General features: G+C 36.3%; 5 protein-coding genes across 40 annotated transcripts in view; 3 read left to right on the top strand and 2 right to left on the bottom strand.

The window, feature by feature from the left end:
• The window catches only part of LOC18424511 (subtilisin-like protease SBT3.9), a 19,136-nt gene extending 18,929 nt beyond the window's left edge, over positions 1-207 (top strand). For both annotated transcript variants that reach the window (XM_088848510.1, XM_006829097.4), the window contains exon 12: positions 1-207. This exon is cut by the window's left edge and continues 400 nt beyond it. Coding sequence is in view for 1 of the 2 variants with exons in the window: in XM_006829097.4 (XP_006829160.3) it covers positions 1-169 (169 nt within the window). In the remaining variant the exon portion in view is untranslated.
• Positions 208-18,008: 17,801 nt separating this feature from the next.
• On the top strand, positions 18,009-19,920 carry LOC18424510 (ferulic acid 5-hydroxylase 1). Its single transcript, XM_006829096.4, has 2 exons — positions 18,009-19,013; positions 19,096-19,920. The coding sequence occupies exons 1-2, from the start codon at positions 18,090-18,092 to the stop codon at positions 19,723-19,725; spliced, it is 1,554 nt and encodes a 517-aa protein (XP_006829159.2). The 5' UTR covers positions 18,009-18,089; the 3' UTR covers positions 19,726-19,920.
• A 24,660-nt stretch (positions 19,921-44,580) lies between these two features.
• On the bottom strand, positions 44,581-76,002 carry LOC105421803 (uncharacterized). 25 transcript variants are annotated; one of them, XR_016041756.1, is made up of 8 exons: positions 75,785-76,002; positions 75,043-75,183; positions 74,557-74,685; positions 69,824-69,898; positions 65,999-66,157; positions 55,401-55,519; positions 45,379-45,497; positions 44,581-45,255 (listed from the first exon to the last, which is right to left on the bottom strand). XR_016041756.1 is itself a non-coding variant. In XM_088848499.1 (8 exons), exons 6-8 carry the CDS (start codon positions 66,100-66,102, stop codon positions 45,044-45,046), a joined length of 435 nt encoding a protein of 144 aa, XP_088704625.1. In that variant the 5' UTR covers positions 66,103-66,157; positions 69,824-69,898; positions 70,006-73,839; positions 74,557-74,685; positions 75,043-75,183; positions 75,785-76,002; the 3' UTR covers positions 44,581-45,043. The 25 variants fall into 24 exon arrangements, 15 of the variants coding, with proteins under 15 accessions (XP_088704625.1, XP_088704630.1, XP_088704627.1 ...); XR_016041758.1 differs by having other exon boundaries at positions 65,999-66,177; positions 69,851-69,898; XR_016041761.1 differs by having other exon boundaries at positions 69,851-69,898.
• A 1,719-nt stretch (positions 76,003-77,721) lies between these two features.
• Positions 77,722-122,835, top strand: LOC18424507 (transmembrane and coiled-coil domain-containing protein STS1). 8 transcript variants are annotated; one of them, XR_016041751.1, is made up of 18 exons: positions 77,722-78,041; positions 78,175-78,256; positions 88,549-89,085; positions 103,925-104,093; positions 104,214-104,366; positions 108,455-108,552; positions 108,705-108,796; positions 110,776-110,846; positions 110,951-111,086; positions 111,182-111,241; positions 111,335-111,417; positions 111,500-111,576; positions 114,927-115,159; positions 115,247-115,413; positions 121,648-121,718; positions 121,796-121,853; positions 121,943-122,096; positions 122,270-122,835. XR_016041751.1 is itself a non-coding variant. In XM_020676667.2 (16 exons), the coding sequence occupies exons 1-15, from the start codon at positions 77,950-77,952 to the stop codon at positions 122,051-122,053; spliced, it is 1,890 nt and encodes a 629-aa protein (XP_020532326.1). In that variant the 5' UTR covers positions 77,722-77,949; the 3' UTR covers positions 122,054-122,096; positions 122,270-122,835. The 8 variants fall into 8 exon arrangements, 5 of the variants coding, with proteins under 5 accessions (XP_020532326.1, XP_006829156.1, XP_088704622.1 ...); XR_016041750.1 differs by having other exon boundaries at positions 77,722-78,058; XR_016041749.1 differs by having other exon boundaries at positions 77,722-78,058; positions 115,239-115,413.
• An 8,414-nt stretch (positions 122,836-131,249) lies between these two features.
• On the bottom strand, positions 131,250-139,728 carry LOC110008556 (hypothetical protein). Of its 4 annotated transcripts, none has more exons than XR_016041747.1 (3): positions 138,375-139,717; positions 136,704-136,861; positions 136,105-136,618 (listed from the first exon to the last, which is right to left on the bottom strand). XR_016041747.1 is itself a non-coding variant. In XM_088848494.1 (3 exons), exons 1-2 carry the CDS (start codon positions 139,532-139,534, stop codon positions 136,768-136,770), a joined length of 1,254 nt encoding a protein of 417 aa, XP_088704620.1. In that variant the 5' UTR covers positions 139,535-139,717; the 3' UTR covers positions 136,105-136,618; positions 136,749-136,767. The 4 variants fall into 4 exon arrangements, 3 of the variants coding, with proteins under 3 accessions (XP_020532242.1, XP_088704620.1, XP_088704621.1); XM_088848494.1 differs by having other exon boundaries at positions 136,749-136,861; XM_020676583.2 differs by lacking the exons at positions 136,105-136,618; positions 136,704-136,861 and adding an exon at positions 131,250-131,967 and having other exon boundaries at positions 138,375-139,728.
• Positions 139,729-144,179: the final 4,451 nt, after the last annotated feature.

Genomic DNA, 144,179 nt, shown 5'->3' with positions numbered 1-144,179 from the left:
ATTCAATGCCACAACGAACAAGTTGAAGTTTCAAGTAACATTCAGCCCTCTTTTGAGAGTGCAGGGGAGATATGCTTTTGGAAGTCTCATGTGGCATGATGGTCAACATGTTGTTAAGATCCCATTGGTGGTTCGAATAGTAATTGATGATTTATATTCTGATACATGAAAATCATGCAGATTGAAATAAGATTTCCATTTAATTGAGTTTTGCGGATTTTGTGGTACATAATAGAGGCCAATATTATTTGTAGGCAATAAGCATATATGCCATTGGAGTAACCATCTTGAGGGTTGTTATCACAGTGGAATTATATTGGGAGCATATAGTGTTCCTATAGCGGTTGCTACCATCAACAAGCAAGTCCATGCCCAGATGAATCCATTCAAAGAAATTTTTGGGCAGCCATACTAACAAGTTAAAAAGGAAAACCAACCATCTTCCAACCCATTGTCATCTCAGCATCTCTGAACCTTCCACAACAGATAAACTAAATTACTAAAAGTTGTGGTTTCTATGAGGATGCAACCTTAAACAATCGAATTAAGGCACACCTCCAAATTTTATTATAACATGTAATTTTGGTGTAAAAAGTTCTTTGGATTATCTCAAAATCTATTTTCATATCTAATTATAAAATTTTAAACTCCAAAAATGATTAAAATCAAATAGATCTATGAACATATAAAAATCTTTGAAAATGGACAGTCTAGATAATGTGTTGTGAGATGCACTATTTTTGGGATTCAAATTTTTTTTTTTTGTTTTTTCATATTCATACATCTCGTTGTCGAGATGATCAATTAGAGGGGTTTTCAACACTAAAGCAACCTTTTCCAATTCATTTTTGAGGTGTATCTATAATTCTACATTTTAAGGTGGCAACCTTATATAAACTTTTTCCATTACTAAAAGGGAAAGTATATAATGAGACCATTTACCTTTGGTACAATGTGGTCATAATTAATCTTGACTATTGGATGTAAAATTGGGTGGCTGTATTTATTTCATTGACCAAGTTCAAACTTCAAAAGAAAGTTTCTCAAACTTTGTGACACACTCAAGCTATTAGATTTCACATTGGATGGTTGTAAGTAATTGTGACCTCTCTGTACCAAAGGTAAATAGTCTTATTGTATACAATCCTTTACTAAAATGTGGCCACTTCGGCTCTGAGCACTGCCTAACCCACTGTCGGCCTAGAAGAAGTGTTAATGATTGTGCATCTTTGAACCTTCCACTTGAGATAACTAAATTACTAAAATGTGGCCAATTCGGTTCTAAGCACTCCACAAACAATAAAGCACGTTATCTTGGATATGTAGAGAAAAACTTACAATACATGGGCAAACTGAAAAATAGAACTGCATTTACTTTTAAATCAAGTTTGAACCTATTTAATATGGGAAATCAAACATCCATACAACAAAGACCTGAAGTCAAAATTGGAGCATTACTAAAAAAACATTCAGCAGGAGGAATATTACAGAATGGCTACTATGGGGTAAGATTACTGTGTCAAGTGGTAATAGTACTGGCTTCAAATGTAAAAGCAAGAGAAAATCACTGTGAAAACTGAACAATATTGTGAAAGTATGAGCAACTCCAACAATATGTATTTTTCACATTGAAGCAAAGGATGGTGTTAAAGTATGCTAGGCAGCAATATTTAAGTGTAGGGAGATCTAGCTCCTGGAAGAGAGTAAGATTTGTAACCTATGCCCTACTCTTTCGACCAACTCTAAAAGCTAAATTTTGATTTTGAGGATTGAATTATGTTATCTTCATTGCATTGAGCTCCATGAAATATAAGGAAATCTTTAGATTGTTCGGCATTGTATTAATTTTTAGGATTTCATTCAGATGGAGGGAAGTACAGTGTATGCTGAGAAAATAGAATATTTAAGATAATTCACAATGGAAAATGGTTAAAGCAACGTAAAAAGAGCTATGCAGATCTGAAAATAGGAATAAGAGGACGGCCATCCAAGAAAATCACTTGGCACCAACATTTGATATCGAAACTAAATTACCCTTGTTGCAGTTGCACCTGTTAGGCTCAAACCAAATAAACTCATGCAGCAGTAGCCTCAAAGAAAGTCTCCAGGCTCACTCATAATGTCTATCATGAGATTAATCAAAACTGGAGAATTTACCTCTGTGTAATAAATACAGGTTTACTCAAAAACTTGACCAGATACATGCCCAGCAATAATACTGCTGTTAGTAGTGATAGTAGTATTTTTATAGTCTTGCAGCTAATTCAAGGTCTGGTTTAAGATGACTACATGTAATTTCCAACAATGTGCGGCACCTAGGGGTTGATAAAAAGAACAATGCAATCTTGGCAGTCTGTCTTTTTTAGTTTTTACACACGTACGCATGAATAAATGACATGGTCGGAAGCAATGAGAAAAGATACAAAGATTTATGGCCTTACTAAAGATATGATCCTTGATGGAAAAAAATGACGAACTAATATTTATATGCCCACCCAAGTAGTTAAGAAAAAGTGCTGATGTATGGGCCCAATGATCCACAATTGAAGGACAAAGCGACAAACGCTAGACGTGCATGTTAGCAATTTTTCCTTCTAAAAGTAGGAGTTTGATGGACCTGAAATTCCATGACATATTGCCATAAAATTAGATAAGCAACAAAAATGGGGTTTGCAAAAAGTGTTTTCCTTGGTTTGATGGAGCTGAAATTCTATGCACATGTTCATGTTGTTGGACCACGCACTCCAAATAAAAATTAAAAAAGCATAGATATGCAAGAAAAAATTGGGGCAAAAAGTCTCTTGTTCTCAGCCGTCTAGGTCACCCATATTTCTTCAATCAATGTGGGCTACCCTTAAGCCATCTACCCTAAATTGCTCTAAGAGCTCGTCATCTCTCTCTGTCTCGGTCCCTATATATATATATATATATATATATATATATATATATGTGTGAGAGAGAAAATATAGGATTAGCCCACTAGCTCGTATGAACATATGAGCCCAACGTTCCAAATTGAATCTAGGCTGATCTAACGATCATTGATGTCCAGTAGTATTTGAATTTTAATTTTTTTTCTACAAATCAAAAGTACTTGAAATTTTAAGCGTCAGTTCATAAAAAATAGATGAATCTTTGAAAAATATCAAAAAAGTATTTTTAATGAAAAAATTGAACAAAATACCCCCGAAATATTTTGGGGGGTATTTTGATCTTTTTTTATGGATAATTTTTTTTATATTTTTTATTAAGTGCTCCTTGATGAGAAGAACACACACCTAAAATTTTAAGTGATTTGAATCTGTAAAAAATAAATAAAATTCAAACACTACCAGACATCCGTGATCGTCAGATAAGCCTAGATTCAATCTGGGCCGTTGGGCTCATACGTTCATATCAGCTAGTGGGCTAATCCCATCTTTTCCCCATATATATATATATATATATATATATAATAGCTACAGTGTCAGCTGATGGTTCATATTGAATCTGAGCCGATCTGACAGTCACGACCTCATTTCGTGTTTGAATTTTTATTTTTTTCTACAAATCCAAATCACTTGAAATTTGAAGTATCTATTATTCAAAACTATGGCTTTAGGAAAACACTACAAAATGCCTATAAATGAAGTTCTACATTACTTCACCTACGGCTTTATCATCGTTCAAAGCTTATCGTCTGGTCACATATGTCCGATATTGCTTGAGTTTTAATATTTTTTTAACTCATCATAATGATCTGAAATGTTGTAAGTCTGTGCGCCTTAGTGAGATGCATCTGAATAAAATATAAAAAAACAAGTTGGATGATAAAAATGACCTAAAATACCCCTATAAAATTTAATGGGTATTTTCATCATTTTATTTTATCACTATTATTTTTTATATTTTATTTTGGTGCGACTAGGTCATGTGATCGTACACCTCAAATTTTAGATAAATTTGAATGATAAAAAATTTATTACAGTTAAAATACTACCAGACAATTGTGACTTTGTGATAAACTTTGGATGGTGATAAAATTTCATATCTTTATGATTTGTAAAAAATATATTAAAATTTAAACATCATTAAACATTTGTGACCATGTGATAAACTTTGAACGGCAATAAAACCGTAGGTAAAGTACTGTAGAACTTCACATATAGGCATTTTGTAGTATTTTCCATATATATATATATATATATATAGGGAAAAGGAAGGTTATATTGAGCCGAGGCTCTAAACAAATTAAAGCCCACCTCAAAAAATTTTCTAGAAGAGGTTGCTTTGATACCCAATTATTCTCAAATTGATCATCGCGACATCGAGAAGCATAGACATGAGAAAAAAATGGATTTCAAGTTTTGGAAATAGTACATCTTGTAATGCATTTTTAGACCGTCAATTTTTAATATTTTTGAGTTTTTAAGGATCTGCTCAATCTACAATATTTTTTAAGCTTTAAATTTGATAATTACATATGAAAATATATTTTAAAGCTATTACAAAGATTTTCGATATTAAAATCACATTACGCGACACTATTTGAAGCTGCGCTCTACTTTGGTTGTTTAAAGCCTCGGCTTTATACAAACCGCACCTATATATATATATATATATATATATATATATATATATATATGATGCGGTTTTTATAAGGTTGCAACCTTAAACAATCCAATTAACGCGCACCTCCAAATTTTATCAAAACATGTAACTGTGTTGTAAAAAATTCTTAGTAATATCTTAAAATCTATTTTTATTTCTAATTAGAAAATATTAAACTCCAGAAATCGTTAAAATCAAGGAGATCTATAAACATATGAAAATCTTGAAAATGGACGGCCTAGATAATGTGTTGCAAGATGCATTATTTCTAGGACTCAAATTTTTTTTTTTTTATATATTCATACATCTTGATGTCGAGATAATCAAATAGAGGGTCTTTCAACATTAAAACAACATTTCCAATAGATTTTTGAGGTGCATCTGTAATTCTACATTTTAAGGTTGCAACTTTATATAAACTTTGCCCATATATATATATATATATATATATATATATATATATATATATATATATATATATATATATATATATATATATATTCTAAACTTCACAACCCTTCAAATTACAAAAAGGTTCAAGATAGAGAGAGTTGTGAATGATGGATTTATTAATTTTGTAGTTTATTTTTTAAAAAGAGTTACTTTTGTGGGGCAATTTTGTAAATACTACTACAAGACAAATGATACTTTTGTCATCTTCATAAGGGGCAAAATTGAAATTTTAGTTAAAGAAAAAGGGCACACTACAAATAAAGTTCTAGGGCACTAATTTCCAAAATGCTATTGTATTTTTGTGAAATTTTCAAATTTGTCATTGCTTAATGATAAAGTTACCTATTTAAATAATTTTTTAATTAAAATTTAATCAGTGTTTTGATAAATACACCTATCACAACCCCTTCTAACTTGAATTTTTGTATTTTGAGAGATTGTTAACTTTAGGCAAACTCATATATATATATATATATATATATATATATCATAAGTCAATGATACTTTTGTTTTAATACTAGATGATGTTTCCAAACATAAATATCTCTTAACATTCACTCGAATTGGCATTTCTTAACACTAACACCACATAAGTCGCTTCACATGATACTGTTGTTTTTAAATACCAATGGTATATTGGTATTTATTGGTTCGCATGAGATATTAATATTTTAAGAAAAAAGTACACATATACCGTTATTTTTACTGTTATTTAAAAGCTGCTTATAAAATTTTCATTATTACCACTCTACCTGTTTTATATTTGTTATTTCAATATTTTGTTGGAATTTTTAAAAAATAACCAAATTATCTTTTTCTGATTTCCAAGATCGAAAATTTACACTTGCACCGACTGACAGAAATTAAACTTTTAGGTTTCTCAATATCCAAAAATGTTTTATTTTTGGATATTTAAAATCCATTTTAAAACTTTCAGATATTAAAAATCAAAAATTTGTTTCCAAATTATATTTTTGCATTTTAAAAATCCAAAACAGCAGTGTTCGGATTTTCAAAATCTAAAAAATTTCATTTTTAGTGTCCTCACCATTTCAGATTTTGAAAATCCAAAACTCATTTGGATATTGAATTTTGGATTTTCAATTTTCAAAATTCAAAATTATTTCAAAATTAAATTTTTGGATTTTCAGAATCCGAAAAGGGCATTTTGCAACTACGGATCATGTAATTTTCTTAAATTTGGATATTTAAAATCCAAAAATTTTGATGAGGAAATTTTTTTAAAAGAAAGACTTGACCACCCTCAAGATCTGAAAAATCCATAATTTTGGATATTGAAGTTCCAAAATCTTTTTGGTGATGTTGGATCCTAAAGGTCCAAAATAAAGGCAAATTTCAAAAAAAAAAAAATTCGGGGCTCTTAAGAACCAGTATACATGTAATATACAAAAATTTAAATGTAATAAGTTGAAAATTTGTCATATTGTAAAATCGTTGAAAATAAAAGATATCTATGTAATGTCCTCATCTAAAATTACCTATATCTCTCACACAAGTAAGTTTTCTATTAAGTACTTTAGAGGAGAGATAAATTCGAAAATTGTCTTGAGGTTTGTATAAGGTGCCCACTTACTGTAAAAGTAAGACCCACCTCTAAATTTTGTGAGAAGATGTTCCAGTGCGATGGCTTGAACATTCATCTTCAACTCTTATTATAAAATTTAAAACTTCAAAAATGATACCGATCAAATAGATCTGTAAACACTTGAAATTATTAAAAATAGATAGTCCACATAACTTGTGACAAGATGCATTATTTTTAAAATTTGAAATTCCCCTCTAGACACGCTACTCGACAACACGACAAACGAAGATCTTAAATTGGGAATCCCTATCACGTTCCCCAAAATATAGCCCTAACTTTTTAATAAAAGAAAATACAATAATACTATTTATTTTTGGTACAAAAACACTTGTTTTTCTTATTCTTTTCACGTATGAGACAAGAAGAGGGTTGTTGGTCTCATGCGATTCCATGTCGATATCTACAGTAACTTATTCAAGAAACAATACAAAATAAATAAATATTAGCCTGTTACATGATTTGATCGGATGGTTGGGGTGCCGTTTGTCAAAAGTGACCATGACCGGTGGATGGGGGAATTTACTGGCCCGAGATGGTGTTCTCATGAAGGATCCAGCAGTCCCAATCCAGGTTCTTGGGATGGAGCCATCATACATTTACGTTTATCTCATTCAATACCTCAAGCCAATCCTTAGGAGACTTTAACAACTTTACGTAACCGATTGAAACTTCTCAGCCCCTAAAAGTAGAGAAATTTACATGCATATCTTTCAATTTACTTTAATTCAATAATTTTTTTTAAAAAAATTATTATGTTTATACTTTTTTTTGTATTTTTTAAATAATAAAATTACTCATCTTTTAGATCTTAATCTAATAAAAAAAATGGTTTGCGTTAAGTAGACATCCGGTGTAAAAATTTACCTTATCTCGTTGTGAATCTTGAACCTATGTTATATGCTCATACTATAGCGTTCCGTTCAAGTGACATGTTGTACTACCCGGGTGCATTGAAAATAAGCAAGAAATGGAGGTACGTGATTTAGGTAGCTAACCTCAGGTATTTGAGATAAGGCGTGGATGATGATGACTCATATTTTGTATCTTCCAGATCCAAAATTTAGTAAGGCAGCAAGTTGGAACATTTCAAATGAAATTTTTCGAATGTTGAATATCCAAAATTTTAAAAGTTCGGAACTTCCGTAATTTAGTGTTGCCTAGAAGAGTTTTGGGTTTTCAAAATTCCAAATTTCCATAAATGTGGACTTTGAAAAGGGCATGGTTTATATAAGGTGCTCATTTTAAACAATCCCAGTAAGGCGCACTTCCAAAACCTTATCTAAAAAATGCTGCCGTTTTGAAGTAAAAAACTTTACAACGGCCTCAAAATCTATTGCTACATTTAATTATAATATCTAAAGCTCCAGAAGTGATGCAGATTGCATAAATCTATAGCCCTTAAAAATCCTAAAAAGGGACGATCCTCGTAATGTGTTACAAGAGCACCATATTTAAGACTTGATCAATTAGTTTGACTTCTAGCATCAGGGTAACCTTTTCCATAATTTTTGATGTGCACTTGACTTCAATAGTATAAGGTTTGCAGCTTATATAATTCTTTTCTTTAAAATTAAATTAGAGTCCACCTCAAAAAATTTCACTAGAAGAAGTTGTTTTGATGCTCAAATATCTTTAAATTGATCATCTCGACATCAAGATGCATATACATAAAAAAAAAATAGATTTAAAGTTTTGTAAATCGTGCATCTTGTAGCACGTTTTTGGACCATCAATTTTCAAGATTTTCAAATTGTGATAGATCTACTCGATCTACACTATTATTTAAGCTTTAAATTTTATAATTAAAGATGAAAATATATTTTAAAGCTATCACAAAGATTTCCCGTACTGAAACTACTTTGCTCAACACTATTTGAAGATAGACTCCAATTTGATTGTTTAGTGCCTCCGCTCTATACAAACCGCACCCCTTCAAAATTCACAATTTTTTTTTCATATTTTAATAGTTAAAAATCACCGGAACTTCGAATTTTGAAAATCCGAATTTCCTTGTTCTCATAGCCTGTTTTGGATATTATAAATTTCTATAACGATTTCGAATCTTAAAGATTTCAATAGAATGTCAGATTAGGTAAACAAAATAAAATAATAATAGTAATAATAATAATAAAAGGGTATGAATGTGAACTTGAAAATTTCAAAGAAATTTTTATAGTAACCCTATTTTAGAAAAACATGTGCATACGTTTGAGGGGTGCTATCAGGCTTTCTATAATTTTTATAGTAACCCGGATATTTTGGATTGCTTTGGGAATTATTGGTTGGGCGGCCGGCCGCTTATAGTGGGAAGTGATACGCGCTCTTATCTACTTACCTTTGATGGGATTGGCTCATTTATTTTTATTTATTTTTATCTCTCTCAAGGAAAATTCCAGAGAGAAGGACCTTCTATTATGCCAATATTACGTAATCATTTTTTTTTATTGCTGTATTAAACCCTATTTATTTGGGGGTTAGGTGAGAAGTGGCTTAAGCTAAAGAGCTAGTCTAACTGATCCACGCCTATTTAATAAACCAAATAAAATTCTCCTTTCGTTTTCGTAGAATTCTAGTTGGGAAAGTACTTTTGACACCCAAAATCCTCCACGATCAATTTCGAACACCAATAATATTTAATATTTAAAACTCAAAAACTGGTATATATAATGCATATCTTTGAACATTTATTTTTTAGGACAAATTAGAGGGTCAAGATAATTTGTTATAATTTTCTTTAGAACTTCAAATCCTGTTTTTTTTTAATAGCCATAATGATTTCCAATACTTGAATTATAATATTCCATGAGTTACGAGGTGAGCCTTTACTTATTTTGATAGCCCACAGCCCTATCAAACCATTTTCCATTTTTATACGAGTGCAACATCTTTTAGACCTGAAATTTAAAAGGGTTTTTTCTTTTGAAATTAAGGGATCTACTTCATAATTTCTGAAATAATTGTTTTTAAAAATTTTTAAAAGAAATTATTGAAAGCCCCTAGGTTGAATGGATGCTCTCGTAGTTTCTCCCATTAAAAAGTCTATCTCACCAATTACACACACACACAAAAATAAATTGCTTACCGATGGTACTTTTCAACTATATTTATAATGAAAATATCATTATTAATGACTTCTACAAAAGTCAAAATAAATATTGATGTTTCCCCCTTTTCTTCCCTTATTTTTTTCCTTTTAAGCTTACCTTCTATATATATTCATCTCTCTTGCTCTCTCTAAAACCATAAATGGATTTATTGATTTCTTTTTTAAGTCATTTTTCTCTCAAAAAATGTCAATAGGTTTATTGATTTCTTTCTTCAAAGAGCTTTCTCTAAAAGTAGAAGTAGATTTGTTGGTTACCGTGAATGGATTCCATGATTTCTCCCTCTAACGTTTTCTCTTTTTAAATATGTCAATAGTTTTATTGGTTTCTCTCTAGGGAGCTTTCTATAAAAGTATAAACAGATTTCTCTCTATAAAAATACAAATGGGTTGTTGGGTTCTCTCTTTCTTTCCCATTTTGTCTCTCTCTAAACCTCTTATGTCGGTAGATAGAGAAACTAACTAACCCATTTATATTTTAAGCGAGCGATATGAATATGAATGGGATTATGGTAATGTAGGCCGAGAGAGAGAATTTATATTTTCCGAGAGCGATATGAATATGAATGGGATTATGGTAATGTAGGTAGAGAGATAGAGAATGGCATTTTTATCATAAATAAAACTAAAAGAATGAGAAAAAAAAATGTTTAGGTAATAGATGAGATAGGCTTTTTCAAGGGGGCGATATGAGGAGATCATTCAACCTAGGGAGGTTTAGTAATTTTTCCAAGATTTGTTGATTTTAAATTCTTACACAGAGAAAATTCAATGATCGTTTGTCCAGTCTTATTTATTTATTTCCCTTTGTTTTTGAAGTTGGTAGCTAGGTTGAAGACTTGACTTCTCCAAAATTGGAGCCCCAAAAATACTCCTGGATTAATTGTACCTGGGGGGGGGGGGGGGGGGGTGAGATACTTTAAAAATTAAAGATTTTACCCGAGGGAGGAAATACTCTAAAATGTTTTTACATTTTATATGGGGAATAAAGTTTCTTGGTCAATAGATATGCAAGCATGAGCTAGGTGTGACGCCTTAAAACCATGAAGAAATATTTCCATTAAATAAATCGAAAGACAACGAATAATGAATAGATGTAAATATGACTATATGTCAAGGCATCATGGTCACCACGATTTATTTGGATTGATCCCAATGGCATTTAGATTTGACTTCCATGCCAAGTGAGAGTGTTGTGCTATGAAGATGCACTATCTTCCACTAATTTATTTCATATTTATAAAAATAATAATCACCCACTTCTTGCAACTCTCTACTTTTTTATTTATTTATTTTTAAGATTCTTTGAACTCTCTACATTTTTATTCTTTTTTATTTTTTGTTATGCTCGTTGAACTCTCTACTTTTATTGAGGAAAGGGATATAATGTAATATTTTTCCAAAGTCAACTGCATGTTAGAAAAGAGAGAGGTAGGTTCAAAACCCAGTCAATCAGTGAAGCTGGAATACACGATCCAGCCAAGCTTGAGATATAAAAAATAATGGGGCCAATAAAAAAAGTACAGAGTTGGTTGCTTTAAAAAAATGATCTAATACCACTTCCACACTTCATTTGGCCCCTCTTTCTAATCTTATATGATCTTTTGTTATTAGTTTTAGTAAAACAATTATATAAGGTGTCAACCTTATACTGTACGAGTAAGGTGTACCCAGAAAGCCCACCAGAGAAGGTTGTTCATATGCTGGCAAACTCTCAAATCGATCATCTCGACCTTGGGATTCATAAATATGAAGAAAAATGGGATTTCTAATCCTAAAAATAGTTCATCTTCTAACACATTATTTGGACGGTCCATTTTTAATATTTTTAAATGTTTTATAGATCTGCTTGATCAGTACCATTTTTGGAACTTTAAATTTTATAATTCAAGGCAAGAATAGATTTTCATATTATTCGCAAGGAGGTGCACCTTACTTCAATAGTATAAGGTTGACACCTTATACAAACGTCACCCTTAGTTTTATGTATTGAGATGCAACCTTCTTGCATCTAGGTAAGTGCATGGGTAATTTCCGTTTAGCAACTACTAGTTGGTACGATGTGAGAACAAAACTACAGTATAATCCTCAACTTTTAAGTATAATCCTCAAGTCTTTTGGAAGGAACTTGGTGTTGCTACATTGTTGGTTCGAACAATTTACCTACCAAGAAGAGGGAAAATATAATAATCAAAGGACCTAACTATAAAAGAAAGGGTTTTGAAAATTAACAACCATTGTTGAATATAAAGTAGGTATTATTTTCTAATAGTTTAAAAATAAAAAATGAAAATGTAGTACTGTCTATTTTATGGTCCCAATAAACTCAACATGGTCCAAGCCCACACGCTTGGGCACTCTCAAATTATTATGGCTAGTGGAATCAGAACAAGTGGAGGGAGAAACGTCCGAAATCAATGATTGGGATATTTGAAAGTTGGTTTTCCAAATCAATGTTTAAGAACTCAGGAGCAGGTATATCCCAGGTTCGGATTGGCAATTCAGACCAGTTCAGCGGGTCAGCATAAATATAACTTAAAAAAAATAAAAACAAAAACTTGCAAAATCGGGTGATCTTAGGTTTTTACCTAGATGCGGATCAGCCACCCAACTGGTTCAGGGTTAAACATGGGCATTCCTGTTCTAGCTAACAATTTTTGAAACACAATTTCAGATGTTAAACATGACACTATCTATGTGGAAGAAACAAGTTGCCAAAAATATGAGGAGTCCACAATAGGCAAATGAATGAATCAACGATTATGATAGAACTTGAGTGGAGAGTATGGAGATGTTTGGCAATATGATCATAATGTCAGGGGAGTGGGAGAGCATGGATTGAAGAAACCCTATCATGATCTCATTCCCAAATTTTAAACAATGCAAAATGGTTGTGTGTGCATCTAAAAGCAGAATTGCAAGCCAAAAGACTTCCTAGTCCATCGGGAGTATACTATTCATTTACTCCCTCCGACAAAACACACACTAGGTATAGGTCTCGAATTTTGGGGGGTGTAATCTTTAAAACCCATAGATTAATCTCAATTAAAAAATAAAATCCCAAATAAACTCTCTATTTTCTAGAAAAAACACGTACCTCAAGATTGAATCGAGATCGTCCAATCTTTGATGGGTTAGATCTAAGTATTACAAAACTCAAAATTCAATTTTTTTCTTTTGAAAATAATCATCTGTAATTCTTATATTCCCAAAATTTTAGAGTAAAAAAAATCTTCCTATGTTTTTTGGGGGAGGGAGTAGATGCACAGTGTATACTCTCGCAGGACCATGGTATAGTTGCTCAAATTGCAAAGCCCTGTGGACCTCATCATCTGCAATGCTCATATTCTAGGCTCGTTGAATGGTTTGTCTTTGTTCAGTAAACAATTGACATGGCAGCCATGGGCATGTCATGCTTCCATTGCGTATTGCTCAAGTTACGTGTAGGGTTTGGAAATCACTCTCAATCAGCTAGCTAATCTCTATTTTCCTCCCTAACTTGGAGAACCTAACACCAAATTAGAGGGGAAATTAAAAAGAAAAACACACGTTAGAAAAGAAAGATTAGCCATTGCTTTAGGAAGGTAGAACTAAGCTTTTCCACTTATGGGAATGTGAAGATTGAAAAGTTTGGGAGAAAGGGGCAAGTACGACAAAACGGTAGGCCGCCCTTTCGGGCCCGGGAGGTAACAAGTGGGTTTTTAGGAATGGACCCACTTCTCAAATTGTTGCCCCATTTTTCTAGGGTGTAGTTTGTATAAGGCCGAGGCTGAACAACCAAAATAAGGCGCACCTTCAAACAGTATCGAAAGATTTTGTTTCAATACTAGAAAATTTTGTGATGGCCTAAAACTTTATTATTGTTTTTAGTTATAAAATTTAAAATTTTAAAAATAATGTATATCGAGCCGCTTGAAAATTGACGGTCCAGGAAGCACATTACAAGATGCTCCATTTCCAAAACTTCGAATTCATTTTTTTCTCATGTCTGTACTGTAGATGATCGATTGGGCAATTTTTAGGCATCAAAACATTCGATTCTAGTGAGCCACAGCCTCACTTTTTCCTTTTTCAAACATATGCTGACTTTTTACACCTTCACAATTTCATATTATAATAAGCCAAAAGGTTACTTACTCATGTAGTAGGACTATATTGTTCATCTACTCCATCACGCAAAACGCATGCTAGGAGTATCTTTTGGATCACAGATATTGGGGACGTAATCTCTGACCAACATCAAAGAAAAAAAAATCTCACTCTCTATTTGCTTAAGAAAATGAACGGTCTATATGTATTGAAAAGACATATTCTTTTTAAAATGAAATACAGTTTGATCAAATTTATAATGGCTGGAAAATAAAGCTCCTATTGAAGCTCTAAAAATAGAACATATATACTGTATTTATAACACTTGAAATGAAGGATCTTGATACATACACAAGATACAATACGTTTTGGGAAATGAAGCTCTAATACCACCAGACAGACTGTGATAGACTTCCCATCCATCCTTGATTATGAAAGTAGAAACACTTAAAATAGAATATATATAGCGACTTTATAACCATTTGAAATGAACATTCTGGATGCAAATACAAGATACCATCTTTTTAGGTCTAGAAATATATTTTTACTAGATTCATGATTATCGAGATGATTAATTTGAGAGTTTTTGAAAATAAAAAATATATTTTTCCTGCTACCTTAAAATTTAGCTTTTTTTTTAGAGGGATTGTATAATATAAGATTATTAATTATTATTATCAAGAGGTCACAAATTACTCTTAGTCATTAGATGTCAAATTGGATGACTTGGGGTGTGTCACGAAATTATTTCCACTGAAACCTGAACTGGTTGACTAGTCGATCAATATGATTACTCCGAAAATGAGGTCCATTATCTGAGGTGATCCGGTCAGGCACACCGAATCTATATATGATATGTTGACACACAAAGTTGGCCACTGCAAGTCTCAAGACTTTATTGAGGGGGAGAGCTTCTGCCCATTTAGAGAAATAGTTTGTAGCAACAAGTATAAAGTCGGGCCCCGAGAAGGATGGTGGGTCAGTAGCTCCCACAATATCCATACCCCAGGGAGAAAAGGGTCTTGATGCTATTGTCGGGTGAAGGGGTTCGAAAGCTTGATGAATGAAGCTCGAATGACTCTGACATACTAAATAGCTCCTTGCAAACGTAAGAGAATCAATATTCATAGTAGACCAGTAATATCCTATCCTAACAATTTAGTCAGAGCTTGGGAGGTTGATGCACTTTGCAAACTTTGGCTTTTAGAGGCTGTTTGGATACTTGGAAATATATTGTTTATGAAACGTATTACGGATGTAATCAATGGTTTAAAAAAACGGATCGGTGATCCGGATCGGGCACCCAAAAAACCGATCAGGATCGGCGAATCGGCGATCCGGATCGAGAATCGGGTGAATCGGTCAGAATAAAGCTTAAAAAAAATCCGAAAAAATTATTAAAATTCATTATAAATATTGTTTTTTAGGAATTCAATAAGAAATGAGGGTACTCCATTAAGAATTTTCATGTTTTTTAATGAATATGCGAATATTGATATGTTCTTTGCCTGCATGAACCGCCATTCAGCATTTAATTTACATCACACAAACGGATAAACATAGAATTATCATGGAATAAGTATAACAACATTCATGGACTACAATAAAGCATAAAATTAGTAACATATGATCTAAAAATAAAATAATAGACGACGTTATTGTTCTTCTTGGTCACGCTGGTGCCATTGATTGAATTCGTTTAACAATTCATTGATTCGATCTAAAAACGAATCATCGATATTAGCAGGCGTCTGACTATTCTCAAATCCCTGAGTGTTAGTGTTTTGTTGTGTTCCCAATCTAAAATCCCCGAAGCTTGTCTATCCTTCATGCTCACCTGCACTGTCGTGCTCATCCCTACATTGTTGCTGTTGGGACTCGATATGTGAATAATATGGCTGGGATAGGGTGGCCGCAGAATCATCATATCTCTCATTTTCTCTTTGAATAATATGGATTAAAAAAAAAATTAACAAATTTTCAAAAAAATCGATCATGGATTAAAAAAAAAAATCATAAATTTTCAAAAAATTCTATCATGGATTACAAAAAAAAATTTGATCATGGATTAAAAAAACAAAATCACAAATTTTCAAAAAATTCAATCATGGATTACAAAAAATTCGATCATGGATTACAAAAAATTCGATCATGGATTACAAAAAACTCGATCATGGATTACATAAAATTCGATCATGGATTACAAAAAAAAAAAAAAACATAAAAAAACAAAAAATTCCATCGTGGATTACAAAAAAAGAAAAAAACAATTCGATCATGGATTACAAAAAATTCAATCATGGATTACAAAAAATTCTATCATGGGTTACAAAAAAAAACAAAAAACAAAAAATTCGATCATGGATTACAAGAAAAAAAAACAAACATTTCGATCATGGATTACAAAAAATTCGATCATGCATTACAAAAAATCTATCATAGATTACAAAAAATTCGATCATGGATTACAAAAAAAAACAAAAAATTCGATCGTGGATTACAAAAAAAGAAAAAAACAATTCGATCATGGATTACAAAAAATTCAATCATGGATTACAAAAAACTCTATCATGGGTTACAAAAAAAACAAAAAACAAAAAACAACAAATTCGATCATGGATTACAAAAAAAAAAACAAACATTTTGATCATGGATTACAAAAAAAAAACAAACATTTCAAAACATTCGATCATGGATTACAAAAAATTCTATCATGGGTTACAAAAAAAAAAAAAAAAATCGATCATGGATTACAAGAAAAACAAAACAAACATTTCGATCATGGATTACAAAAAATTCGATCATGGATTACAAAAAATTCTATCATGGGTTACAAAAAAAAAAAAACAAAAAATTCGATCACGGATTACAAAAAAAAAAAAAAACCAATTCGATCATGGATTACAAAAAAATCGATCAAGTATTACAAAAAAATCTATCATGGATTACAACAACAAAAAAAAAACAAAAACAAAAACAAAAACAAAAAAAAAAAACAAAAAAAAAAAAAAATCCGGACGGGACTTGCCGATTTCATACAGTGAATCGGCAAGTCACTGTGCAGAATTGTCCGGTTCTCTCTAGAACCGGACGATTCCCGTTTTTTTCAACGATTCGATTCGTCCATGGTGATTCCCGAGTCGAACCGGGCGAGTCCGGTTCGACTCGGCGTTTATTTAAGATGTAATGATCAACCATTTATTCATATTCTTTGGTCAAATTTTTTTTTTTGTTTTTATTTTTTTACCAAAAATCTTGTATAAACTTTATCTAAAAAAAAATACAAATTTTTTTTGTGTAATTAAGTGGGAAGTACATGTCTCTATCTATTTTTCAACTAAATTAGGAGTTACTTTTTTGAGATATTAGTAGGATAACGGTGAGAATGAGAACCACGACGTGTTATCACCTCCACCACATCAGCCCCTTTCTTTCTCTAAAACAAAACTAGAAGAAAAAAAACGAGTACAAAGCTTCTTAGTACTCTTTTCACCTCTGTAAAACAAACAAACAACTCAGAGTGGCCAAAAGGTTATATATGGATGCTCCTCAAAAATCTTGATGGGAAAAATAAAAAAAATTAAGTCTAAAAACTAGAGCATTTTACAACATATTATCTACACCACCCATTTTTAAGATTTTTATATGTTTATAGATCTACTCGATGTAAATTAATTTTAAAATTTAAAATTTTATAATTAAATATAAAAATAGATTTTATGATAATCCTAAAAACATTTTACACCAAAATTATATGTCATGATAAAATTTGACCTCTACACCTACGGGTGCATCCGCATCCGTATGCAAACTACACCCAAAAGGCTAATCGCCGAGGACAAAAAGAGACTCTCATAGAGAAAACGATGTCCAAGCACCGCCGTCTGTTTACCTTTCTCGTACGGCCGCATATGGCTACGGTCTGTCTGCACACTCAATCTATTGCTGAGTGCATCTCCCTCTCTCTTTGTCTCTCACTCACCTACCGCCCTTTTTCTCTCTAGCTCTTAACTCATTCAAACCAATGGATGGCCCATGTGGCTTCAGATGGGCCCCACATGACACGTGCGGTGAGAAAACGTCGTCAACTATTAGGGGTAACAAATCAATGATGAGAAGGAGAGTGGAGTATATAATCAAGGCCCGGCCCTTGCCGTCTTCAGCCTTAGGGCACAGAGGTTTGGTTTCTAGAGAGAGAGAAAGAGAGGAAGTTTGAGAGAGAGAGAGAGAGAGAGAGAGGGAGGAGCCATGGAAGCACTGGTTGGAGAGCTCAAGAAAGAGCAACTGGGTCTGGCTCTCCTGCTCGGTCTGCCTTTTGTGTATCTGTTGTGGCGGTTGGCCGTCGGGCGGAAGCGGCCGCTCCCACCGGGGCCGCGCCCTCGTCCCATAGTTGGTAACATGGCGTTGATGGATCAGCTCACACACAGGGGCCTGGCGAAGCTGGGGAGGCCGTATGGCGGGCTCATGTACCTTAGGCTCGGGTTCATGCCCAATGTTGTGGTTTCGACACCGGAGATGGCGAAGCAGGTGCTCCAGGTTCAGGACAACACTTTCTCGAACCGGCCGGCGACGATAGCCATCCAGTATCTGACGTATGACCGGGCGGACATGGCTTTTGCGCACTACGGGCCGTTCTGGAGGCAGATGAGGAAGCTGTGCGTGATGAAGCTGTTCAGCAGGAGGAGGCCGGAGTCGTGGAGGCCGGTGCGGGAAGAGGTGGATGCCATGGTGAAGGCGGTGGCCACCAAGGCCAAGACAGAGCCTGGCATGCCTGTGAACGTCGGCGAGCTGGTGTTCGGGCTAACGAGGAACATCACGTTCAAGGCCGCCTTCGGGTCGGCGCTGGGGGAAGGGCAGGATATGTTCAACTCGCTGTTGCAGGAGTTCTCGAGGCTCTTCGGCGCCTTCAACATCGGAGACTTCTTGCCGGTGCTCAGCTGGATGGACCTGCAGGGCATCAACAAGAGGCTGCGCAACGCCAGGCAGAGCCTCGACCACTTCATCGACAAGATCATCGATGATCACATGGCCAGCGCCGGCCAGAAGGACGAACGCACGCTTGATATGGTGGACGACATGCTCGTTCACCTCGGCGATGGCCCCGCAAGCAATGACGACACGGACACTGCTGCTCTCAAACTCACCAGGGACAACATCAAGGCCATAATCATGGTAAGAGGTGGCCCGGCCCGAAATGAATCAGCCACCACTGATAACTATCGTTTGTCCTTTAAATCTTGCTTGATTTTTGTAGGACGTGATGTTTGGCGGGACTGAGACAGTGGCCTCGGCCATCGAATGGGCCATGGCGGAGCTGATGCACAATCCGCAGGAGATGCAAAAGGTTCAAGACGAGCTGAAGAAGGTGGTGGGTCTGAACCGACAAGTCCAAGAGGGCGACCTGGAGAACCTAACATACCTCAAGTGCGTCGTCAAAGAGGTCCTCCGCCTCCACCCGCCGATCCCCCTCCTCCTCCACGAGACCGCAGAGGAGACCGAGGTCAGCGGCTACAGGATACCGAAGCAGTGCCGCGTCATGATCAACGTCTGGGCTATCGGCCGGGACCCCAAATCATGGCCCGATCCCGACGCTTTCAAGCCCGAGCGGTTCACCAAGGAGAACGCCTACGATTTCAAGGGAAGCTGCTTCGAGTTCCTTCCCTTCGGCTCTGGCCGGCGCTCGTGCCCGGGTATGCAGCTGGGGCTCTATGGGTTGGAGATGGCCGTGGCCCATCTGGTTCACTCCTTCGACTGGTCTTTGCCCGATGGGATGAAGTCCAAGGACATGGACATGAGCGATTCGTTCGGGCTCACCGCGCCCAAGGCCCAACGCCTGGTGGCCCTGGCAACGGTTCGCCTCAGCTGCGACCTCCTCGCCTCTTAGGGCTTGAACATAGACCACCCGGTCAATACGGGCTTTGAACCACCCCTCCCTTCTATACGTCCATTGTCGTGAGTGGAGGTGGAGGGCTTTTGACTTTTTATATAAGTGTGTTTCTTTGTTTTTGTTCTTTTGTTCTATTTTCTTCAACTTCGTCATAGACTAATTTAAATACACTGCGGATTGTGATTTACATCATTTTCATTCTACCTGTTCACATGGCTTTGGCCTTTCTTTCTCTTCCAACTTCCCTATGAAGCCTGAACCAACTTCTCTATGAAGCCTGAAAATAAGTATATAATATAACATACAATAATTTCATTCGGGCAAGCTTTCTATGCTTATGAAACTTATATACTTCTCCCTATCCAATCGTCTATTCGGAATGGGTGGCTGAGATGGCTTCAATCACAATTTCTTATTTTTATACTATTTTTTTAATTTTTTTACAAAAGATTTTAAAATCAAATTTTATGTGTCCAAAACAATATATAAAAAAAATATTTATAATAAATTAAAATGATCAAAATACCCTATATAAAAAAAATATTTATAATAAATTAAAATGATCAAAATACCCTTGAAAGCTTCAAGGAGTATTTGGGTTATTATATTTTATCAAAAAATTATTTTTAATAGTTTTTTTAGGTGCGTCCCGTTAATGGATTTTTGGTGTTTGGGATTGTCGATGTTATTGTTAGTTGAGTATTTGTTTTAGTTCTTTTTCTATGGTTTGCTCGATTACCGAAAATAAAAACGTTGAGTCCACTCTTTCTTGAGTGACCAACGTTATAATGGATCACGAACCCACGTTCGGTCGCTCGTCGCGATGTAAGGTACAATGATTGGGGACAAGGTCATGACAGCCCCATTGAGATAATGATATGTTCTAAATTTAATATTTATATAATTTGTAAAAAATAAAAATAAAATAATTGAATGCATCAGATGTATATCGAACGATCAGTGGCGCACTTGATTAAATTTGAACGCCTAGACGGAGGAAGTATATAGGAGAAGTCTAGAGGCGCACTTGATTAAATTTGAACGCCTAGACGGAGGAAGTATATAGGAGAAGTCTAGAAAGGATGGTCAGATGTAAAAATGTCTAAAAAGTTAAAACTTATTTCTGAAATAACCATGATGTCCCTCGGTGGATTCCAAAATTTACAAAACTGAGGTTAGAGTTGCCCTTTGGCCTGAAAGAGTAACCCTACTATGTCGTACCTGTAAAAGGAAAGTACATATTGTTATGACGTTAATATGAAAGTGTATGTATATTGTAATATGTATATTAGAAAGGGGTAGATACACTATCTTATATTTTGGAAGAGTAGATATAATATTTTAAAAAATATAAAAATATATCACATATTTTTATACTATATATAGTCTTACCATAAATATGTACAGTATAGGAATCTGTAATTTATGGTAAGACTGTGTATAAAACGAGAACCTGTGATTTCCTTCTATATTTTTTGAGATATTGTACCTACCATTTCAAAATATAAGATGTTGTGTACAGTATAGTAAGACTGTGTATAACATAGGAATCTATGATTTATGGTAAGACTGTGTATAGTATCTACCCTTTCAAAATATCTGTGATTTATGGTAAGACTGTGTATAGTATATGAATCTATGATTTATTTCAATATGTTTTGATATATTGTATCTACCCTTCCAAAATAAAAGATATTGTATTTACACTTCCTAAATATTGAGATTACAATATAATTTTCATATTAACATGATAATAATATATACTTTTCTTTTCATAGTACAACAAAAATATATTCCTGACAAGATTGCAGGGAAAATAACCAAATATGAAAGGTGAGTATGTATACTATGCTTAGGCAGGACCATGGTAAATATCTACTCCCTCGGTCAAATGCCCTACCTCGAAGGAGTTTTTGGATTTGAAATTTTGGCAATCACTCTAGAATCACTAGATGATATTCTCAAAAAAAAAATTTGAAATTTAAGTTTCCTAATACTTAGATCTCACCCTCAAAAAATTAAACAGGTTCTAGTCAATCTTGGGACATTATTTTTTCAAGTGCTTGAAGGGTCCAATTAGGAAAAAATCTATTGAGGTTAATCTACGTATTAAGAGGTATTATCTCAAAAATTTTAGGTTCTAAAATCAATCATCAGATTTTATCCGAGGGAGAAAATAAACAGTATCCTCATGAGGGAGCATAATAGAAGACTATTGCAAAGGACCCGATTTCTATGCAGCCAAGTCCGTATATGTAGAAATACAGGCCTCTTAATAAATCTATTTTTGAGATGGATTTTAAGGCTTAATTTTTAAGGACATGTAATATCTAATATGGAGATCATGAATATGAAAAAATAAATAAACTTAAAAAACTAAAAATGATAATTCTAATAAAAAAAACATTTCTAACTGTTAATTTCTTTTATTTTTAAATGAAAAACCTACTTGCATTTATCTTTAAAATTGATGTTTTGTACTTTCCGGATCGCATGGGTAAAAATACGGTCTATCCCGCATGAAACAATTTTCCTATTCCAAATTTCCGCTTGCTGAAGATATTCCTAGGGATTCGTGTGAACGTTACTTCCCAGGTTGTTGAGTTTTACAAAAAAATTTACTCAGTGAGAAAACGATTTTTGCCAAAAATAGACAAAAAGGACACATGGACTGACACATAGACACGTGGTGTTATTAGTAAAACCCTCCAATATAACGTGCAAACGCAAGAGGACGCAACTCCTAGACCTGACATTTTACTTCGTGGATTCATCATTTAGATGTACTCCACGTGGACAAGACACTCATATTATGGGTAGTTAGGGTTGGCACACCGCCCAAACGAGAAACATGATGTACGCAGTGAAGGGAAATGTCACTATAAGGTGCGAACCTTATATTTTCGTTTAAAAAGCTGATTATAAAAATATATTTTGATATTAAAAAAACCTTCAAATTGATCATCTCAATCTATTGATTTTAGATATTGAGAAACATGATTTCAAGTTATGAAAATAGTACACTTTGGGTAATAGATTATTTGGCTCGTCTAGTTTTTGCAATTTTCAACTATCTATAGATATGTTTGATCTACATTATTTTTTGACCCTTGAATCTAATAATTAGTAGTGAAAATATTTTTTCATGGTATTGTGAAGCTTTTTGGCATCGGAACTGCACCTTTCAACACAGTTTTAAAGTGCACCTTATTTTGATTATTTAAAATTGTGGCTTTATACAAACCGCACACATCATTTATCGAAAGGGATTTCGCAAAGTGGAATTTTTTGATGATCTGCTTTTCACTTCAACTCAAATCACTATCTCAGCACCGCCAATTTATTTTGGAATATCATCAATATCATCATTACAACCTTTTACTAATTAATTGAGATCGGCTATCTAAATTTTGATCCGTCATTCTACTCTATTATAGGTCATACCTTCAGTGAGGCTATATGTCCCCATATCTTTTCATATTACTTCCAACCACGTCTTTTTGGGACTAACCTGTGTCTTTTTTTAGCCTTCCACTTGATCCAACTTGCACCTCTTAACACGTGCATATCCAATAAAAATTAAATTTAAAAAATAACTTTTTTTAATAAATATGAGTGAATATTTTGAATATACACACACAAAAGAGATTCTCCCTTGTTCTCAAAATAATTATCTTCATTAAAAGTTAGATCCCTAATCCCCAAATTTTATGGATTTTGTGACTTGATAAATAGTTTTTATATCTTTTCATTAGCTTGAGATTATAATCACCATAGTAAGAATGTACATATGCCCGTCTTTCTAGTTCATAAGGTTCAATGGCATGCACCTAGACTGTTTGTCAGGAAATAAATTAAGGGCGTGTTTGTTTGGAAGAAGGTATTTCTCAGTAACAAAAACATTACTTTGTAGTAGCAATCTCATGTTTGACTGACGCACGAGAAGTTCTACAATATCTATCCAAAACTTCTTGGAACTTTTTTTTCCCAAACCTTCCCCTTTTCGCTTTAAAAAGCAAAAACTTTAAAGCTGTACTTTTGAGTATGCCCTTGTTTAAACTACAGCTCATTTGCTATGGAGGTATTGTGGTTATAGATAGTTACCGTTTGGAATTATTCAATGGTGAATGTGGACCACTTTCAGTAGCATTTCGTTAATAGACTGAAACCGATTTATTGCCGTGACTTTGAATTTTTAACAAACTTGTATTTCTTACGTCTTGTTTTCAGCTTCTTCGTCTCTCCAGTGACTTGGGATGGTGATGACTTGAATGGACAAATGGACTGCTTCAGTTAGAGAAGAATACCTATATAACAGTATTATTTTTATTTTTCATAATTTTATTTATTGTATATATAAATATCTTTTTTTTACTAATATCAAATAAAACAAGAAAAAATCTGAAGTCTGCCTCTGAAGGCTGAAGCACCAAATTGTTTCATTTTTCTCACCAAACCAAAAAGGACTCTATAACGAGTTTAACAAAGTTGGTTTGGATTGAACTAGCCATCATCCAAACGTATAAAATAAATAGTATTTCTTATTTTTAATCTTAATGTACAATTGGTATAATATTAAATTTGGATTTTTGCTTTATTTTTATAACTATAATTGAATAAAAATATTCAAATCAAGATTATTGATTAGAATAAATTCAAGGGTATTTTAATTATTTCTAAAATAATTTTATTTAATTATATTTATAAAAATGAACTTGTAACCCAAAATTTTAAAAAAAATTCATTTAAATAACAATAAAATAATACTAAAATTATTTTTTGTTTATTTAATAATAAAATTATTTTGGTATTGTATGTAATACGACCATTTTACCATTTTATACAAAGTGGTTTCAATTATGTAAAACCATCGGATGTGAAACTTCATGGTATTTTTTAAAGTTATGAGCTTGATCAAGCAAATAAATACAGCCATCAATTTTACAGCAGAATTTCACCTGTCACATCATTTGTATTCTTTCACGGTGAAATCTGTACTATCCATATTAGCAGTCTAGAGGTGGGGGAACAAAGTTAATAATATTTTCATGAAGTGTAAAAGAGCAAGGCCTCCATTGTTAATACAATTCTCTACTTCTAAAGATGACCCTTGTAAAATAACAATACATAGACATCCTTCACCCCGAAAGGTTTATACATGGCCATCAATCTTGGACCCCAAAAACACGACTCAAGGCAACTTCCTCTAATGTTGAACTCTCTGGCCTCTTCCACTCAACCCAAACTCACAACTAAACCTCCATAAATGTCCATCTCGGGAACATAAACTTCTCTAGCCGAGCTTAGGAAAATCCGCCAGCCTGCACTTGTAACATAGCCTTGGATAACATTGGTAAAAGCATGGCAGCATCAAAGTAGGGACTGATGGCGACGTAGTGATTATCAACAAGGGTGGAAAAAAAAAAAGTGTTGGAAGGACGTAGTAGAGAGGAGCACAATTAAAAAAACAATTATGGGCACCTTTTCAATTTCAACTTTCTACCCATCATCTTCCTCAATATTTTTTATATTTTACCCGAAACCCTAATACTATTGTTTCTTGTATTTACCCTATTAATGAAATAGTCAAAGCATTTTGAGACCAAAAAACTTTTTTTTTCTCTCTTCCCTTTTTCAACATTGTTTATATTTCTCTCTCAAACTCTCTCTCCACTACTAAAAAAACTCTCGCTTATTTTCTCTGTCTCTCCACCCAATTCTCTCTATCTCTCTCCTCCCTCATTCTTTCTCTCTCTAATGTTTCTCTCTATGTATCTTTCTCTTTCTACCCTCTCTCACTTTTTCTCTCTCTTTCTCTCACTACCCTTTTCTCTCTTTCTCTCTCTACCCTCCCTCATTCTTTTTCTATCTACTACTCGCTTGCCCAAGATGCAGTCCGACACAAGGTGTGTCGATTCAGATCGGCACAAAATGTGCCGGACCGCATTATGGGCATATGAAAGTTATTGGAATCCAATGTGGTCCAATACAAGGTGTGTCGAATCGAAAAAAATTTGCGGTCCAGTACAAAAATATGCCGGACTGCATGATGGGCATGTGAATGGTAAAGAGAAAAAGAATAAGGGAGGGAATAGAGAGAAAATAAGGGAGGATAGAGAAAAAAAGAAATGGGTAAAGCTAGAAAGAGAGAAGATGGGAGGAGAGAGGTAGAGAGAGAAAGTAAAATAGAAGGTCACGTGTCTAAAATGACAAAGAGAAAAAAAAAGGGGAAGAGAGGGAAAAAGGGCATTTTGGTCTCAAAATGCTTTGACTATTTAACTGAAGGCAAATATAAGGAAAAATAGTATTGAGGCTTAGGATAAAATGCAAAAAATAATAGGGGTAAGATGTGTAGAAAGTTGAAATTGGGGGCCAGAAAAAACAATGAGATAGTACATAGGGTTTTTTGGTATTTTGCTATTTATAATGGTCAAACTTACTTCCCTCTAAACCAATGTTCACAAAATTGAATAGGAACGGTTAATCGGATATGGGATTGGAAGAGGCTTAACCGGTAAACTGGCCTATTCAACCGCTCTAACCAGGCAATTCCCGAGCGGTCAAAACAGTATTAGAAAAACAAAAAAATACAAAAAAAGTTCTACTAAAATATAAAAAAATATAAAGAATGATTAAAACAAAGCATATTCAAATGAAATTGAAAATTAATGAAAAAATACATTTTAGCCCATTTTATATTTTCTATTTTTTAAAAAAAATTTAAAAGATGGGAAATATAAAAGTGAGTATTAATGACCAAAACTATTTTGAAACTTTACCATAATGTAAAGAATATTTAAAAATATATTACAAAACAAATTCTTTATTTTTGAGAATTTGTATATATATATTGATTTTTTTGTTTTAAATAACAGTTAATCACCCTAACCACCTAAAACCGGAACCGGTCAGTGGCGAATTCCGATCTAACTAGGCGGTTAGCAGTTAGATTGGGCGATTTTGCGAACAATGCTCTAAACTTAAGAGGCAAGCAAAATCAACAAAAACTTGTGTAAATGAGTGTATAATCCAATTCCATTTGAAGCTTTTATTGATGGGCAGAACTACATCCGTATTAGGGATGGCAAGTGGGTCTTCTCAACGAATTTAACTTGAAGAGTTTGACCGACATGCTCTAGCTTTAGGTCTAGATTCAAATATTGGACTTATTGAATTGAGACGGTTTCAAAGGATCTGGACCCAAAACAGATCTGCACCCTTTTGGGCGTGCTCTAGAAATGGCATAACTGAAAACCTTGGCAACTCAACTTCAGTTTCTTCTATCTGGTTAAATTTGAAATATTGGGTATTCGAGAATTGGGAAATTAGGTTGTTTTTCGTATTCTGTAGTTGAATTTCGGATTCTTAGGATTCTTACTTTAAAGAAATAGTCAAACGTTTATTTTTGCTTTGGGTAATTCAGTGGGGAAGGCATGAATTTCTCATTCTTACTTTGAAGAAAATAAGTCAAAACATTTTTTTTTTTGAGTAATTCAGTACATAAGGCAAGTTTTTAAGGTATTAGTAAGTGACATCAATAGGATTGGAAACCCAACATGTTAATTAGGTATAGGGGTGCTACCATCAACCCGCCCTTTTTCTTAATCAAACATTCAAAATACACCCTTTTGGGGCTTTCACCTTATTTATTTATTTATAGCCCTTTTTCTTAATCAAACATTCAAAATACACCCTTTTGGGGCTTTCACCTTATTTATTTATTTATATATAAATATTGTATGCTTATACAAATGTACGCATAAATAATATTTACTTACAATATATCGGTGTGAGAAAACCTAAGATTTTGTGAATACATAAAAATCAATAAATAACATTTTTTTGTGAAAGAAAAAAGAGAAAAATATAAACTACATTGAAGAAAATAAGAAGGGACATTGATTATACCAATCAACTTGTTTTTTCATAGTATTTCTCCACATTTTGAATTGGTAGTATTTCTCTACTAAGAGTTCCCTATATCACCCAGTTTGTTTTCTCCAGTATTTGACTCTGTGTATTTGTGAGTTTTTGTAGTTGTTTTGCTTGTTTAATGTATGGGATATTTTCCTTTTGTCGATCCCTCTTTAATGTTTGTCATCATGAGCATTTATATATTATTAGGGGATTGAATACAATGATACTATTTATATTTAGTACAAGGAGGTCACAATCACTTATAATAATATGATGTAAAATCTGATAGTTTGGATGTATTGTAAAGTTCGAAAACTTTTTTTTTGAACTTTGAGCATGATCAATGAAATAAATACAACCACCCAATTTTACATCTAATAGTTAAAAATTAATTGTGATCATATTGTACTAAACGTAAATTGTCTCATTATGTACTTTCCCTTTTGTGAGACTGCCGAGAAGAGCGAGGTCGGCAGTGATAGGATATCGAAACAGTGCCCTGTCATGATCAACGGTTGGGCTATTGGCAGGGACACCAAATCATGGCACGACGTCGAGGTGTTCAAGCCAGGGAGATTCACGAAGGAGAACACCAATAATTTCAAAGGAAGCTGCTTCAAGTTCCTTCCCTTCCGCGCGGGCCGGTGCTTGCGCCCGGATATGCAGCTGGGGCTTTACGGATTGGAGATGGCTGTGGCCCATCTGGTTCAGTCTTTCGATTGGTCTTTGCCCGATGGGTTGAAGCCCAAGGAAATAAATGGACATGAGCGATGTGTTCGGGCTCACTGCGCCCAAGGCTCAGCGCCTGGTGGCCGTGCCCACGGCTCGCCTCAGCTGCGACCCTCGAACATAGACCACCGGGTAATTACGGCCTTTGAACCACCCCTCCCTTCGATCCGTCCAATCTCGCGAGAGGAGAATCGAGGGCTTTTCGCATGTGTGTTTCTTTGTTTTTGTTCTTTTGTTTTATTTTCTTCAACTTCGTCATAAACTAATTTAATTCCACTGCGGATTGTGATTTACGTCATTTTCATTTTACTTGTTCACATGGCGTTGGCCTCTTTTTTCTTCCTACTTGTCTTTGAAGCCTGAAAATAGGTGTATTATTTGGGAAAATTTTCTATGATTCTCCTACTCTGTAAAACTTATATACTTCCCCCTATCCAACCATTCATTTTGAATGGACGGCTGAGATGGCCCCAAACATAATGTCGCATTTTTATATTATTTTATTTTAATTTTTTTTATAAAATATCTTGACACCAAAATTTGGATGTCCACTTCTCTCTTAAACTTGCACCAATAAAAAAATATTCTCAATCAAATAAACTAATCAAAATACCCGTGAAAGTTTTAAAAGGTATTTTAGTTATTATATTTGGTTAAACAATTCTTTTTAATATTTTTTTTCAAGTTTGCCCCCATTGAGATGATGGAACATACTAAATTTAATTATATAAATTGTAAAAAGTTAAAAATAAAATATTCTAGAGCTTCTAATCTATATCAAACGGTCAGTGACTCACTTGATCTAAATTGGACAGCAGGACGGGAGAAGTAATATCTTATGTGTAGTAGGGGAAGTAGAAAAGATAAAGCTTTCTATGTTCCCCTACAATATAGAAGTTCTATCATCCCCCTTATCCAACCGTCCATTTTTTAATGGAGGGCTAAGATTGTCTCAATCACAATGTCACGTCTCTACACTATTTTATTTTTAATTTTTTTTATATAAACTATTTTGACACCAAATTTTGGACATCCATTCCTCTATTAAACTCGCATTAATGAAAAATATAAAAAAAATATTTTCAATAAAATAAAATGACCAAAATACCTCTGAAAATTTTAAGGGGTATTTTGGTCATTATATTTTATCGAAAAATTATTGTTAATGTTTTTTATAGGTCCACCCCAATTAGAAGATGACACATACCAAATTTCATATTAAGAAAAAATGTATTAAAAAAACTAAAAATAAAATACTTTGAGACGTCGGATCTAAGATCAAACGGTGAGTGACTCTCTTGATAAAAAATGAACGACTCGATGATAGAAGAAGGATAGAACTTCTATGTTGTAGGAGAAACATAGAAAGCTTTCCTAGTAGAAAAACCTTTTCCAGTTCATTTTATTGTCTCCTTGTTACATAAAAAGCGTGCTTAGTGTTAGTCATCCTCCTAAAGTCTTTTCTATCAAACACAAAGATAAATTTCAACCTAGAGCCTAGGGACAATATGTAGGCGTTGTCTTTTTGTGGAAAAAAAAAAAAAAAAAGTCCGATGTAAATAGGAAAAAGTTTTTATAAGGTTAACGTTATAATGTAGAGTTATAGATGCACCTCAAAAATCTATCGAAAAAGGTAATTTTAATGATGAAAAACCGTTTGATTGATCATCTCGACATCGAGATGTATGACCATAAAAAATAAAAAGATTTTAAATCTCATAAATAGTGCATTTTACAACATATTATCTACACCGTTTATTTTCAAGATTTTAATTGATCTACTTGATTTTAATCATTTTTAAAATTTAAAATTTTTTAATTAAATATAAAAATAGATTCTGAGATAATCTTAAGTATATTTTATATCAAAATTATATAGCATGATAAAATTTAAAAGCGTACCTTACCTCTACGGCTACATATGCGTCCGTATATCAACTGCACCCATGTAAAAATGTCTAAAAAATCAAAATTTATTTCTTAAATAACAATGGTGTTCCTCGGTGGATTATAAAATTTTCAAACTTGAGGCTAGAGCTGCCCATTGGCTCGAAGGAGTAACCCTACTATGTCGTACCACAGGAATAAATTCGCTACAAGATCCCACCCAAAATTAAAAGATGAGTATGTATACTATGTTCCGGCAGGAGCATAGTTTATATCTTTAAAGAGAACAAGAGCGACCAAATCTACAAATAAATATAAAAGAGAGGAGAGAGAAAGAAAGAGGAACAAGAGCGAATTCCAAAACCTGAATGCAAGAGAGGGAGAAGGAGAGAGAGACCCCAATCCAAAAACTCAAATATACACGATAGCCACAAGAGAGAACCCCAAAAACTTAGCAATGGAAAAAACCCAAAAATAGGGTTAGACACCATAGCAGAGAGATAAATATGCTGCACCGTTGACAAAAACTCAGCAAAAAAAATCAAAAAATCAGAAACCAAAACCAATCCAAAGACAAAAATAAATCGAATCAAATATACTACAATGATGACAAAAACCTTTGTTCCAAAGAAAAAGTTTATATCAGGCTGCAATCTTAAAATGTAGAATTAAGGATGCACATAAAAAATTCATCGGAAAATATTGTTTTAACGTTGAAAAACCCTTTAATTGATCATTTCTGCATCGAGAATAATGACTATGAAAAAAAAAAAAAATTAAGTTCTAAAAATGGTGTATCTTGCAACTTATTACCTAGACTGTTCATTTTCAAGATTTTCATATGTTTGTTGATCTAATTGATTTTAACTATTTTTGGAGTTTAAAGTTTCATAATTAGATATGAAAATAAATTTTTGGATAATATTAAGAATTTTTTACACCAAAATTATATGTTATGATAAAATTTAGAAGTGAGCCTTAATTAGATTGTTTAAGGTTGTAACCTAATAGAAACCACACTCCTATTCCAATCCAGCAACGATCACCTTTGGCAATTTGGAATGAGCCCCACAAGCTTTATGCCTACACTAATATGGGTTCGCACCAGTAAGATCAGCCTTACATCCCTTAACTTGGCACCTTGTTGGTTGTCCATTTTGACTTGAAACCCAAGTTTTTAGACTCAAACTACTTGGATTTTATTTTCCGGTGGTTTTAGAGTCGGAACCTGTATCTTCAAAGTAGATCCTCTTTTTCAAGTTTTAACCCATTTATGGTCTCATACTCTATTTCTCTGTCTCTCTAAAACTGTTATGTATTGACTCAAAAAAATTTAGAGAGAAAGAAAAAACGAGAGCGCAAGGGTAGAAAAATTAGAGAGAGAGAGCCAAAGGGAAAAGAGAGAGAGAGAGAGGCAAAGGGAAAGGGCAGAGACAGAGAGCACAAGAGAGGGAAGATTGGGGTAAACTAGGGGTAAAGAGAATTCCGATGTTACAAACAACACATTGAGAGTAAACTTGAAATAAAATAAAATCAGAAATCCATCCTTTTAGATAATAACGGCCAATTTTCAAGCCATTTTGTTATAAGGCTAATATAATAACACAGTCCCTACATAAATTTCCCATAAATAAAGACGGACAAATGGACTAATACATAGACACATGGTCTTATTAGTACGGACAAATGGACTAATACATAGACACATGGTCTTATTAGTAAACCCTCGAATAGTGCGCCCACCCTCAAGAATAAGGGCCAAACGCAAGAAGAAGCAACTCTTGTACCTACACTTTTATGGGAAAGCTTTTTATGTTCTTTCTACAACATAGAAGTTTTATCCTCTCTTTTATCCAACCGTCCATTTTTTAATAGAGGGCTAAGATTGTTCCAATCACAATGTCACGCCTCGACACCATTTGATTTTTAATTTTTTTTTCATAAACTATTTTAACACCAAATTTTAGATGTCCACTCCTCTATTAAACTCACACTAATGAAAAATATATAAAAAAAATATTTTCAATATAATACAATGACCAAAATACCTCTAAAAGTTTCAAGGGGTATTTTGGTCATTATATTTTATCTAAAAATTATTTGTTAATATTTTTTATAGGTGTACCCCAATGAGAAGATGGCACGTACCAAATTTTATATTAAAAAAATGTGTATTAAAAAACTAAAAGTAAAATACTTTGAGACTTTAGATCTAAGATCAAACAGTGAGTGGCGTTCTTGATGAAAAATGGACGGCTGGTTGGTAGGAGGAGAATAGAACTTCTAATTCTATATAGTAGGGGGAATATAGAAAGCTTTTCCCACCTTTATTCATGATTTCATCACTTTACTAGGAAAAAAATTTATATAAAGCCGTGGCTCTAAACAATCAAATTAGATCCCATCTCAAAAATTTCATTAGAAGATGTTGTTTTGAGGCTCAAATATCTTCAAATTGATCATCTTGACATCAAGATGCATGAACATGAAAAAAAATACATTTCAAGCTTTGAAAATAGTGCATCTCGTAATGCATTTTTGGACCGTCAATTTTTAAGATTTTCAAGTTTTCATAGAGTTGCTTGATCTACACTATTTTTAAAATTTTAAATTTTATAATTAAAGATGAACATATACTTAAGGCTATCATAAAGATTTTCGATATTATAACTATATTTCTCTACACTATTTGAGGGTGCACCTTACCTTGATTGTTTAGAGTTCTCGGCTTGAGGCAAACCGTACCCCTAGTACTATACATGGACAAGCCATTCACTGGATGGGTTAGGACACGGTGCAAACAAGACACACTGATGATGTATTTAGCGAAGGAAAAGGTCAATCAATATAAGGTGTCCATCATCTCAACCTCGAGATGTTGGGTATTGAGAAACGAGAATGAAAATGGTACATCTTGTGTAAGAGAGTATTTGGTTTGTCTATTTTAAATTTTTTTCACTATTTATAATATGCTTGATCTACACTATTTTTAAAGTTTTGGATTTCATAATTAAGGGTGAAAAATATTTTTTCATGGTATCGTGAAGTTTTTTGGCATCGAAACTGCACCTTGCAATACAATTTTAAGGTGCGCCTTACTTTAGTTGTTTAAAGTTGAGGCCTTATACAAACTGCATCCTTTGTCAAAAAAGGATTTTATGAAATGGAATTTTTTGATGAACTACTTTTCACTTTAACTCAAATCACTATCTTGACAATGCAAATTTATTTCAGAATATCATCATCATCATCATAACTTTTTTTCAATTAATTGGGATCAGAACACGAATTTTGATTTATCATTCTGCTCTATTAAGGGTCATATCTTCAGTGAAGCCATAAATGTCCATATTTTTTCATACTACTTTCAACCACGTTTTTTTAGGTCTAACCCTTACCTTTTTCAAGTCTTCCACTTGAATTAACTCGTATATCCTAATAAATGTAAATCCAATAAAAATTAAATAAGGGAAACAACTTTTTTTAATAAATATGAGTAAATATTTTGAATATACACACACAAAAGATATTCTCCCTTGTTCTCAAAATAATTATCTCCATTAAAAGTTAGATCCCTAATCCCCAATTTTTATGGATTTTGTGACTTGATAAATAGCTTTTATATCTGTTCATTATCTTAAGATTATAATCACGGTAATAAGAACGTACATATGCACGTGTCTTGCTAGTTCATAAGGTTCAATGTCATGTGCAGTCTGTCTGGACTTAGGGTGTGTTTGTTTGCGAAAACGTATTTCTCCAAAACAAAAAACACTATTTAATACTGTAGCAATCTCGTGTTTGACGCATGGGAAGTTCTACAGCATTCAGAACTTATTGGAACATTTTTTTCCCAAACCTTCCACTTTTTGCTTTAAAAACCAGAACTTTAAAGTTGTACTCTTGAGCGTGCCCTCGATTGGATCAGTGTTATCGAATTCGCTTCGCTTTGACTGAAGTGGTTGACTCCTTTGGATTTTAAGCATAAATCACAGTGAAGGGAAGCCGGTGCTGTTGTTTCGGTCATAATAGGGCTGCTTTTGCTTCGGTCAAATATGGGTCTATTTAGGCCGAAACTTCGGGCTGTTTCGGTAAAAAAAAAAAACCTATTTAAAAGATTTATTTTTATTTTTTTAAATTTTTTTTCATAATTTTATATATTTTATATTTAAATATCGAATTTATTTATATAAAATAAATTTAAAAAAAAAATGAAGCCTTCTCCGAATGGGCCGAAGCACCGAATTGCTTAATTTTTCTCTCCAAACCGAAAAAGAGTCCGAAGCGAATCTGACAACATTAGTTTAAATTGAACTAGCATCATCCAAAGGTATCAAATAAATAGTATTTCTTATTTTTAATCTTAATGTACAATTGGTATTAATATAAAATTTGGATTTTTGTTTTATATTACAACTATAATTGAATAAAAATAATGAAATTATGTACAATTGGTATTAATATAAAAATTGGATTTTTGTTTTATTTTTACAACTATAATTGAATAAAAATAATGAAATTATTGAAACTGAAAAAATTGATTAGAATAAATTTAAGGTATTTTAATTATTTTTAAAATATTTTTATTTGACTACATTTATAAAGATAAACCTAAAACCCAAAATTTTAAAAACATTTCCTTCGCATAAAAATAAAAAATACTAAAATTATTTTTTAATCATTTGATATACTAAAATTATTTTTTGATCATTGCATATAACAAAATCTTAACCATTGCAGCCTATCACCCGTCCACATCATTTGTACAGGACGCTAAACATATGCGTCCCAAGTTTGCTCACGGGGTTTTGTTTGACGGTGAATCTGAACCATCGATATTAGCAGTCATATATCCTTTGGCGGTGAGGTGGTGCCTCGGGTGCACGTGTCCCTTGTTTAAAGTATCATCTCGAACCAAAAGTATAAGGGAAGTGATTTTATAAAAGGTGTGGTTTCTATAAGGTTGCAACCTAAAAGAAATTTTTACAATTATCTTAAAATCTTTTTTCATATCTAATTATAAAATTTAAGTTTAAAAAATAATTAAAATCAAGTAGATTTATAAACATATGAAAATTTGAAAATAGCTTATTTAGATAAAGTGTACAACATGCACTACTTTTGAGATGCAAAGTCTCTTCTGTTTTTTTTCTTTTTTTTTTTTCATATTCACACATCTCGATGATCAATTAAAAGTTTTTTCTACATTAAAACAATCATTTTGGATGGTTTTTTGAGGTGCATATATAATCCTACATTTTAAGGTAGCAATCTTATATAAATGTGGTATATTTTGCACTTTTTTTTTTCCTGACAAAGTTAAGAATATTTTCATTAAGTATAAAATAGCAAAGCTTCAAAATTATAAGAAAAAAATATTTAAAAAATACAACTCTACTTCGATATATGATCCTTCTATACTAAGAATACATCAACATCCCTCACACCCAAAGGTCCCTACATCGCCATCTACTCTGGACCCTAAAAATAGCACTCAGGGCAACTTCCTCCAGCCGGGATTAGGACAAATAAAGTCTGTAAAAATATGGCGACATCGAAAGGGACTAACGGCGAACCAAACGACCACAAAAAAGGGTGTAAAAAAAAAAGGTTCGATGGAGGTAGGAGAGAGAGGACAACTCAAAAAAACAAAAGGGAATGTACAGAGCAATGACTCTTTTTGGTATTTTGGTATTTTGCTATTTTTAAGGGTCAAACTTACTCCCCCTTTCACTTAAGAGGCAAGAACTTGGCTATTTTTAATGGTCAACTTACTTCCCCTCTTTAACTTAACAGACAAGAGCAGGCGCCTTTTATGATCAAGTATACACCAAGACCAAAAGCAAGACCATTAGTGTGTCATCCGATTCCATTTGAAGCTTGATTGATGGCAAAACCAGTGGTTTAAAAACCAGATCGGTGTCGTTGATCGGGCACCTCAAAAACCTATTCGGATTGGTGAATCGACGGTGCGGATCAGAAATCGACCCGCTTCAGCAATAAAAAAATCCAAAATAATTATTATAAATCATTATAAATATTGTTTTTTAGTAATCCAATAAAAAATGGGATACTACATTATACACTTTTGTTTTTTTCATCAATATGCGAATATTGAGATGTTCTTTCCATGTATGAACTTATATTAACCATTAAATTTATATCACATAAAAAAAATCATAGAATTATCATGGATTAAGTATATAATCATACATGAACTACAATAAAGAATGAATTAAATCAATGAAAAAATGGCAACCAAAATCTCGAATTAGAGGAAACCCTAATCCCCTAAAGAAAACCCAAATTATTACAACCTAACTAACTATAATATTATATACTGAAATTGAAATTGTTGGTTCACATTATTTTATAATTATTTTACTATACAAATAATAAAAAATTCAAAATATCTGATAATATCATCTAATTTAAAATATATTATTGACAACTGTAAGAAAAAATAATACATTACATAATTTATAATGTAAATAAATTAATAAATACAATACATGATTTAGTTATCAATGTAGAAATTATTAAAATACGTACCAATTTTCAAAAACACTGAAAATTTTCAAAAATCTAATTTTTTAGGTTTCTAGAATAAATTTAGTGGAAGAGATTATTAGTAGAGAGAGAAAGATATTTCAAATGGCCTCATTATATGAACCCTATCTTTAAATTAATATTCTTAAATTTATGTTAAAGACCACCATATTATAACAATAGAAAATATAATTAGACTATTTATTCTTAAGTAAAAAAAAATAACAATAGCAATTCATATATGAGAGAGAAAAAAAGAGCTAACATGCTTCAAGCCTATTTTATATTATCTTTACATATCTAATTTAAGCTTACAATAATCGCAGCTCAAATGCGTGCTTGAAAAGCATGATACTTGTTGTATTTCTTTTTTTTTATTTATTGACAAAAAATACTTGTATTACTTTTTCTTTTTGTTCTTGACAAATATTTATTTCTTGACAAAAACTATTTGTTGTATTACCTTTTATTTTATTTTTTGACAAAAAAAAAAAGAAGTCTTGTTGTATTACCTTTTATTTATTTTTTGACTAGAAATACTTGTTGTATTACCTTTAAATATTTATTTTTTGACAATAAATACTTGTTGTATTACCTTTTTGTATTACTTGTCAAAAAAATAATATGGATGACAATACAACGAGTATTTCTTGGCAAAAAAATAACCACAGTATTATAAAAAAAATAACCAAAGTATTTCTTGCCAAAGAAATACTTCTTGTATTACCGACTAACCAAAGCACCACTTTTTGTATTATATTATCTTTTATAATAAAAGCCTACCTTGCATTACCTTTTCAAGCTTATACTGCATACCATGCTCAAATCCCACATCAAAAAAATGAAAAAAAGTTTAATGTGCTATACTGTATACCATGCTCAAATCCCACATGGAAAAAATGAAAAAAAGTTTAATGTGCATAAAACTTTCCTCAGTACCATCTTTGTCAAGTGTTTGAAAAGCATGAGTGTGCACGTGGCCATACTTGTATAATGCCATTGTTGCTTCAATTTTTTTTTAAAAGTACAAAAATACCGTCCCATTGGTTTGATGACATCATAATACCGATTCCCTGTGCAGACTTAGCGATTCTCTATCGCAGACTCAGCGGTTCACTGTAGTGACTCGCAACAATGAATCACCGGTTCTTCTCTAGAACCGGGCGACTCTACGTATTTCAATGGAATCGACACGGGATGACCGATTCCCGTGTCGACTTGGGAGAGTCCGTTGTGACTCGCCGTTTTTTAAGACACTGAGCAAAACTACATCCATAATATGAAGGGCAATCGGGTCTAGTCAACCAACTTAACTTGAAGAGTTGACCCGACATAGGTTTGGGTCTAGATTCAATATTGAACTTATTGAATGGGGCCGGTTTCAAAGGATCTAGACCTAACTTAGTGTGCACCTTTTGGGCGTGCTCCTAAAATAAAAATAACCGAAAACCTTGGTAACTCAACTTTAGTTTCTTCTATTTGGTTAAACTTGAAAATTTGGGAATTTGAGAATCCGGAAATTAGGTTGTTTTTAAATGTTCCTTACTCTATGGATGAATTTCGCATTCCCTTTAAAGAAATAGCCAAACATTCTTTTTTCAGGGCATTTCAGTGGGGAAGGCATTTTTCTTAAAGGCGTCAGTGGGAATTTCGCAGCCCCTTGTTTTTAATCAAACATTCAAAATACGCCCTCTTGGGGCTTCCACCTTATTTATTTATTTATATATAAATGTTGTACTTTTATAGGAAAGTACTTCCAAATACTTTGTTAATTACATTTACTTACAATTTAGTGGTGTCAGAAAACCTAGGATTCTGCGAATACATGAAAATCAATAAATTAAATTTTTTTTTAAAGAAAAAAAAAAGAAAACTATAAACCACATTGAAGAAAATAAGAAGGGGCATTGACTAATGACTATACCAATTAACTTGTTTTTTCATAGTATTTCTCTACTTATGAGTACTCTGTATCACCCAATCTGTTTTCTCCATTGTCTGACTCTTGTGTATTTGTGAGTTTTGGTGGTTCTTTGCTTGTTTAATGTACGGGATCTCTTCCTTTTGTCTCAAATTCAAATTCCAATATGGCGGCAAGAATTACCACAATAATTATGAGGAAATGGGGTTTTTTCCCCAACCGCTACACTGTAGAGAAGAGAACTCTATGCCGATCCCTCTTTAATGTATGTCACCATTAGGATTTGTATTTTACTAGGATATTGTATACAACAAGACCATTTATCTTTCGTACAAGGAGGTCATAATTATTTATAACTATACAATACGAAATCTTATAGCTTGGATGTGTTACAAAGTTTGAAAAAAATTCTTTTGAACTTTGAGTTTGGCCAATGAAATAAATGCAACCACTTAATTTCACATCTGTTACGTTTGGTGATAGTCAAAATCACCATACCTATGTTTTTATTAGAAGATTAAGGGTATTATAGAAAAAAGAGAAGAGGTTTCTTGGGAAGCATGAAAGAAGTTCAAACGATCTCTATAAGAGGGGATCAAAGATAACATAATACTATGTTCCTTTGAGGGTCACCCTTTTAGGGGTTATGGGAATGGATCTCCAAAGATGGAGATAGGTCTCCAAGAGAAAGAAAGAGACATGGCTTCCAAGAGAGAGGCGGTATTCCCATGAGTTTGGATTGGTAAGGTTTTCACTTCTAGAGAGAGAAAATCTCTCGATTGCTCTCAAGGCTATCTTTTTTGTAGCGGTATTGCGATGGAAAAAAAAGTATTGATCGACGGTGTTGCTCGATCGGGAGAGCAAGTTTAGAAGGAAAGATCGATGATGGTCTTTTACCGATTTTAGAGAGACGTATATCTCTTGTAACCCAAAACTGTAATCTTCATTATGACATTAAATTTCTACCTACCGAGGCCGTGGATGTTGCCCTATGGGATAAACCATGAAATCATTTGTTGTTGTGGTGTGATTTTTATGTTGGTATTATTTCTTGCACTCGATTTATAGTTGTATTCATCTACTTCACATTTAGTTAATCATGTACACAATCGTGGGTGGGATCTCAATATTTGGGATTCCCGGTTCTGCAAACTAAGGGTTCGCAAGAACCCTACAATTGGTATCAAAGCACAAGGTGTGTACAGGGCTAAGGCTTGCATCAAGAAAAATATGAATAGTGGAGTTTGATGGATACATGGTTTGAAGTGAAAAAATATGGATGCAAAGTGTTTGTGAAAATTCTATAATGAAGGCAAGTGTAGAAAAATCAAGAAATCTATCTAATGAATGTCAACAAGACAAATATGAGGATTTTACTATCGATTGGAGAAAGTTAGGTTTGGTGATACTCAAAATCACCATACCTATGTTTTTATTAGATGATTAAGGGTATTATGGGAAAAAGATAAGGGATTACTTGAGGAGCAAGAAAGAAGCTCAAATGATCTCTATAAGAGGAGATCAAAGATAGCATAATACTAATCCTTTTGAGGGTCACCTCTTTGGGAGTTATAGGAATGAATCTCCAAAGATAGAGATACGTCTCCAAAAAAAAAAAGAGAGACATGGCCTACAAGAGAGGCGGTATTCCCATGAGCTTTGAGTTGGTAAGGTTTCCACTTCTAGAGAGAAAAAATCACTCAATTGCTCTTGATGTTATCTTTCAGTAGGGGTATTACAGTCGGAAAGAAGGTATTGATAGATGGTGTTGCTCGGTCGGAAGAGCAGGTTTAGAAGGAAAGATCGGTGATGAGATTTTACCGATGCTTAGAGAGTGGTATATCTCTTGTAACCCAAAACTGTAATCTTCATTGTGATAGTGAATTTATACTTGCCGATGCCATGGATGTAGCCCTATGGGATGAACTACGCATATCGTTTGTTGTTGTGGTGTGAGTTTTATGTTTGTTTTATTTATTGCACTCAATTTATAGTGATATTCATCTACTTCACATTTAATCAATGATGTACACGATCTTGGATGTGCTCCCAGTATTTGGGATTCTCAATTCCACATGCTAAGGGTTTCCAAAAACCCTGTGTTAGTATTTTTTGTTTGAAAAATACTTAAGTGTATTTCAAAACAACTTTGGTTTAATAGTTCTTTCCTAAAAAGCTTTGTAGAGAGAAAAAGATGTGAGTTTGAATCCCACATTGAAGAAGAGAAAGTTTGTTGAAGTATATTTAAGAGCACACATTCCCATGCAATATACTTTAAGTACAAAGGAGATAGAATGACGTACGAGCACTTGATTACGCACTTTGCACTTCGCATGCTCACATCCTACCCATACGAGTTTGGACACTTAGAACAATTTGCGAACCTCTCTCAATAATCCATTGTTTGCAAACCAGTGAGCTAACTCTCTCTCTCACTCTACTCAATTTAATCTCTTTCTCTCTCTAAGCTATCAAGACTTTGGTGTCTATTGTGTGGGTTCCAAGCTCAGGTGCATAGAGCTTAGAAACAGTGTAAAAGACCTCTTTGTTTTCTTATATCCAAACTATCAAAACTCTGATGTCTATTATGTGGGTTCCACGCTCGGGTATATAGAGTTTAAAAATCTATTGTGTGCGTTCCACGCTCGGGTATATAGAGCTTAAGAACAATGTAAAAGACCTCTTTGTTTTCCTATATCCCGAGGACGAATTGCCTTTCTTATACACATCAAATACTATGTCAAATGAGGGCAAATATTGTCTTGAGATAGTGCTTATGCGTCCCCAAAAACAAGAAGAGTTCGATATCTAATTTTACAAATCGTACCATTTTCTGGCCCCATTTCACCTAACCAAATTTCTAACGCCTTATAACATCCAATGGTCAAAATTAATTGTGACCATATTATACCAAGGTAAATGGTCTCATTATATACTTTCTAGCAAACTCCAAGTGCTCCTCATGTGAGGTTTTTAAGAGAATGAGGTACAAGAAAAAATATATGAGATCTATGCAACTCTTTAATTGGTAGCGCAGTTGTGATAACTTACCAGATGGAGAACATTTAAGGAAAAACTAGTAAAGTAAAAATTTATTTGCAAAAATAATTCTCAAACAAAAAAACATGAAGCATAACGTTAGCTGATTGGTTTGGAGAATTGCATCCAAAGTACAAGGCATATAAAAAAGGAAAGAAAATAAAAAACAAGGAACTACATGCTCTCTTGAAAACTTGCATCCATAACGGAGCCCATAAAAGGAAAGAAAATATGAAGGATCAACGGCGTCAGGTATGCGTGAAAGTTTGACAGACTTATGTACAAAATACTTACATGATTTACGGGAAAATTACTCAAGCATGCTTTTTTCCTTTGGTACACAGTTGGGAAGAGACAAAAGAGGGAATACAACAAACTTGGAATTAAGAAACTTTAAGGTGGTTTCTCTCTAAAAAAATTTTGAAATGGTTTCTCTCTAAAATTTGACGATAATTACCCTCTCAAAAAATTAAAATTTATGATAGTTTCTCTCTCTCTAAAAATTTTCAAATAGTCTCTCTCTGAAATTTGATACAGTTTTTCTCTACAAAATATAAATATACTTCCTCTCTCTAAAATTTAAAATTTGAGATATTTTCTCTCTCTAAAAATTTTAAGCTTAAATTTTGAAATAGTTTCTTTCTCGAAAATTTTTGAGATAGTTTCTCTCTTTAAATTTTTTTAAATACTTTCTCTCTAAAATTTGATATGGTTTTTATCTCTAAAATTTTAAGATACTTTCTTTCTCCAACACTTAAAATTTGATATACCTTCTCTTTCTAAAATTTTTGAGATAATTTCTCTTCAAAATTTTAAGATTCCTTCTTCTCTAAAACTTAAAATTTGACATAGTTTCTCTATCTAATTCATGGGGTGGTTTTGGTGAAATTAATTATATTTGATAAAGTGGGCAGCTCTGAAGATACAATTCTATTTTCCCATGAATTGGCCAATTTTCGGTAAAAAAAATTGCCACGGAAACAATTTTCACATGTATTTGTTGCAATCCAAATGTGTGTAACATAATTTTCATAGAAGAATTTTTTGCAATAAAATATTTTCATACCTACCCCACAGCAGATTTGAACCAATCTCAAAAGTGACATAAAAGACAAACAATATGAGAAACATGGGACTTCATAAATGCAACAACTCTCTCGATTGAGTCATGATGGAGAAGGAATGGGTACACAAAGAACACACACCGACCACTTCTTCTTTGACCACACTGACTGACGAAGTAAGCACTACCACCGACCGCTTTATTGTTCGACCCAACTACCCTACTAAGTCGAGCCCTACCACCGAACGCTGTTTGTTAGGCCACACTAACATACTGTCTCTTTCTTTTTTTTCTTTTTTTTTCCTTTTTTTTTGGGGTAATTCATGGGAAGACAGACCCTATCTATTTTTTCAACAGATTGGAGAGTACATTTCAAAGGTGTTAATTGAAGATGTTAGCCGTAGGAATGGATACCACCACTAATATACTATGTCGAGCACTACCTTTGCTCCTTGCATATTAAGATAGCAACCATTAAAAAACGAACATCCTACAAAAGAAGTACTACAAGCATATCTTTTAGGAGACGTTTATTTTTCTGAAATATATTTTTTGAAAAGTTGAATGTTTTGTTTTAGAAAAGTTTAAATAAGTTTTGAGTATTGTGTTTGATAATCTACTGGAATCTTAAGAACGTACTAAGTATTGTGTTTGATAACATATATACATTAACAATATAAATATAAATATAAATATATAACATATATATAACATAATATAATATATAATATAATGCATCTTATATATTTTATTAATGTATATTTATATTAGACATAACATAATATTTATTATACTATAAGATATTTATATATTATGAATAATATATTTATTATATATATTTAATCTCATATTTATATTATTATTTATATAGTATAATTATATAAATATTATATATAATATAATAAATACTTACATAAATATTAAGAAAAATTACGTACATATCCCTCATAGTTTCCGTTATTATTGAAATGTCCGTTTTATCTTCATAACAAAAAAAATTTAAAAAAGACTTTTTTACCCTTTTTTGGTTCTTAAACAACCGAAATAGGCAAAAGCTTGGAAAATAGGACTGCGTATTCCAAAAGCTTGCTGGAATATGCAACCCTATTTCGTTTGTTCAAAATCCGAAAATATCTTGTTTTCGATTCTTCAACATCGGAAAATATCTTATTTCCGTTTGTTGAACAACCGAAATATGACTATGTATTCCAGAAGCTTACTGGAATACGCACTCCTATTTTAGGTTGTTGAACAACCAAAACTATGTCATTTTTAGTTGTTCAACATTTGAAAATGTCTTATTTTTTGTTGTTCAACATCCGAAAATGTCCTATACAACCGAAAATAAGACAGAAGCTTGGAATTTGCATTCTTATTTTCAATTGTTCAATAACCAAAAATGTTATATTTTCGATTGTTGAACAACAAAATATGTTAAGGTTTCAAAAAATGCTCGATGGCCCCTGGGCGGCCTGCCTGGCACCCAACGCCTAAGCAGGCGCCCAGAACCCCAAGCGCTCTGTGGTGCAAATTCTTAGTTCTTTTTTTATATTTGCTATCCAAATGCACATATATGTATGTATTTGGGTCATATTTTGTAATTTATTCCATTTTAAAATATCGCAAGTTCGCAACGTATGTTTTTATATACAAACATATCACATGTCTCATCCTCTCAAGTTGAGAATAAACTTATTCAAAATTTCAAACCATACAAAACATTTAAGAGTCTAATAGGATATTATAAGGTCTCCAACTCTCATATTCTCCATATTCTATATCTATAAAATAAACCATAATAACATCCAAGTCTACAACTCTCCAAGTCATCAACAAACTGACTTCCAAAACTATAAAAAAACCAATAAACCACAACGAAATAGGCCAAAAAAGCAAAAAAATTACAAACTATATAACTAAATAAAAATTGTCCAAATGTCTAAAGCCCAAACCAAGATGGTGCAATAACGTATTAAAGTTACTTCAAAATAAAAGAGAAGACAATCAAGACATCAATAAAAATCAGAGTCATCATTTTCATCGCTTTCATCTGCATCAGAATTGAGGCCGTTATCATCAGACTCATCACCCTCTTCAACATATTCCTCTTCTTCCAGAGATTCTTCTGAATCTGCCTCATCTTCCTCTATCTCCCTCCGTGAAGTACCAGCAGAAGAAGTTGCTCGAGTGGCTCTCCTAAGATCAGAAGCTTACCACAAAGCGTCCTCGACTATTTCCCATGTCAAACCCTCCCCAAGGAAGACCTCCTCAGTACCAAAGTCACTAACTAGCCAATCTGAAGCATTCTCCATGTCTTTCAAAGAGATAGGGTCCTTCTTTGGCTGATTTTTCTTCTTTTTGAGCCTTTGATTCAAGTCATTGAGCTTCTTTTGCCCAAACGTATTTCTTCTCTTGTATGCACCTATAAGGAAAAATAATGCATAAGTAACTACTATGAGTCTATGATCTTCTTACCTTTTATGAATCTATATTACAAAATGAACTTATAAAAAAAAAACATATAAATTGTAAAATAGTAAAATACCATCTCAAACGAACTCCGATTGCGCTCACAACCAGATGAGGTAGTTATCAAACTCACGATCCGTATAGCCATCTTTTGGAGGTTTGGAGCGCTACTCTCATGTTGTCTCTACCATTGGGCTGCAATAGGTGGGCAACCTTTATAATTAATTCAAGTATTTAACATTATTATAACTTGAAAGAAAATTATAAATTTATATTTTATAAAACAAAAGTCAAAAGAATAGTACCTGATTCGTCTTTGTTTCTTTGTCTTAATGTCATATATTTCCCAAATGACATCGAAGAACACTTGTACAAAATTAGCTCTTTAGTTGATATCTTATCTTGGATATGTGGATCAAGAACTAATTTCTTAAGGTACTCATTAAAATCATCCATAATTATCTCTTTTGACTCAATATCCGCAACTGCATAAAAGAATTTGGGGTTCAAGTAATACCCCGCTGCATGCAATGGTCTACGGAGCTATCTATCCCATTTGTTATCTATAATCTCCTAAATTGGGGCATACTTCGCTGCATCATTGCCAAAATTCTCTGCAATCTCATTCTTAGCCCTTTCCATTGCATCATATGTAAAGCCTATGGAAAGCTTATCAGCATCAACCAAGCGCAAGACCTTTACCAAGGGAAGAAATACTAATATCGTATGCATCACCCCACGTCAAAAATATTTTGAAAGAACAATATCTCGTGCATTCTTTCTCTTGGCATCTCTAAACCACTTACACCACTCCTCTGAAGCAAACATAGACCTCAATGCGATTCTCCTCCTATACATGCTCTGTAGACTAAGGTAGGCAGTGGCAAATCTAGTGACTCCAGACCTCACTAGCTCTCTCTTTTTGGTAAACTTGTGCATCATGCTAAGGATAAGTATGTGACTGTATATGAAGATTGTAACCTTCTTAGCCTTAAAAATAATTCCTTTAATAGTAGGCAATTCACCAATTGCCTCGAGCATAATATCTACGTAATGTGCAGCGCAAGGAGTCCAAAATATGCAAGGCCTCTTCTGTAGAAGCAAATGACCTGCAACTAGATTGGGCGCAGCATTATCTGCGATCACTTGAATTACAAGTTCCTCCCCAACCTCCTCGATGCCCTTATCAATGAAAGAAAATGTATAATGCACATCATGAACATCATTGGAAGCATCGATTGAGCGCAAAAAAACTGTACCCGTAGGACAATTTACAAATAAATTCATGTTACTCCTCCTATCACTCCACATATCTGTCATTAAATAAACCCTAAATTTAGCTCATCCCTCCTTATGAGTCTTGAGATATTTGTTAGTGTACTCGACTTCTTTCTTCAATAGTAGCTCTCCAATCTCATAAGAAGTTGGAGCTTTCAAACCTGGTCCAAATCGCCCAATTGCTTCCAAATTGAATGGAAGTTATTCAAGCGAGCAGTGTTAAAAGAAATGCTCGCATGGTAATTTACTGAATCACCATGGCTCTATCTTCCTTCTTAAACCTATTTTCAATTGTCACTTGTTTTTTTCCCTTTCCTCCCTTGCCTTTCTCACTTACTGTCTCAAGGCTAGGTGTAAAAAAACTATCTATAGGCCCTCTTGTACGAACCTTCTTAGATCCAAAAGCCCTCTTGGTCTCAAAGCTTTGAGTACCAATCATGGCTACCTCTTCTTCTCCCTCTTCATCTTGTTCTTCAGTGTCAATATTGTTATAAAAAATATGGACCCCTGACTTTAATTATACTATATCTTTTTTTTTTGCAACTTTTTTACTCTTTTCAACGTCAATGTACTCCAAAATTTCTTTCTTTACGAGATCTAAGATTTTCTTACATTGGGCAACATCACCTCTAATACCGACAAGATGTTTCTTAAATTTATTTATGCCGGCATTCGAAATATATCCACATAAATTGCACATAATTTTATTTGTCATTTCTATTAAGGTTAACACAATATTTCCATCTCGGATCTCTACCCCTAGTAGACCTCGCAGAAGACATCTCAAATTGAAAAAAAAAAAAACTCAAATAAAGTTTACATACTGACATTTTCTACCCAATCTCTAATCTTCGACGTTGGTTACCTCAATCGAGCTACTAATCAACTGAAAAGTCTTCTAATACCACCAATAGCACCTTAAAAATAACTTCAATAAAAAAAACAAACATTTTCAATCCACAAAAAGTACTTTCGATTCTCATAAATTGCTTTAAATTCTCATAAATAAATTTACGATTGATGGTTTCTTGTTTTGTTTTTTTTTTCACTTTGCGGTTCAAAAATAAAACCCAAAACTTGATTTATACAAAGTTGGGGGTCAAAATGACCCCCTTTGCCCTTTTGGGTGAAGCTAAAAAAAAAAAAAACATCGACTTTCCTGTGTACCTGCCCAGGTACAACCGCCCGTGTTTGGAAGCCCAGGTCGAGACGTGCGAAAAAACATTTCTTGGCGCTTAGGCACCGGGCAGACTGTTTTTTGAAACATTGAAAAATGTCTTATTTTCGATTGTTGAACAACCGAAAATAAGACTGTATTCCAGAAGCTTAAACGAACCTCGCTATTTTAGGTTGTTCAAGAACCGAAATTAGCTTATTTTCGGTTTTTGAACGACAGAAAATCCAGCCATTTCGGTTGCTAAAAAATCGAAAAAGGGTAAAAATAGTCTTTTTAAAAAAATTTCGTTATGAAGTGAAAAAACCAGACATTCCAGTAATAACAAAAACTATAACGGTATATACATAATTTTCCCTAAATATTATATATATATATATAATAAATATATTTTATATATAATATCATAAATATATTACATATAATATATAATATAAATATATATTAATATTATATATTACATGCAATATATACTATATAATATAATATAAATTAATAAATATATATATATATATATTATAAATATTATAAAACATAATATTATATTATACAATATTATGTTATAGTAAGATGTATTATAATATAATATAGGAAAAAGTTTATATAAGGTTGCAACTTTAAAATGTAGAATTAAAGATGCACCTCAAAATTCCATCAGAAAAAAGTTGTTTTACTGTTAAAAAAACCCTCTAATTGATCATTTCACCATCGAGATGTATGAATAATAAAATATAAAAGTTTTTCAGTCCTAGAAATAGTGCATCTTACAACACATTATCTAGACTGTCCATTTTCAAGATTTTCATATGTTTATAGATCTACTTGATTTTAATTGTTTTTGGATTTTAAAATTTTATAATTGGATATGAAAATAGATTTTCAGATAATCCTAAAAATATTTTACACCAAAATTACATGTTATGATAAAATTTGGAGGTGCGCCTTAATTGGATTATTTAAGGTTGCAACCTTATAGAAACCACACCCTATAATATATATATATATAACATAAGATTTTATATATTATATATTATATATAATATTGTAAATATATATTAATATTATATATTACATTAATAAAATAAATATAAACATACAATATAATAAAATATTATGTTATAGCAATATTATATTGTATTATATCGTATTAATTATAGTTATATTATATATTTATATTATGCATAGTGAATAATGATCAACAAAAACATTCCCCCCTTGTTTTTTTTCGGAACTTAATCTTTTATGTTTTAACAAAAGAATGGGAACTTTTGTTCGAAGATTATTTTCTGAACTTTTAGATGAAACCGTATGTCAAACGCGGAACTTTTGGAAAATTAGAAAGATTTTTTTCAAACAAGCGTACCCTTAGAGAAAATTTTACTTGCACTATACTCACTCCGATACTTTCTCTATTCTTTCATGAGACTCGCCCTAAGTGAGTTACTCCAACGAGTCCTAGTAAGTCGCCTGAGTTATGCATATTTAAATATATATAACATAAAAAAATAAAGAGCAAAAGGGTCAATTACCAAATCAACAGTCAATTACCCAAAATTACGAGCACCATCCCACCCCTCATGCGGAATTTTTTTTACCCTTAAGTTGCCTTCCTGTCCAGCAATTCAAATACATGACATCAACTAATCCAAAATCCAGAGCTCTCCTCCATTTTCGTAAAACCCACTTCTCTCTCATCCCCAGCAGCCCATCCTTTGCAATTCAACCCCCCACCCAAAAGTTTCTCTTTCTATCAGAAAGACCTAATTTTTCACGGTGCCTTGCATCGATTCAAAGCGACAGCCTCTCCATCTCTTCAAAACCCAATTCTCTATCCCTCTTCAATCCACCGAATCCCTCCTGATTTCACAACTGAGGACCCTCTCAGCATTCTAAATTGCCAGAAAGATGCAGAAGCCGCTCTGCAATTTCTTGATTTTTCTTCGAAATATCCAAAGCTTCATCTATGAACCATCTATTTATGAAAAGCTATTCTCAAAAGCCTTGCAAGTGAAGGATTTTTCGGCCATGTCCAAACCCTCCTTAGTGAGATGAAAGAGCTCCCATCTTGCAACATTAGCCCAGCTACAATGCAGATTTTACTAGAAAGTTACCGTAGATATCACCAGGTAGAGGAAGCCATTGATTTGTTTGAAGAAATGAGGGATTTTGGGCTTGTACAAGATACACACGTTCAATTTCTTGTTAAATGTTCTTGTTGATGAGAACAAGCTGAAAATGGTGGAGACTCTGTATTCTGAGATGGGTAACAGAGGGGTTAGACCTGATGTTTCCATCTTCAATATTCTCATTAAGGCTCTCTGTAAGGCCCATCAGGTAAAACCTGCTGTTGTCTTAGTGGCAGGGGTTCGTAGAGGAGGGCGACATGGATGGGGTTATAAGAATCCTAAAACAATTGGAGGAATTTGATTGCACCATTGGCCCTGTGACTGTAAATCTGTTGCTTCATGGCTATGTTAAAGAGGGTAGGGTAGAAGAAACTCTGAAACTCACAGAAGAGATGTGCGGTCTGGTTTACGACCTGATAAGTTCACCTCCAATACATTGATAAATAGATTTTTGTAGAGCTGGTCACATAACGTAAGTTCTCGAGGTCTTAGATTCAATGTTCCATGAAGGATTCGACCCCGATATATTCACCTATAATTCACTGATTTCAGGGCCATGCAAATTTGGTGGAACCCTGTTCTTAGAGAGATGGAGCTCATAGGGGCAAAAGATGGCGAGAGAGAGAGAGCGAGAGAGCTGCCCGGTATTTTGAACACCGGATAACAAACAACTAAAAAACTAAAATGAAGAAAGTTGTCCGGCAATTGAAATGCCAGAAAGCTCTTAAAAATTAGCCCTACTCCTGTCCGGTATTTGAATTGCCATATAGGAGTGCAACTTAGAACAAAAACAAATGCCACGAGGGGGGGGGGGAGGGTACTCGTAATTTCGGGCAAATGACTGCCCATTTGGCAATTGACCCCCTAATTCATACGTAATTTGCTCTAAAATATATAACGAATAAGACTTGTGGCCAAAGGGAAGGAAACTACTAGCCACGTGTCTCACCCTTTCTTTATCCAAATAACACATCTCTCTCATGTGTCTCTTCTTTTCTCTGTCCCGGCCACTCCATCGCCTCCCTCTCCCCTGACCAGCCCACCCAATAGTGCGTCTCTCCATATCTCCATTCACCACCGAACCGACCCATCCAAGCTCTTCCTCCTCCACAATCTCAAGTTCTCCGTCAATAGTAGAACACATGGCCCAAAAGAAGCATCATCTTTCCTCTCTTTGAAAGTAACGATACGCAAATATGTAAATAAAAATAAATGGCATTCCGGCCATAGTGATTAAGCACTACTTGCAAACCCCTATATATCACCATCATTTGAGCCTTATACCAAGTATTTGGGATCAGCTACACAAATCTGGCTCCTCCAATCTGCTTTATCAAGGGAATACCCTCAATCAGACCATAAGCCATCATATCTCTTCTCATTGCTTCCATCGATATCCTTTTAGGCTTTTTCCCTACCTTTTTAAAGCCTTCCACTTGAACCAAATCGACCTCCTAATCAATGCTTTATTAAATCTATACTACTCAAAGCCAACCCACTTAAGTCTAATTTCTCTCATCTTAGTACTTATTAAAATCACCCTTTAGTTCCCTCAAATGTATTCATCCTGAATTCTATCTTTTCTTGTCTTGCCACTCATTCATCTCAACATCCTCATCTCAGCCACACTCATCCTATGGATATGTTGTTTCTTGACCGCCAAACATTTTGTCCCATAGAGCATGGCTGGTCTTACAACCGTCTTATAAAACTTCCCCTTCAGTTTCATTGGAATGCGACGATCACATAAAACTCGAGATGGACATCACCGCTTCGCCCACCCAGCTTTTATTCTATGCACATCATATTCCTCAATCCTTCTATTCTCCTGGATTATTGACCCGGGATATCAAAAATAATCGCTTTTAGGTATTTCTTGGCAATCAATCCTAACTAATACTTCATTTCTACACAGTATTACTAAACTTGCATTCTACATATTGTCTTACTCCGGTTAATTTTAAAACCTTTAGATTCTAGAGATCCCTCCAATGTTCTACGTAAAAGTAGGGAAGGAGTCCCCTACCCATGAAAAAAATGGAATGCAAGATGTCATGTTGTGATGCCCCAAATCACCCAGCCTTTAGCTCATTCTTGTATAAAAAAGCCAAACTTCAATGATAGCTCATTTGGTAACCCAGTGCCAATAGGCTTTTGGGTGTTAGCCATAGTTACCCAAATATGTTAGCCATGGTTACCCAAATCTCTAAATGAATATCGCAATTTTGATTCAGAACCTCGATTCGGCGATTCCAACAAGATCTTCATGGAACCGCTTCCTTTCTGGAATCTCGATTCCTTATTGTAGGAATCTCGATTAAAACACTTATAGAATCTCTTTTCCAATATTTACTAATTCTCAATTCTATAATAGATGATCTCAATTCCACACTTGTAAAAACTAATTTCCACATTTTATTGGAATTCTATGACTTCTTTTTTTCTTTTCTTTTTGCATTTTCTTAGGAAGTGATGTTTAGAAGTTTTCATGGCATCAAACTACTCAAGCTAGACACTCAATCTCAAGCTCCAAGGTGTAGTCATCTTTTTCGGCACGAAGTGACCAATAGAAACCAAAGTGATAGTTCACGTTCTCTACTTATTTTTTATCTACGCATTGTATTGATCCAATGAAAAGGCTGCAACTCTAAGATATTAGAAACAATGTAAATACAAATAATGTAAATGCACATGTATGGAATATTGGTCAATGAATGGCATTGAGAGATGTATTGTTTCCCTCTTAGTTCCCTTTCGATGCCAAAGATGTAGGAATCTCGATTGCATAAATGAAAGAATCTTGATTCCATATCGGGGAATTCCAAACAAGTCGAAAGCAAGGATTCAAAAAACGATTCGCCCGGCACCTAGGCGATTGGGGAGCAACTTGTAATTCAAGAGGTCACAGATAATGTTGCTCCCAATCTAGTTGCAGGTCATTTGCTTCGACAAAAGAAGTCTCGCATATTTTGGACTCCTTGCGCTGCAAACTGCGTAGATCTTTTTTTATTTGAGGCCATTGGTGAGTTGGCTATAATTAAAGGAGTTCTTTCTAAGGCTAAGGCGGTTACAGTCACACACTTACCATTAGCATGATGCGCAAGTTTACAAATAAGAGAGAGCTAGTGAGGCCCAGGGTCACCAGATTTGCTACTGTCTACCTTTGTCTATAGAGCATGTTGAGCAGGAGGATCTCATTGAGGTCTATGTTTGCTTCAGAGGAGTAGACTAGGTGTAAATGGTCGATGCCAAGGGAAAGAATGCATGGGATATTGTCATTTCTAAATATTTTTGGCGTGGGGTAAAGCATGTGATAGTAGTATTTCTCCCCTTGGTGAAGGTCTTGTGCTTGGTTGATGCTGCCCTCCATGGGCTTTATATATGATGCATTTGAAAGGGCAAAGGACATTACAGAGAATTTTGGGCAATTATGAGGCCAAGTACAGCCCAATTTGGGATACTATATATACCAAGTGGGTTGGCAGCTCCATAGACCATTGCATGCAGTAGGGTACAACTTGAACCCCAAATTCTTTTATGCAAATGTTGATATTAAGGCAAAAGGTACAATTATTGATGGCTTTAATGAGTGCCTTGATAGATTAGTTCCCGATCTACATATCCAAGATCAGATATCAACCGAAGAGCTCATTTCGTACAAGTGTGTTTTGATGTCATTCAAGAAAGATATGGCATTAAGATAGAGAAAAAAAGACAAACCAGGTAATATAGTTTGAACTTTTGTTTTATAATTTTCTTTCGACTTTCAAGTTCCTAAAATTATGCATTATAATGTTAAACACCTAAATTAATTATAAAGATTGCCCACATATTGTGGCCCAATGGTGGAGACAACATAGGAGTAGCACTCTACACCTCCAAAAGATGGCTATTCAGATCTTGAGTTTGACAACTACCTCTTCTGGTTGTGAGTGCAAATGGAGTTCGTTTGAGATGGTATTTTACTATTTATATGCTTTTCTTGTTTACAAGTTCATTTTTCTAATATAGATTCATAGAAGGTAAGAAGATCATAGTAGTCTAATACTCATGCACATTTCCTTATACGTGCTTACAAAGAGGAAAAATAGGCTTGAGCAAGGAAGGTTAATGATTTGGTTTTTGTTTGGGAGAATCATAGGCTCAAAGAGAAGTTTAACGAGCCAAAGAAGGATCTTGTCGCTTTGAAAGACATGGAGAATGCTTCAAATTGACTAGTTGGTGACCTTGATACTTAAGAGGTCTTCCTCGAGGGGGGTTTGACATGGGAAATGGTCAAGGAGGCTTCGGGACGAGCTTTTGATCCTAGGAGGGCCACTCGAGCAACGACTTCTGCTGGTACTTCTTACTCACAGAGGGAGATTGAGGAAGAGGAGGCAGATTCAGAAAAATCTATGGAAGAAGAGGAATATATTGAAGGGGTGATAATTCTGAAGATGATGGCCTCGATTCCGATGCAAATGCAAGCAATGACGATGATGATTCTTATTGTTATTGATGCCCCCTCTCTTCTTTTATAGTATCTTTATTGCATCATTTTGGTTTGGGCTTTAGACACTTAGACTTTGGATGTTAGACAAACTTTTTTTTGCCTTTTTGGGCTATTTTTTTGTGTGGTTTTATACTTTTGTAAGTCACTTTGTTGAAGACTTGGAGTTGGAGACTTGGATGTTATTATGGTTTATGGATATGGAATATAGAGAATGGGAGAGTTGGAAACTATCAAACTATTACTCTTACATAGCCTATTAGACTTTTTAAATGTTTTGTATGGTTTGAATTTTGAAATTTTGAATAAGTTTATTCTCAACACGCGATATGTCATATAATTGTATATAAGAAAAAGTATGTTACAATATTTTAAAATGCAATAGATTACAAAATTGACACAAATATATGCATATATGTACATTTGGACAGCAAATATATGTATATATCTTAAAAAATTGTATTACAGAGCGCCTGTCTGGGCACTGGGAGCCAGGCCGGCCGCCTAGCATTTTTTGAAACCTTGGTTGAAAGCTTAATTCCATCTATGTAGGATATTGATTGTATTTTGGTCGAATCTTGGTTCCTATAAAATAGGAATCTCGTTTCCCACAATTCCTCTTGTATGAACATCAATTCCAAAAACATAAAAGGCAGCCACGATTCCTCGATTCCGATTCATAAAGAGATTTGGATTTGGAAACATGTCCAACAACTACGGTGATATCGGACACAACTTAGGACAGCTTGCAAAGAGCTTATATCGCCACTCATTTTTTTAGTGTTAGAATAAAAAATTGTGAGATATTTGAGAAACCAAGTGGCCAACTGTCCACTCGTTTTATAACTAGATATATATTTATATTAATTGAGTACCATTTGTTACAATACCCTAATAAATCCCTAAAGAAAAGAAAAAAAAAATATGAATATCCCATAAAATTGCTAGCAGATGAAAACCTGACAATGTTAGTTATGTCTAAAAAAAGTCACAACTCAGAACTTCAAAAAAAAAACATAAATAAGGCCAACCTGTGAAACAATTGATAGACACGTCTTGCAAAGAGAAGATCACTCGATTTGTGCAAAACCTGGGGCAAGAGGAGTTAACACCACAAGCGCATCCCCATAAACAAATCTCCCACAAAAACCTGAAAAGTCAAATCAGTTCATGAACTCAGTCATGAATGCATAAGCTTTGAAGGAATAATATTAGAATCCTACTACAGAAAAACATACCATCCAATGAAATGATAAATGGTGATATAGAGAGCAAGTGAAAAGCCACACCAGACTAGGACATGACCCCAAAGGTGGGGTCCCACTATCTGTCCATCTCCGCACATCATTTCATCCAATGAATATAATCCCAACAAACTACAATTTGCTTGCCCACTAGATTATAGAATACTTCCACTTCAATTTAAGTGCAGTTCACAAAAACTAGTAAAAGTCTTGAACTTATTTTCTTACCTGCCAACCATCCATATGAATAACATACTATCTTGCCACTCAGTCAAACAGGCCGCCAAATTTTGTGAGTGAGAAATCAGAATATTGGGATTCTTCCGCAAAGCAATAGATAGAACACAAAATATTGCCACTACTTGTAGTTAGGAATACACATCAAATACATCCCTATAAAACGTCTGTAACCATATGAGATAAGATAATAAAGTGATCAAGGATTAGGATTTAAAAAGTAGCAGTAAAAAAGGAGGTATGTTTGGAAGTTACCATTGGCATAACAAGATATTTTATGGTCTAAGAAGATCCATGGAACATTGGGTCATCACCATCATATCTTGTTCTCATGAATATGTGAAAGGGCCCATAGCAACAGTTTTGGCCTAGGGACCATAAATATATGGCCAATATGAGTGAGATAGAGAAATGTCACTTAGAAGAGGTGAGGAGCTGCTCATATAAGGAAGAAAGGTCGTCAAAACCACTATACAAAAGGAATAATCATGTAGGTCATGGACACCAGCAAAGGGGACACGAGAGGAAGGTTTTGATTTGGAAACTTCTTTCGCAAGAGACAACTTTTGAAATAAAGTCAATTGAGTGTTAGGTGGCTGTAACAATAATTTGGCATCAGTAACTTCCACATGAATTTTTAGATTATAAAACGAAAGAAATTTCTTACGTAAATCGCAACTGACATCCATGTGGTTTTCTTCAAGGCAAGGAATCAAGGATTTCTTGGGCAAATACTTGTGAAGTATAAAATTATTGTATAAGACACACCAATTGTGCTGTATGCATTTTACTTCGGAGGCAATGACAAAATATGCCACTTAAGATCTGCATAACTAGATCACTACAATTTTTTAATGATATTCTGGGTATAGAGGAATTGACAAACATCTTCCAATGCAATCAAGTCCTTTATACAGCAAGAGGAGCTCCTATTGTAATCAATTAAAGAAATGAGACTTTTTGTTTCTCCAAATCATGAAAGCTTCACATGCTTAATTTCACATGCTCATTCAACTTTTCTTTTAGAAGAAAAGGCTAGAAGAGCAATGAAAGGCCTTGGAATACTATCTTACCTTTCTTCCCTCATTAAAAATGGGGGGAAACAAAGAAAACACCATAAACCTAGAGGGTAACATCCATCCTTGGCATTTGCCCCAGTCTAGCACTTACATAGTAGCTGCCAAGCACTCAATTAGCCCAGACAGGACAGAATCCAACTGTCTGGTGCCTATGCCGTGCAAGTTGCCCCTTTATTTTAGTAACATTGTGCATGTGTGGGTCTAAACATCCGCAGAAGAAAACGGAATTAAACTTTTGCAACTCAATGGCACAAAAAAGAAAAAGAAAAAAGAAAGAAAAGAAAACTACCTTGGCAAAACCCAACGCAAGAAGCCAATTGAGTTTGGGGCTAAGGATGCATAAATACTTCTGCATGTTAAGCAGGTCTGAAGTAGCAGTGTACTATGGTGTCGAAAACAATACTGACGTAGGACACTCCTAGGCAAAGATAAGGGGAGCCAGATCATGACGACCCCCCTTCCCTGGAACCTCACTCCCAGAGCCGGAGCCTGACCTGAACTTGCTCACCCCCATCAAGGGATCTCGATTTCTATCTCATAAAGATCTTGGTCCTTGATTGGAAGGGATCCCAATCCCTAACTAGAAGGATCCCGATCCTTGACCTGAGAGGACCTCGATTCCTATGGAAGGGAAACCACAACCCCAGGAAAATAACACATTTGCATTCCCCGCAATTAGCCAGCAGCCACCTAAGAGATGCATCAACTCCTACAGGCAAGGATGCAGCAACCTCTTCCACTAGCCAACCACCTCCTCCTGAAGCCCCCCCTTCTACTAGGTAGCAACATGCGCTCTCGTATTCTATGGCACAAAGACTACAAGCTGCTCGATTAGGGTTCTTAGGAAAAAGAAAGAGGTAATTTGAAAACAAATGCGCACATGAAACAAGAAGGAGATAGACAAGTTATTGTGAATAACTAAGTTCATATTTATTTTTTATTTCTTCTTGTATTTAATTCCCTAAGGACTTATTTGACTTTGCATGACCCCTTCTCTCCCTCTCTCTCTCTTAACTCTTCTAAGATCTTAATATCTCTTATACTCATTTATCTCTTATACATCAGTTTGTTGTATTTTAACTTGGTATTAAAGCAAGAAGATTCAAGATATTTATTTGAAACCTTAATAATGTGATCTGGCCATCTGAAGTTCTCTAATAGTCATACAGTAAAAAATCCAAATCCTGGAAAATCACGAATGATTGAAAAACCCTAATGCCTACTTGTGGATATTTTTTTTTTTTGTTGTCTGATTCAAAAACCTAGATCTGAAAACGGATGGTAGCAAAAACCTAGACCTGGTAGACGTGGATCGAATCTTTAGGTCTAAAAAACCTAGTTCCAGAAATTGATGGTGACCAAAACCCTAGATCTGGTTAGTGTGGATCAAAAACTCAAACCTGAAAAATCTGTATGGGTCATCAAACTAATTTCATTATTACTTTTTATCTATGTCTAGTTTATGATGTTGAACTAAAAACCCTGGAACTCGTAGGGACATTTTGGTGTTTCAAAATTGATTGCTTGACTCTTTTAATATATTTCACCCCGAGTCATGAAGTGTAGGACTCATAATTTATCGGGTTCTCTTGTATGAATGGTCTCAAATATTTGTATGGAGTGAAGTAAAATAGCTGATTGTGTTAATCAATGTCTCCAAGTGGCTGTTTGTGGTTAATATGTCCAATATCACTTATCCAAAGCACTTTTCTACCACCTCTAGCACTCCGTGTGTAACTTCTGACATGGGTATCAGGGAGAAAACCATGGACTATAGATTACAATTGTTAAACTTGATGGGACAAATTATTTGAAATAAAGTTACCAGTATCTATCACCCAAGTTCGTGATTCCGATCCGGAATCCCGATTCCACAATTCCTTGACATAATCCATTTATGTGAAGTCGGCAATCTTGATTCCTAGTTTTAGGAATCATGATTCCAATACTAATAGAATATCATTTCTAATATTTATCGATTCTCGATTCCTCAACTCTTAGATCTCGATTCTATATTTGTCTAATTTGGATTCCACATTGAATGATGCCCTCTCCATCAAATTAGAAACAAAAACATAAGGGTATGAACTGCAAAACAGACAATTCAGAACATATAAGAAGAATTAAATCAAAAACTCATTTCCAAAGACATTGGAATCCGGATTCCATATATGAAGGAATTTTGATTCCATATGAGTTGATTCCAAATTGGCCAGAAACTTGAATCCAAAGAGGATAGAATCTCGATACCATATATATAGGGATCTAGATTCCATTCGAATCTCTCGATTCCTATAAAGTAGGAATCTCACACCCCACGATTCCTCTTGTATGGACTTCGATTCCGAAAATAGAAATCTTCTAGTAGGATAGGATTCCACAATTCCAATTCCTAAAACGTTTCCGATTCAGAATCATCTCCAACAACTATGATCTGGAATTGTCACAATTTGCTAAAATGTGCATTGGTGGAAGAGGAAAATTTGGATATATCATTAGAAAAATTACTGAACCAGAAGAGAGATTCCTCACAGGAGAAGAGTGATACTGAAAATTTGACTTTTGCTCCTGGTAGTCGCACTCGATGCTACCTTCACATTAAGCAGTACCATACACCTATTGTACATAAATCAGATGTTTTTACTATACCGCTTCCCAAAAAATGCTCCCAAGGAAGCCATCAATCGATCTTGATCTCTCCCAACAACAATGCCCATTAGTTTCAAGATGTAAAAAATGACAATAATAAAATAATATATTATCAAAAGCAATATAATACTTGCATTAGAGGAACAAGTGTTGTAACGTTTGGACAACAATGTTGATACCACAAACTCGTATGATACATGAAAACATTCGATGACATAATCATGGTTAATATCGCATGAATAAAAATATAACATTATACATTATTGTAATGCATTGGATCCCGTGTATCTATGCATCATACAAGCTATAGAAATTTTATCATTGCATCCAAAAGTTATACTTGTATCTTTTTCCCTGGAATTCATAAAATGCCATGTCTTATCCATATTCTTCATATCCATGTTGATATGCATACCTACATCTGGGCATCTGGAAGTAGGGGTATATGAAGAGCATGGCAATAGGGATTTTCCAGCTTTGGCTTTCCAATTGAGAAAACTGTCATATACTTTGAAAGTGTACAGTTGGGTACTCATACCCAACATCGATAGTCTACTTTTCCATGGACAATGGAGAACAAGTTGTTCTTCACGGTCCCATTAGTCATTTGGTACTATGATGCAAGTATTAGGAAGAGGGCAAGTAGAATGTATACAAAAGGTCATAGCTCAATTGGAAGCTAGTTGCTGGAAACACGAGGCTATAGGCTCAAGCCTAGCAAACCACCTTAAAAGAAAGATTAGCTGATTCCAAACATTATTAATAACTTTTTGAAATAAGTATTCCAAAACAACTTAAATTTATACGATGGACAATTTTGGTAATATGCTTTAGGGACTACCTTTCATATGTGATTATGAGATGATTACTAAGGAGAACCATTATGCTATTGTGGTACTTGAAGACACTGGATTTTCTCTTTCTCGGGTATGTTAGTTTGATGGGTGCTCTTTACACATTGCATTTATTTGTTTCGCCACCTCGTGGACAAGTGCAACTTTTTAACTCACCACATTTAATATGGTGGTACTTTAAACATGGTATGGCAATGTGTTCCAATCATACCATGGTATGGGGTTACCTAGAGGAACAATATTCTTATAAACTCCAAACTAGAAAACCATGCACCAGAGTTGAACAGCCCCAATGCCTACACCTTTACACAAGCTACACGATCTAGCAAGGCACTATATGAATCATGTTAATTACTTTCATGAAATCACACACATTTAAGACAAGATCCCATGAGCAATTATATAAACATTCACTACAAGGACGCCCATCAATGTTCAATAAGTCGGAGGCGGCTGCCCAGACCGAAAAAAACTGGTGATTTTTTTTTAAAAAAATATGGATCCCCCACTCCTCCCCCCATTTTATGATATATAAAATTGTCGATTTTATTATTTAATAAGTAAGTTTTGTATGTAATATATATCACAAAGTATCAAAGAAAAAATACAAAGAGCAAAAAATAACATCATTAGACATTAAAGGAAAACAATACAAAACCTAATGAAAACTATTGAAATATACCAACCTTCTTGAAGTTATTTTCAGGCCAAACCGAAATGTTTGGGATCCCAAATCTCCTCTTTTACAACCCCTATAAGCCTAAATAAGATTCGGGTTCAATATCCTTTAATATCGTGACCATTCACGGATTTCAAAAAACAATATCAATCTCTCAAAAAATCTTCAAATCTAGGTTTTTTCAACTTGTTTCTCACTCTAAGTTCACTAAATTTGTTTTTGGGGGCAAGAATGACCCCCCCAAACTCTTATCCCCCCTTTTTAAAATGACTTTTTATCCCCACCCGAAAAACGTTTTCCGCCGTAGCCCTGCAAGCTGCCTAGGGGGGGCCCTTTTACCACCTTTTTGACCGCCTAATCGGCCACCCAACCGCCTAGGCGAGGGCCTAGTTCTGGCGCCGAGTAGTAAACGCCTTAAGATGCTAGGCATTTTTTCAAAAAAGCCGCCTAGGAGGTCGGGAGGCATATTTTTTGAACACTGACACCCATAAATTGTACACCGTAAATCCATAATTCAAATTTGAAAATCGAAAAGCCATAATTCAACCATTTACTTGTTAAATGTCCACTTGTCAAATGTTTACATGTCAAAACGATTTACTTACGCCATGTATAAGTCGATGCTTCAAGCTATTCCATCGGGGTCCTCAATTACTTCCTATACTTTTGATGGAATGTACATGTGGCTTGGATGGCCTATTTTGCATGATCAACTGCTTCATACAAGAATCCCGTAGCCCTCTTCATATTAGTACATCTTCAAAACTGCCACATTAGGAATTATAGCTGCAAAATTCTAAGGACACCTACCTAAAACCTCTTACAACTAATCATCTCCCACAACCTGTCTTGCAACCTGAGTCCTTGAAATAAGCTCATTGACCTAGTCTTCTGAGCAACCATTTTTTTCAGCTCCGAGCATTAGATTACGACCATCAAATGGATGGACAAGAACAAGTTAGTGAGTTGTGTGATGGCTGGCCTAATCAGCTCCCTCCCCTACGTACACCATATCATGAAATTTAGGACCAACGATTGGTTGTACATGAAATCATTAAGTCTTCTTAAAAACATTTTAATTGCTTCGATTGCCAAAAAAATAGCACATTTGAGCGAAGATTGGCACCCCTAAAAGCAGCAAATGACCAAACACCATCATCATCATCATCATCTGAGCCTTATCCTAACTATTTGGGATCGGCTACACAAATCTTGTTTGGCAATTCCGTCCTATCAGGGGCAGTCAGACCATATCTCTTCTCACTACTTTTATCCATATCCTTTTGAGCCTTCTTTTTAGTCTTTAAGAGCTTCCACTTGAAGCCTTTAATGCCAAAAAACACTAAAAAAAGAGCAAGCATGTAAACAAAAAAATATGAAGCCCATAATGTCAAAAAATTCCTATTCTCAATTTTTCTTGAAAAACATCCTTGTTTGCACACAATCTAACTTGCTTGGGAGGCGATTGGCATCCTTAAAGACACTAGACACATAAAGACAAGTAAAAAGAGAACCAAAAAGCATTCAAGCCCAAAAACCTACTCAACCCCCATTTTTTTGAAGATAAATCATTATTTGCAACCAGACTGAACTCATTTGGGTGAGGATTCAGGTCGCGCAAAGGCATGTGAAAAGAAAATCCATATAGCGATTTCACACAACCAAAATGAGAAAAAAAAATAAAAATAAAGTAGCGAAAAGTTAGGAAACTATGAAAATCGCGATTAATTAATGATAAATTAATAATAAATCAGGGAAAACAAAGTATCATGCTAGAAAGAAAAATGACGCTACTCTTTTATACACAAGAGGTTTACATGATAAACAAAAATAAAGTACAAGTCCTAAAAAAAAGAAATTTACAAATTTCGGCAATTGGTCAAAAACTAAAACTAGATCTAGTCCAAATGAAGATTATAATTTTTTATCATTAAATTGAAGCCCATATGGATGTTGACCAAGTGTACTTTTGATGGAATGAGTTCTTTAATTTTTTTTATTTTTCAATTTTTAGATTTTTAGGTTTAAGGTTATTTTTGTCTTATATGGTTGTAGAGACTTCAGGGATAGAATTGGAAAGTTTGATTTATTTTAGAGAAAGAAAGACAGGTATTGGTAGTTACAAGAGTGATATGGGGGAGTAAACAGAAATCTTATATATTTATGGGGTTTAGTTCATGTATTTTCTGTCATCCAATTCAAATTCAATAGATTCCAAAAAAAATAATAAATGAGAGAGATTTTTAAGGGGGCTCACATGGGTTGAGAAAGAGAGATTTACATGAGGTTAAAGAGAGAAAAACATGATTGGGGGAGGGGGGTGAAGAGTGAGAGAGAGAGAAAGTAATTATTTTATGAGTTTTTTATTTTATTTTTATCATTGCATTTTGGTTTGTATTTAAAGGGAGGAAGATCCCCTTTTGAGAATTGGTTTAATTGAGAACAAAGAAATTATTTTTTGCATTTTGTGAAGAAATCTTTGGGTGGACTCCATTGAAGATCCTAGGAGAGGGTATATTCTCTCATCATTTTATTATTGTTATTATTTTTTATTTTTCTGATTTAATTATTTATTTACCATCTTCCCTACATCAATAGTATTAGAGCCTTGACATTTATAAACCATAAAGCTTTCACAAACAAGTACTGATCTATTTATGCAACGTATAGATCAAATATTTGAGCGATTGGATCAAAAATTCGAAAGACTCAAACATAACTTGATAGAGCGTATTGATAAAGTAATACGACAAGGTCTGCAAAATCTATTCAATAGATTGCAACAAAAAAAAGAAAAAGAAGAGGTAAATCTCAGTGCAAAAGATGTTGAAAATTATGAAGAAGATACGTTAATTGCTGAATGTGAAATACAATCTCTTGAGCTGGAAGGAAAAATCAAGATTAAGTCGGGTATACAAGATACTTATTGCAGGCCAAATATCAAGTGTTTGATCAATTGTTTTACTGAAGAGGGAAAAGTACCTAGACAAATGGTTGGGCTACACCACCAACACTTGGAAAGACTATTAGAGGAGCCTAAATCTTGAAGTTCAACGTCGAGATTCTCCCAACCCTAGGAGAATGATGCAATGAATTTTTTTAGTATTATGAATTTTGCTACGTTTAGATATTTTTTCTTTAAGGTTTAGGGTTATTTTTGTCTATGTGGTTGTGGACATTTCAAGGGTACAATTGAAACGTCAAATTTATTTTAAAATAGGAAGATAGATATTGGTGGTTACAAGGGAGATAAGGGGGAGTTAAAAGAGATCATCTACATTTGTGGGATTTAATTGAGGTAGAGAGGGATTTTTCAGGGGGCTCACATAGGCTTAAGAAAGAGAAATTTACATGAGGTTGAAGAGAGAAAAACATAGGAGAGAAGGAGAGAGAGTTGTTTTATGGGCTTTTTATTTAATTTGTATTGTTTCTTTTTAGTGTGTATTTAAAGGAAAAAAGGTCCCTTTTTGAGAATTGGGTTAATTGAGGAGAAACAAACTTTTTTTTTTTGGATCTTGTGAAGAGATCTTTGTGGTGGATTCCCGTGCAGACCCTGAGAGAGGGTATATTCTCTCATCACTTCATTATTTTTTTTATTTTCCGATTTAATAATTTCGTTTACATCTTCCCTCCATCTTCAGCTTTGAAGAAATTGAAACTAAACCGACAGTTTATAGTAAAAAAACTCAACGAAAAGGGAAAATGAAATTCATGAACCATAAACACCACAAAGTAGATTGTTAGTTGAACATCGACCCTCAAAGCCCACAAGATCAAACACTAATGCATATTTGGGTCTAGGCATCGGATCTACATGATATGACGTTTGTCAAAGCTTCTTCAAACTTGAAATATGGATTTTGATTCCTCTCAAATCCACACTATTTATTAGAATTTTCACAAATCTAGTTAAACAAATTTGTCAGTTGAAAAGCTGCCCTGGTCTTGTATTTTCGAGGCCAATGTACTGGGACTCCGCCAAGTCCGACTTGGCCGAGTTACTCAACCTCGCCCCATGGGCTAGGTGGGTTTTGCCGGAGTGCACCGTACACCATTCTTTACATGTCATATATCTCAAATCGTCAATTTACAACAAAAGATGTGTAAATGGCGATCAGGGTGGTATACACACGCACTTCCCATCATGGTGGGCATTACCCTTGCCCCCAACCAAAAACGAACATCGTCTTGTGAACCCATGTGACACATTTTTTTTTCTTTTTAAGAGTTAAGAAAAATGAGTAACAAAACACTGCAATCACGTGAATCGAACCCAACACCTTTCATAAAAGCGCATTCCAACATCAAGCAACCTAACCAGTATGCTCTTTGATATTTGTTGTAAGAAAATGGCAGACTACGTTGTATATATTAAATTTTTGTCTTTATTTTTGTTTTTTTTAACTCGGACTCGCCTGAGCAACCTGCCGAGTCAATTTTCTATACATTGTTCGGGGCTTAACACCCCTTGTTAACTAAAAGACAAAGGCAATTTTATGATTCATTGTTTCTGCGTAAATGAAAGGAGAGAGAAAGTTCAGCCATGACTCACAGAAGTCCGACCCAGGTCCATGCGGTCACCTGGCCAAGTATCAATCAAGGTCCATTACCCTGATTAGGGGCCCTCTAGATCTAGCAAAAGTGACAATGGAGAATCCAAAGCCCTAGTAGCCATGTTTTGATACACTTAAAAAGTACTAAGAGAACCAATGCAACCTCTACCATGTACTATCACCATGCATCATTTCATTGGATTATAAATTGAATTATGAGCCCCAACAATAATGGTAATCCATAATGAAACCATAGTGTTTGGGAATATAATATGTTTTTCCTTGTTTAATTGGGATAAAATGACGTTGGATATACAACAGAAATCAAAATTACCTGAGCGTTTGACATTGGCTTTGGGGCTTCTTCCAACATCTCAAGGTTAAAACAGTTCGATACCCAAATGAAAAATTTATCAAATGCAAAATTAGGTAGTCCATCCATCCACTTCTCCATTACATTGAGAAAAACCTTAGGAACATAACACTAAGGTATCTGTCGAAAAAGAAACACAACTGAACAATGAACACAGTCAACAGTATTGAAATCAATATTATATTAGTTACAAATCTTGGTTCAAAAATAAAATGAACTCCTAGAATACAGGAACATGAGGGTTTTTCCCCTTATGTACATGAAGAAGTGGCCCAAAAACTAATTCACCTTATAACTTGCAACATAAAATCTAGAGAGAGAGAAAGAGTGTGTGTGTGTGTGTGAGAGAGAGAGAGACATAGCACCAAGGGAAACTACATAATAACAACCTTTTCAAATATAAGATTGAGGTCGACCACAAGATCCAATTCGCGTTACAAGTAACCAACAATAGGAACATGTTGTTAGTGGGTGGAGAGATGTGAGGCAGGAGAGTGAGCATTGAGGAGAAGAGAGCAAGTAAGATCTATAGAGAGAACAAGAGTTGAGAGAAGAGCAGAGGTAGGATTTTCAAGCAAATGTGTGGGTGGATGTTGAGCCTGCAGCAACCCCGTCCTTGACCAACCTATCAGCGCTAGTGTTTGCTTCCATTAGAATGTGGTTGAACTTAGGTTACCCTCCAAAGCATAACTATGTGGTCAAAGGAGAGGATTGAGCCTTTTTTGTGGCCCATAAGATCACGTTACTCGAATCTCGCTCCACTATGAGGCGTTCTGTGCTGTTGATGGCTCCAAAGGTGTGTTTAAAACCTTCTAGGCTAGCTACAGTTTATGGTGTGGAAGACTTTATGCAGCCGACTAACCCTGAGAAGGACAAGATATCAGAGTTGTGGCCTGAGAGGCTTTCCCAAACCCTGAGGGGCCAGGGTTTCTGCAGGAACAGCCATCAATTTGGGGTGGGGGAACCTAAAGGATCCAAAGGCTAGAGGTCTCTTTCCCATTCAGAGAAAAAAATGGAAGAGCTCAAGTTGTTGCACATTGACAATTTCTTAGACCAAAAGATTGTAACAGCTTTGATGCCATGGAGAAGGGAGTGTGAGGCATGTAAGGGTGCTCAAAAAATCCGTGCATTTTCTTTCGTTCCAAGCCACACATAACAAAGCAATAACTCAGGCCGTTCAACGATGATGGCCAGTTTTTGGCAAGGGTAGAGAGAGGAACGCAACAAGAAGTTGTTGAATGGTCCATAGACTAACCCAAAAGACGCCAAAAAGTTGGAGTTCAAACAATGGAGGTGATATGGCCTGGCAATGGAGAAATAGATGGTCAGATATCTCCTCTTCCAGCATACACATGACAACGATTTGCGAAATGAAGATCTCTCTTTTGTAGTTGGTCACCTGTTAAAGCCATGCAATGGGCAAGGATAGCCTAAACCTTAAGAGGAGGTGGAGGTGACCAGATTCTATTGAAAATGGTAAATAGAAATAGTAACTATGAAAAGTCCATCAAGTGAGGGTGCCACAAGAGATGGTATTCTCCCTGTAGAGTTACATAGAAATCATGAAGCAACTCTAATAGGGTGATAAAGGTATGCACTTTCAGCTTCCGAGAGTGCTCTCCTAAAAACAAGGTTCCAAACAAGGCAACTGCCTCTTGATGTCAGCTGATTCCAGAACATGAGCATCACTCTTAACGACAACGAAAGAAAGTGAGGGCCATCGATTTGCCAAGGTCTCATTCCCCAGCCATAGGTCTTTCTAAAACCTCACCATTTCCTTTCGCCCCACCTTAAATCTGACATTTTCTTATAAATGGTGCTTGCCCTTGGATATACTAACCAAGCACTTGAGGCATGATGACATGGGATTCAAGGGAAAAGCCACCATTTTCAAAACCACATTTGCCACCTATGACCTCCCTCCACAACTATGTTACAATTACTACACACTTCCACAACCATTTTCCTAATAGAGCGAAGTTGGTCTCTCTATCCTAATTCTGAAACCTCCTTTTTCAGGTCGACACAATCTGTCCAACGAAACAAGGTGGAACTTGTCTCCATCTCTACTATTTGATCTAAGGAAATTCTTCAAAAGGGTCTCAAGCTTAGCAACCAAAGCAGAAGGGACTTATAACAAGGTCATAAAGCTAGCATTGCTTTTACGAGAGTTATTCTCCCCCCATAGAGAGGAATCTTCCATTCCAGTTTTCAAGCCTCCTATTAAATTTATCTATGGCTGCATCCCACAAATGCTTCAAGGATTTGCCTATGCACATGGGTAGTCCTCGGTATTTCGATTTCAATCCCACATTCCACGTGATGGCCTGAGGTCCGCACTTCACATTAAATTTCTCTATGGCTGTCCCACGGATGCTTCCAGGATTTGCCTATGCACATGAGTAATCCTAGCCTCCTAGGTATCTCGAACGTAGGGTTTCAATCCCATGTTCCAAGTGATGGCCCGAGGTCTGCCCTTCCTCGTCCTACAGCCCAACATTTTTGTCTAGGACATGTTGACCTTCAAAACTGTGAAGATAACAAAAGACTTAAGGAATAACCAGAGGTTATCCAACTGTGCTGGGCAGGCATCACAAGGGATGATGGTGCCATCATCATACAATAGATGAGAGATCTCTAGGCCATATCTTGAGGTAGTAAACCCATGGAATCTGGAAAGGGATCTCAAAGACAATTCCCCTATGATTATGAGATGGAAGTTCAATCACCGTGGGGAAAACCCCTAGAAGCCGCGAAGTATCCTTCCTGTGAGCCATTTATGATGATGGAGTAACTTGGCTTCGATATGCATCCTTCTATCCAACTTCTCTTCCTGATGCAAAAGTCCATCCTTGCCTGAATTTTGTCAAGAACGGTCAGTCAACGTAATCATATGCTTTCTCACAATCCAACTTTATCACTGATCCCTCTTTCCCTGTGTCAGGAGGGGAGAGGGATTGGTGAGAGTTGACCTCATAAGCAAGAAGGGCACCAACCAGGATCAACCTATCTATCACAAAGGCTGATTGGGTCTTGGAGATGATCTTGCAAAGGACAGCAGACTAGTACCTAGGATTATAGGTAGAGTTTAAGTGGCTAATGAGATTGAAGTCTCTTAATTTTTCTGCACCTTCGAGCTTGGGGATCATGTTAAGAAAAGTGGAGTCTATAATTTTATGGATCTAACCCATAAAATAGAATGTTGAAGAACTCAAGCATGTCCAGGGTGACGAGGTCCAAAATTTATGAAAGATGAGAGAAGCCATCAGAGACAAGGGCTTTGTCCTGGACAAGGTGACCAACGGCCTTTCTTATTTCCTTTACTCTGAAACACCTTTCCAACCATATGGAGTCAAGAGGTCAAAGGGAGCTGATGGACAAATCGGCTTTTTTGATTTCCTCTCTCTCTCCCTCTTCTAACATGGACCAATATCAACTTCTCTCTCTATCTTGTGACATGGACCAAGCTCATTTCTCCCTCATGACATGGACTAAGCTCTCTCTCTCTCTCTCTCTCTCTCTCTCTCTCTCTCTCTCCAAGTCAGCAAAAGGCATAAGCAGCATGAAGGATTAAATATTTCTTGCCCTAAGCTAACCTGAGCGAAGCGTAAAGCTGGAAACTATTGAAGTTAAGCAACAAAGTAACGAACATCAAAACACTGTAGCGAGTAAAAGCACTCATAAGTGTTCTAAGCAAAGCCAAGGCAAAAAAGTACTCTTAAGCACACCAGGCAAGATTTTATAAACTTTCTTACATTAAAAAGCTAAGGTGCAAAAGTATCTTACATTGTAGCTGTAGCTATAGCTTCATACCTTGCTTCTCCTTTTAGTTGTTCGTTGTCTTCTACTTTCAAAGTTGTGCTAGCAAATCAAACGAGAGGTGTAAGAGAAATTAGAAGCAAATAGTAAGCATGTTGCTCAATGAGAAGCAAGAATATAAGAAGTAGTTGCTACTTTCTTCTCCGTACCTTAGCTCCATCGAGTATAACCTAAGCAGCCTTGTATTCTCAATCACAGCAGCAGCTCAACGAGTCAACGAACCTTACCTACCCTCATCTTTGCCTCTTCTTTCCACTCTCATTTCGCACTGAGTTGCTTTTTTCATTTAGCTAGGCTTTGAGATTTAGAATGCAAGGTAGCTTGCTTAGTAAGAGCAATGCAAAAAGAGAGCAATTTCACTAAACGCTCTTTCGGCGCACACCTTTTGAGCTTCAGAAATGCCCAACCTTCAATCGCTTCCTTGCTCTATGCAAGTATCTTTCTCTTTCACGTGTTCTCTCGCGCCCCACCAATGTTTAAGACAACAAGTTCAATCGTTAAGCTAAGAATGAGTGAAGTCAAGCTAAAACTTCCTTCTATTTTCTTTTTCTTGCTTTCCTTTTGTCCTGGCTTTCAATGAGTTGATGAGCACGGTAATGTTCGAGCTCTTCGCCTTGATTTACTTAGTTCTGTTAGGGTAGGATCATGTCGACCATGCCACCTATGGCTCGGACAGAAGATCAAAGGGTAGTGGGAGGAAGTGGAAGGATTAGACGGTGGCCCAAAAGTCAAATTTAAGGGAAGTTGCTTAGATGAGTTATCTTGGGTTAGTAAATGGAAAAGTTCTCATCCATCCATGTGGTCGTGGGGCTATGATTACACTGACCCAAGGGTTTAGGGTTGGGATTTCAACATGCCAAGTTATTGAATGCCACTCTTAATTATGATCCTACAAGCTGCACACCTAAAGTACCTTGGCTCTTGGTGGCAATGGAGTTCGTGTCATCTTCACAACTTCCCATGAGGCATTTGTATTTCCTCAAAGGACGCATTCATTTGGCGGAAAGGGAGGGCCATTTGATGCACGAGGATTACGCGGCAAGGCATTTAGATCATGGGGAATGCATGGTGGTGTGCATGTTGGAACTAGTACGATAGGGATAGGGGGTAGGTGAATAAGCTGAGGAGTTATAAGGTTCGGATGGTTGCATTGAGCTTGCAATAGATTAAACCTAAGGTTAAATTACCACCACTATTGAGGGGGTGGGCATAGAGGCTGGGGCAAGCAAGGCGTCCGACAATGATGAGATGGAGGCGAGGAGTGGATGAGCACTATATCCTAACAGTCGTGAGTGCAAGACATTAGAGTATTGGTGTGTTTTTCCCTTTTTTTTCTTTTTTTTCTTTTTTGTGTTGGGCGCTAAGGGTTTGTTTTTTGGGCCAGGACAGCTAGCAGTTGAGCATAGGAGATGGTGGGTTGCAGCCATCATGTCAAATTTAAGGATGGGCATGCATCATTAATGACCATGTTTACAGTGTCAAAGGAACAATGATTGTTGAAAAAGGGGGGGAAGGACTCCAACGTGCAGGAGCTATCGCTTGGATATACTTGGCTGATCAGTTGCAATATAGGTGTATCTGATTTGTTGTAGAGCAAACTCCATTATGGTTTGTAACCTAGTAGTTGATCAAGCAACATTTGAAAAAAAAAAAATTGTTAATCTCCTCTCCATCCAAGACAACTATAACTTTTTCCATGTTTTGGAAAGCGAGTATTTGGCAAATCTAAGGGTCATGTCCCACCAACCAACCACCCTCATGGACTCCAAGCTTGAACATGGTTTGATTCCCCATGAAGTATGCACCGTTTACAACGAGCTTGAGGATATATAAATGTTGAATAACTTTGAATGAGTATCTAACATGGCTACAATAGAAAAAGCCTCCAGTAATCAATAGGCCTCCAATCAACACTTGTTGTATAGGCAGAGACAGGCCCTATATTCTTTTCTATGCTTGTTTTTTTTTTTTTTTATACGATATGAATCCTCTCCTTGGGGCATAGTGCAACAATCAGTATTAACTCCTACCACTTAGAAAGGAAGGAGAATGCAGTGAAGAATCAATGCTTACAGGCTCCGGAACTTTTATTGATTGTCTAAAACTCTTGTCTCAAACTCATCACTTAACAAGGTGCAATAGATTCATTTCCATAACCAATAAAAATTTAATCTGCAATTGGAAGGTCAATGATGTCTACATCATCCCAGATCATTCCATGAAAGAATGAGAACCTTACGTACTCATAACACCTCATTCCCTCGAGAATAATTCTTGATTTTCTAATATAGCCGTGTCTCATTTGATTGTAATACAGTATTCACAAGCCATGCCATATTGGTTGGAATTTTTAAGATCATTTGAGGTTTCGTGAACATTACGCAAAACAAGTAATCATGCAATGCCAAACATCGTAGTAACATATTTGGCATCCAATTCATACAACATTAATTTACATTGTAGGATTCCCAAACAATTGGGTCCTTAAACTCCATAGGCATAAAGGTTTAGTGTTTTGAATAACATTTGCTCTTTGCCTTTATATGTTGGGAAAAAGACATAAACCCCCCTCTCTAAAGTTATAATCCCAAATAACCCCCTGGTCCTATAAATATCCCATGGAACAGCCCAAGTTAAACAGGAAAAGACGTTTGAACCCTTCTAACCTTTTCCATTGTCTAAATTACAACCTATTATCAAAATCCTGGAAAAGCCCTTATTTGGTTTTTCTTCCTCATTTGTGGCCCCCTTCCTCCCTCTCTCTCTTGCAACTTTCTCTGAATAACATCTAGTGAATGTCACAAATACATCAAAAAAGCATCACAAACTTGATTTTTATGATGATAGGTTACTATAAAAAAGAAGGATAAATTTTGTAATTTGGACAATAAAAATGGAAAGGAGGGGGGGTCAAATGTCCTTTTTGGTTAAACTTGGAGGGTTCTTTTGGCTTTTTATAGGACAAGGGAGTATGTGGGATAATAATTTTAGAGAGGGGGTATACATCTTTTCCCTTCTATTTTAAAGAGTAATGATTCATACACAAAAAAATAAATATAAAAATAAAAAGTTGAGCTTAAGGCAGCCAGGGAACCACAGTCCATGCTTGTGAGACTTTCAGAGAGAGAGAGAGCGAGAGAGAGAGAGAGAGAGAGTGAAAGCAAGCCAGCGAGCGAGAGAGAGAGAGCGAGCAAGAGAGAGCAAGCAAGAGAGAGAGGAGAGAAAGAAGAGAGAGAGAGAGAGTTCCATTTTGGGTAGGTCAGCGTGGGACTTGAACCTTGGATGTAAGATTGCAATTGTCAAAACCTAATCAATCAAGCTAACGTTGGAGAGTCCCATAAGAGCATTACTGCCACTGCTCCAGCGAGTATATAAAGGGGTACAGCATAGTATAATGTGATTGCATCTACAAATAACCTAATAAGAAACAGCAACCGTCAGCATGTCGTGGAGTATCAGATTCAAAATTTATTGTTATTCCTTATTCCTATATCCCTTTCAAAAAATAACTACACTAAACAACCATAAATCTTTGGCTCATAGGCCTTTATTTTCTTCGTGTAGTATTCCTTTCATTTTCCCATAGATATCAAAACAGGTGAATTGCAAATTTTTTTGATAATCTGTGGAATGACAAGCATAAAAACAGATTCCAAAGGGTCGAAAAATGAACTTCCACTTAGGTAAGAGCACAGTTAAAAATCCTCAAATTCTTAACAACTACTATATCTTTGACAGATTATACTCCATGAAATTAACAAACTCACCTAGCCACTTTCCACAGGCTCCACAAAATGAACAACTACTGAAGAAGCATAAACAATAACTCAATGTTCTTAATGTGCCACAACTGGTTTTTGTTGATCACAGGTGTCCAATGGGCACAAATTTTGTGTTCAACCAACATCCTCAATGTTTGGAATTTGAGTTCTTGTGGGGTGAAAACAAGAACAATAATTCATCTCGGCCTACTCCAGGAATCCCTAAGAAATCAGCGATACAAATCCATACAGAAATAAAGAAAATAGCAATGAAACTCCATAATTCTCATATAGACGATGAGTATGACATAAATTTTTTTAGAATTTGCAAGATACCTAGACTTCATGGCCAAGAACATTGATGTGATACAATGCTGGAAATTAGGGTCTCATTAATTAGCGGTGAAACCATATGCAATGAACAAAATAAAGGAACAGCACTCATCCAGGTACTCCTTCATCTCAAATGAAATAGACTATGGACTCGGGCAATAATGATCCCATTAATCAAACTGCCAAAAGTATTTACAATTAGGCTGTGGTCAATGATCAATATTCAATGTTCAAAGGGATCACAGCACATCAAGGACAATGATGGTAATCCACATGACCTAAATGACTACAAAACAGGGGTCTCCGCCCTAGATCTTCTCTGGCTTTTCTAGGTGTAACCAAAAGATTGGCCAATCGAAGTAGTGCCAACCTGAATGGCTGCAAAAATCCAGAGTTCTCTATGGAGTCAACCACACGTCAAAAATGCATGTTTAGGGCCCATTGCCATCTCGAAGAAGCAAAAGAAGGATTGCACGAACAGCCTTCCATGCAAGAGAAAGGAGTAGGTTTAAAAATGATATCAACAGTTTTGTCAACCATATGAAAAAAAAATTTCTAGCATGCATGCAGAGACTAGAAATGACAAGAGGAATAGTTAATACTCACATCAATAAGCTCAGCAACAGAGGATTCATAGAAGATCTGTCACAATGGGAGTTTGGAAGGAAAAATGTCATAAAATGCCTGCTCGTAATAACAACAAAAAGAGTCCATTTGATCGAAAGGTTCTGCCACCTGAAACCAGGAAAGTTCAAGAATCCACAGCAATAAATTCCGGGAAAAGAAAAAAAAATAAAGAACCACACAAATAGCATAATATGGTCATTCAAAAACCAACTAAAAATAAATAAATTCAAAGGGAAAAAAAAAAAAAAAACCTGGAATGGCGAGGATGGAAACCCAACTAACGCACATCCAAAAAAGGAAAGGAGTATTTCTAAATATAAACCATCCAGAAACTAAAGAAATAGGAAGAGAAAAATGAAAGTAAAGAAGGGCAGCTTTCTGGAAGGGAGAGCACAAATTTGATTCAAGTGTACAGGAAACCAAGCAAGCGAATAAGCAAAAACACAAAGAGTTGGGACGGGAGACCTCTTGTCGCCCGAGTATTCCGGCCATGAATCGATCGCTCTCATAAACATCTGACGAGTCGATTGCAGAGTCCTGGTGCAGATACTCCTCTTTCCCTGCCCCCTGTGCACTGCTTATTGTCGGACCCATCAAATGCATCAACTGCTTCCACGGTCATAAGAGACGAGGACGCGTAAAAGAAGAGGATATGACGGAGACAAAAAATAAAATCATGAAGAATATACTATTAAATACCAAAATTAAAAACGCTTATAAAGATTATAAACCAAAACACAGAGCACCTAAAATCACGCCCCCTCTCAAAAAAATTAAGAAGAAAAGCATTGAATGAAAAAATCGATTTTGCAAGCACTCCAACCAAAGTTCATGTAACTGTAACATGCAATATTTTCATGATCTCATCTAATGATTTGGCAGATAATATAATAGATACAAAATTGATGACCCTCTTAACATTGCACCTAACAAAACCTACTGAAATAAAACTCTGGATAAAAGATTAAAACAAAAGGCAATCACATACAGAGAAGAGAACATATGGGTTTCTAGAGAGAGAGAGATTTCAAATGAGGAACAACGAACACATAACAGGAATAGTGGGGTAGAAAGAACATGACAAAAAGCCAATAAATGTCATGACACAAGAAAGCATTACTGCATAGAGAGAGAAAACATGTACTCTTAGGAAAACTCATTATCGTTCCACAGGTAGAAAATAAAAGTTAGAGAGAGAAAGCTCTACTTCTCTTCCTTGGTGGTGCGAAGAAATTGCAGAAGAACACGAGCGATTGGGGTTTCAGAGAGAGAAAGAGTTGCAGGGAGGGGTGCGACAGAGGAGAGCAGCGAGGGTGGAGCCGCTAGGGTGTTTCCCGAATCAGAGGGGAGTTATTTCCTTTCTAAACGCATTTAAAACCCCTATTTAACCTTATTTTGAGGCGGGAACCTGCTCCCACCTTGCGAGGTGCATATTTGTTTTCACACGAAAATGGCCCCTGGGTGGTATAATATTTTCACATGGTACGAGTTTTCACTCTTTTGATTTCACGAACCAAACGTGTTCATATTAAAACAGCTTGTTACGACTATTTTCATATGAACCGAACTCTATATTATCATATGAGATAATCCAGGTCATATAGCTTTTAACATAATTTATTATTTCATGGAGATATATGCAGTAGGACAATTTGTTTTGCTATGAGAATGTGTCAATCATTATTGACCATTAGATATAAAATTGATTAGTTGAATAGTTGTCATTGATTGAGTATAAAGTCTAAAATAAAATTTTTTAAATATTGTGTTTTCACATCCAACAACTTAGAATAATTGTGACCTCCTTGTACAAGAACTCGACGGTTTTATAATAAAAATCGCATATAATGAGATCATGTACCTTTGATACAAGGTGGTCACAATTCCTTAAAACCATTTGATATGAAATTTAATAGCTTGGATTTGTCACAAAGTTCGATATAATATTTTGAAGGTTAAGCTTGGTCAATGCAATAATTATAGCTACCCAATTTCACATCCAATATTGTAACCATTATGTATCAAAGGTAAATGGCCTCATTTTATACTTTTTCTTTATAATTTAAAGAAAATGATAAATACTCTCTTGACCCCACTTTTTTAGTATGGTATGCCTCCCTAAATACTTTCTAAACCATACAACCAACCTCAAAATATTTAATTATGTTACCACCCCCAAGGCAAAAAGGGATATCACATATTTCTCTTACCCACTTAGTTTTATTAAATGATGCCAAATCGGCATCATTTTAAAAAACTATTTATCCTTCTAGCACAAAATGTGCGAGACTCGTTTTCAACACAATATTATGCTAGACACTCACACATTTTCAAATAAAGCCAGTCCAGCACGAATTGTGCTAAACTTGTTTGATTTTTTTTATGAGAAAAAATACATTCAATGAGGGGCATTTTCATCATAAAAATATTTTACGTTTTAACTTATGTGGGTATTTGCCAAAGCAAATAATCTTGGGGGTTAAATTTGTGATTTACAGAATATTTGGGGAGACAATGCCGAGGAAGTAAGGTCGGGTATCTATAATTTTTGAGATAACATACAAAGCCAAATCCATAATTTTTTTTAACATTATGATGTACTTTAATATCTCGAATTTCACCTATACCAAAGTTTGATGGAAACCTCCTTGCATTGTCCCATACCGCTTAAAAAAGTTGATTTGTTGTATGGATTGTACACCCCATCCTGATCTAGATGGTTGGATCGGTGATCTAAATCGTTCTCAGATCGTCCAGGTCAGTTCCAAATAATTTTTTAAAATAAAAGAAAATAAAAATTAAAGTAAAAGTTTATGGAATGGAAATTTAAAGGGGATAAAAAATAATATCAGATGAGCTAAAATAAATTGTAAAAAAAATAAAAAATAAAAAATAAAAAATAAAAGCAGATTTTGAACGGAACCGATCTAAAACCCATTAGCACCGGTTTGATTCGCCTCGATTCCGTCCTGGACCAGAAATAGCCGGGTTTTACTACCCCACCTTCTTTCGCTCAGTTCCGCGTGGGAAGGAGCAGTATGCGGCGGTCCGGCATTTGGAACTGGTCCTAGGGTCGGGCATTTCAAACTGGTAGAGAGAGAGAGACGGAGACATAAATTTGACTTGAGGAGTTGAGATGAAAACAAGGTGTTGTAGATAGAGAGGCAGATGAAAAGTCCTGTATTTAGGTAGATTGAGATATTTTGAGACTTGAGAGAGAGAGAGGGGGTGACACAGAAGGAACAATAACACATATGACGACCTCTGAATTGAATTCGACGCAGAGATATGCTGCAGGAGCCTTAATGGGTTTAGCTCTGAGGCAAGCCCAGATTCACCAGACTCGACCCTTAGGCTTCCCTCCCAACAACGATGAAGAAGAAGAATCCCATCATCATCATGATGATCTCCATGTCTTGCCTGAGGAATTATCCCAGCTTTGGACGCATCCAAACTATGGCCTTGTCCGTCCCATTTTCCGGTTTGTTTGTTTGTTTCTTCCTTCTCTTTTCGAACAAACGCGGGTGCAATTTTGTATGTTGGAATTGGCATTTCTCTCACATTTTCTTAGTGTGGGGGTTCCTTTGGGGTTTACAGGTTCTTGGATATTGATCCTATAGCATGGACTGGACTTGAGGAAACAGCCCTGTCTTCTTCAGCCAAACACCATATTGGAGCAGTGAGTGAATTTCGTGCTCACCTGCTTTTATTTTAAAATTTTCACTCTTCTTCTGCATTGTATATGCATTATATGTTATTTGTTTCTCCCTTTTCATGTTTGCATCTTTTGTTCTTTGTACGTATTGCATTCCCATAAATGTCTATAAGTAATACAGTGGATAGATTTGCCCTATATTCCAAAATCTAACATGCTAATGGGTATAATTTATAGGCATTATGAGTTCAACATTGCAAATTTTCAGGATTCCCTAAAGTAATTCATGGAATGAAAGCAAGACAAGTAACATGATCTATGCAGTAATAAATTGATTATTGGAAGCAATCCTCGCAGGAGAGGACAGTAAGTGCGATGCCAAAACCCTATGGCTTGAGAATTGCTGGGTGAAGTTTGTGTGAGAACCATGAAAAAAAAGAAGAAGAACAAAATCATTCTCGGCTTCGTCTTAATGTAAGGCAGGGAATGCAAGGTCTGTAAGGAGTTGGACTCTCCTTGGACGCTCGAAAAATGGGAGGAACAGTACTTGTGGGGTTCCCATGTTTCATAACAAAAAACTAGTGTTTTGCCGAATTTTTTAGTTTCTAAGTTAAATGTATGCCAGATTCTTGTGGGTTTTGTAGTAGTATGTGTTTCTCTATTTAGATGGTCTCAGTTTGATTTCCGCTGTTGACATCAATTCTTCTCCAAATTAAGAGACTTGATTTTCCAAAGTAGAAAAAATCTAGCAAGTTGGCGATGTTTTGGCTCTGACAAAGTTGGAGAGAGTTTGACTTTTGAAACACTAAACAAAACAAAAGAAAGAAGTACTTGCCTAAAATAAACACAACGACATAAGCAAGGGTCCTTAGAAATTTTTGATCTGCATGAAGTTAATTCCTGCATAGTTGTAGATGCTAGGTTTTGCGAATATATGTTGGGTGGGTTTGGTGAAATGTATGTTGGGTGGGTTTGGTGGAACATGGTGAAATGTAAGAGATCTAGCATGGCATCTAAGGGTGTGATTAGTCGGTAGAGACTTTCACGTTTGTTTGGAATGTTAATTCCCTTAGGTGCTATTTAACTAGTTGTTACAATATTTGTTTAGGAGATTGATTGTAAGCAGAGATTCGCACCATTAATAAAGTCAGCCTGCTATCAGTCTTTTGTACCTTCCTGGATCCTCAAACAACTCCCTCTGATCAAGCAATAATTTTGTATTTGAACCCATAGGCATATCCATTGGTCTAGCACTCAATGTTCCAGTTTCTATCAACAAATCAGTCACATATATCCTTTGAGACAAACTAATGCCATGCTTTGATTTGGCCACATCAATTTCAAGAAAATACCTTAGCCGACCTAAATCCTTCGTTTGAATGTATTGTTTTAGATGTGTCTTCACATGACTGATTCTTTCTTGATCTTTGCTAATAACAACAATATTACAATATAGAAACAATTATTTTGGAGTCCTTTTTCCAAACAAACACTGAATGATCTGAATGACTGTGCCAATATCCATATGCTATAACTGTTTCACTGAATTTTTTAAACTATGCACGTGGGGACTGTTTTCAACCATAAATTACTTTCTTCAACTTACACATTTTATCTGACTCCTCTTGAGCAACAAACCCTGGTGGTTGCTCCTTGTTCCAGTGAATCACCATGGAGAAAGCATTCTTGACATCAAGTTGCTAGAATGACTGGCCCTTATTGGCAACCACATATATAACCACTCGAACTGAATTAAGTTTAGCAATAGAGGCAAATATTTCAGAGTTGTCAATGGCAAATGTTTGTGTGTACTTCTTGGCTACCAAGTCTGGGTTTTAGTCTTTCTGTAGTGCCATTAGGTTGATATTTTACTACATAAACCCATCGACACCCAACAATTTTTCCTACTGGTAACTCAGTAAGTTCCCATTTATCGTTTGAATGAAGTGCATCCATCTCCTTTTCCATTTCTCTTCTCCACCCAGCATGAGAAAGTGCTTCTTAATAGGTCTTAGGAATAGAAATAGATGAAAGGGCGAAAGCAAATTTTTGATATGATGGAGACAAATTTGTAAAGGTAACCAAATGTGCAATCGGATGTTGACTACAAGACCTGATACTTTTACGGATTGCAATAGGTACATCATCACCACAAGGAAGTAATCAATAGACGAAGATGATGATTGAGTGGCTAGTTAAGTTGGTGTGGATGTCCACCCTGCATTTTCTTCTGGTGTAAACCTTTATGGGCTGCTTGTAAGAAACATCATGACGTATAGATGTACTAGATTAATTGGAGTCATGTAACTGGGATTGAGAAGAAGTATCAACAAGAATAAGAAGAGGGATCATAGAAGGCAAAGGGCTTTGGGACTTCTTTAAAAGCTGGATAAAAAAACTTTCAAGCGGATGACTCTCTTCTGAAAAATGAGAAGTATCTTTAAAAATACTTACATTGACACAAATAAATTTATTTTGTAAACCGGGATGATAACAATGATAACCTTTTTGAAAACGTGCATACTCGAGAAAAATACACTTGATAGCCCGGGGATCTGCCCTTATCATTACCAGTACCTAACATATGAACAAAGCAAACACACGCAAACCCTCAATGAGGAACAAATAGTGGAGTATTAGGAAAGAGAATTGAGTTTGGTGTTTTTCCATTTAAGACTGAAAAGGCATGCAATTAATTAAATAGCATGAGGTCAGCTAGACATCTCCCCAATAGACATTTGGAGCATATTCATGAGAAAAGAACGGGCTGCTTCAAGTAAGTGTTGATTTTTCCTTTTAGCAACCCTATTTTGTTGACGAGTATGCACACAAGAAGTTTATATAAAATCCCATTTTGAGTAAAATAATTCTAAAATTGTCAAGAAAGATACTCTTTAGCATTATCAGAACGTAAAATATACACATTCTTATTAAATTAAGTTTGGATCTCTTTATGAAACAATTTAAAATGGAGAAAATCTCATATCTCTCTTTTATTAAATATAACCATGCCATTCATGAATAGTCATCCTCAAAAGATACAAAATACTTATGACCAGACAAACTTTGTACTCTAACTAGACCCCTAATATTAGATAAACCATTGTAAATGGAGCAAGTCTTCGTTTTTCAACTCTAGGACGAAATGACACCCTATGATGCTTTCCTTACTGACATGACGAGAGAAGGATGACCCAGCCTACAATGCAATTAGAAAGGAGAATCAACAAAATGAAGAGCACCACTAATAAGGTCATGATTCAAATAGTACAGGCCACCTGACTCATACCCGCCACCAATCGTCCTCTGTCTTTAGATTCTGAAAGACACAAGAAGAAGGATAAAAGTTCACATAATAATGAAGAGATTTGGTTGATATGCTAGTAGATAATAAACTTACAAGGAAATTTGGATCGTATAGTCGAGATGACAACGAAAGAGAAGTAGGCATAACTGTACCTTGCTCTGACACATTGGACAACAATCCATCAATCAGGGTATCAGAGGAATTAGGAGTACACTTATTTGGATATACATAAATAGAGGACTCACCAATCATGTGATTAGAGGCTCTTGAGTGAATAACTCAGGGAGAAGGTTTCTTAGAGGCAAGAAGCACAAGAGTACGTGAATTGGTAAGGGTGGCAGTAGAAGAGGAAGAGGGAACCATCAACTGCTGTACTTGTTAATAAATTTATTATATTCTTCGTTTGAAAGCAAAACAGAGTCACCAGCAGAATCCGACTGTTGTTGGCGATCACGGGGTCCATTCGGATAAAGGTCATCACTCTTATATGTGTAAGAGCTGGTTTGCTAGAGCAGTCTTACCAACCTTGTCCCAACACTTATCCATAGGTTTTAGGAGCAGGAGTGGGAATGGTACTGGGATTGGGAGCGAGGGATCGTGAAATGCTAGAAGATCCCTGTGGTTGGGAATTCTGTCTGTACAATGCACATGTTAGGGATAGAGATTCCAACCTGTTGGGAATCTTGATGCTGACGTTTTGGGATCTTGATCCCAACTCTTTGGGAATCTTGTTATCAACCTTCAAGTGTATGATAATCTAGGATTATGTATACTCTTTGATAGCAAACAAGCAATAGTTGTGTTGCTAGTTTTGCTACAAACAAAGAAAATCATGAGTTTGGTTGTTATCTTGGTCTTTAAGGCTGATATTGAGATCCCTAACAGCAGGAATCAGGATCCCTATCAGTGGGGTTTTGAGATCCCAAAATTTTAAAATCGAGATCCTTGAGAGATCCGTTCTGGGAGCGAGAGGATCATAGAAGGGATCGCCTACGAAAGTTGGAGATCTCGGTAACTATGCACTTATCAACTGTATGATTTGTACAACCACAATGTGTACGATTGTGAATTCCTCGACATCACCTCTACCTCGGCCTCTTCTTGCATCATGATCACGTCCTCAACCTCTACCTTCATCACTTCTCTCTACAACTGTATTCAAGGCCGATCCATTACTAACATTTGAGTTAAGAGTGGAAGAAGCAGATATATTGACACGATGAATGCACATGTAAACATTTGTGAGAGATGGGCATTCACTGCTTGCCAAGATCTGTCCACATTCCAAATGGTACTCATGATTAAGGCCATATAAAAATTTGGCAACCCTAAATTCATTATGTTGCCTCTTCTTGTATTCTACATCACCAAATATAGGCTGTTGATTCAGCTCTTCCCACATTCCCTTGAGGGTACTATACTACTCACTCGCACTCTTATTACCCTGTTGTAATTGAAAAGTTTTCTTAAATATAACAAGAGATATTTTTATCTGATGAATATGTTTCTTTCAAAGTGTCCCAATTTTCTTTAGATGTATCAAGAAATATCTCATTCGTACTTATTTGTGGTTCCATACTACTCCACGACTAGGTCAGGATTATATATTCTCCATCATCCACTCTTCATATCTACTATCGGATTTACCTAGGCTTGTCCTCCGTCAAGTATTTTAACTGCACCCTTGCACCAAGTGATACTGTGAGAGATTGAGCCCATACAATATAATTGGGCTCATTTAATTTTATAATTTTACGAGGTGATTGTAACCCACAGTTTCAAGAAGATAAGGGTTCTAGGTTTAATTTTCTCATCTATGAATAAATAAAATAAAGGGGAAAGAGGACAACCAGGATTGGCAAATTTCAGTCACTCATACAAGCCTAGTAGAATGTTGGGAACCACTTAAAATAGATAGAGATACTTAGCATTCAGATCTGGTCACATTCTCACACTTGAACAAATTAGGGCAACACGACATTAGGCATATCTGAGCATCAGCATGCTACCATTATTAAAACTAGATTACAACCTCTCTCTAGATCTTGATCTCAAAAAGAGGAAACACACACACAACATTGCCACACTAACAACAGATTTACATGGCCTTCTGCACATAAAACCCTTGGAAGCAACCCTAGGATTTAGACTGAATAGTCCCAGGGTACCCCTTGACAAGATCATCATCAACATCTTTAGGGTTTACTTTTTTTTTTTGCCTTTTTTGAAAGGAAAGGGGAACATGAAAGGTATGGCTTTACTGTTTTCCAAAGGCTAGATAAAAGGCGATGATGAAGAGAAAGGGAAAGATCAAAGGAAAGGTAGATGTAAGGGGAGGATGAGAAGAAGGGGGAAGATGAAAAGAAAGGGTAGATGAAAGGGGAAGATGAAAAGAAAGGGGAAGATGAAAGGAAAGGGTAGACGAAAGAGGAAGATGAGAAGATCATATCTACTCTAATACCAGGTCAGAGAATTTAGAGAGAAAGGAGAAAACGAAGAGAGAGAAGAGACAGATATGAAAGAGAGAGAGAAGAGACATCTAAGAGAGAAAGAGATTGACGTGAGGTTCAAAGCTAACCCCCTCATGCACCACTATATATAATTAGAAAACATGAAAGGCATTAAAAAAAGCGAAAGCTTTGAATAGATTTATGAAAGATCAGAATGATAATCACATCGAAATTTAGAAAATGAACCAATTGTTTTGGAGTCAATTCAAATTCACCTCGACATATAAAAGCTTGGCATGGTGATAATTGAGAAACTCCTTTAAAATAAAATCTCGGGCAAATTTTGGTCAAATTAGGTCCAAATGTCAAATACATTTACCGGCATACAAAATGCAAAGAAAAGGAAATAGAGTGCATAAAAAGTTCAAATTTATTAAAAAATACATTAAAGACTCTTAACACCGGTGAAAAGTCGTGGTCAGATGAGTGCTTGAGTACATAATGTCCTCATATTAATGTGGAGCATTCAAGTAAGGACAACGTTTATATGGAGTCGAGGCTCTAAACAATCAAATTAGAGCCCACCTCAAAAAGCTCTAAACAATCAAATTAGAGCCCACCTCAATAAATTGACTAAAAGAGGTTGTTTTGATGCCCAAATATCCTCAAATTGGTCATCTGGACATCATGATGCATTGACATGAGAAAAAAATGAATTTCAAAGTTTGGAAATAGTACATCTTGTAATGTATTTTTGGACTGTCAATTTTCAACATTTTCAAGTTTTCATAGATCTGCTTGATCTACACTATTTTTGAAGCTTTAAATTTTATAATTAAAAATGAAACTACATTTTAAGGCTATCACAAAGATTTCTAGTATTGAAGCCACTATTTGAAGGTGTGCTTTACTTTGATTGTTTAGAGACTCGGCTTTATACATGCCGCACCTTTCAAGTAATTGTTGATTGTGTCGTTAGGCACCCGAACAAAATTCTAACCCTTATATGATAAATGTTGAAGTAGTGGACAAAAGGTCCCCCTGTCTATGGCAGTTGGGCAAAAAGCCCCATTTTCTTTTAACTGCCAAAATAACTGTTGGTTTCATGTTGGAGTTTGAATTTTGACAAATAGCTGAAGTTTCAAATAGAGGAACACGGGGTAGGCAATTAGATAGACAGAGAAGAAGCATGCACACACATACACAAAGAATTACAAAGAGAATTGAGAACAAAAAATATTGAACAAAGAAAGATAAGACCATGCCAAAAACAAGATAATTGGGACACGTAAGTCCCGTTTCTCTTGTTTCCCTCAATATAAATTCCGTTTTTTTCATGTATTTACTAATTCTGAGGTTTTCTTGTTTGAATTTTGTAATGGGATCTAAGTAACAAAGCATTCTTGAGTGCTTTAGGAGAATGTACCCGATTAATATGGATGAACGCCTACACAGGGTTGAATTCGATTGTTATGCTTTGTGAATTCTTTCTTGAGTGCTCGAGGAGAATGTACCCAATTAATCTGGGAGAACGTAACCGATTTATTTTGCGAATTATTTTTTTTATATTTCTATTAGCTTGTGGGCTGACAAGATCCGTTCTTATATATATATATATATATATATAAACATTTATATAAGGTTACAACCTTAAAATGTAGAATTAAGGTGCACCTCAAAAATCCATCATAAAATGTTGTTTGATGTTGGAAAACCCTCTAATTGATCATCTCAACATCAAGATGTATGAATATAAAAGGAAAAAAATATTTCGCGGTTTCGAGAAAAGGGCTCATTTGCAGCTATGGATCTAGCAACGAAAACTGAAGATTGGGACTGAATATTTCAGGCTGCAACCGCTTTCAGCATCCATTTTGGGTGTTCTTGGACCCACAACGAAAACTGAAGATTGGGATTGAAGGAGCTAGCAGCTAGCTAGTTAAAAAATAGTGTTTCTTGCAACACATTATTTGGACCGTGTATTTTCAAAATTTTCATGTGTTTGTAGATCTACTTCATTTGAACCATTTTTGGAGTTTAAATTTTTATAATTGGAGATCAAAATAGATTCTCAAGCCATCCTAAAGAATTTTAGACACCAAATTTACATTTGTGATAAAATTTGAAGGCATGCCTTAATTTGATTGTTTAAGGTTGCAAACCACACCTATATATATATATATATATATATATATATATATATATATATACGTAAAGGAAAAGTTTTAAAACGCCTATGGGCGATTTTGAATAGTGTTTCTCCCCACAACAGCTCTCGTAGAGCCATTGCAACGACTCGAGAGCCGTGGTAGAATCCCTTGAATTTTGCTTGAAAAAAGGACTACAATGAACATGCTATGTCTGTTGCGGGCGTTTTATGCACACCATCCGAAAAAATCGGATGGCACCAAGCCTATGGGCGAAAAAACAGTGTTGTCGCCCATAGGAGTTGCTTAGTGGCTTCTATATAAATAATGAATATATATATATATATATATATATATGAGCTGACTGTCCTGCTAAGAATAGGCTGGACGGCCCAAATTCAGATGGCCCTGACAGGCATGGGGGCATTTTCGTCATGTTTTATTTTGCATATAATTCTTTTGTTATTTTTTCTTGTTGTGCCTAGGTTTCTCACACCTCTTTTCAAAATTCCTGGTCAAAAGGATTTATTGCAAAAGTGTAAAATGAAAAGGTGACATAGACACTGGCTGTTGGATATTCTTGGATTGAATCTGAGCTGTTCCGGCATATGCTATTCAATAGGCTAGCTGGGTCAAGAAATCATTATATATAGATATATATATATATATATATGTGGAAAAAGTTATAGAATGAGACCATTTGCCTTTGGTACAAAGCGGTCACATTAATTTTGACCATTGGATGTGAAATTGAGTGGCTGCAATTATTCCATCGACCAAGCTCAAACTTCAAAAGAAATTTTTTCGAACTTTGTGACACATCCAAGCTATCAAATTTCACATTGGATCGTTGTAAGTAATTGTGACTACCTTGTATCAAGGTAAATGGTCTCATTCTATACAATCCTATATATATATATATAAGGTTTGTCTAGAGTTAACCATCCCTCAAAATACAAAGGCTAATGTTAGAATGAGTTGTGATGAGGTATTTATTAAAAAAGTCACTACTTTTTGTTTAAAAAGTTATTTTAATGGGTAACTTAATCATTAAGGGAAAATTTAAATTTTTACAAAAGTACAATGGTATTTTTGATGTTAGTATCCTGGAACTTTATTAGTAGAATACCCTTGTCCTTTAGTAATAATTTCAACTATGCCCCTTACAAAAATGACAAAATACCCTTGTCTGTTTGTGATATTTAACAAACACCGTTACTTGATGAGCAAGATATCACAAACAGTAATTTTTAAAAAAAAAAAGACACTTCATATTTAGTAAATCCACCATTCACAACTCACTCTAACATTAACCTTTGTAATTTGAAGGGTTGTGACTTGTAGATTATCCCATATATATATATACATATCGTGGGGATGTGTGTTAGTATTTTTTATTTTGATTTTTAGTTTTTTGCAGAGTGGATTGAGCTGAAATTTTAAGGCTGTCTGCACAACCATCATGCACTTAATAAAATAAAAAAATAATTCTCAAAAATTAAAATTACCAAAAATTCTCATGAAATATTGCAGGGGTATGTTGTTTTTTTTTGGATTTAGGTGCTTGAGCTCTAGGCACAACACCCTGAAAATTTCAGATCAACAAATTTGTAAATAAAAAATTGAAACTCGTAGAATTTCAACTATTCAAAATCGATTGGACAGCTGGGAGCCCATGAGCAAGCGTTTGGAATTATGTTATATACATATTCTTTATACTATGGTAATGCTCGTGTCAATGAGTTTCATGCATATTTATTTGTCCGAGCTGTACTATATTTATGCTAACGTCTCATATAACCTTAATCGTGTCCTGGATTCCAACAAATAACAAATCTTGTTATGTTAGTCTTATATTATAATCCCTTACCCTTATTATCTGAATTTCATATAAAACTTTCTGGTTATATATGTCTAATTATATATTTATGTGAGCAGAGGAGATTTGAGCCTTTTCATTATTTAATGGGGCTAAGGGCTTTATTTGACCATAATTTGTGTTTCACAAATTTGAACACATTCATTGTTAATCTGACATAGTTAGACTTTCTGCCAAAGTGTTTGATCTTTAATTCAGTGTTGCATTGGGAGGGGTTGGTAGTTTGGTGGGCCTATTTGCCACGTATATTCAATGTGCATTGCAGGAGTGATGAGCTTGTGTGGGGCTGCCAAATCTTGTTTCTTTTAGGATAAGTCTCTCTTTTCAGGATATGCAACAGTTGTATTAGATCTGTGATGCCATTGTATACTGGCCGCTGTGGTAACTGAATTTCTAAGTCGCGTACATTATTCTTGTGTAATGTGTACTCTCTCAGTTTATTAGAAATTTCCAATTCCTAGTATTTTCCATCATAAAGGCCCCTTTTTCTTTTGACATCATTTCTATTTGTTTTTTACACATATTGCTTCCAGTTTCTCAGGCTACTTTCAGAAGAAAATTGTGATAAAGATTCATCAGAGAAGATTGAACAGGAGTTTGCACTGTCAAAGGCAGTTGATGCTGCAACAATGAGCTTATTGGATTCCACCTCCTGTTCAACTCATATTACTCAAGGGAGCCAGGAGGTCCAACATGAGAGGGATCAAAGAAGTTCTTCAAGCAATATGCAAGAGGCTTCTGAAGCAGATGGTACAACCCCTAGTGTTTTAAAAACAACGAATCCTAATATCTTTCATGACAGGGAGGGCAAATTATTGATCCAAGAAAAGGATGGGGAGGACAAGTCTGAGAGCCGGAGTAATAGCAATAGTGACAAGCCACTGCAAGAAGCTAAGCTAGTTTGTTATCAGCGCAAAGTTGCAGTTCTCTTTGATCTCCTTTCTGCTTGTTTGGCTGACACACCTGAAGATGAAAAGAAAGCATCACGGATCAGGAAGGGTTATGATGCACGGCATCGTATTGCTCTTCGGTTGTTGGCCACATGGCTGGATGTGAACTGGATAAAAATGGTTTGACTTCTCATGCTCAACCTTTCTCTATTCTTTTGTCTTTTTCTGATAAAGACAAACTATGGATTCCCGTTTAAAATGGGGCCCTCCTCTGCAAATGTATTAACTTTTTCGCCTTTTTATTTGGACTGATGCTATAGTGTATCTCATAAATCTTCCCAAAAATAGGCTTCACCAGCATGTGTATATTACATAGGCTCGCTGCAGCTAATAATTGGAAGTTTATTAGGAATTTTGTAGTTTTTCTCCATATATTATAGCCTTACAATATCAAACATAATAGGACAAGGTTTTTATGAGTCACCCAACTCATCTATTTACATGAGTCCTATATCTTAAATCCATCTTAGAGATGGATTTCAGATCCAAAAAATTAGGGGTCGATAATCTCTATGATAATAAACATGAATATAAAAAAAGAAAATAAATTTTAAAAATAAAAATTGATATTTTTTTCAAGTGTTTTTAAGATCCTCCATTTTAGGTTTCAGTGAGACCACCATTACCAACTATCCATCTTTGAGATGATGGCTGATGCATCAGGGGTCACATATGTGGACTTGCATCCCTGGAACACCTCTCCAACATAATATCAGATGATAGAATGAGAAATTGTCACAATCATGTTCATTTTTAGCCTTTGCTCTTTCCTAATTGGACCTATTGTCCTGTACCATATTGTACTACAGATTTTTACATGCTAATTTAACAGGTGGCTTCAAAATCCCTTAGCTGGAAAAATATTCATTCTTTTGTTTAATGGTTAGAAATAACTTTTAATGGTTGAGAAAAATATTCGTACTTAGCTCCCATTTATTGGGTGTATCACATGATATCTCTCAAAGATAGTCCAAGTCAACTTTTTGTAAGATTTGTTTTTTTGGAGAAATAGGTTGACTGCATTAAAAGAGTAAAGAATTACATTTCTTTCTAACCCTAAAGATGCCAACCCCACATATTGGGTGCACAGACAACATAAGTTGAGATAGGGAGAGAGAAGAAAAGAAGAAGAAAACATATAGAAAAACGAAGGGAAAAAATACGTAAAAAGTGGGCAGAGCCATACATATGCTTAAAGGATACAAAATCCTTGTGCAAAGCAGAGGGCCTTGTTGATGAGAGATAAATAATGCCAAGCTAAAGATAGTCAGGTAGGGGGGCCTTTGCTATCAGATGAAAGAGCTAGTGTGAGCATCGGGCCTCTGCTAGCTGGTGAAAGAGCTGGTGGCTCTGCTATCTGGTGAAAGAGCTGATGAGAACACCCGGCAGTATAAAGTGCAGCGGACCCCACTGTACTAAGCATAGAGAACCAGGGAGGCAAATGTGTTTTGAGGTCTAGTGGAGGATGGGTAGGCAGGTGAGAACCCCAGAGAACTATGCAGAGAGGTCCTGAGGGCCAGGTGTGAGAAATTAGAGGTAATGAGGGCTGGGGGAGGTTGGGTGAGAGAGATGAGAGATCCTTTGTAATAGGTGACGAGGTCCATGGGCTCTTACTTTCCATAGCCTAAAACCCCACCCTAGTTTGTCCTTATCCATTCCTTAGAGTTGAGATGAGGTTTAAGAAAATGTGCGAGAGTAGAGAGGAAGTAGGAGATATAGGGATGAAGAATTAAGAACTGGGGAGGGTGAAACGAGAAGGGATGAGAGGGGGGAGAGTGTAGAGGAGGAGGGGGGAAAGAGAAGGGATGAGAGGGGGAGTATGTGGACTGGAGCTGTAGTGGTTTTAGTGGTGGAAGGGGTTGGAGCGGGCGTGGTCAATGGGAAGATTGGAGAGAGAGGGAGAGATGAAAAAGGAAGAAAGGTTGAGGGTGAGCATGAACGCTGCAGCTATGTAATAGTTTTCGTATAAGAAGGTTGGTGGTTTAATGGGGATAGAAGATGGAAGAAGAGAATGAGGAGGTGAGGAGTGAGGGTTACAGTGATGCGTACCTGAGATTAGTCATTGAGCGAAGCGAGGACTCCTACCTCCGGGTATGTTAGTGATCATGTATCGACAATGGTCTGGTTAGGCAATGTAAAATGAGGGCGGCTCGGGAGCACAAAATGAAGCTTTTGCCCCCAGCAGACTGGTATGGAATGATTGGGCCTCTTAATTATTTTTTTTGATAATTAGCCTCTTATTTTGTTTTTCTCCCTTTTCCTTCCTTTTTTCCTTTTTTTTTTCCCTTCCTTTTTTTTCTCTTCTTTTTTTTTTCAGAAGAAATCTAGGGGGAGAGGGAAGAGAGAATTGGGGAAGAGAAGGCGATAGAGGTGAATGAGGAGATTAGGTTGCTTGCTGAGTAAATGGACCGAGAGAAGCTCCTTCCCTAGCTAGTCGATCTGCCTTGGTATTTACCTCTCTGGGAATATGTGAAAGGAAACCTGAGGAAGAAGATTGCAAAGGTAGTAGATGTTATAAAAAATGGAAAAAAGCCTACAGGGAGGCTGTTGCTCTTGTGTAGCCCATCTTACAATGTTAAATGAATCCGACTCCACCAAAATCCCTAGAGCTTCAGGTGCTAATTCAAGCACCTTGTTGAGACGTACCAAGAGGGCCATAGCTTCCGCATATATAGAGTCCTGGTGTCCTATGAATTTAGAGAAAGACATAATGGTTGAAGTAGGTCCAGCCAAGGTTCCACCTATGCTCGAGGGGCCTGGGCTGCCTAGGGAGGAATAGTCTATATTGAGTTTGTGGAAGCCTTGGGGAGGGTGGGTCCAAGGAGGTCTAGGTCTATTTGTTTGGACAGAAATGTGTAACTGGCTGTCCCAATTGTTGAGGAAGTGGGAAATTTGCGTAGTGGCAAAAATGGGGAAGGAATTGGCCCAGTATGAGATCAAAGCAGTAATCGAGTAAAAATAGACTGGGTTGTTTTATGTATACCTCTGAAGGTCCTAGAGTTTCTCTCTAACCAAAGACTCCAAAATAGTCTGCGATGGCAAGATGCCTTAGCTGTTTTCCTTGCTTTGAAAAAGGAGGTTCAAAGTAAATTTGAAATAATTGGGTTGAATTTTCAGGGGTTACCCATTGTAACCCAAAAAGGTTTAGGATAGAAGACCAGTGGTTTTGTGACACCTCACATTGGAGGAAGAGGTGAGAAATTGTCTCCTCTTCTTGGAGACACAAAATGCATCGGTTGGGGAATGAAAAGCGCCTTTTTTTGAGTTGGTCAAGGGTAAGGATTTTGCCTTGTAGGAGTACCCAAATAAATGCCTCGATTTTGTGAGGGATGGGTAATGACCAAGATAAATCGAGAAGAGGTTTAGGATTGGGAATGGGAATGAGGGAAGAATAAAAAGATGAGACTGCGAAAAAGCCCGAGGGAGCGGGAGACCAAATCATTGAATCTGGTTGTCATAGGGTGCTAAAAGATCTTCCTAAGGTTTTCAGCAGTGTGATAAGGGCTGAGGATTCTTGATCGGTTAGATTGCGTTTGAAGATGGGAGTCCATACTAGAGATGAGCTTGAGAAGGGCACGTACTTTGCAACTAGGGCCGATTGGTTTTGGGCTGCAAGAAAAAGTGAAGGAAAGCCAGAGAGAGTGAAGAAGTTCCTAACTAGGTAGCTGTCCAAAAATGAATTCTAAGGCCATCTCCTAAACAGTACCTAATTCTATTGGTAAATTCTAACCTAGTAGAAGAGATACCTTTCTAGGCCTTAGAAGATCGATGAGGAGGAGATCTAGGTAGCCAATTGTCCCCATTTAGGCCATATTTAGCTTGAATGACCTCTTTCCATAGGAGGGGGTGGGGGGAGGAGAATTTCCACCACCGTTTCCCTAGAAGGGCGTGGTTCATAAGTCTAAGATTTTTAATACCAAGGCTACCGAATTTCTTAGGATGACATACTAGGTCCCTGGCCACTAGGTGAATTCTCCTGATATCTTCCACCCCTGACCAAAGGAAGTCTCTCATGAGTTTTTCCAGTTTCTGAATGACCGAAATGGGGATATGGAAAAGTGACATGAAATAAATGGGAATACTGGCTAGAGTTGCTTGAATTAAGGTGATTCTTCCCCCAAATGATAGATATTTGCCTTTCCAAGAGGCGAATTTCCATGTGAATCTCTCTATAAGGTTGTCCCACATGGTTTTCTTTGGTTGCTTATGCATAATGGTTGTCCCACATGTTTTTCTGGCCCTTAAAGATTTCTTCACTAAGGGTAAGTTGCTCAAGCAAATCAATTCTACCTTTATTTGTCCGATTCTTAAAGTGGATGCACCTAGGGTGATGAAAGACTTTCGACCTATAGGGTTGTGTAATGTCTTATACAAAATCATCAGCAAAATAATTTCTACTCGCCTACGAGTTGTTCTTGCTGATTTTATCAACCCTAGGCAGGCTGCTTTTTTGAAAGGTAGGCTTATTACTAATAATATTATCATGGCAAACAAACTTATGTCTCTTTGCCTTAAGAACTCAGATCGGCCTAAAATGTGTCTGCAAATCGATTTGAGCAGTGCATATGATAGAGTGTCTTGAGATTTTATAGTGGGTAGGATGCACGCTTTGGGTATTCCTGAGTTATTTGTTTCTTGGATTCACTTGTGTATTTCCACTACTTCTTTCGCTGTTATGAGGAATGGCTCACCCAAAGGTTTTTTTAAAGGTAAGAGAGGTTTGAGGCAAGGGGATCCTCTATCTCCTTATCTTTTTTTGCTGGTCATGGATTTTTTTAGTAGACAACTTGATTGTGCTATGTTGCAAGGCAAGGCATGGTTCTCGGCGCGTTTCCTTCAGGGTGTGACTATGGGGTCTCTTATCTTTTTTATACTGATGATGTGCTTATTTTCTGTGAGGCATCCATTTCTACTGCCACAGCAATGTGTGAACTTATTCATAAGTTTGAGAGGAGTACTGTTAGATTTTGAACTCATGTAAAAGCAAGGTGATAGGGAAGAATTCTGAGGGAGTTAAAGTTTGTTGAAGGGTTTCTTCTTGTCCGCTATTTGGGCCTACCATTATTTCTATTTAGGCCTACCATTATTTCGTGGACATCTGAGGCACAGTTGTCATAGTCTGGTGGGTAAGGTGTTCAGTAAGATTGGGTCTTGGCAGCCTTTATGCCTCTCATATGCCGGTCGACTTCAATTGCTTGTACTGGGGGCTTCATCGGTTTTCTGGTTGTTATCCTTCATTCTCCCAAAGAAAACATGTAATATGATAGAGAGACTACAGAGAAACTTCTTATGAGCCGGTGAAGCAAAAAAAAAGGTATTCATCTTATAAAATGGAAAACAGTGTCCCTCTAACTGAAGGAGGTCTTGAGGTAAGGGATATGGCGGATTTCAATATCACATGAAACATGGAGCATTTTGGAAAATTCATCCTCGTTGTTGGCACGGTTCTTCAAACATCAATATTTTAGAAAGTCCTCTATTTGGGAGGCTGAAGGCAGAAGAGGATGTTCTCATGAATGGAAGGGGATTTTACTTGGCTTGTTTCATTTGAGAGGCAATGTATAGTGGAATATTGGTAATAGTCAGATGATGGATTTCTGGATGGACCCATGGTTAGCAGGTCAATCACTCTCAGATTTCTACGATGATAACATTCAGGAATATTTGGGGGCTGCTGTAGGGAGGAGGGTTTCAGACTTTATCAGAGGAGTACCTCAAGCTTGGGTTCTACCACATCCCACATCTGATTTTTTGAGGAATATATGGAGAGAGGTTGAGAATTATACTCTCCCTCTACAGCCCAAGAAGGATTCACTGATTAGATTCATTCTGCTGATGGATTATTCTCTATTAAAAGGGCATGGGATTTTATTAGGCATCAAGGTTCATCACAACCTATTTTCCGTGCAGTTTGGTCCTCCAAATGCCACTCAAGGGCGAAATAGTTCTCATGGCTGGCCTTGCATAATCGATTGCCCACTTCATTCTTATTATAGCAGCAAGGCATGCAACTGGACTCTTTATGTCCCTTTTGTAATAACCATGATGGCAATCTTTTTCATCTATTATTCCAATGTGCCTTTGCGCAGGGTGTATGGATATCACTCTCTTGGAGATGTGGAAAAAGGTTTGTCTTCGGTACCTCTGTCCCTGATTTACTTAGGTGGTGGTTACCTTTCAGGTTTAAATCACATGGACTTCGTAATATTTGGTCTTCCATCTTTTTTACTGCTATTTGGTTCTATGGGAAGAGCACAACAGAAGAATTTTTGAGTCAAGACCCACCAGGAGAGAGCTTATTGTGGAAAGGATTACCCTACATGTTCAGGCCCTAGCAGAGGGCTGAGTCTTTTACTTCGGTAGTGTGGTCTTTTCCTGAGACTCATAATTACAAACTCAATATTGATGGTGCTTCCTTGAGAAATCCAGGTTTAGCAGGTGGTGGTGGAGTTATCAGGAACAGTGCGGACGGCTTTATTGCTGCTTTTGCAAAGCATTTTGGTTTTGCTTCTAATAACCATGCAGAATTCTTGGCATTTGAGGAAGGAATTCAATTGGTTATTCAAAGTAATTGCTTTCCAATTCAAATTGAAAGTGACTCGGCCTTGCTTGTGAATGTCATTCAAATCGATGCAATGCTCCATGGAGCCTAAAGACGATTGTGGACAATTGTTGCACCAGACTGTCTTCTCATCGATGGTCCATTACACATGTTTTTCGTGAGGCTAACATGGTTGCTGATGCCCTAACTAAGAGGGTAGCTGCTGGCCCCGGTGCTACTGTGTGGCGCCATAGATGACCAAATTTTCTCTCCTCTCTTTTATTACATGATCTGGCGCATTTGCCCTACCATAGGGTTGTATCTTAATTGTTTTTCTCTGCTCTTTTATTAATAAAAAAAGGGTAGGGTCCTTCTCCGCCACTGACTTATCCAAAAAAAAGTATGAGGATGGAATGGTATGAGTGGTGCATCCAAGACAAGAGGCCAACCTTTGAAGAATAGAAACTTCCACATGTATACCCATCATTTTAGTTTTAGAGAGTTTGACTTTCATTCCAGTAAGAAGTTCAAAGGTTCTCTGAAAGCGCCACAGACAGTTGACTTGAGAAGGATTAACATCGTAGAAAATGAGCGTGTCATCTGCGTAGAGAAGTTGGGTGATAATTGGACCTAGGTGGGAAGTCTGGAATCCCGTGAGGGATCTAGAGTCATAATGACAAGAAATTGCCTGACTAAACAGTTCCCCTATTGAGAGAGGGTCTCCTTGCCTAAGGCCCCTATTCGCTTGAAAGATAATGGAGCCATTAATGATAATGGAGATTGAGGGTTTTGAAATGCATTTGGAGATCCATTTTCTCCAGGTGGGAACAAAGCCCATTTTTAGATTGGATAGAATCAAGGAAATCCCAATCTACCCTATCATAAGCCTTTTCTCAGTCTAGTTTTATGACTAGACCTTGCTGCCCTGAGAGGGATCAAGAGTGTATGGCCTCATGAGCAGTCAAGGCCCCATTCAGAATTTGTCTGTTAGCTACAAGAGCTGACTGAGAAAGGGAGATGATGGAGTCAAGAGAATGTTGGAGTCGAGTAGCTAACACTTTAAGCGCTGCTTTAAGGTTTGAGAGAAGATCCTACTCCATATTGGAGTTGAGTAGCCTAGTTTCTTCCAATTGGCCCGCTTCGGAGATTAAGGCCGACATGTTTCTAATTCTGGTTCTAAAGTTTGAGAGAAGATCCCTACTCCATATTTTAAGCACTGCTTTAAGGTTTTGGAGTTTGCGAGATAGTTTGAACCCAACCCAACTGATAACATTAGTGGAAGACCACACTGAAGCTAACAGTGGCATGAAGGTAGGTTTCTCGAGCCAATGTAATTCAAAACTAAAAGGTTTGTGGGTGCAAGGAGGGGGATTAGTATCTAAAAGGATGGGCTTATGATTAGAAGTTGTTTTTGTGAGGGCACGGGAGGTGGTGCCAAGGAACAAAGTTTCCCATTGTTGATTGATTAAGAATCTGTCTTGCTTAGACATGATGGGGGTGGGGGCATGGTTAGACCAAGTGAAGGAAGCGCCTGAAAGGGGGATGTCTAAGAGGGGTATGCTTTCAATGAAGTCTGAAAACGCCCTCATCGAAGCGTTAATGCTCCCTCCATTTGCTTTCCAACACCAAGCTGTTTTCAACCTTGCCTCTTCCCCGCCCTCTCCTATCCCGGCCCATGGCATGTTGTATCCCTCTCTTCCTCACTCGGCTGTGCCACTCCTTTTTGGCTCGCCTTGCCTTCCCTCCACTCTTTCGCCAATGCCCAACCGCCCCCCTCCCCCCCCCCCCCCCCGTCTTCCCGCCCACAGCCCGATAAACCCCTCCATCACTCCTCTACCCTCTTCCTCTGAACCCCTTCCTTTCCTACCCCTCGACCTCTACCCCTCCCACGCACAAAGCAAGCCATGGAGTCGCCCAAGGTTTCCGGTACAGCCATCTCTCCCCCTTAGGTGTGCGACAACGTTGAGGGGGTCAACGGGGATGGAAACGACCAAGCCATAGAGTCATCTGAGGATCTTGGTACACCCATCTCTCCCCCTTCGGTGGGGGACAAGGCCAAGGGGGTCGACGGGGATGGAAGTGACAGAGATTTGGCGAGAATGAAAGAAATTTATCATGTTATGGGCTTCCAATATGAAGGCCTTGAAGGACCGGCCCACCGTTTCCTCCTTGTAGATGCTCAAAGCCGTCTAAGGTGAGTATTAAAGGACAAAAAGAGCTTCTTAATATTTTCTCATCTATCTCATTCGATAACTCCCCTTTAGCCGATCTCCAATCCTCCACCTCCTCTCCTTCACTGAGGAGGTCTGCCAGATTAGCTTCTTCCACAGCTTCTATTCCCAAACCATGAAGATCCTCTCTTGGAACATTAGAGGTTTGGTACACTCGTCCAAAAGGGAGGCAGTCAAGGACTTGACCACGAAACACCTTTCGGCTATTCTGGCCCTCACTGAAAGCAAACTACTTGAGCCCACTCTCCTTCAAATTCATCAGGTCTGGGGTAGAAGGCCTTGCCAATGGGTCGCTCTACCTGCAGATGGGGCTTCAGAGAGAATCTGGTTGATCTGGAACCCCGCAGACCACCACCTCCTCTCATCCCATTTAGGGGAATTCTTCGTTACCTTACTCCTTTCACGCATTTCCGACGGCTTACGTTGGAAATTTTCAGCCATCTATGGCCCTTGCTCAGCTACTCTTCGACCTCGTCTCTAGACAAAAATGGACCGGGTGGCTGCCTTACCCCACCCTATTTGGTGTTTGGGTGGAGACTTCAACATTATAAGATGGGCTCATGTGAGAAATTCAAACTCTACCATTTCTCAGGGAATGAAGGATTTCTTAGACTTTATCTTCTGGAATGAACTCTTAGATATCCCTTTACAAGGAAGCCGTTTTACTTGGTCCAACCACTCCCCTCAACCCTCTCTTTCTCAACTTGATAAATTCCTCCTATCTTTGAACTGGGAGGTACTCTTCTCGGACTCTCATGCCATGGCTTTGCCAAACCTCGCCTCTGATCACTGTCCTATTCTCTTAGACACCCAAGCTATCAATAAAGGACCGAAACCCTTTCACTTTGAACTGGCTTGGCTTGAAGAAAGTCTCTTCCCACCCTCATTCAGATTTGGTGTAACTCCTTCTCAGGCTAGGTTTCGGGAAGAGCAGGCTATAGGCTCCAAACTAAAATTCAGCTTCTCAGAGCCTCCCTAAAAACCTGGAGTAAATCCATCCCCGAGAATTACTCTCAAATCAAGAATTCCTTCCTCAACTCCATTCAAGCCCTTGATCGTATTGAGGAGTCCAAACCTTTGATTGATTCAGAATTAAACCTGCGGATCCAAACTAAGCTTGAATATTTCGCCACCCTTAATAAAGAAGAATTGTACTGGTTTCAGAGATCACGAGTAAGTTGGCTAAAAGCGGGGGACCATAATACACGCTTCTTTCACCAGATAGCAAATTGTCGTAGGAGAGACAATACCATTTTGACTATCAAGTCAAATAATTGTTGTCTGAAACAATTAGAAAAAATTGAATCGGCTACTCTTAACTACTTCCAGGCCCTCTACACTGCCCTGTTGGGCCCCAGACCTATAATGGCTGACCTTGATTTTCAATCTCTTACAAAAACCCAGGCCCTTTGGCTTGAGCGACCTTTCTTGGAAGAAGAAATCTAAAAAGCCTTATAAGACTTAACCAAAGACAAATCCCCCGGTCTGGATTGGTTCCCCATAGCTCCTTTCAAAATTTTTTGGTAAACTTTTTGCTCAAACTTTATGAGCTTCTTCGAAGAATTCTTTCACAGGGGAATCCTAGACAAAGCTATCCATGCTACCTTCATTGCCTTGGTCCCTAGGGTTGAAGGGGCTGAGGAGCTAAAGGACTTTCGCCCTATTAGCCTGCTCAATTCCTCCTACAAAATTCTAGACAAGGTGCTGACCTCAAGATTACAACAAGTCCTCCCCCTTCTCATCTCCCAGTCTCAATCAGCCTTCATCAAAGATAGACAAATCCTAGACGAAGCTTGAATAGCACATGAGTGTATTCATTCTAGGCATTTGTCTAAAAAGCCGGGTCTCATCTTTAAGATAGACTAGAAGAAAGCCTATGACCATGTCGATTGGTCCATTTTGGACGAGTCAATGGTAAGAAAGGGCTTCCGAGAACGCTGGAGAAAATGGATGAGAGGCTTGCTATTCTCATCCCCACTTCTCGATCTTCATAAATAGAGCCCCAAAAGGCTTCTTCCCCTCCTCGAGGGGGTTACGCCAAGGGGATCCCCTCTCCCCCTTTCTTTTTGCTATAACAGCAAAAGTCTTCAGCCGATCTATCTCCCGTCTTTACCAAGCAAGCTTTCTTTCGGGTTTCAAAACCTCTCACCAAGGCCCTACAGTGTCTCATCTGCAATATGCAGACGACACACTGGTATTCTTAGAAGCCTCTCAATAAGAAATTGAAAACTTGAGGCTATACCTCGAATGCTTCCAATTGGCCATAGGTTTCAAAGTCAACATGGAAAAATAAAAAATGATGGGAGTAGAAATCTCCAACGCAGATATTAGGGAGCTTATCCCAAATTGGGATTGCAAAGTTGAGGATCTTCCTACAACCTACCTTGGCCTCTGGGTTTTGGAAAACCGAAAAAGAGACACTGGTCACATGTGATCGACAAGGTTGATAGGTGGTTGGTGGGATGGAAAGGGAGATACCTTTCTCAAGCTGGCCGAACCACTTTGATCAAAGCAACTCTGGCCAATGCCCCTGTCTACCTCATGTCTCTGTTCCAATTGCCAACCTCAGTGGCAAATCGACTTGATCAACCTATGAGAAATTTTCTCTGGTCGAGCCAGGCAGAGAGAACTAAATACCATTTAATCTCTTGGGAAAAAGTGTGTTTACCCAAACAACATGGGGGTTTAGGGATCAGGATCCTAAGAAAACATAACCTGGCCCTTTAGGCAAATGGTGGTGGCATCTAGTAACTCAGACTGATTCCCTTTGGGCCAAGGTCCTACGCCGTAAATGTAAGATCTCCGAAGGCACTTGGGTGTCAGAGAAGAGACCTTTCAGCAAGGCCTCAGGATCGTGGAGGTCCTTCACCTCATCCCTTTCACTGTTAAGAAATTTTATCAGATTTTATCCAAGAGAGGGAACAAGAGTGCGCTTCTGGTCAGATCTCTGGCTCGGACGCACCCCCTTAAGGGATCTCTTCCCCCTCCTTTTACTCCATTGTCTCTAACAAAGGTTCCACTATCACAGAGGAAATGGTAGTAGTGGGAGGTAGAAGAGGGTGGAACCCTCCTTCAGAAGAAACCTCTGATGAGGAAAGAAATCACTTTCTCTCTCTTTCGGCAACATTACATAATTCCTTCATTTCCACACAAGGGAGGGACTTGTTGGTATGGTCTCTTTCACCCTTTGGTTTTTTCTTGGTGGCTTCATTCTACAAAAGGCTTATCCAACCTCTCACTTTCCCTCTTAACCCCCCTTTTGTACTATCCAAGGTTTGGTCCACAATAGCACCTCCTAAAGTGCAGACTTTCAACTGGAAAGCAGGGTCCCAAAGGGCTCTTACAGTGGATCAGCTTCAAAAGAAAGGGATCCCTATTCCCAATAGATGTATCATGTGTCTGTGCGAGGAAGAATCAAATCCTCACCTCTTCATCCATTGTAACATTGCTCATGATCTCTGGGGTCCAATGTTGCAGCCATTCGGGGTCCAATGGGTAATGCCTCCGACAGTCAAGGATATTTTATCTTTAGACCATGCGTCTCACTGGACGAATCCTATGGAAGGCTGCCGTGGCGGCCATCGTTTGGGTTATCTCGAAAGAGAGAAACTCCAAGATATTCCATGGCCCTATTGCCCAAGGTTTAGCACTTTTCCACAAGGTTACATCCCTAGTAATTTTTTGAGCATCCAACCAACGGATCTTTTCGGGGTTCTCAGCAAATACCTTCCTAAGCCAGTGGGAAAACATCCTGCATCACCGCCCACGGAAGGTGCAAAAATCTCACAACTGACAACCACCCTCAGAAGGAGTTATAAAGCTTAACTTCGTTGGTTGCTCTCTAGGAAACCCCGGTCATGCAGGTGCGGGAGGTGTCTTCAGAGACCACCATCACACAATATTGCTTACCTTCAGAGACCACCATCACACAATATTGCTTTCCTTTTCCGAGTATCTTGTCTTTCAAGATTCTCAGTATGCCGAAGTAATGGCCCTCCTCTTGGGCATCAAAAGCTTCAATCACTCTTGAGGGCGATACCTTATAGTGGAGGGAGACGCGAGTAATATTATATCATGGGCAACCGGGAGATCCACTCCTCCATGGTATCTTGCTTCGATTTTTGATGAGATCGCATACATCCGTAGGGATATGGTCGTCTTATGGATGCATACCTCGAGGATGTCAAACGAGTTGGCCGATCTCTTGGCAAAGGACGGGGCTAGGGCCCAACTTGAAGACCAAACCTGGTCCATCTCCTTTTTTGCTTTGGACCACAGACGGTACACGCAACAGTAGATCTCTTTGTAAAGGAGCAAACATATATGCCCAGTTTTTGTAATCTCATTGTAAATCTATTGTAATCGGGCAAATCTATAAGCCCATATTTGTATAGGGGCGACTGACATTTTTTATTGAGAGCCCCGTCTAGGGGGGACTCTCGGATTTAAACCAATATGTACTCCAACTCTTTATAGCAATACAAATGTTAACTTTTATCCAAAAAAATGGTGTGAAGGCCATTTACTTAACTTTAAAGGTCCGAAGTCCAGTTACTTTGGACCTTCAAGATCTGAGTTGATTGGACTTTGGAAATTCACTTCAGGACGATGAAGATCATAAGTCAGTCAAAAGTTTTTTTGGACTTCAATCTGAAGTCCTTATCACTTCAGACATTGAAGGTCGGAAGTGGGGGCATTTTGGGTGAAAATAATTCAAGGGGAAAAAGGGGTATGAAGGAGGTTATAGGGGATCTTTTAAAGAACGGTAATTTTTTGGAACATGAGGGTAAATTTCTCTATAGTTTTCTACAATATATGAGGTGGGAATTTCTCCTAGCCACAAAACTGCATGCTCTTTTAGGGAGGAAAATGCCATAGAATAGTTGTCTAATATTTCTTATGATCTTTTGATTTATTAATTTAGTTCAAAGCAATATTTAGCTGTTCCCATCTTACAAGCCTGGGGCTTCAAATTGATTGATTTGAAAGATTAAAGGAATATCTATACTGCCAAGTTACAAGCCTGGAGTTACCATAGCATCCCTTGCAAGAATTCCAAAAGTCAAATCCACTTTGCTAATCTGGGGTTTGCATTTGATACTCTTTCTATATTTTTAGTCAGAAAACTTGGTTGCTGGAATGTCAATGCACAATCCTCTCTATCGGAGCTCTTCCTGGCTTAAGAGAAACATGGAGATATTACTATGCCTCAATTCCCATCTCATGAAAAGAGTAACCTGGTTAGGGACTGCTCAATAATTTCATTTTTCAAATTTCAATCTGTTTATTGATTTCTTTATTGTCTGTGACAACAAGCTTACGATGATTTTATTATTATCTAATCGCAATTCTCAAATAACCAGCATAGCAACAACGACTTCTGTTTGCATTTTGAGTCCTCCATGAGATTATTGTATGGTATAAGTTGTAAAAACGATTGAGCAACCGTGTGTAAAAGTCTATATGAAAACTTGGTTGCTGGAATGTCAATGCACGATCCTCTCTATCGGAGCTCTTCCTGGCTTAAGAGAAAGATGGAGATATTACTATACCTCAATTCCCATCTCATGAAAAGAGTAACCTGGTTAGGGACTGCTCAATAATTTCATTTTTCAAATTTCAATCTGTTTATTGATTTCTTTATTGTCTGTGACAACAAGCTTACGATGATTTTATTATTATCTAATCGCAATTCTCAAATAACCAGCATATCAACAATGACTTCTGTTTGCATTTTGAGTCCTCCATGAGATTATTGTATGGTATAAGTTGTAAAAAAGATTGAGCAAACGTGTGTAAAAGTCTATATGAACGTTCACCAGATTGTTTGCAACAAGGCAAGTGCATAATAATTGCATTAGGATTTTTTGGACCCCAAATTTGGGATACATTGGTCACCTGAATGCTGTAATGGGGTATCCATGTGATGCTTTCTGCCTTTTTCATTGTGATGATGGGAGTGTAATCCCCATGTCGTCAAATCATAGCATTCAGCATGAAGTTGGAGAGAAAAATTCATACAAGACTCAGACAAAATATCTAACATTTGGATTTATGTACTTGGAAACCATGTGACAATGTTACGTAAAAACTTTTTGCTTACAAAGTGAACTATTATTCTGCCATTCTGTAAATTTTTATGCTCATTGTAGTTTAAAATTAACTGTCAATAAATCCATTGTTGTAGGAAGCTATGGAGATAATGGTTGCTTGCTCTGCAATGGCTGCAGCAAAAGGGGATGAATCACATACAGAGAATGTGGAAGCAGAAAAAGGCAAGTGGTCCAAGTGGAAGCGTGGTGGCATTATAGGAGCAGCTGCATTAACTGGAGGAACCTTGTTAGCTGTTACTGGTGGTAATGCTCATTGGATGTTTCTTACTATAACTGGGAAAGTTCAGTGCTTGTGGGGATATTTATTTGGTAGACATAAATGCCCTGGATGAATGGATTTCATATGTCGATCATCTTCATCAGGTCTAGCAGCTCCAGCAATTGCAGCAGGATTTAGTGCCCTAGCACCTACTCTAGGAGCGCTTGTCCCTGTTATTGGAGCAAGTGGATTTGCTGCTGCTGCTAGTGCTGCAGGATCAGTTGCTGGATCAGTTGCTGTTGCTGCCTCTTTTGGGGGTAATTCACTATCATATCTTTTGTGATGTATTGTTTTCATTATCTTATTAAATGTTATTTGATAAAAGGCCTTTTTGTATTGTCCTTTTCCATTCCATTGATGCTAAAGTTGAAAGTGCCACATAGATCTAGGTTTCTGCCAGTGTTAGATCAGTATATTGGAGATGATAGAGAAGAGAAGAAGTGAAGAGCAGGAAGAGGATGTAGGAAGAAGAGAGGGGTGGGCATGAGAGAATGAGATTCAGAAGTGGGACATGTTCCCTGGAGTTGGGCACTTCACACATATATGTTATTGATAAATACAGGCAATACCCTTGTATAATAAATAACTCACACAACCTTATTAAATAGTAAAATCCATTTGTGCCTTACCTTATAATTGCACTTTCAACACTCCCGCTCAAGCTAGAGCGTAAATGTCAATCATGCCTAGCTTGACAACTTTATCATATAGTCTATCATGTGCCACTACTTTTTCTGAAGACATCTGCTAGTTGGTCTATGGATTTCATCGGAGTGCATATAATTCTAGTTACAAACTTTATCCCTAATGAAGTGGCAATCCACTTCGATACGCTTTGTTCTCTCATGAAATATAGGGTTCCCAACTATATGGATGGCTTCTTCATTATCGAAGGGTCATTGGCAACTGAACTTTAACTCCCAATTAGCCAATATAGTTTTATCCCACACAATTTCACATGTTTCATGTGTCATAGTGATGTATTCAGCTTCAGCACTTGGTCTTGCCGCTACATTATGTTTCTTACTTTTTGGTGGAACCAAATTACCCCCAAGAAACTTGACCTTCTATTGGTCTACGAACCCATCCAATTGGCACTAGTGTAGATTGCGACGCTCATATAATCATGATTAGTAAACAGCAAACCACTCCCTAGAGATGTCTTGAGATACTTCAGAATATGATAGACTGCTTCTAATTGTGGTCTTTGTAGGGCTTGAACTAATTGACTAACTACATTAGCTGCAAAAGCTACATCTGGCTGTGTAATCGTAAGGTATATAAGCATGCCCATTGATCTCTGATACTGGCTAGGGTTCTTTAGTAACTCTCCCTTTTGTATATGGAGTCTATGATGGGCTTCCATAAGAGTATCCATCGGTGTGGCTTCCAACATTCTGGTTTGTTGTAATAGGTCCAGCACATACTTCCTCTAAGAAATAGCTATTCCCTTCTAGGACTTTGCCACTTCAACGCCCAGAAAATATCACAGGGGACCTCAATCTTTTATCTCATATATCAATATTGAAAACTACGGATTCGGCCACCTAGTTCACTGGGCGGCCTGTTTAGGAAACTTAGGGGTCTAAGCCCCAAGGAAGCTGTTTAGAGGGATTTGGTTGCCTTAAAAAATGATCAGAAACTACAGTTTGTTAGAAATACTTGTAAAACACATTATCTAATTCCGCGATACCGCCATATTTCATACATATATCAAATATGAACTTGCCATTGAATTAATTAGAGTCTAAAAGTCCAATAAAAAAAAAAGAAAAGAAAGAAAGAGATGCCCAATAGGCCAACACCCATGTTCCAAAATCATCATTCCACAAAAATATTCATCATACCAAGTGAAACATAGAAAAAGAAAAAAAAGTCCAATCATGATGAACTCGGATTGGTAATTGAAATTCATCATCACTACCAACAATGGCTCACTGTTTACCACCACCACCACCTGATGATGATGGTGCAAGCAAAGTACATTTTGGGGGGTTGCAATGCCCCCTAAAACCTTTCCCCCCTCTTTGAGGCGGAAAGTGACAATTTTTGCCCTCGGCAGAGGGCATACTTTTGCCCTCTCGCCAAAGGGCACTGGCCGCCGCCTGGGCAGCACCTAGGTGGGCTCCTAGGGACAAAATACCTAGGGATCCCGTCTAGGCCCATATGTGGACAGGAAAGGCTGCCTAGGCAGCAAAGCAGCCTAATGTTTAACATTGTGAAATACTTTAGGTAGCATTTGATATCTGTGTTGTCTGCTAAGCTATCCCTTGTCATCAAGATACACTACGAGTGTCCAAATTTTCCTCACAAACAATGTATGATCACCTTTACTACTGAACCCAATCTTTAGTAAGGGCCCAATGAATTTTTCTAACCAGGCTCTTGGCAATTATTTATATTATCACCTTTTTCCACTGTATACGTTTCCAGTCTCCCCCTAAAACTGAAAAAAATGGAGGCATGGCAATATAGGTTTCCTCATGAAAATCTCCATGTAAAAAGGCTTTTTTCACGTTTAGTTGATGTAGAGACCAAAGACTAAGGAGAGAATATTTCTAACTATATTTAACTTCCACTTATGGGGCAAAAGTTTCTTTGTGATTTATGCTGTGGATCTGTGCAAAACCTTTTGTAATCAATATCGTCTTGTACCCTTCTATAGTGTCATCGGCCTTGTATTTTGCTATAAACACTCATTTACATCCTATCACCTTCTTTCCTTTAGGAGGTTTGTTGAGTTCCCAAGTACTGTTTTTTCAAGAGCTTGCATTTCATCCCACATCGCAGCCTTTCACTGAGGTTATGATAGATCTTTGCCATTAAGTGTGGAATGCAGACAGTAAAAATAAGATGACAGGAAAACCCGATAAGAAGGTAACTTGGAGTTATAAGAAACAAAGTTGCCTGTAGGATATTGAATGCATGAAAGGTTATCTTTGCTTAAGGCAATAGGTAAGTCAAAGTCCAACACAAGGGCTGAATTGGGAGGTTTTGAGGAAATAGTAGGATGAGAATTATTTTGAGCAAAGTTTAGTACCTACTGTCAAGTTGACAATTGAGTAGTTTTTCTGGACTTCAAGTTGAATGATTTGCAACAAGATAGCCAAAATATAGGCTAGGATATCAGAAATCTGCCATAGGCTGTTGAAATGGTCTCGGAATGGGATGAAACTTGATGCCAATAGGCACTCCACCAAAAATTGAGGGCTTTAGATCACCGGCCTATACTTAACTGTCATCCTAACCATGGGAGAAGGTCTTTCCAAAACCTCATCCTGTCAGCACCAGGCCAGAATGTAAATCAGGGTGCCATTCTCCTATCCTCCCAATTTCAGGTCATTCTGTCATCGTTTGCTCCCATCTCCAAGGTTGCTAAGTTAAATGGGCACTATTCATACAGCTAGAGTGCCCCAAAATCAGTCTAATTAACGAAGTGACCCATGGCAAACGGACTCCAATTGAGGCAAAGCTTGACGAAGTTTAGTCTAGGTCACACCAAGCTCACCCTCAAAATTTCAAGCGAATTGGACATCGTTTGACCCACTTTTTGAAGTGATGAAATCCTCATTTATCTTACTTTCATTCCTGAACATTAGAAAGAGAGCTGGAAAAGCACAATCTATTGAGTAAAACTATCGATTACCATCCTATTCTACTACTTAGAGCTGACAATATAAGATATTTGTACCTTTGAAACAACTTAGATTATATAAGTTACAAGAATACATTCATAGTCTAGCGCTAGGAGAGTTCACCGCAAGATATAATCATCTAAGATTGAGAACCTTAGGGAATCAATGAAGTACAATGGATCGAAAGATTACCAGTAAAAATTCTTCTGATTGTGGCCACCAAAAGCTTCTTTGAGTTGGATGATGTTTTGTCCATGATCTATAGCATCATTCTAATCCATATTGCATTTCTATAATCATGCATGATCTAGATGTACACCAATGACCATTATTGATGTGTTCTTTGCTTAGTTTGTTTGGTTGGTGGCTGATACTTTACTTCAAGTGTCATTATACTCTACTCAGTGGCCCTATTTAAATTGTAGAATACTAAATGCATCGTTATTCATTAGTGTTTGCATCTGTACTCTTGACAGTACTTTTGGTGGTTTTTTATGTGGGGAATTTTATTTACCGTCTGGAGAGCTTTTGCTGCCACTAAATGCTCTTTTTAATATTTGATAGCTTATTATGTTGCAGACAGCTTTCCTTATCTATTTCCTTATCTAACTTTTGCTTTATATCATTGATAGTGGCCTTGTGTGGTTGCTAATTTATTTATCACAAATTTTCCATTCCTTTTCTATTTGTGCATGTTTTCCAATTCATAGCTGCTGGAGCTAGCCTTTCTGGTAGTAAAATGGCAAGGAGGATTGGCGGTATTGATGAATTTGAATTCAAACCTATTGGGGAGAATCATAAAAATGGAGTGAGTGGTTTTATGAGTTCCTAATTTTCAGTTACGTAAAGACATTCAGTTCTTATTGATATACTATCCACTACAAAGGTTATCTGGATGTTTAAAACATTTAAATGAATAGGATAGTTATAACCATTATCTGTGAACATTCCTTCTTGCAGCGACTGGCAGTTGGTATTTTTGTATCTGGATTTGTCTTTGAGGAGGAAGACTTTGTGAAGCCATGGGCAGGAAAAGAAAGTAACCTAGAGAGGTGCTTTTTAAACTTATCTATAAATATAAAATATATATTGGTGTGTGTGTGTGCTTGCGATCTCGTGTGTGCGCATCTCTCTCTCTCTCTCTCTCTCTCTCTCTCTCTCTCTATGTAGGACCATAGTCTTGCATCCAGGATGGTGGTCCCTGAATAACCAGATACTTTTCTTTGAAGTCAATGTATTTTTGTCCGACGTTGGTTCTGTTATATATACAATGATAGTTTCCAAAGATAAATGAGATATGTTAGGGCTGGATTATTTGTGATGTCGAACTTACTTACCAATGTTTATCTTCTATTATTCTCATTTTTCTATCAGTCCTTACTGTATCTTCACAATCTTGTACTGGAAGAGGTATTAGCCACCTTGATAGATGCTACTTGATGATGGATCACATTTACTGGTCCTGCCCCAATTCGTATGGCATGGACATGTCATGTGAACTTATTTAAGGCATGACTCTATAGAGTCATAGACCAACATCGTATGTCAAAAAAGGAAATGCCAGTGCATTATAATTGATACCAATTGGGCTAGATGCTCAAATCAGTGTTCTCTTGCCTCTACTAACAAGGGTAGAAGGGGGAGAGTATTTCTTCAAACCATTTGTAGGACAAACAATCAATCTGCAAAGACTGAAGACGATGAAACTGAGACGCACACTGCGAGACACCTGGACCAAAATTTGATAATGTAGTGGCATCACATGGTCATATATTACCCATTTTGAGAAGGGTAGAAGCAATAGAAACAGCCATTTCCATAGAATTGGGATGGCAGAAAGCAATGGAGCTAGACACCAATGTTTTTTCCATCATCTAATCCACAGTAAGTTGAATGAAATCAACTCGAATGACTTACATGAAGTTTATGTAAACTTATTTATTTGGCCAATTGAGAATGAGTTATGTTTATTAAATTCAGATGGTACTGAACCAATTATACGACTTCCAAGACTGTATAGTGAGATGGTATCGAACCAAAAAGATAACTTCACCCTTCTATAACTGTTGAATTTCAAGGAAACCATGGTGAGAAAGAGTGCAAGAGCCTTGAACTTTTGTAGCAGGGCCAGGGCTAAGAGTTTTTAGTTACTGTTTGGTCTATCTACCTGCACAAACACACATTTGCACAATTACATAGAAACATTTATACATGTATGGAGATGTACTGAAGATATGTTTTAGATACGCAAATATGTTGATGGAACTTATTGAGGGTAATTTGTACAAACTACAAAGGGGAAAGATGCTCAGAGCAATAATGATTTTGTTTAACTACTGGGGCCTCAAATTGGGAGTATGTGAAATGTGACAACTGAAAGCAAAGGAAAGTGAGGTATTGATTTTACTGGACAACCTTTTGTTTTAAGTCATAGTTTATTTTGATATGCAGCAGACTACTTGGAGCCAAATGGTGCAGTGATTCCCATATCAATTATAATGAGGTTCTAGTGTGCTCATGGTGTCACCAAACTGTTCCTCTCTTTCTTTCTAGTTTCCTCTCTTTCTCTCTCTAGATCCTACCAAGCTGTTTTTTTCTCTACTTTATTTCAACTCTTCTTGACAACATGAATATTAGGTAAGGTAAATTTAAATTAACTGTGTCTGTGAGAACCACTTTTAAGAGACTTGCCAAGGGAAAATTCAATGAAAGATGTCCTCAAAAAGCTTCTCACTGTTTCTAGTTTCTGGAAGTCCCTTCCAAGTTTTGCACAGAGGGATATGTGTTGCATTAGAAAAGATATACTTTTTCTCTGCGTCTATGTTTTCTTATTCTAATTTTTTGTTCAGGTTCCATGATTGGGTGTAATGTTCCTCGTTCTAATTGCAGTTTCAATGTAAAGAAAAGTCTTATCTTTTAAACTTTTAGACATCTTCTATTGCAATGGAGCTGGTTGTTCCTTGAGAGGCATCAGTGCAATTGATTTATTCATAATTCATTATACTGCTGATCATGTTGTAATTATGGCCAGATATGCACTACAGTGGGAATCAAAGAACTTGATCACAGTAAGCACTGCAATACAGGACTGGCTGACATCAAGTAATTAAATTGATTATGAATCATACATTTCGTTTTGCATTATATATACACGAATGTCCGGAATCGTATTTCTCAATGATGATATTAATGTTATCTTATTACAGGCCTCACAATGGAACTAATGAAGCAGGGTGCCATGTTGACTGTATTAAATACACTTGTTGCTGCATTGGCCTGGCCATCTACTTTGCTTGCAGCTACCAATTTCATTGACAGCAAATGGTCCATAGCAGTGGACAGGTTTTGTTGCTATCTTGGGCATTTTTTTAAGAAATCTTTATTTTATTCTTTTCAACACTAATGCCGTGTTTCTGTTGTTTGTTTTTTATTTTCAGATCAGACAAAGCAGGACAGCTCTTGGCTGATTGTTTACTAAAAGGCCTGCAGGGAAACAGGTAAGCATGGAAAGAGATCATGTTTCTAGCTGGAAATGCCTCGTGGACTGTAAAAAACAGTCACTTGCTCATTTGTTACTTCAATATTTTCAGGCCTGTGACTCTCATTGGTTTTTCACTGGGAGCACGAGCAATATTCAAATGTCTTCAGCATTTGGCTAAAGCAGGAGACAGGGGTAGGCCATATGCTTTAACTTCCATCTATCTATATCTAAGGGACGATGAAAAGAGTGATGCCGATGAAATTTATGTTGCCAGGTGGCCTTGTAGAAAGAGTTGTTCTTCTTGGTGCCCCGGTTTCTATCAAAGATGAGCACTGGGAGGATGCTCGAAAGGTATTATGGGCCAATTGCCTGAACCTAAGTAATATACTTGCATCTGTTATTTCTGTTTGAGACAGCAATACATCCAAAAGATTTCCTTTATTTTTCTCTTTCTTATTGGCTGCCAGATATTTCGTATTGATAAAAATGATAATGATTTGCATTTTACTGCTGCATATGCCCATGTATACAATTATTCAACTAGAGAGATTGATTAGCAACATTAGGTCCTGCTGACTTTCAGTCATTTCAGCAATTCAGCCATTTACTGCTGTTCTTCATCCAACTCTTTGTTTTGTCCTCCAATCTTTGAAAGCTTGAAATATATTGTTAATGTTATGACACTGTGAATGAAAGAAATGGCTATGTGGAACTCAAGGTATTAAATTTCCAAAAAATTCTGTTTTTTTTGTTCAATATACCTGAATTCCACGTACATGGGCCACTATGTGTTGCTGTAAAATAAAAATAATACCTTAGATACAACCTAAGATATTTATTTTCACTGCCAAAAGAAATAAAAACTATCCAGGAGGTTTAAACAAACCTCCACTATAATTTTTAGTACAACACAAGTTCCTAGAAATTCACGGAAAATAAAAAATAATACTGAAAATTAATTAAAACTACTAAGAAGAATTACTAAAAGATGCCTGGAGTTACCCTCACAGGTCTTGGTACACCCCACACCGGATTCCCTGACCGATAACACAATTTTATTCCTTTAGGTGTTGCTAGAAATTCTGAGATAAGGAATCTTTGTAGGTAATATTTCTTTTTCTAGGGTTTTGGAGAGCTAAAAAATCAACTAGGGTTTGTAGAAACCCTATGTGAACTGACTAGGGCTGAGCTTGTGAGTTGATCTCTCTCTAGGTTCGTTGTCACCGTTCTTTTCTTCAAAACACAGCAAGCCTTAGGATTTTAAAGTTCCTCCTTTTCTTTCTTTTAATAGAAGCTACTCAAATAAAGGAGAGAGAAAGAAAGAGAGTAGCGTGACTTTTTAAGGCAAAGAGGGGTGACACGATTTTAATTTTTTATACAAGAGAGAGAAAGATATGGCGTGGAGGAGAGGGTGAGAATACGTGCGTGAGAGAGAGAGAGAGAGAGAGAGAGAGATCTTGAGGCATGAGAGAGAAAAATCTAGATGTAATGAGAGAAGGGGCTCAAATCTTGTTTAAATAGAAACAAGATCTCTTTTCTATTTTGAATAGGATTTTAATATAAGTATGCCTTATCTAATTTCTGGCTTGACTTTTAGGATAATTAGAAACTCTATGGGGTGAGAGAGATTAATCATAACCATTCATCCCACAAATCAGCCATCATAATTTTGGGTGGAAATTTGGAATCTTATCCCCTTAGACTTTGACCCAAATCCTTCTAGTTAAATTTGCAATACACTCAAACTTTGTCATTATCTAGATCTCCCATAATCAAGGATAATTTGTATTTTAAAAACTTCCATAGGATATGAAAACAAATATTAAGATATTTCCTATCTTAAACTAAAATAAAATTTGAATCAAATATTAAGAAAGTGGGGCATCCCCCTTTTTCCTAAAAACAGTGGCGTGGATCGTTTTTGCTAAAATATTGGCATGGAGTGTTTTTTGCTAAAATAATGGTGTGGCCCTCCTAGGGGTGGCACGTAGCCCCCACTCTTAAAAAAAAAGCACACACACATACAAGGTTGGATACTTGGTCCCACATGTGTTATTTTAGGTTCTGAAAATTTCAGAAATACCCTTTGATGAACATTATAAAAAATAAATAAATTTAAAAATTTTAAAAAATATTTAAAAATCATAAAAACATTTTTAATGCTAAAATAAAATATACTAGGAGTGGATTGATACCAATAGATCAAAAGTAGCGACAATAAGGGCACTCCACTTGCCTCAAGAACCATGATCCACTACTGTTTCCTTATCCAACCTAACAGAAACCCATGACCCAGAGTCTCATAGCAGGGGCTCATTATTGTTTTGTTAGTGTTGGATAATAAGCAATGGGACCATGATCATGGAATGTGGATTTCAATTTCCCCCTTTAAGAGCAAGTCTTGCACTTGTCATCACAGTGCGAAGAGGGCTCACTCTATGCACATGTACATGTATCCTTTTATAGGGGTGCATCTCAGTAATGCGGTTGTCATGTGTACATGTCGTGTGGAAGTTTGTTGAGGCTTTAACCCTTGCTCTCACAGGCCTACAACTGCACACAAGAGACCATACAGTTCTCCTGGCCTACAAACATCATACCTAGGCATCTCTCTGACCTCAATAAGGGATGACCCACTGCAAAACCTTCTTGGTTTTGCCACATGCCAAGAGGTAAGGGTTTTGGACATGACCAGGGCCATATACTACCCAACCCTTGGTCAGTCAATATACACTCCCGTTGAAGTGCATATTCCACTATAAATTGTCATATTTACAAGCTCTCTAGGCCTATAAAGGTCACAAAACTCAACAGTGAAGAATCAATGACTTTTGTATTACATAGTAATTATGATGTTGAATTTTCATACATACAATCACACTGTACATTATTGATCCTTCAAACTGAACATTCTAAACAAATAGGCAATCGGAAGTCTATCTGAATCCTCTCCATTGTCAAGTGGGGAATGGAGTCCAAAAGGAACAAAATATGAGATATGTTGCATGATCACAGTTACACAAATTTAATCATCCTCTAGAGTCAATACCAAATCTGCCAATCATTTTCCATATTCATCCAGTAAAGCCTCCAGTATTTGCTGCCTAAAAATATGAAATACTATTTCATTACATCCATCTGCACCCTCTTTTCACTAAATAGTTGGGCAAAACATTCCTTCCAAAGACAAGGTAAATTTGCCAACGTACAAGTATGAGTTCTTGGGGATCACTTCCATGGACAGCGTCAGCAACCAGTTTATCTTTGACTATAAGACTTTTGATCTGCTCATTGATAACATCATAGTCTACAGCTAAGTTAAGCCTTAACCATGCTGGCTGCATTTCGGCTCTGAAATTGCTGAGGGTACCTAGTAATTTTTAGAAATCTGTAACAAACTGACGATCTTGGTCACGCAAAGAGCCCCATCAGCAGCATGTCATACCAGGTTCACTAAGTTTGTCTGATTGGTGCTTTTGTTTCATCCAGGTTGGTGGGTTTTGTTCTGAAAACATCAGATAATTTGGACGCTCTCATGCACTATATTGGATCTTCTAGGCTCATGAGTTGTTTGAATGACCTGCTCATTTATATTATGCTATCTCCTTGAGCCATAATTTTCGAAACAAAAAAATCTGGCCATTGCTGATATCTGCTTCATCTCTGGTGGAGTTTTGAATCTCTTGTTTCATTCAATACAGGTATTGCAAAAGATGCCTGCTGAACATATCCAGATAGGCAGGGTATCGCAAACCCCTACCTCATCCTCACCCATAGATTTTCCTGTCAATACTCAAGTCTGTTGGCGAATATGCTTTCCAGAAATGCATTATTAGTGCTTGTCCTCTAGAAACAGAAGCTGTTCACAAGATTCTATTTGTACTCCTAGAGTTTATCAAGTATTGTAATAGGGAGATTTGGGGCTCCATTTTAGGTAAACCACGAAATCTTTCCCAGCACTAATTTATCCCATTTGCACCTAGATCATTCAGTTACAAACTCCAAATGTTTAGCATTTCAGGAAGATTTTGCATTGAAGGGTCTGGTGTGTTATTGATCGGTTACATTTGGGAACTAGATGGGATTGAAATTTCAGGATGTGTTTCAATAACTTGCTTAAAATTGGAAGAATGTTACTCGGTGGGTACCCCTCTTGATGTACTGAACTACTGATAAAAGAAGAGACAGGTGAGTTTTCTATTTCTTGGTTGGAGCTTCTAACTGCAGGATTTTTGCTTAACTGATACATCTCTCTAGAATTTTCAGAAATTTAGTCTATCCTACTATCCAGCTAGTCTTGTCATTGGTGAACAGTATTGGTGGACTTGATCCCCAGCAAGACTTAAGAGCAAGGTGTAAAATCTTTTCTATTCAGCAGTGTCTGGAAGAACAACAAATCATATGGGTCAGATCACTAATGGCTTTTATTGATTTTCATAAGGCAATTACAAAAAATAAAAAAATATGTTCTCATACATTTTTGGGTGGTGAACATTGGTCAAAGATGTTCTTTGATTTTGTTTCCTTGCATAGAATAATACATTACATGTAATGGTGTCGTTCAATGTGAAAAGAATGCATAAAATAGAAATTTGTGTTGCTTTTGCGGTTTGCCATTTATTGTAAATCTTGACCTAAAGCTATCTGAAGTCCATTAGGACTACGATTGTGTCATCTGGTAATTCTCCTGTTGAATGTGTCACCATTTGAAAAGAAAATTATATTAAGCTTCAAATTTTTGGGCATTCAATGTGTATCTTCTCATCTTCTGAGAGACCTAATTTGGTTTGCTAGAGCTATGTTTTCCTTGGTTGCGTTGAAAACCAGAAAATTTTTAGGTATTATGTTCCTATGTCAAAAAGACTTTGTAATCTCATGTCATGGGTCTTCTACAGGAGTATTTTGTCTGACAACTTGGTGCTTCTGATTATTTGTCATACTTATGCTGTTTTTCCAGGATATTTTCCATGCTTCCTAGTAAGAGTCTACACCGAAATAGTTCAGCATAGAAATCCCCATGCACATTTGAATGGGGCATAGGAAGCTACTGGGCCTATCACGAAATCGGATATTGTTAATCACTTGAGCTTAATGGACAATGGTTTATTCTCAGTCGACCTTGATATTTCTGTTAGGGATTCATCAACGATCTTGACAGATTCTCGATTTTAATAAGTAGCATGAGTAGAAAAAAGATAGACATACCAATCGTATGTTTAGTGGCTCTTGAATCAATGATCCAGGGAGCTTGAGATTGAGTCATGGAAACATGATTTGTGAGGATGTGGATCTTACTGATTGGGCAAGTTGCGACTTAGAGGAAGAGGAACGCTCATCATGGGTTGTCAAGTTTAAGGTCAAGAAGCTCTCTCTTGGAAAAATAGTCACCAACTCATCCTTAGGTATAGACGTTGTGTGGTCACAAAGTAAATGACCAGTAGTATCCTGTTGCAACACAAAGTATGACTAGTCTTCTCACTAGTCATTGCTGTGTAGGCACAAGTTGAATTATGCTTAGGGCATCCAATGAGATCCCAACACGTCTCCTTAGTTTGTCAAGATTTTCCACAATGAGCACGTTTCTATTTATGTTTTTCTTTGGGAGTGAAGCTTCTAGTACCACCACTATGCACTCTACCTCAACCACCACTGTGGCCCCCACCACGACCATCAAAAGAGTTTTAAACAAGGCCAGATGGACCTTTCAAATTCAACAATAGATGCGACCATAATTTCCTACAAGTTTCCCTACATTTAAGAAATGAAAATACTATCTCAAGTGATCTGAGATATTCACCGCCCAAAACATTAGATTGAATAGTTTCGTATTCTAGATTATGACCCCCTAAAAGATCAAATATCTTATTTTATTCCAACCTCTCTTTGCTCTTTAGCATAACAAGAGCAGTTTATGGGCTAATAGTTGTTTTGGTTCATCCGAAAGACCCCATAGAAAATCACCAACTCATAGATCTTTTGTCTGAAGTTACTAATTTGCTGCTCCAACCCATAAGTTTTTACAATATTCGTCTTCTATAAGCAAGCTTCAAGCACTACATTCCATATTCTTTTGAAGTATTGTTATCCATAAATGTAAACTCAAGTTTGGCTGCGTAGAACTTAAAAGTCAGTTGCTCATATTCCTATCATCCGCTTCCCAATCTGCATAAGATGGATCTTTAACATTTGGTTTCACTATACAACCATCAGCCCTCTTTGTTTTTCCACCTAGGAGCAATTGAACATATCTTGCCGACTTCAAGTACTTTGTCCCATCAAATTTTGTAGTAGTGATTTGAAAGCCTGAATACTCCACCTGATGTTTGTTGTGACATTAGATCTCTTTGAATGGTCTCTGTAAACATACATAGTGAAAAAAATAATAGTCGATCATAAAATTGTGTATGCAAGGGTTACTATTTAAACGTCAAATAGTTGTTGTCAGATCTCTATCAGTTTTCATCTAACCAACAAGAATCTTTTGATTTGATTCAAACCTCAGATGATTTCTCATTAAACAATAGCTAAGTATTGGATCATCCAATCGATAGACCAAAAAAACCTTATGACACTTAAACGAAAAACTGATTTCTTGTTAGACAAATGGCCAAGTACTGTATCATCATAATGCTCAAAAAAATGGGATCTACTTGGGATAACCCTTGCTTACTTCGCATTTTCAAGTTGTTTGGCCGTGCAACTGCTAACCTTAATTGTACGGCTAGAGTTTTACTAGACCAAGTTCCAAAATTATGGACGTTGCTATAGATCTTCAAATCATGACCTTGCCCTATATCTCTAAATCCAAACATGGTTTTGTTTTCCAAGTTGAATGTAATAGATTGAGACTTAGATCTGAATGTTATTACATATCTCGTGCAATAAGAAAAGAAGAGAAGTTAATAGAAAAAGTGAAAGTATATGATAAGGCCATTCACCTTAAGTACAGGTTCACAATCGTTCTTAGCTGTTAGATGTAAATCGGATGACTGAAGGTATGTCAATGACCAGGTTCAAAGATCAAAAGATTTTTTTTTTTAACTTTTTCACATAACCCTAGCCGGATTTCATTTCTAACATTTAGGAGTAACTTTTTCACATTGGACAAGTTGGGTAGAATGTGTTGAATTAGTCCAGTGTTTAAGAGGAATGGCAGTCATATATTATTGACATAAAAAATAAATGCAAGAACTATAGAAAAATTCCTTATTTTTAAATATTGAGTCTCAATTATGCCCCTAACCATAGTTACTAGAATCTTCCGTCCCAGATGGAGATTCGGCTTTGGAATCTCACTCCAGCGCTTCAAATAATGAATTTTCATATAATCCAGATTTTTAAATTTAGGATTTTTGCTTCCACTTTTAGTGAATCTTGATTTGAGTTCCTTGGGATCAAGGTTCAGCAACATCAATTCCCAGGTTTCATAGGTGCACCGAATCGTGATTCGATCACCAAGGGTTTAAAGTTTTGATAACACGAAATCAGGATTCAAATGCAAATATCTAGATTTATTAAGCTATTAACAAAGTATCATACTATTGTCTTTTGAGCATAAGTGTCAAGCAGCAAACCAGACCATTACAGGTAAGATCCGCACCTCCTTCTGAAATCCGAATCATAGCTCACTGCCCATAGCCCCCAGTGTTGGGTCTTAAAGTGTCAAGCATCTAGAGCTTGAATAGCTTGAGCTTGACATCCCTATCTTAAGGCAGAAGATCCTCTTTTAGGCATGAAACTAAGCTTTAAATCCCACACAAACATTGGTTTTCTTTGTATATCGATTAATTTCTTTAAGTGTGCATTTTAATGGTTTAATCTAGTGACTAAGTCTAAAAACTAAAAAATGATGTACATTTACGTGTGTGGTATGTCAGTTGAACATGTGACTTTTGTTCCAAGTTGCATGTCTTGCACTATCCTATGATGTGTGTATTAGACCGAATGACTGATAGCCAAATAACATTATATATATATATATATATATATATATATATAAAAAGCAATAAAACCTGTTATGAGATACAATACCTTATGCGAAACCCAAAATTGATATATTGAATACAACTATTTAGGGGTCTCGATGTTTAGGGCAGTCGGCCTCGATTCCAATACTAGGATACCTTGGCTAAGCATACTCATTACATTGATTCCAGTACTAAGGGATTCTTGGTTAAGCATACTCTAGAACCTCGAACCTTTGGCCTTGTGGATCTCGTTACTTAGTTATTTCTAGCTCAGTTCCAAGTAGTTGAGGGAGCAAGTTCCAAAAGTTAAGAATCTTGATTTGTAAGATATGCATTGTCTGGATGGCACTTCCTAACCGTAGGAAGCTTCTAGCCTCGTGATTCCCCACTTTCAATTCATAAATAGCTCCCGCTTCCAAAAACTATGCCCATAACGAGACATTTCACTTTCATTAGGTGAGATAGCTATATTGCTTGTTTATGGGGAGGATAAAGTTTTGAGTGTGATGATGCAAGCATTATTCAAGTGAATCGAATTTTGGCATATGATGCAGATGAAGGATATGAGTTTTCTCATAATTCTTGGACTTGGGAGTACCAGATCTTCTTGAGGCATTATAGTGAGTCATCAGGTACCTAAGGCATATATCTGGAGAGCTCATTTCTCATTTAGCTGATATAACTGGTTGATAAGCGAAGAAAGCTTAAGGTCATACTTTTTGCATCAGATGGCGATCAACTACCAATCCTACAGCCTAGAAAGCAATGTGACAAAGTGGTACTTTATCTTATTATCGCCAAGCCACGTATATCAGATGATGTTCAGTTAGTTAATCTGTTTGTTTTATCATCGTGGTCCTCAATATAGATGCTGTTCATCTGTCATCAGATGGATTAGATCTATTACTGGACAATGGTTGCTTGACTGCTTCATTAGTTCTTAAGTTGATAGCAATCGCTGGTTGTAATTAGGTTAGTGCTGTTGTCAGAAACTATGGTGCACCATGTGATCTGGAGTTTGCATATCTTGCATCTTTTGCAAGTATCGGAACTCAATATGGGCATGCTTATTACAATGTTTAGAAGATGCATTAGAAATGTAGAAGATATCTCAATTAAAGTGACAGTATGGGGACCTGTAAGTATTTTGGACGTGTCCAAACATTGGAGACGTATTCAATTCTTGGAACATTATTTTATGTATCAACGTTGTCTATAATATAAATATTATCCACATGTATTCTGTAAGATGTGAAGCTGCCTATGTCCATTGCAGCTTCTTTTCTTAAGCTGCATTGGATGCCAATACCTGTTTTCTCATCTTGTACAGTAAAGGGTGTGTAATACAAGCTGTGTTGTCCTAGTCCACTGCTGAAGCTTGCAACTACAAGGCCCTTGAGATTGTTTGACTGAGGATTCTTTGTTTTGATATCAGAATCCAAGTTAATCCCCTTTCTATTCATGGAAACAACTTTATTACCATAAAAATTACGTCAAATCTGTACTTCTGTGATTGGGCCTAACACAGAGGTTGATTGTCACTCTATCAGGGTGACATTATTGATCTTCCATGTCTACCTTTAGAGGACCAGTTGGACACACTATTACTTAGTGAACTGTCATTTATACATAGGGGTACTTTAGTTTGAGGAGGTATATTGAGCGGTGTATTATAGATTATTGTAGTTCCATGGTTATGTATTTGTTAGCGATAACTATTCAACTGTACTGCCTGATAGGGTATTTGTCATATGCACTATATTAAGTGCAACTATGCATTTTGCCCTCATAATCACATACTTCTGACCGAAAATGCATGTGTTATAGTTGTTTTGAAGTTCCTATCAGAACATTCAAGCTAAAATTTCCATATCAAAATTTGTGCACTGACTTCATCTTATTGTCAAAGTTCCTGAATTAAGTTACATGATGTGGGGGAATTGTCCATTCATTTAAAATTCCTCCAGAGATATGACTATTAATATGGAAAGCCATTTTGTAGTTATTCATGCGGTCAAGAAATTTTATAGGTAGAAGAGACCTTCTGAGTATGAAGGCTCTTGTGGCAAGGGAAGGCTTATATATTTTGAGATGTGTTGACTACCTCCAAAATGATGGCTGACTTGGAGCTGCCAAAATGGGTCACATTGAATTGTTTTCATGTGGATATAAGACTACCTGTAATTAGCCATTGAATGTTTCGAACTAGCTGGAGTTCTCCCTTTACTTTCATTGACTCTTACTAATTATTCTGTTAAATCGTACGACCCTTAAAAGTCCCATGCTTTTAATTCTTGAGTTGTGGGAAAATCATCAGGCAATCAAGTGCATGAATGTCTCATGGAGTAGAAATCTCTCTCTCTCTTTCTCTCTCTCTCCTTCTCTCTCTCACACACACAATTCATCATAAAGAGATGGTTTAATTAAACAATCGTTGGCATATCAATGTTATCAGACGGTGGCTGGGAGATTTGTGAATGTGTATTCCACGAATGATTGGATACTTGGAGTTGCTTTTCGTGCAAGGTATGTCTCATTAATAACTAAGAAAAAATAACGACACCATCATTAGCTATCGTTATTTTATATTTTCTGTTATGCAGTCTTCTTACCCAAGGATTGGCTGGAATTCAACCTGTCACCACATCTGGTGTTGAAAATGTGAGTATGCCCATATTTACTGGTATGGGGTTTAAACAATTCCAACTGTCAATCTGTACCCGCACCCATTGGGTAAGCCTATCATGCAGGTCGATGTAACAGAGCTTGTTGAAGGCCATTCATCATATCTTTGGACCACCCAACAAATTTTGGATCGGCTTGAATTGGACACGTACTATCCCATTTTCTTAAATGCTTGATCTTTTCGAGTGTGGAGCATCCTTAACACTTCACTTTGATAAGGTAATGATGCAGGTCATCCTATGCAGATGGACATGGTAAAGTTTCTCAAGATTAGACATCATATGAATTACTTTGGTTTCACATATTTTCTCTTTTCTTGTCAAGTTTATGTGTTTGATCTATGCAACTCTCGTTTTTGGTGTCTTGTACACTGATAACTTGATTTCTTACAGTGTTGAGGATTCTCCAAACCTACCTGCAGCGAGATGAGCGCTATGCATATTCAGGATCTTCTAAGACTTGATTTCATAGGATTCTTGTATCCATCAAATGAAGCTCATCAAAATTTATCCATGGAGAAACAAAGAAACACATTGCAGTAAAGTTGATTTTGGATGTGGGGTTTTAGCTGGTTGTGGTGGACAGAACTGTTCGTCATGGGAAGCTGTGAACTCAAGGCTCAACTTCCAGCTCATGCCTGTGCCAATCTCAAGGGAGGTAGGCCACGGATCTCGGTTAACCTTATAAAAAAGTGCTCTCACAAGGTATGTCGAATTGGTGTCGCTTTCTTCTTGCAGTATACGACTCTGAGATTCTTCTTCCTCTCGTTTTTTTTTTTTTTTGGGGGTGGAGAATAAGCTGTGGTTCCATACTTGGATATCCGTTCAGCTGTCTTGTATGACCTGACAATGCAAATAAGTGGCCACGGGCTCTAAAATATTTATACAGCTAATGACAGTTGGTGTCTTGCAAGTTGCAAGGGAACATATTCTCAAATGTACAATTATTTTAGCGAAAATATCGTCGATCACTAAAAATCCAACTTATTTCATAGTAACCTCTTACATTTCATCCCTATCAGTTTCAAAATTTTTCATTCCACTCCCTCCAAATGTCCTGACCATTCTTTTTTATTTTGATCCTTATTAGTGCCCTAAAGTAATTTGAAAATGACACTTATGTCATTTTTCTCTCTTCGCACCCATAAGGCTAACCCTTGGTGCCCCTCTTATCTCTCTTTGCACTGGCTCTAATGGTACACTGAGAGTATTAGTGGTGATTCACCTGTTTTAGGATACCAAATACATAGTTGAGTCTACGGATTTTGAGAAACAAGAAATAAAGAAGGAATAGAGAAACAATGCGAGTGTTATTCTAGAATTAGTCTGAGTCACATAATGAGGATTAAAAAAAAAAAAAAAGGCAGTAGGGATACTTGTAGGGGATGGTAAAAAAATATGGAAAAGTATACAATGAGTACAAGGTGGTCACAATTAATCTTGACCATTGAATGTGAAATTGGAAGGTTGTATTTATTCCATTTATCAAGCACAAGTTCAAAAGAAATTTTTTCGAATTTTGTGAGACACCTAAGCTATCAAATTTCACATCAAATGGTTATAAATCATTGTGGCCTCTTTATACAAAAGATAAAGGGTTTCCTTGCATACAATCCCAAAAAACATTGGTATAACTTTTTAATGTTGCTTGATAGGGATAGAAACTTGGGGGTTACCATGAAATAAGTGAGTGTTTAGGAGTCACGACGATATTTTCTGATTATTTTGTGTCCACTAAGTTTTGGTTGGACAAATTGTGAGGACACTACGGCACATGAAGGAAAGGTGTTCTGATCAAAATGGAGTCAAAAAACAAAAGTATTTCGTCCCAGCTTTAAATAATCTTCTATCCTTGGCCTAATTGTGCCATCTCTCTCTCCCTCTCTCTCTCTCTCTCTCAAATAAGCTTGGAAGTTTCCATTGATATTCAGTATCTGTAAAACAAAAAAAAACTCGCAAAGGTAATCAGCAAAGGAATTAAAATCTTTTCACATCTAAAGAGGAACAGCGTGTTTTTGCCGGCACCTTTGCCGCCTCATTAGCTTATTTTTAACATAAGTAAAAGTGATATTCTTACCCATGCACAAATTTTCAATCTCTATTAACATGTGTTTCAAACCCTGGGGTATTCTCTGCTCATCCTTACATCATTGAATGCCATATAGGGAATCCCTTTCTACAACGGCTCTTTGATGATTGTGATTGAAAAGTAGTTATAGGAGTTGTAAAATAGGCCTTCTCTCTCTTCATTAATTGTAATTTGACTTGATGTCCTTGAGAATGTGGTTATAATATTATCAAGGTGATCTCCCTTCTTTCCTTTCCTTTCCTTTCCTTTTTTTTTTTTTTTTTTTTTTTTTTTTTTTTTTTTTTTTTTTTTTTTTTTTTTTTTTTTTTTTTTTTTTTTTTTTTTTTTTTTTTTTTTTTTGACAATATTTGAAATTTTTATTTTTGAATAGCAGTGAAAACAAAAGATGTTACATCATCGGAAATAACCAAAGAACAAAAGAAGCCTCTCATTTTGCCAAAGCATCTGTTAAGTCATTGCCCTCCCTATAGATGTGTTGAAAAGAAACTTATCCACAATTTGCAGCTACTAATGGCAAAACTGACAAGGTACCCGTTGTTCTTCTTACAACAAAAAATGGTGCTTAAGAAATCACCCTCCACTACACAACTGCCCCCTCAATTTCTCATTAAACAACTTCAAGCCTTCCAAAAGAGAGGCCATCTTAGCTTGATTAGCCGAAGCTATTCAACAAGAACCTACATAACCAAAAAGAATAATCCCATTCCAATTGCTCACCACCTCACCCAAACCAACAGTTCATGGATTGCCAAACGAACTTCCATTGAAATTCAATTTATAACTCCCTTGTAATGGTAGCACCCAAATGGATTTGGGGCGACACTTCACCCTTCTCATCTTGAAAAGATTTGAAAGATCCAAATGAACATCAATCTCCGACACACCCCAACCTTCTTTTGTGATGGATAGCAAGTCTATGAAGTATGAAAGATATTAATCAGAATTCTATCAAAGTGCAATGAAGACGCTTCAAAGATCCTACAATTTCTTTCTTTCCATGTTTCCCATAAAACCACTCCTCTTAAAATCATCCAAATCATCTTACCAACTTTAGGTACTTGAACAAAGGATAATTGCGTGAGGATTCCTAAAACATTAGAAAGCAACACCCAAGGCATACGCCACTGATGGAAACACCAGTTCCACACTCTAGAAGCAAATTGGCAATGAAAAAATAAATGGGACCCAGATTCACCATCATTTTGGCACATCAAACAACATTCGGAAGAACCTTTCCTCTCTTAACAAGGTTATCTATTGTAAGAATTTTCTCTTGCAAAATCAGACGTCTAAAAGCTTGAACCTTATGGGGGATCAGAGTTATGATCTGCCCACCTCCATCAATCATAACAAAGTAACCTATCAATAGATTTCACCGAAAACAGTCCGTCATTTTCCAACTCTCATACTATCTCATCCGGCTCATGTTATGAAATGTAAACTGAGTCAAAGCTTTGCATTAAGGAAAGAAACTGAGTAAAGAACCTACTGGGAATTCTATTATAAAAAAAAAATTATATTTCAAACCAATTGGCTACCCCTTCTCTCTACCACCTCTAATACCTTAGCTTGAGAGGCAGAAACTCTTTCAAAAAGATCCGAAAAAGAGAACTTCAATGATGTATCTTCCAGTCACTTATAATGCCAAAAGGAAATATTATATTCCCCACCCAAGCATCCATCTCACATTCTTTTCAACAATTTATTTTGCAGAGTAAATTGCTCTCCACATAAAAGAGATATTTGAACTTCGTCTACCTCGTCCAATTCAAAGGCCATGTTTATCCATCCCACACTTAACCACTAAAATCCTACACCACAGCTGATCCTGATGATGAGCACTCCTCCACTACCATTTAGATAATAGGGTTGTGGTAACCAAGGAAATCCTCCTAATCCCAAGGCCACCCTTACCCTTTGGTGTACACATTCTATCTCATCTCAACAAATAGGACTTGCACTTCTCATTAAAAGGACCCCACAAGAAGTCACGCATTAGACACTCAATTCTTTTAGCCACAACTCGCAGCATCTGCAGCATTGACATCAGATAAATTGGTAGATTAGCTAAACAAGCTTTAATTAGCATAATCCTACCTCCCAAAGAGAGATACTTTGGTTCCCAAATATCCAACTTGCATTAAACTCTCTCAGTAACCTTATTCTATGCGGAGACTAGGAGCCTCAAAATAAAAATAGGCATGTTGAGATAGGTAAACAAAAAGGAATCAACTTTATAGCCCAAACAAGCTGCCAATGAGGCCACCAAATTATCATCACATCATATCCCAATTAAAGAAATTTTGGCGAAGTTCACCATAAGACCCAATGCTTCTTCATAACATATGAGAAAAAGACATATATTGGTTAATTGAACTGGGTCCGCTTTGGAAAAATGATAGTAATATCTACATATTTAAGATTTGAGATGAGTGGACATTCCTAAACCACCCTAAATCCTTGAAAATGCCCCATCTCTTCAACATTTTGAAGCATAAGACTTAAGCCCTCTATATAAAGGGTAAGTAGGAACTGAAAAAAAGGATCCCTTGCCGAAGACCTCTATAGATGCTCGAAAAAAAAACTTTTGGGCTGCCGTTGGTCAAAATGGAAAAATGCGCCAAGGAAAGGGATCCCCAAATCCAATGCCTCCATTTCGATCCAAACCCATTCATACCCTCCAAAAGGACCTTCCATTCAACCCTATTTTACGTTTTTTCCCTATCCAACTTAACAACCACCAATAGATCCCCACTCAAAAGCCTCGAATGAATACATTCTTGCGCCATCAATACATTATTCATAATGAGCCTATATTGGATAAAGGTCATTTGCTCATCAAGCAATTTAACCACAATCTTATAGACGCTAGTTAACAAGCTAATAGGTCTAATGTCACTAAGACTAGCAACGACAAATTTTTTAGAAATTAAGGAAATGTATATAGAATTAACTCCCTTAAACAAAATCCCTCTAACCACAAACTTTTTGACCATATCCAAAAGTTCTCCACTAATCACATCCAAAAATTTCTCAAAAAAGAATAAAAGAAATCCATCTGGACTTGGTGTTTTATCCCCAAGGAGAAAATACTACCACTTTGAGTTCAACCCTAGAAACATCATTTTCCAATTGGTAAGCAATATGACTAGGTAGAGTTCTAAAGTGAACATCTCCCATATTATCCAGGTGATCTCGATCGGTTCCCAAAAAGCTGTACTTGGTCTTGCTAAGGAACTTCCACTGAAATACAATTTGAAATATTCAACTTGTGGTGGCATCCATCCATTTGCCAAGGAACTTCCCCTGAAATTCAATTTGAAAGAATCAACTTGTGGTGGCATACATCTCTGAGCCTTGCATTCCTCCACTGCATATTTACCACTTTATTGAGTTTATACATCAAGTCTACTCTAGAAAATTACAATTTCACAGTGAGTAAAAAAAAAAAATCAAATTATAATTTATTCAAAAACAAGTTTAAAATTGGAACTTTTTGAAAGCAGTTTTAGTTTCAACGCTTCGCTTTTCACATTGGCATTACTAAAACCAAGTGTGAGATGTAATTCGATGAATTTCCTTTTAATTAAAATTTTTTACTTTCATCCCAAATGCAGTACATGCACATGTTTTTAATTGCTACCAGCAATTTAGGTGGTCAAATTAGCAGATAGCTCAAAATTCAAACTATTTATTGCAAAAGTTTAATGGCCAAAAGTAATCGTTTAGATAAAAAATTAAACTTTGAATTTTAATTAACCGTTTATAATTATAATATTACTTTGCAAATAGAGTTATGAAATGTCAACTTTTCTGATTTTTTCTGAGTTAGGTTTTTTTGTGACTTAATTTAATTTTTTGAAAAATTAAGCCTTATTATTAATTCAAATAGTGAGGAATTTTTAGTCAAGGTGTACTTATAAATTTTTATTATTGCAAAAAATTTAATGTGCCCAACCTTTTTGGTAAAACCTTGATTTTCAAATCTACAATGGAAATAATTAACTATTTTATTTTGAATTAGTAAAGAAATATAATTTTCAATTGATTTTGATCACTATAATTAATATATAAAATTTGACTATAAATTATTTGAATTAATAATAATGCTTAAATTTTAATTTTAATTATCATTATAATGTAGATCACAATATAAAAAAAAAAATGTTAAGCTATGAATCATAATGAACTATTTGTATTTTTATTATCACATCGCAATTGGAATTATAAAATGCTAGATGTTGAGTCTAAATAATTCTTTATATAATGATAATTAAGAGGGCCCTTGTTTTTATCATAGTTTTGAAGTCAGATTTCACTCAAAAGGCGTGGCACATAATAATTTTTAAATTTGTACTAATAAAAATTGTAATTCATTGAGAGTAAAAAAAAAAAATTACAGTAAAATCCAACAAATATAGTGTTATTAAGCATTCCCCCAAAAATTTTCAATTTCACTGCCCCTTATTTCTCTTTGTCTTTTATTCCAATAATATTGACAAAGCTATTTTATGATTTTGAATCTTGAAGATCCGAAATCATAAATGTTTTTATTTTCTCGAATCTTGAAAATACAAATGGTGGCAATTTAGGGGAAAAAAGGAAATCTACATAAAATAGAAAGGAAAAAAAAAGGAAAATATTTATATACATCTTATTTTAATGTACTATTTCCCAATAGATCGGATTTTTAAAAGGTTTACGATGGCATATATATCCCAAAAACATATCTTCTAATCGCCTAGACTTGGTTTGTCCCTTTTGATTATTTTTGCCCAAACAAAGTTAAAAAAGACACCTTTATCTATTTCTTTTTATGAACCTCTCTCTTGCTCTATTTCTCTCTTTATAACGTTTATTTTTTACCTATGGAGTTCATAAAGCGATAGAGATAGAGATAAAGAGAGAAAGGGCCAGGGAGAGGGAGAGGGAGAGGGAGAGAAAGACATTAGAGAGAGAGAGGTTTAGAAAAAAAAAAAAAGATAGATGTATCCCTTTTAACTTTGTTTAGGCAAAAAAAGTACGTTCAAAAGAGATAAACTAGGTCTACGAAGTTAGAAGACATGTTTTGATCTCTATACCGCCATAAATTTTTTAAAACTGTGCCAGTTGAAAAATGGTATATGAAAATAGGATGTATGGAGATATTTTTCTCAAAAAAAAAATTTTTTCTTTTACTATTTTAGAGGAAAGAGGCTTTAATAATACTAATATGGGAAATAATTTATCTAAAAAATAATTCTCAAATGGAATTGTATACAATGAGATCATTTACTTTTAGTATAAAAAGGTCACAATTACTTACAACCATCTGATATGAAATTTGGTATCTTAGGTATGTTACAAAATTCGAAAAACATTCTGCTAAACTTTGAGCTTGGTCAATAAAATAAATGCAACCACCAAATTTCACATCCAATGATCAAGATTAATTGTGACCATGTTGTACAAAAGGTAAGTTGTCTCATTATATACTTTCCATTCTCAAATTTATAAATTAATAAAAAATATAAAATTAAACTCATAGTTTTAAATACATGTTTTTTAGGGTGATACAATAAGATATTAGGATAGGGTAGTTACCTTTCTATTATAAAGGAGTTAGAGAGAAATTTCCACTCTAAATATTTAAAAACAAGGGGACAACTCTATTACTGTTCCTATTACATATATAAGACATTCTCTTCTCAATCTTAGGGTGTTATTTTTCAAGGCACATATGAGTAGAGTGTATACAATTTTTTTTTAAAGGATTGGTAGGTCCTAAAATTAGTTCTCATTGAGGTTAACCTCATGGTCATTGGGTCAGGACCACCGTTTGGGTGATGAAAAACGGTTCACAAGAATCATTTGGAGTTGCGAATCTTGAGAAAGAGAGGCAAAAGATGGAACAAATGAGGTTAATCTTTACATAATTTTTTAATAAAGGGTGCGGTTTGATTATAGCTGAGGCTATAAACAATCAAAGCAGAGCACACCTTCAAATAGTGTCGAGAAATGTGGCTTCAATACTGAAAGTCTTTGTAATAGCGTTAAAATATATTTTCATCTCTAATTATAAAATTTAAAGCTTAAAAAATAATGTAGATTGAGAAGATCTGTAAAAACTTGGAAATCTTGAAAGTTGACAATCCAAAAATATATTACAAGATGCACTATTTCTAAAACTTGAAATTCATTTTTCTCATGTCCAGATATTTGGGCATCAAAACAACCTTTTTTAGTGAAATTTTTGAAGTGCACTCTAATTTGATTGTTTAGAGCCTCGGCTCTATATAAACCCTTTTTTTTAATAAATTCAAACATTTCCCTAAATTCAATTATAATCCAATCTTTCTTTTTCTTACCTTTATTGAGATTTTGAACTTGATTATTTTTTAAACTCAACTCTATGCATCGTTGTTTTTTTTTTTACTTTCCATATGATGCATATTATTAAGGACATGACTAGCATACAGCCAAGTCCCCTATGTAGAAATGTATGCTTAGCAATAAATATATTTTTTAAATATAATTTGATTCTAATTTTTAGAGTATATATAATCTTTAATATGCTGATCATGCAAAAAAAAATATGAAAACTAAAAATAATAATTATATTAAAAAAACATATGGACTGTTAATTGTAATTGTTTTTAGATGAACCACCTATTCACATCTATCTTTAAAATCGATGTTTTATACCTCTGGACCGCATATTGTAAAAATGCAGTCCAACCCACATGAAACAATTGTTCTATTATTAAAGCAAAATGTCGTTCTTTCTCAAAAAAAAAATTGATAATTAAACTTGCTTACTTTCTACTTATAAAAGAATGTTAAATCCTGGAAGGCAGTTTAATCATTAAATGTACAAATCTTTTGAAAGCTCGATAGATAGCTAGAATTAGCTATGAGAAAATTTACATGTCTATATTTTACTCTATACACTGTCAATTGATATAGTAAACCATGCCCAATTTACGTGCCTCAGCTAGTTTTCATAATATACATTTTTCATATCTATGTACCGTGGCTCCATGTATTTTGGACTAGGACGGGCTTGAGTTTTAGATTCGAGCCCAAGTCTGGTCCAAATTCAGATTTTTGGGTCCAGGCCCATCCAAAATAAATCCAGGCTGGACTTGCTCGAGTTCTTGTCCAGCCCTATGCACATGGCACACAACACCCAAAGATTTCCATACCCAATTCAGCAAAGTAAGTTTTTTTCCTTGTTGCCACCCTCAGACTTCACTTGACGTTATGGCTTTCATTCTCAGTGCGACCATCATAAACCGCTAACCATTTCAAAAATTAGTAGTCTCTATTCCCATTGAATTACCCCAAAAAAAAAAAAAAAACAAACAAACTAGCAAAAGACCACAAATGTCCAAGGAAACTTGCAGGGAATCTCTGCAAAACAAACATAGAATCAAGCGAAGCATCTGGTGGATATCCAGACATGGCTTTCAAGCTCCAACCTCATGAAAAAGAGCACTAACTCAATATTGGAAAGAGCTGGTCAATTTGCCTTCACTAACTCAATATTGGAAAGAGCTGGTCAATTTGCCTTCCAGCTACAAAGAGTTGTTGTGGTCCTGTGTCACCTTCAATGTATTTCATTATGTTAGCATCGTACCCGATCACACCTCGGCTTATGGCCTTCCCAGTGTCAACATTATACAGAGATATGTTTCTCGAACCTTGACCAGGTGTAGCAACAGCCTTTCCATTGTCAATAAACACAGGTTTGTAGATGCGGTAGCAGGTCCTGATATTGGCTGAAACATGACCCTCAAGCTTATGAAGAGGTTGGCTGGGGGCTCTAATGTCGTAAAGAAGCAAGTATGGGTCCTTGCTTGCTGAAAGGAGGATGGACTCATTTGATGGGCACCATTTGGCCATGTTGACACCAGTGGAATGGTCCGAATCAATGAAAAGAGAACAAGGCTGCTCAGACATTCTCTTATCCAGAATGCAAATTCGGCCATCTGCTCCACAATCAGCAAGCACATTTACGTCCCTGTGAAAGATGTCCCAGGGGATTTTCAGGGTTGGAAAACAGGTAATGGGATTCCTCAAAGCTCATGCACATTTCCAGTCTACATTCATCCTTTTCGAATACGGCACCTCAAGATGAAGCTTTTAAAATGCAAATGATTGATCCTGTTGCTCTTGAAGCAGTTCATTTGAATAAAGATGCATTTATGTACAAGTCAAGAGTGCGAGCACATGTAAGATTTGCATTACAAAGCTTGCAGTTGAATCAATGCAACTATTAAGGTAAAGGACAAGTGGCGAAATTGAGTTAGAACTTTCCCATGTAATAATTGCTTACATAATAGTAAACAAAGGGTGAGGTTTGCATGAGGTTGCAACCCTTATTTTTTGAAAAAAGATAACTTGTATTAAGAGTAAGGAGAAGGTATACAAAATAGCAAAATAGGACCCTATTTATAGGTTCAGGTGAATACAAAAAAGAAAATAAGATACAAAATTCCGTGCAACATTCTGTGCATTCTCAATCTGAAAATTCGAGACTGTAACTGTGTACAAAAATGATTTTATGTACCAAGCTCAGTCGAAGCTGCTGCTTCCTCTTTAGCAAAGGTATCATCCAGTGAATTTGCTTCTCGCCAGATGTGAGTCCAGGAAGCTTCAATTGGGCTGATAATGTCGAAGATTTCATCAAAGTTGTGGACTAGTCTCCAAGGAGGATCAATAAAGCCTGAGACCCGATGATGGATTTGGAGTCTCTTTCAATTGCAATCTGATCTCCCCAATCTGGTCTATACACCCTCATACAGTCAAGTAATGCAACAGCCTCCGCTGATGTGCTATCATTGATATCAATGTGTTTGGAGAGGGAGCAAATGATATGACCGGAGTGGTCCCTGAACAGGCCTCCGACCCGGGTAGGTCCTGGATTTCCTAGGGAACATATATCAATGTTCAATTTGATCTATCCCGGTTGGGGGGCTCCATTGCGAGGCCCTAGCCACCCTCGGGGTGGAAAGGTGGCACAATTGGAACCAATTAAGCTAGTAATCTGAAGTGGAATAAGCTCTAAATCGCTTAAGGTTCTTGGTCCAGAAGATGACAAAAGGATAACACGTTCTCCTTGATGCTAGTTGCTGAATTACTTTCACCTCTGAAAGTTCTATGGTTTTTTTTTTATCCAAATGGACCACAACAAGATGACAGAGACTGTGGCCTTCCATAGTATGGCACCTGCCTTGGGCCAAGGGAAGGATTGTGAAAGGTTAGAAAGGCCAGGGACTGACTGAGGGGTGACCCAAACCCAACTAAAAAGTTGAAGAATTTGCCCCCTAAGGAATTTGGCCACCAGGCAATGGAGGGATAGGTAGGCATTAGTCTCTTTGTAATTGTGGCACATGGGGCAATGGTTGGGAAGTGGGATGCCTAGCTTTTGAATTTGATCCACAGTAAGCACCCTTTGGTAGAGAGAGAGCCAATTGAAGATTTGAAGCCTTGGATGAATAAAGGTTAACCAGGCTTTGGCCGAGGTGGGGAATTCTTGAAGAGGGTTGTAAGAAGATGCCGCACTCAAATAACACGAAGAAACTGTGAAAGACCCATGGGAGTTGGGGGACAAAATAAGTCTATCTGCGCCCGCGTGAGGATGGTAAATGGTTTGCAGTAAGGCTTGGAGCTGGAGGAATGACCCAACTTCTTGGTCTCGCTCGAAGGGTCCGTCTAAAGATGGGTGACATGGAACGACAGGAAATAGTTGGGAAATTGGTTAAGGATGGAGGCATCTCTGCCAATAGCAAGCAGAAATAGGTCAGGAAAGGAGTCCCTCACAGGGGTGTGACTGACCCATATGTCATTCCAAAAGAGTGTGCAGCTACCACTTCTTGGGAGAATGCGAGAATGTGATTTGAAAAGGTCGTAGCAGCGCATGTTAGAGCGCCAAAAGCCAGAGGAGAGGCCATTGGCCTGGCATGGGGGCATCCATCTGGTAGGATGGATACGATAATTACTATGGAGGACCTCCTGTCATATGTGTCCCTTTTGGGTGAAAAGTTTCCATCACCATTTGGAGAGGACAGCAGAATTTGTGTCTCTCAGGTTTTGGATGCCCAAACCACCTAAAGGATTTGGCCTACACACCTTGTCCCAAGCGACAAGGTGAATTTTGTTGGTTGTACCAACTCCTGACCACAAGAAGTTCCTTATAAGCTGTTCTAGGCAGGCTGCGATCAAGGCCTGGATGTGGAACAAGAACATTAGGTAGATTGGGACGTTCGAGAGCGTTGCCTTAGTTAAAGTAACTCTCCCGACAGAGAAACATTAAATTGAGCCAGTGTTCTCAAAATCGAATTGGAATGGTTAACCGGACATGGGCTTGAAAGCGGTTTAACCAGCCTAATCGGTAAACCGGTCGATTCAACCGTTCTACCCGAGCAAGTCCCGAACGTCAAAAAAGTGTTGAAAAAAAAAAGTACAAAAAATACAAAAAAAAAATCTACTAAATATGATAAATATATAAACAATGATTAAAACAAAACACATTCAAATGAAGTTGAAAATTAATGAAAAAAATGGATTTTAACCCATTTTATATTTTCCAATTGCTATTTTTAAAATTTTCTAAAAAAGATACGAATATATAAAAGAGAGTATCAATGACCAAAACAATATTTAATCGTTACCATAATGTAAAGAATATTTAAAAATGCATTACAAGTCAAATTCCTTATTTTTGATAACTTATCTATATTTTTCTGAATTTTTTTTAAAAATACCGGTTGATCACCCTAACTACCGAAAACAATGGCCAGTTCCGATCTAACCAGGCGGTTAATGATTAGATCGGGCGATTTTGCAAACAATGAATTGAGCATAGAAAAATAAATATGACGTAAAATCCCACAACCTAGGATTTTAGCTGTAGGGCTGTTAAAATAAATCATGAGTCCAGCCCAAAACAATATAGGGTAGGCCCAAACCCAACCTAGGCCTGAAAATTTAGTTTGGGGCCCGATTTCATATTAATGAGACCTGGGCCCTAAAAAATCAGGCCCAGACAGGTCCTAAATAAAATAGAAAAAAAAATTCATATATTAACTTATATACTTAAAAAAAAAATTCGGGTGGAATCCAACAGCCCGCGGGCCCTAATATGTGGCCCAAACCTGATCTGCGATTGGGTCAGCCCAAAATCCCGTAGGCCAGCCCAGGCTAGTTCACAGCCCCATTTAGTTGCCCTAGTTATCAATTAATAATGCTAAAACTAGGATCTTACATATATTATGAACCCTACAATTCTTACATATATTAGGAACAGTGCATGATTTTCCCATATTAGGGTTTTCTTGATCTTAGACTTACATAATGTTATGTCAAGTTTATCTTTATAGAGTTGTCATATGTACCACTAGGCTGAAGTGTCTAGCAGTTGTGAAACATCTTAGACACCACACGACGGTGTCTATGTAACACTACTGATTTCACCTCTAGTAGGCCAGCTGGGACTGGGCTGGTCAATTTTTCTTATCTGATGATTCGTCTAGTCATGGAAATATCAACCAAGAAATAAGTTCAAAAAGAATAGTCCACAAATAACAAACAAAAAAAAGACCAAGTTCTTATGTAACACTTAAAGAAGAAATATCTCAAAGATATGATCTCTACAAACAAGAATAGTTTAATAGAAGATGACAACTGAGAAAGAAATATAGAATGCATTAAGTAAACAAAGGGCTACATGAACAATGTCTCATGATTACCTCCACAGTGCATTGCTGGCAGCTAAACATGCAAGTTCTAGTGACCTTTGAACAGAATGATGTGGAACGGGGAAATCAAGAAGTTACCACCCCAAACCCATGGAAAAAGGATTATGCCTGTGCTGTGGAGGGCTATGCCATGCCGCTACCACTAAGGTAAATATCTAAAAAAAATGATCATTTCATACCTAATTTCAACTTTATGGCTTCTGCTCTTGAACAAAGCCAGCCACAGAATTATCACATCACCCATCCTAATTGCTTTTAGAGAAACCCTCAAGGATACACCATAAACCTAAAGTTAAATAGTGCTTCTAAAAGAGTAATAATACAACAGTTGCCAAGAAGGCCTTATACCCTCCCAAATTCAGAACAAAAAATTAATAATAATGATAATTAGAATAATAGGAAACTCAGCTTTCATATTTGGTACAAAAAATTAAAATGTTGGGAAGCAACAGTGTCTTATTTCTTGCAACACCAAAAAACAGCTGTCTCTCTCAACAGCAGAAAGAAGAACGCTCTCTAGCCACTAAGAACATGCATGATTTCCCACAATGCCAAAAGCAACCCCAACCACCATCATTTGAAGATATGATACTTATCCATCCAGTGTTCAATAATTGTCAACATGATTCTACTCCTAGCAACCCTATATTCAAGAGAAGATTATTATTTTTTAAGGCTCAATTTTGAACCTCACTCCATAAGCAATATTCTATCCTCTAAGCGAATGGCTCTCTCATATTTATACGAGCTCCAATCACTTCCAAAACCAGGCAGAGTTCTCAAACTCCCAAAGGAATATATCTTTCCAATAAGGATACCATAATCTTAATCATCATCATATCAGCTTGGCAGTACTAACAATTGAAAGAAATCCTCCCCGTGGAAAATTCACTGACCATTCCAGAGTGCAACCTACAGTAATTTCACCATACTGATGTTAGGACTATAGAATAATCTATTTTCATGACTAATAATTGCATTGAATGAAATGCCTCACCACATAACTCCCCTCAAGATTATCACCAAGTTTGGCCCACAGTACCTCCCTAAAAATGAATGAGTCATGAAACTGTTCCCACAGAATAGCCATCCAAATAAGAAGGCCCCATGCCATCACTTAATCTTATAGAGTGCAAAAGCCACCATTGTAGATACCTAAGCACACACAGATCATTGTATCAGTGAGCAAGTAGGCTTTAATCAATTACAGTCATTGTCATAATTTTCCCACGCAAGGAACAGCTGCAATTCATGGCATGTGAGATTCTCACTTTTCCAACTACTATACTTCTAGCCATGTTATCTGATATAATCGAATAAGTAATTATGGTTATGCAACCTCATGGCCACCTTGTAATGTAGCCCAGAGAATGCAAACAAGACAATGTACAAAGAACTGAACTTTCCCAATGTTGCAGTCGGTTAAGCTCCCCATACAAGGTACCAAAACACATTACCTATAACTAACCACTCTTCAAGGGAGTCATCTGTCATAGGGCTGAAGGCAGCATTGGAAGTCCAAACACAAGGAAGACAAAGGAAGCAACCCAACTAAATCAGCACAAATCTTACTTGTTATAACCATCTTACTTATTATAACCTTACAACAACAAGAACAGCAGCAGCAGCAGCAATAAATAAAAATATGTGTGTTGTAATTCTCGGTAAACCTCAAATCCTAGAACTACTGAGATGCATGAAGCAGAAGCATGGATGGCAGGCAGTAAGCTAGCCAAACTTCCCAGATTTAATATAGGCCACATGTCTTTGCAACATTTGGGACTCCATTTTCTACCAGATATGATAGCGCCGGCAAAATTTCAAAGCTTCACAGAAGGAACCACACATTCTCATTTACATGTATGCACATAACCACAAAGAAAACTAGGGGACGAGTATTCACTTTAAAATTGAATTAATTTATTAGCAGAAGCAACATGAGGTTGCTCTTTATAAGACATTTAAGCACAATATTTGACAAGCAAAAACCATACCTTCGTGATCAGCATAGTGCAGTCTGGCCTACAGGAGTACTAATTTCAAAGCATCTTCCAAGTAGGCATTGTTGAAAGATGTACTTAAATAAGAGAATGCAGTCAATTGACCAATATACAGTAGGTTAATGCATTTTCCTACTGTCAATTGTAAGGAGTTATAATCCAAAAATGTGTACCAACAATGTCTACACATTGGTTTATGTGGTTCAAAACTGGCACCCATAACATCGCCTCATACAAGTGCATTACCAGGCCACGAATAAGAACCTTGATATTAATGACAACTACTCTCTACCATTTTTCTTTTTCTTTTTTCTTCCTTCTTTTTTCGTTTCCTGATGAATCTTTGACTATTTCTAACACATTACAATAGAACTTGCAGTTACTGCCTTGGCAGCAACATCAGCAATCTCTCTCCTCCCATAAGCTGAGAGTTTCATGTTCCTCTGCACGACTATTTCAACAACTCTAATGTCACAAGACAAACCAACGCACAAATAGCAAAAGATGGAGACAAACAAGCTAAATTATTGTTTAGAGTGATATCAGCACTTCATTTCAAGAGACGAACTGATGCCATGATAGGAGAGGACAGAGATGCACAAGAAGAGAAACAACAACAAAAAGAGAAGATTGACAACAAAAAGAAAAGATTGACAGCAAAAGGCTACCTGAAAGAAATCCCTCTTACGGGTCCACAATGGTGACCCGATATCCTCCTCTCGATGACCATGCCGCCGCCACTAGAGCTGAGCCTGCACAAGGCAACAGATGAGTCTTTGGATGCAGTGCCATAAGAATCCTTCATGTGATCCATAGAGAACACACCACTCGAATGCACATCCCTCGACTCCCCAACCATTTGAGGAGAGCATCCTCCACAAATTCGTTTCCTCACATCCCACACTACAATTCCCCCGTCGTCGCAGCTTGAAACGAGCAACATTGGGTTCTCGTCAACAAATTCCACGCCTGATACCCAACTCATCCCACACTTCCAACTCATCAAAGGCCCTTCTAAGCTGTTCCCACCTTCTTCTCCCTCTTCCTCTTTTTCTTCACCCTCTCCTTGGAAATCAGTGGGAATGCCATAGACAGAGACATAGCCTCCATGTCCACCAGCAGCAAGTAGAGAAGCTTTTCTCTCTCCTCCAAGATGAGAGAAGTTGAGGGCGTAGATCTTGGTGAGCAGGGGATCAGAGAAGAGCTTACCCACCTTCTGGAAACCAGAGATAGAGCCAGAAACAGGATGGGGTGAAGGGAGGGTGCCACCTGCATGGCAACCATAATTGAACACTGATGAGTCTTCAAATACTAAACACCCTTCTTCCTTGGTGTCTTCTCCTTCTTCTTTAGAGGTGTCATTCTCTCCTTGATTGGGCAGCGAGCGTTTGCGAGTGCTTCTTCTAAGAGGGAGAGGAGAATCAACGGAAGCTTCAGGGGGCTTCTTGTTGGGTTTGGAGGTTTTCTTCCTCTTGTTGCATTTGTTGGGATTGAGAGATGGAAGGATGCCAAGTGAGTTCAAGAATTGGAGGTTTCTTTGGATGTTGTCCTGGCGTTCGCGCTCGTAATCATTCATTTGAATGACATTATCATCGCCATCAATGCTGTTGTTGCTACAGTCCTCATCGAGTCGAATATTATCATCAGTGGTGCCGATTTTGCAGTGGATTTGAATCTCATCGTTGTAACTGGTTGTGTTGTTGTTGGAGTTAGGGAGCGTCAGAAAGGCCTCATGGGTTTTGGTAGTTGTAGCGATTTCGGAAGTGGGGAAGAGGAAGGAATGGAGAGAAGACTGTTTCAATCTTAGTTTCATGGAGGAAGAAGCCATGATGATGACCTGCCAAAAAGGAGATGGAGAGGTGAGACCACGCTTTAAAAGTAGTGCTCTCTCCCCCCTGCTGCTTCCATGGCTTCTAGAGAGGGAAGGTTAGTGAGAGGAGTGAGAAAGCGCGCGCATTTTGAAAATGGCAATTTGGCGCGGTGCTCGCGACAGAAGAAGACGGTGCACGATTCTAAGGGTACGTACGAAAGGCCCAAACGGCCCCTTAGGGAAAATTGTCTCAAGCCGGCTTGACCGCATTTCTAGACATGCGGTACACCGTATGCGGTCCACAAAGGTGTAAAGTTGGTGTTTCATATAAAAACAATTGAAACTAATGGGCCAAATATTTTCTTATTAGAATTATTATTTTTAATTTTTAAAATTTATTTATTTTTTTTATATCATCTCCAAGTTAGAGATTACATGTTCTTAAAATTTAAGTCTTAAAATACGTCTCAACAACATATTTATTAAAAAACCCGCATTCTACATGTACGGGCAAGCCCATATAGAAACCCGATCTTTTGTTTAGGGAAGAAAATGGTACTCTATTTGTACCAAAAAGTAAAGTACACCATTTGTGTGCATAAATGAGTCCCCTCATAAAACTATGTTTACGAGATGAATTTTTGACCTACTTTTTAAGGATATAAAATCTTTAATATGGAGATCATGAATATTAATAAATAATAAATTTTAAAAATTAAAAATTTTTTAATCTTTAATATGGAGATCATGAATATAAAAAAGAAAAATGAGCCTATAGGATCCTCTCCCACCTATGTGTGTAGGACTCCAAAGGATCACCATTAAATTTGACACGGATCTATAGAAAAGTCAAATCTCACACCCATGTGATAACTTTTTTAGAGATCCATACCAACTTTAATGGTGATCCTTTAGGATCCTACATACATGCGTGGGGGAGGGTCCTATAGGATCATTACCCTATAAAAAAATGAATAAATTTTAAAAATTAGTTTCAGTTGTTTTTGCTTTTTAGATTAACCACCTATATTTATGATGGATGCTTCATACCTTAGAGGACAAAATGAAGAAATGCATCTCCCGACGCATTGAACAATTTTCCAAAATAGTTTTTTTGTTTGTTTTTCTCTTTTGTGAAAATTTCTTATGGAACCCTAATTCATCATATTATTTCATGGTAGACCCTCCTTCCGTTTTTCTTTCAAGCGGCAAACCCCTAAAGATTTTACCATACCCCTTCATCTCTTATTTCCCTACTTTTGACCATAAAAATTAGCCCCAATAAATTTTTTTATACCATTTCAACCCAAAAACTTTATTAACCATATTTTTCCCTTTCTACCTATTAAAAATGTTTTTTGGTTGAAATGGTATAAAAAGATTTTTTGAGGTTAATTTTTATGATCAAAAGTCAATAAAAGAGGAAAATAGCAAATAAGGGCATATGGTGAAATCTTTAAGGGTTTCCTTATGCCCCTTGAAAGGAAAACAGAATGATGGTCTATCATGAAATAATATGAGGAATTAGGGTTCTATACGTTTTTTTTTTTTTTTTTTTAGGGTTTAGGTCAAGTTGAAACATATTCATATACAATTTCACACACACACACACACACACACATATATATATATATATATATATATATATATATATATATATATATATATATATATATATATATATATATATATATATATATGAGTAATGATCCTATGCGACCCTTCCACACTCATGTGTGCAGGACTCCAAAAGATCACTATTAAATTTGGCACAAATCTATAGAAAAGTTATCACATGGGTGTATGACTTGACTTTTTTAAAGATGTATGTTAAATTAGTGATGATCATTTGGGGTCCTACACACATGGGTGTAGGAGGGTCTCATAGGACCATTACTATATATATATATATATATATATATATATATATATTGAGTAGGATTCCAAGCTTTGGAAGTAAAGCGAATGAGTTGTTCTTGAGAATCAATTTGTTGTTTTAATATTCCTCCTAAACTTTAGGACATAATATTAACCAAGGCATTATCATTCCCATTGATCGATCTATTATATTTGCTGATAAATTCCCTGATAAAATCTTAGATAAAACCGAACTTCAACAATTTCTAGGATGTTTAAACTATATTAGTGATTTCTATAAAAATCTTGCTCTTGATGCTAAACCTTTATATGATAGACTCAAAAAAAATCCTCCACTTTGGACGGATCTTCATACTAATGCAGTTCAACGACTCAAACTAAAAGCTAAAGAATTACCTTATTTAACTTTACCCAATCCTACTGCGTTCAAAATAATTGAATGTGATGCCTCTGAACTCGGTTTAGGAGGAATATTAAAACAACAAATTGATTCTCAATAACAACTCATTCGCTTTACTTCCAAAGCTTGGAATCCTACTCAAAAGAATTATTCCACTGTCAAAAAAGAATTATTAGCTATTATACATTGTGTAACTAAATTTCAAAGTGATATTCTTAACCAACACATTTTAATACGCACAGATTGTAAAGCTGCAAAAGATATTCTGCAAAAAGATGTTCATAATCTTGTTTCCAAACAAATTTTTGCCCGCTGGCAAGCTATTTTATCTGCTTTTAACTTTTCCATTGAACATCTTCACGGTACCTCTAATTCTTTGCCTGATTTTCTTACCCGTGAATTTTTGCAGGGGGGCCGTACATTACCAGCTCTTCCACCTGAAGAGCCACTCCCTTACGGATTACAACTTTTTCATCTAAATATGAATATAAATACTAATACATCTCACAAATCGAAACAAAAAACCCCAATGAACTTAGTTCCTTTTAATTCATCTGAGCCTCTTATGCTCAGCCAACCCTTTTTACCATTACAACCAATGTCTCTACTAAGATCCACCAATGTACCATAATATTTTATTCAAAATCCAAAACATAATACACCAAGTCCTGCTTTGTCTCCAGCCCAAAACCCAAATAAACAAACCTCCTCAGTCCAAATCTGCTTACATAGATAAGGCTTTCCTAGCTGATATTACCATAGATGACAAACACATTCATATTGACCCACATAAATTAGCTCCCATTTATCTTCAAAACCATTTAAACCCGATCAATGGTATCAAAACCCGTGAGTGGTATGAATCAGTTTTAATGGAAACAGGATCAGTTTCTATTGTTCACTTCTTTCAAGGAAATACAAATCTGTATGCTTACTCTAAGCTACAGATCAAAAAATTACTTACCTATGAGGATTGGGGTAACAACCCTACTCAAGGGAAAAAATTATTAGATATTGAATACCAATATAAATATTTTCAATATGCTGAATATATTGAAGCCTGGCATAAAGTCTTTTTATACCAAAATCTTCATAATACTCATTCCTGGTATATACAGTTCAAAATGCTTATACTGGAAAGATTTTCTAGCTGGTTCCGCCATTGGTTCCTTATTTGGGGATCTTCTACCCAAATACTGCAAGACACTTTTTAAGCCTTCAAAAATAGATTCTCTGAACATAATACATGTACAGATTTGATAGACTACCATCTTTTATTTCATGTCTATATATCAAATACCTTGGATCTGCAAATGGAAGTATGCTATTTCCGAAAATAATTCTAATAATTATACATATATTCCTCGTCTTGGGAAATCTATTAAAATCAAATGGTGGGATATATTTAGCACAGACCCATGTTCTTTTCCTTTCAAAAGGATTCCTCCATCATCTGAGATATATAATACTTATGCTCATAATACTGCACCCAATACTGTTGACCTACATATTTTCTCTTCTTATATTAAGCAAATGAAACAAGCCTATCTTAATGCTACTCTTGTTGAATTAGAAAAACAACTCTTTGGAATATTTGCTGAACCTTCTACAGTACCGGCTACATCAGAAAAAACGGTCCAATCCGGTAATCCCTTACTGGAGGATTTCAGTAAAAAACTAGACTCTTAGGCCCAGGCCCATTAAGTCCAAAAAAATATTCTCCTTATCCAGAAAAATATCTCAATTATCCATAAAGCAGACTTGATAAGACCCTTTGAATAGTGAAAAGCAGGATTTTTCACTTGACAAGACTCCTACACATATAAACAAGCAGAAGTAACCCCAAGCACAGTAATTAGATTTCTTTGCTGATATGACTAAATATTAGTCAAATCAATCCCTTCTTCTTCGAAAATCAAAGCGTCCACGTGTCCCCAATAAATAGTACCATGATTGTCTTTTTATAATAAAGCAAGATTATCACCGACCGCTTTTGTTTTATTTACTGCCACATGGCATCCCATTCCACCAAGCCTTCATCACCGACACTACTGAGACTTCCTCAGCCACAAAAGTAGTCTTCTTTATCTATAAAGACATCTTCCATCATATCATCATCCTCTCAGGCGTGCATCTTAGTCCACCTGGCAGCCATCGACATTCGGCTCCGTCTATAAAACCCCATATTCGCTAAAGTTGAAGGGCGGAGAACAAGGAAACCTCACAGCCACATCAAAAGTCCTTCTTCAACATTCCTCTCTTATTTTTCTCTGTTATTCTCTCTTTCTTTTCTACTACAGTAGATTAGTTTTCTCACAGTCCTGTATACACCGTCTACTACAAAGTCGGTAACTTTTATTCTTACTTTTCTTCATGTGTGATTGT

Source organism: Amborella trichopoda, chromosome 9 (assembly GCF_054954075.1).
Source record: "Amborella trichopoda isolate Santa Cruz 75 chromosome 9, AtrichopodaSantaCruz75HAP2 v2.0, whole genome shotgun sequence".
Lineage (NCBI taxonomy): Eukaryota > Viridiplantae > Streptophyta > Magnoliopsida > Amborellales > Amborellaceae > Amborella > Amborella trichopoda.
This window is presented reverse-complemented; position numbering and strand designations above follow the sequence as displayed.

Coding starts and splice junctions, on each gene's coding strand:
- LOC18424510 (XM_006829096.4), top strand. CDS start 18,090: ATGGAAGCACTGGTTGGAGAGCTCAAGAAAGAGCAACTGGGTCTGGCT. Junction 19,014..19,095: donor ACATCAAGGCCATAATCATG/GTAAGAGGTGGC, acceptor TGATTTTTGTAG/GACGTGATGTTTGGCGGGAC.
- LOC105421803 (XM_020661561.2), bottom strand. CDS start 75,092: ATGTTTATGAGAGCGATCGATTCATGGCCGGAATACTCGGGCGACAAG. Junction 55,520..69,823: donor GCTATAGCTACAGCTACAAT/GTAAGATACTTT, acceptor TTGACTTTTCAG/GTTTTTGTGGGAGATTTGTT. Junction 45,256..55,400: donor GTCTATCAATTGTTTCACAG/GTTGGCCTTATT, acceptor TTTTCCTTATAG/GTGCATACAAGAGAAGAAAT.
- LOC18424507 (XM_006829093.4), top strand. CDS start 77,832: ATGACGACCTCTGAATTGAATTCGACGCAGAGATATGCTGCAGGAGCC. Junction 104,367..108,454: donor TGTTGCTGCCTCTTTTGGGG/GTAATTCACTAT, acceptor TCCAATTCATAG/CTGCTGGAGCTAGCCTTTCT. Junction 110,847..110,950: donor ACAGGACTGGCTGACATCAA/GTAATTAAATTG, acceptor ATCTTATTACAG/GCCTCACAATGGAACTAATG.
- LOC110008556 (XM_020676583.2), bottom strand. CDS start 139,534: ATGGCTTCTTCCTCCATGAAACTAAGATTGAAACAGTCTTCTCTCCAT. Junction 131,968..138,374: donor GTAAGAGGGATTTCTTTCAG/GTAGCCTTTTGC, acceptor CATCTTTCACAG/GGACGTAAATGTGCTTGCTG.